At 38.3% G+C, this 144,179-nt stretch overlaps 4 protein-coding genes across 7 annotated transcripts; 1 reads left to right on the top strand and 3 right to left on the bottom strand.

The window, feature by feature from the left end:
- Positions 1-3,834: 3,834 nt before the first annotated feature.
- On the bottom strand, positions 3,835-7,457 carry LOC131738131 (secreted frizzled-related protein 2-like). Its single transcript, XM_059031711.1, has 3 exons — positions 6,608-7,457; positions 6,103-6,183; positions 3,835-5,469 (listed from the first exon to the last, which is right to left on the bottom strand). The coding sequence occupies exons 1-3, from the start codon at positions 7,104-7,106 to the stop codon at positions 5,165-5,167; spliced, it is 885 nt and encodes a 294-aa protein (XP_058887694.1). The 5' UTR covers positions 7,107-7,457; the 3' UTR covers positions 3,835-5,164.
- Positions 7,458-53,628: 46,171 nt separating this feature from the next.
- Positions 53,629-110,916, bottom strand: dchs2 (dachsous cadherin-related 2). Of its 4 annotated transcripts, XM_059031604.1 has the most exons (20): positions 108,833-110,903; positions 93,699-93,890; positions 92,735-92,966; positions 88,229-88,465; positions 85,605-86,618; positions 83,913-84,100; positions 83,395-83,494; positions 80,637-80,794; positions 79,115-79,958; positions 76,325-76,564; positions 73,760-73,894; positions 72,707-72,916; positions 71,300-72,160; positions 70,790-70,903; positions 66,532-66,743; positions 65,110-65,261; positions 64,620-64,750; positions 63,868-64,154; positions 61,874-62,015; positions 53,629-60,872 (listed from the first exon to the last, which is right to left on the bottom strand). In XM_059031604.1, exons 1-20 carry the CDS (start codon positions 110,594-110,596, stop codon positions 58,243-58,245), a joined length of 9,843 nt encoding a protein of 3,280 aa, XP_058887587.1. In that variant the 5' UTR covers positions 110,597-110,903; the 3' UTR covers positions 53,629-58,242. The 4 variants fall into 4 exon arrangements, 3 of the variants coding, with proteins under 3 accessions (XP_058887587.1, XP_058887591.1, XP_058887589.1); XR_009329654.1 differs by lacking the exons at positions 53,629-60,872; positions 61,874-62,015; positions 63,868-64,154; positions 64,620-64,750; positions 65,110-65,261 and adding an exon at positions 69,106-69,367 and having other exon boundaries at positions 66,607-66,743; positions 108,833-110,916; XM_059031608.1 differs by lacking the exons at positions 53,629-60,872; positions 61,874-62,015; positions 63,868-64,154; ... (1 more) ...; positions 65,110-65,261; positions 66,532-66,743 and adding an exon at positions 67,661-70,227 and having other exon boundaries at positions 108,833-110,916.
- Positions 110,917-116,099: 5,183 nt separating this feature from the next.
- plrg1 (pleiotropic regulator 1) lies at positions 116,100-127,634 on the bottom strand. The gene is made up of 15 exons (XM_034034763.3): positions 127,486-127,634; positions 125,999-126,105; positions 125,532-125,668; positions 125,055-125,108; positions 122,535-122,628; positions 122,178-122,268; positions 121,699-121,800; positions 121,478-121,570; positions 120,186-120,335; positions 120,003-120,104; positions 119,417-119,519; positions 117,444-117,552; positions 117,125-117,264; positions 116,844-117,037; positions 116,100-116,286 (listed from the first exon to the last, which is right to left on the bottom strand). The coding sequence occupies exons 1-15, from the start codon at positions 127,492-127,494 to the stop codon at positions 116,227-116,229; spliced, it is 1,545 nt and encodes a 514-aa protein (XP_033890654.1). The 5' UTR covers positions 127,495-127,634; the 3' UTR covers positions 116,100-116,226.
- An 11,566-nt stretch (positions 127,635-139,200) lies between these two features.
- On the top strand, positions 139,201-141,554 carry LOC131738130 (uncharacterized). The gene is made up of 6 exons (XM_059031707.1): positions 139,201-139,317; positions 139,634-139,721; positions 139,878-140,042; positions 140,268-140,393; positions 140,734-140,896; positions 141,402-141,554. The coding sequence occupies exons 1-6, from the start codon at positions 139,214-139,216 to the stop codon at positions 141,488-141,490; spliced, it is 735 nt and encodes a 244-aa protein (XP_058887690.1). The 5' UTR covers positions 139,201-139,213; the 3' UTR covers positions 141,491-141,554.
- Positions 141,555-144,179: the final 2,625 nt, after the last annotated feature.

Genomic DNA, 144,179 nt, shown 5'->3' with positions numbered 1-144,179 from the left:
GACATTCAAGAAGAATGCCATGATCTATGGAGTAAAAAGCAGCTGTTAGGTTAAGGAGGACAAGCACAGAGGGAACACCAGCATCAGCACTGAGCAGGAGATCATTCACAATCCAGAGCAGAGCAGTTTCAGTACTGTGATGCGGCCGGAAACCAGACTGTAGAGATTCAAGCAGATTGTTGTCCATGAGATATTTCATTAGCTGACTGGCTGCTGCCCTTTCAACAGTTTTTGAGAGAATAGGGAGATTGGAGGTGGGACGGAAATTAGATAAGTCAGCCGGGTCAAGGGAGGGTTTTTTGAGTACCGGCGTAACTCGGGCAAGCTTAATGGCAGCAGGAACCGAGCCAGACTCCAGGGACAGGTTGAGATATTGCCAATGAAACCTGGGAGCAGGAACCCACACCTTATCATAGCATTATTAAACACATGTCACAAATGCAGATCTCATCACCGCGTTATGCCAATTGTAAAGGATCACAGGCTCAAGAATCACAGACATGCTGACAATCATATGGACAGAGTAAGGGTTTTCCAGCCAGGGTATAAGGTTTTGGCACATGGCACGGTCCCTAGGAAATAACTAAGAACATAAGAAAGAACATAAGAAAGTTTACAAACGAGAGGAGGCCATTCAGCCCATCTTGCTCGTTTGGTTGTTAGTAGCTTATTGATCCCAGAATCTCATCAAGCAGCTTCTTGAAGGATCCCAGGGTGTAACTGGAAAAGTAGGCAAGGTAAATTACAAAGTGCATCAGCCAGGGAGAAGGAAACAAGAGCAAATATATCATGTGACTTTGCTGAAAGCATGGAAAGATAGAGACGCACTGGTGACTGTAAGTGCTCCTGCCTGTACTGATAACAAAGAGGAGCAGCAGGTTACAATAGTGGAAACGCTGTCAGATAAGCAAAAACAGGACGTCAGGGATCTTTTAGGGAAAAATATATATTTTTTTGCTCTGGGGAAAACTTTTGTCATAAAACATGGCATTATAAGTAAACCAGGGCAACGAGTAACCTTGAAACCCTATAGGGTACCTGAGGCGAGGAGAAAAGCCATCAAAGACAAAGTTAAAATGATGCTTTGTACGGGCATAATCAAGGAGTCTTACAATGAGTGGGCCAGCTCAATAGTTATAGTGACAAAGCCACATAGCTCCATTAGATTTCGTAATGATTTCAGGAAACTAAATAATGTGTCCAAATTTGACGCTTACCCTATGCCTAGGGTCGATGAATTGATGGGGTGACATCACCAAACAAGTTATCTGTGACAGAGACTCATGAAAAAAAAATTATCAGCATGACACCTGAGGGTAAGATAAGTAAACCTTTGGAGCCTTCTGACTGCCCTTGTCTTCAACGACTACTGAAAATAAAATACATCTGCTCAACCTGTTTTTGCAAGTAAACAAGACATTACTAAATTGCAGTATTTAAGTGGATCATAAAATTACAGACTACCTTTGAATTTGTTTGCACGAAACGTTTTATGGTAAGCATGTTGTAAACATGGTAGCAAGGACTGTGGTTAAAGCAATTTTTACTTAGATAAACAGGTGTTGATGCTGGCTTTGCTTTATTAACATGTTTTAACATAATAGCAACACCCCCACTATAAAAATGGTTCTAGTGCCACTGGACTGGTTTGATCTTTATTCTGTGTTGTGACTCCAGGAGAACCGCAACCAGGCAGGCTAATCACACCTTTCCTATTCCAGTGTTCCAGTGTAAAAGACTACATTCACTCCACTGACTGTGGAGTACCATTTTAGCTTCCAGCTCTTCTCAGGTATCTACGGCATGGCATGAGACATCAATATAATCTGCTCTTGAGGCCTCTTTCATAATCAAAGAGTTTGTCAGTGCCACAGTTATGTACAATCCACCTTGTTGTATACAAATGCATAACACTTCCCTGTGCTCTATGTGAAGTTAAGAAAGATCTGGATTTTCAAGCATTGCTCATTTACTTCTTTAAGTAAACTGAACTAACAAAGTAATTCCAGTAAATCTTACCTAGTATGTATTATAATCATTTTGTAGCTCTCACAATATTCTTTTTAAAAGATGCACATATTTAAGGAAAACATGTTTTTTGTTATTGGTATTTTCATAGCAAATAATTGGCGACAGCCTTTGCACGTATTTTAAGGATGCACTTCTGATCATGGACTGACAACAGTTTCTGAAAACTCTGAGTGTATGATTTGCCGTATGGTCAACTTCTTTTTATCTTATGGGAACTAGCCATTACCATGATGACAGGTTAAATTAATTAAATAAAAAGATGCCTGGGAATCGAAATGATCTAAACAATAATCCTAAGGGACTTGCAGGAAAGTTGTTAAGCTAATGAGAGTTACTAAAGTGTTTTTATACATTGGTTATTATTGCTCCTTTAAGTAAAATTATTATAACCCATTTCCCTGCAATATCATCTTTCACCAAAAGAGGGCACTTTGTTCCAGTAACCTGTGCATAATAATAATGAGGCACAGTAAAAGAAATACAGGCTATGGATATACTGTAAATCAACAAATTAATACTCCACTTGCATATTAGTGTAGCCTTCACATATTCCCATTTGTGTATTAGTTGTATTAGAGGTCTGTGTTCATAAGGTTACAATTAAACAGGTACTCTTCTCATTGGTTTATGAGCCAGCTTCACCAGTAACATAAAAAAAATAGTAATTAGTAAACGATTAAAGCTAATCATTTGAACCCAATATTCAAACAAATGCAGTTTGCTGCTAATGTTTGACTTTATTTAAATAAAACATCTGTAAATTGTTCAACTCATCTCATGTTCAAATGTGCCTTAAAACGTTGCTGTAAACTATGAATTTTACTGTTTCGATGGCCAGTAACCGGCATAATTTCCAGCACAGTATAATTCAATGCCGAACCCGACCTTGTTTAAAAGCCCAACGGTTGTGTCAGAAGAGAGCAGGAGAGATTTTAATTTTGTTTTAAATATGTTTCTGAAATCGGAGGGTAGTGGTGAGGTGCATCTGCTGTGTCTAATTTAAGCATCGCACACTCACTAGTCCGTTTTATAGGCGATATTTAGTTTAACAAGTACGCTGCTGCATATATAATACGAGACTTGCGTGGTGATTTCTCAGATGGCTTTTGAATAAAGTGTTACTGCTACGGCTTACCTCAGAGTTTTCTTTGTTCTCTTCTCTGACTAAATACCACAGTATATTTGCCATTTTTTTTTTCTTAGTGACAGAGATGAAAAAAACAGGTTGATGGGTGATTTAAACAGCCGATCTGATTGAGATCAGTCGATTCAATGGAACGTTATCAAGCAAAAATCATCCCATAGGAATGGGCCAGTATACCTACTAGCCTACTAACCCCTAAATCTACCCTCTACCCCTAAACCTAATGTCTACGATTTAAGTAATTTTTACTATTATTTCAACACCGCTTTTTAGCGCCCTCTAGCGGCTACTACATCCGACGGCCATTAAAGCGCTTGATCCAGACCTACTCTACCTGTTGGGAGGCTAGTAGGTACCTACTGGCCCATTCCTATGGGATGCTTTTTGCTTGATAATGGCCCATTGAATCGACTGATCTCAATCAGATCGGGTGATTTAAATGCTGTTTCAGTTGTATGTTGACATTTTTACCTACAGAAACACTGTTTAGATAACTGTTACTATTAAGGTGTAGTATAGATCAGGTAAGACAGTCATGTGACTTTGTTAAGCCAATCACAGCACTTAATTTATCCAAGCCATTTTATAAATCATGTAAATCACGTTGACGAAAAGCTTTTCTGATACGTGTAATAATTATAATTCAAAGTCATGTTTTTAAATACATTTTTTGTTTATTTGGTATAAACATACGAAAATAAGCACTGCATATGGCAAACATAAACATAAAAGGCTACGCATTGGTTAATACATCAGATGACATTAAATGAATTTAAAACTGGTGGAACAAATATTTTTCACTTTGATGTTGCAAGATAAACAATGGAAACTAATAAAGTAGTCCTACCCAGTTTTATCCACAATATAAAACCAAATGTTTAAAAATTAAACATCAGTGATATGCAACATATTTTAAACACGTTTTAGTGTTTAGGTCTACTGTATAAACTTGACACTGTTGGCCTGATGCTTATTTAAGGAACAACATTTTTGGTGCATTTAAAGTAGATTTCTTTCAAATGTGTTGTAATTCTTAAATATCTGGTTTTAAAGCCAACGTGAAATGTTAATTGGGTGGGCTACAAAATGTATTATAAGTGTAAAGTAAACTAAATTGACAGTTCAAAACATATATACAAGAATAAAATGTTTTTCAGAAATATTTACAGTGTAAGCTAAAGCAGTATTTTACAACTCTTGAGCAGACTATATACTAATACAGGCTAATACTGGGCTTTTTTAGGCTTTTTTGGTTTTTTTTCCAAATTCATAAACTTTTAAAAAGCTCAAAACATAGACAATATATTTAAATGGTTCAAATGAGAGCCACATCACATTCTCGATTACATATGTGAAAAAATGTTATAGTGAAACACACTTTTATCATACAGTTGTTAAAACTAAAAACAAAATTCAAATAGGCTAGATTAAATAATAAAATGAGTAGACTTTGATTTATACAAAATGGTATTTCACACCACAATCGGGTGAGAGACACAAATCAAAAACTAAATGTGTCACCTAAAAAACATAAATTTAATGCATTAATTGCTGCTTGACTTATTTCAAATGTCCAGACCTAATGCCATTCGATAGATGATTCACAAGTATTACTGAGCCATGTGTACATCCTTCTACTCTAGGCCGTGCCAACTTAAAGCAGCTGTTAACAGAAAGAAAGGCTGTTTTCAGTTACATGAACTCCATGAATTTGTAACACTATTGTGTGCCACATAAGCTGTATAGAAGTGTGCATATATATATGTGTGTGTGTGTGTGTGTGTGTGTGTGTGTGTGTGTGCATTCCAAGTTCTGTAAATGCACTGGAATGGAGCCCTCTTTCTGATTCATTTATAAATTGGGAGATATTCCACATTGGCTCCCACGGCATGTAAACTGTTGTAAAGCCTGCAGTACTGCAAAAGTGCAGAAGGATAATAATTATTATTACTAAAGGGGAAAAGCAAAGGCGTTGAGGAGTGTGGTTAATTAACACTGCAGTTTGCGAATGCTGCGAGAGATTCTCTTAAACTCTCTATGCCCTCGTTGCCATCTTTTTACAGAGGTTAGGACCAGGTTCCCGTCCAGCTTTTGTCCCATCACTAAATAGGGGGCATTGATGTCATTAATTTCATCGCAAGTACACTGCAGGCCGTCTTTGAGCCACAGCACGGTCTTCTTCAGATCTCGTTCCGTCACGCCATTCAGCTTGTAGATGGTCTTGCTCTTTGTCTCCGGGATGATTTTGGTGTCTCCGTTGATGTACGAGATCTCCTTCACTTTTATCTTTAGGGCTAATGAGGGCAGAAGAGGGTTGAAAACAAAAGAGAAGAAGTCACTTTTACTTTGAATCAGAAAGGAACCCTGGGTTTGCTAATGATTGCTAAAGACTTTAGAGAGCCAACCCAACGATCAGCAGGTGGTTTTATTTCTAAAAGCTCAAAGGGTCATATGGTACTATTCAGCTTTGTTTTTCTTTTAATAAATAATAATAGTCAATAGTCTCAGCTTTGCTACATCCACAGGGGTGTGGAGGCAGCCCCATAGCCTCCCATTACCTGGTTTACAGTGCAATAGTTCTGTCTGGTATTTAATCTGACATTTGTGTTGTAAATGTCTTTATTAACAGAGTATCTCAAGGATTGAGCAGATTCATGGGATATTTATAATGCATTATTGATTTCCAATAGTGTTTTGTGTCATGGTGTTCATTACAAATATTGCATTTAATGTACCAATGCCCATCAGACTTACTAAAAGCTGTTTTTAACAAAAAAAAAGGTAAAACAAAAATAAAACAAATAGAATAAAAACAGTTATACATTAGGCCAAATGAGCATCCTCGTTTGTTTCGGAGTAAATATCAACTTAATGTAATGCAGAATAGACTTTATAATTAACGCACAGTAATTAAGAATATGACTTACCAAAATCATTTTTACAAAGGTTTTCTATAATCTCGTTGTCGTTCTCTTCCTTATCTTTGCAGGCGTCGCACACCTGGGGTACTATACACAAATATATACATATAAAAAGATATAAAATAAAGGGTTGTCATTACTAAATGAGAGGGCAGGAGGCATCACGAGTTATGAGCAAATTTAATTAGTTTGCAAAAGCAAATCTGTACATGGGATTGAAAAAATAATACTGCCTTAGGAGTGCATTTAAAAAAAGGTTTTTGCAAAACTTGAGCTGCCAAAGCATTTTGTTTGCATTAGACTAAGTTTTTTTTTTTTACAGTTTTAAATATTTTGATAAATTCCCCCTTTTTAGGAAAGTCTATGGATGACCGGTACTTTACATACATAACGTCATTCTGATTGTAATTATTTTGATTTCAATTGCTTGAAATGAATAAAAAATATAGCAAACTGACTAATTTCTGTTGCTACATTTTGTATCCCAACATGCAAAACAAATGCCTTTTACCTTCTTTTGTAGTTGGAACAAAACTATCGACGCTAGCTGGAGGGATGCACAGATCGTTGTCTTCAGGGAAGCGGCTGCAATCTAGCATGTCTGGCCAGGGATAGCCGAAAGCAGACATGACCGGGGCGCAGCTCTGTTCCACGCGCTCACAGAGGGATCGACAAGGCTGTATCGGTTCGTCCAGGTCGTCTAAACACACCGGAGCAAAAAGAGAACAAAGGAACTTCTTGGTGTCAGGGTGGCACTGCTTTTGGACCAGGGGGATCCAAGAGGATGCTTGCTGGAGGACCTCCTTCATGGTCTCGTGCCCCAGCAAGTTGGGCAGCCTCATTTCTGAGTACTCAATGTCGTGGCACAGAAGCAGGGTGGTCGGTATGGGCTTGCAATTACTCTTCTTGTAAAATAATTCAGGATGGCCGAACGGGTACATCCCATGGATCGCTTCCAAGTAAACTGGTAATACCAAAGCCACAGAGATCATCAGGATTATGTTGGGCATCGTTGCCGTTTTAACGCAATACTTTCAATTTTAAAATGCGTTTTCTTCTCTTTGGAACAGTTGTGTGAAGTTGAAAACCCCTTACATGACTTATTTCAAAGGTAACTATGCTTTAAATTCACCATTTAATTCTTGCAAGGTTTTGTAAACAATGATTTCTTGATGCTGTGCAAGGCTGCAGTGAATCGAGTTTTCTTGAGTTTTTCTTGTAAATGAAGCAATGGGAGGAGTTATCTTTGAAAGATCAGAAATCGATTGGTGCGTTTTAATTTAGTCTCGTTCTTTGTATCAGGTGTGCAGCAGGAGCTGTGTAACTTTCTACAGTTTACAGTAATGTATTACATAATCAATTTGACACAATATAGCCTATCACTGGCTAACCAGTGGAAGTTTTCTTCCATTTCTTTCTTTTTTTGACGCAGATTACACATTAGATTAGGACGTTACATACATTTATGTCTGTGTGTGTTTGTGCATTGTGGTGCGGGGGGGGGGAGTGTTGGGGGGCTAACCTCGCCCGGAAATGAATTATTGAACTAGGTCGGACAATAAAAAATATGGGCCATGTGGAAAAATCTCAATCCATCACCAGCAAAAAAAAACAAAAAAACTGGACCGTCGGCGATACTTAAAGTCCGCGGCTGAGATCAAATGAGAGCTATGGTAGGCCACTCATTTATTTCATCCATTATTAATGCAAATAGTTACATCTACAAAGTTTATTCTTTTGTGTTTGTTTCTGCAGTGGTCACCACAGATACCCCCTTTGTGGTGATAACGACCACAGCTCCACCCAGTCGTGCAGTGTTTCTAAATAATATCCTTCTTTCTCTCAACGTCATGGTGTGCCACATTTTGGCCGAGTCATTTGAAAACCCTGTAGCCTGCTTATGCAGTCACTGCTTCAATGTCGTTGTCTCTTCTTGAGCTGTAACAAAACTTTCAGCACCCGAGTGTTGGAAAAAAAGACAAGGTTACATTGCCGCCCTTGGGCTTGGTCACTGAAACTATGACGATGAGGGCTACTTTTCCTTGGTTCGGGTCATTGATTCGCTGTCCGGCGAGTGCATGCCTGATATGCACTTTACAGTTCGTCGGCTTTCCCCTTTGCCATTTCACACAGAGAACCAAATCCCAAACAGCGCTTAAACCATGCAGTTAACTCTGCACGCGCTCATTCGAGTAAACACCGAGTGCTTCACGCTTAATTGGGAATTCAACTAATGAGATATATGGTCCTTTGTTGCATTTTCCCACGTATCTACTATGCCAGACCCTCTCTGATCCCCAAATGTAAATGTATCTAATCTGCGAGTCAGCTATTTTCTTACACTCCAGCATCAAAGAATATGACATGATTTGTTTTTTGCGCATATACAAATGCATGTTTGTTTTTTTGTTTTGTTTTTACTTTATAGTCTATTGCTAGGGAAATTGTTCAGTATTTTTTATTTATTACTTTATTGTGTCTCGTTGACCAAGACTATAATCTGAAATTTACTCAAATGCTACCGTTATCATTATTCATAAAGCTTTAACTCAGTATTAATCATATGAATAGAAGACAGTTTCACCATCACAATTTTCATAAAAAATAGTTTAATTAAACATCCATCAAATAACTCCCAATGTAAAGTTATGTCTTGTTTTATATTTACAAAAGTTCTGATTCCTTTGGTTAGGCTTGTAAAGACTGATGGATGTATTGTTTGTTAGCAACACCCCCCCTATTTAGAACCGCGACTTAAATGACATGCAGGTGGGAAACAACTGGATAATTGTCACAGAGGCGGCTATTTAAAAGACAGCTGCTGTACAGAGAGGGAGAGGAGCGGGGAGTGTTGTTTAACTGCTGGGTGATCGTTGTTGGACTGGAGAACGAGGACCAACGTGTTTGTTTTGCTGGGTGACCGGGACGGAGCTGGTTTTGTAGTAAGAGTGTTGGATTTCAACAGTGACGCGAGGTTGGTGCATGCAGAAGCTGAATATAGGCTGCTGGAAATCCTATTAGACGGTGACTTTATGTTAGAATTTGGTTCACCCAGGTAAGAGATAAGGGCTCTTCTCCCCCTCTCCTATAAAACCCTATTAACTGTACTCTGTTGGCACGGGACTATTTTTAGTTTAATTTATGTTACAGCTTGCTATTAATGGATTAATTAGTTATATTTATCGGAGAAATTATACTGTGGTTGTATTGTTATTGTATGTATTTGTAATTGCTGTTAACCGATAATTGTATTGTATGTTTTAGTGTGTGTGTGGATGAATGACTTAGAAATAGGGGTTAATTTATAAAGTGGGATGTGTTTAATTTGTCTGTGGGAGGCCTGTGTTAACTGCTCTTGGTTTTTGGTGGGGCGCTTGGCACAGACTGATTGTGGTTCTTGCCTGCTTTATTTTACTGTGTGGCACTTTGAGTTTTGTTGGTAGTGTTTCTTATTTACTTGTATTATTTTGTGTTCACATTTGGGTGGGGGACACACTGGGCTGGGTGCTCTGTCGTGCCTGGGGCTGTCCCTCAGGCGCCCTCCATGGGCTGTAGTTGTGTTTTTAATCATTAAAATAGACTGGATTTATTATTTTTGATATTACTCTCTGGCATCTAATTTCTTCTACCCCACTCTGGTCAACCTGTTTTATACAACCTAACTTTACCAGACCTTCCTGGTTTATTAAAGGTGGTGGCAGCTCGTACGGTACTGTGTTCACATACCTGGACTTAATCCAGTGAGTCTGTAGTTCCCTTTCAATTCGAAGACGACCACCAACAACATTACGTACGGGATATACCTGTCTTTTGGTAGGTATTTTCTGAGCTCTCTACACCAGAGCTGCCGATAGGCCCCTTCCTGGGATGACGCCCTCGGTCCCACCTACCGAGGGATTAAAACCGTCATACTGAGGAAGCCATTTCTCTTTTTGCCTCTCAAGACGGTAAGGTAAGACCCTTTGTGTTGGTATCTGAAAATATTGTGAAAAAGAGTCTACTGCAGTTCCCTTGCCTTTCAGGCTGAAAGCTGGCTTGTTGTTTTCACAGAATCAGGGACTCCTGATTTAGCCTTTTCTTTCTTTCTTCCTCAGGAACGGAGAAGGGTTCTACTCAACATATTTTCTAGTAACCAAGAAGGACGGCGGCTTAGACCTAAGAATCCTCAACAAGTTCTTGAAGGAAAGGAGATTCCAAATGCTAACTCACCATGTGTCAGCCGGGCGACTGGCTCACCACCGTTGACTTACAGGTTGCGTATTTTCACGTTCCAATTCGTCCAGAGCACAGGAAGTACCTCCGCTTCGCTTTTCAGGGAAGCGTTTACGGGTTCTCCGTGCTGCCGTTCGGCCTCTAACTAGTACCTCATACATTTTCAAAGTGCGTAGACGCTATCCTGGCCCCCTTGCGATTGCAGTGGATCAGAGTAATGAACTATCTGGATGACTGGTTGATTTGCGCTCAGTCGTGGGAGAGAGCAGTGGCCCACGCAGCGATTGTGACGCAGCATGTGGCGAGGCTGGGCCTCACCATCAATGATGCAAAGAGTCGGCTTATACCGGTGCAGTGCACGATGTACTTGGGGCTCCAGCTGGACTCCAGTACTATGCGCGCATACCTGTCGGACGACAGATTAGTAGCTATTTAGGGTTGCCTCTCCCTGTTTCAACAGGGATCGAAGGTCCCCTTGGTGCGGTTCCAAAAACTGTTGGGTCTGATGGCCGCAGCCGTATCAGCCATCGAGCTGGGTCTATTACGCATGCACCCGCTCCAAGCGTGGCTCAATGCATTCCACTTACACCCCAAGCTCATCAGACACTGTCGGCTGACAGTGTCTCACACGTGCTTCACGGCCCTACGATGGTGGAGGATGCCCTCTCAGCTGCTCGGGGTCGTGCGGATGGGAATGGTGTTAACTCGCCAAGTGGTGATGACGGACGCCTCCAACTTGGGTTGGGGGGCAGTCTGGGAAGGCAGAGGAGTCTGCGGCACCTGGTCAGGTTGTTGGATAGCCCTGAACATAAATATGCTGGATCTCCAGCACTTTTTTCCAGTGTTGCACGGAAAACATGTGCTGGTCCAAACGGACAACACGTCAGTGGTGGCGTATGTCAACCACCAGGGCAGCCTCCGGTCCCTGGAGTTGCATCGCATCGCCTTCCAGGCTCCTGACTTGGGCGCAACAGAACTTTCTGTCCCTACGGGCGACGCATCTTCCCGGAGTGGTGAACTGGGCAGCGGACCTCCTGTCGAGCATCCATCAGTGTGGCAACTCTACTCGCAGGTGGTGGAGAGCATTTGGGAACGGTTTGGGAAGGCACAGGTTGATCTCTTCGCCTCGGCGGAGATGACGCATTGCCTCCTGTGGTATTCCCTCCACCGCTTAGGTGGTCCACTCGGCGTCGACGCCCTAGCCTACAAGTGGCCCAGGACGCTCCTTTACGCGTTCCCACCAGTACCGTTGCTCCCGGCCTTCTTGGAGAATGTCTGGTTAGAGAAAGTGACAGTTCTCCTAGTGGCCCCTCGGTGGCCCAGGAGAATCTGGTTCTCGACCCTATGCCAGCTCATACAAGGCCAACCCTGGGAGATCCTGCTTCCTCAGTCAGACGAGAGGCACGCTCTGGCATCCGGAACCTGGTAGGTTCCAATTATGGGTCTGGCCCCTAAACAGGACTGCTGGACAGTCGTAGGGCTATTGGACGCGGTTGTGGGTACTCTGCAGAGCGGTAGGGCAGACTCCACTAGGTCTTTCCTTCCACCTCCGTTTGCTTCGGAGGAGGATAGGAGATTGAATTTGCTCTGCCTGGTGTGGGCTTTGAGGTGTTACGTGGATAGGACAAAAGCTCTGCGTCATACTGACCAGCTCTTTGTCTGTCACGGTATACGGACCCGTAAGACAGTGCTGGCTTACCCCCACCTGGGAGAGTAGCTGCACACTCTACGGCGCATACATTCTCCAGGTTCTACCGCTTGAATGTGGTAGATCCTTCCTTGCCTTCAATAGGCACGAGGGTCCTTGAGGTTGCATTCTCACTCCGCTAACCTTGGGTTATATGGTTCTGATGCATTCCTTGTATGCTACCGTTCCTTCTCCCTCGCGACGGCTCTGGTGTACATTTCCCATATGTAATGTTGGTGGTCATCTTCGAATTGAAAGGGAACGTTGGGTTATTTACCATAACACTGGTTCCCTGAAAGAGAAGATGACCACCAACTGCAAGGTCGCCCTCACCGGTTCGATGCAAAAAGAGAAATAGCATCCTCAGTATGACTGTTTTAATCCCTCGGTAGGCGGGACCAAGGGCGTCATCCCAGGAAGGGGCCTATCGGCAGCCCCTTCTGGTATAGAGAGCTCAGAAAATACCTACCAATAGGCAGGTATATCCCATACGTAATGTTGTTGGTGGTCATCTTCTCTTTCAGGGAACCAGGGTTACGGTAAGTAACCTAACGTTCAGACTGACGCGCCTGCTCTTGGCACTGCCTAAGGCAATCCAAAGGGCATTATGACGCCATTCTAAAATAATCTGGTCTTTCTCAAATTCACTATCCGAAACCTGGACATTTATTGCTCCTGTTAATCTTTTTTTTTAATTTTTTAATTTTTTCTCCTGGGAGTTCCTTGAAACGGTGTCTAGTTTAGCAGTTGCACATGACTGGTCTTCAGATTGAGAATGGGATAATTACAGTAGAAGTGTCCCGATCTTGTTTGCAGGACCCTAGTCTGTTTTTTGGGGAACAGGAGTCACTCGAACTGGTAAAATATGATATGCATGGAATTTATTGCCACGAGGGTCGGGTCAGTAGGCTACCAAAAAACCCACTAGGAGTCAGAAATATATTAAGTTGTACAACATTTTCATAAATGTTCAACACAATTCTAGTGTAATATAACATTAAACGGAATTGAGTATGTAAACATTTAGGCTTATGTGTCGCATAGTTCCAAATGTTAACAATCTGATAAAAGCGATAAACAGTTCTACATCAAAACATTCAGCAACATAACACATTTCAATGCTGATATATTTTTTACAGCTAATAAACAATTCTATTGAGTATTTATCAATTTACTTACAGTTGCTGATGTCTTTTCTTGATACCATATCAATATAGTTTTGTGATGTTGTGGACCTTATTCACAAAGCTTTACCTGTGCTTAACTTTGGTCTGTTTTGATAGATTAAAGTTTGATATTCCTGAAATTTGTTGATTTATTTAACAAGTTAAAAATTCACGTAACATTATTACAAACTGTTCATATCAGTTTTGCAATTGGAAATCTAGAAAATGAATATACATTTGATAACAGAAAGATAGTAACTTAGTTTTTGTTTTTAAAATGATTATATCAAATATATATCAATAACAATGTCAGTAGTTTAATTTGTTGGGGTCTATTCCAGTGATCTAACAATGGCACCCCTGTGGACGGATTCACAACCTGCCATTTCACTTTGTTTTATGATTTTAAAAAAATACACTTCAACTCATACACAGTTATAAATAGTTGTTTATTTTAATGTTTTTAAGTGATGGCTGCTTTCAGATCCACTGCCATTTAGAACAATTGAATAGATCCCATTGTGTAATAAATTATAAAATGGCTTACCATACAAGACCTTTCTACGGTAGATTGTTCCATTTATATTTATACATTATTTTCCAAATGACTAAATGCATTTTTTAGTTCTAATTCATAAATATGTCTGTGTGGCAATGTGCCCCGCCCCTGTGTGCATTTGTGTGTTATATGTTGCATGTAGTGTGTAATTGTTGGTGTATTGTAGTTGGTACACAGGATATAATGTGGGTAATGAGCACAAGTGTTTAAAATGTATAATTGTATTTAGGCACGGGGATTGCACTATCACTTCACGTGCATTTAAAGTATTTAATATGTGAGCACGTGGTTGCACATAATTAGTTCACATGCTGGGATTCAAGTGAATAATTAATTAGTAATTGAATCCTGGCACAACAGTATATATAGATGCACGTTTTACTCACTCTGGGTTGTGTGTTCGTGAGTGGAGAACGGGTGGGAGAGGAGGTAAAAACTAAAAAGAAACTAAAAATAACAATTGCTCTTGCACGCTAGAAGCACCAGCATGGTACTTGTTTGTCTATTCGTTCACTTTGTTTGTCTGTCTATTTACTTTGGCCAACATGCCGTTTTTTTTGTTCAGTCTGTGTTTTCTGTTTTGTACAACCTTTTTATTTGAAATAAACCGGCACAAGCAAGCGTCTTCATCATTTCACCGTCTTGTGTGTGTTACCTTTCCTGGGTCTGACGTCATCACTCAGCCAGCCTTGTCACAGTCTGCTACCTACACCTGGTGATTTTTAAATAAAAGCCAGTGGTGAACATATGCTGGAAATATATTTTCGTGATTGCACAGTATCTGAATAATCAAGAGAGACAGGGACCTTTGCTTATTTCAAACAATGCTTTCCAAATTAGGGCATGCTTCTTTTGAAGGATACAATAGAGCAGGGGTCTCCAACCCTGGTCCTGGAGAGCTCCAATCCTGCAGATTTTCTAGGTGTCTTTAAGTCATCAATGGCTAAAGATGTGGAACACCTGTTAATCTTGACTAATGAAGCCAATAATTGGTTCAATTAAGTAACTGAGAGCTCGGCTGAAACGAAAACGCAGACTCTAGCTTTCCAGGACCAGGGTTGGAGACCCCTGCAGTAGAGCATCAGGGCTGTTAAGGTATGGATCAACATATAATGCCTGGTTTCTATCATTTTTCAATACCCATCATTTTGATAATGTACTGCACCCTTGTTTTTTTGCATTGTGGAGACTAGGCAGACATGAAGTTGTTTGGGGTATATCCAAACATCTAGTCTATATGTATTTTGGTACTGGCAGAAATATGTGGGAAACACAATGACACATTAATAAAATGCCCATAGGTGCCACTGTTGACCCATATGTGCAAATCATAATGTTAATTAACAGTGACTGTTATCCTCTCTGATTGATACAATGCTGAATGGAAGCACTGAGGACTCAGACACAGCTTTTTAGCTGCTCATAATTTTGGAACCATGTGATATGCACATAGGCTTTAAAAGCGTCCTCTAGAATAAATGTTTTTTAGAACTTGACAGGAAAAGCATATGAGAGAAATTGTGGGTCAATTACAAGATTAGCCAGTTGTACCAGGTTTTAGTATACATGCACTTGACACAGGTTGTTGCTATCCATCATTTTGTATTGTTCCCATTCCTTTATCTTGAGTTTGCTCTTGTGAAGAGGATGTTTGGTCACCTTTCTAGATAAGTTGTGACCTTGGTTTCCACCTGTAACAGAGGAACTCTTAAGAAATGGTAAAAAAAAAAAACACAAACCCACACAAACTGTCAGGCAATCTTTGTGACGCATATATTTTCACATACCATTTTATTATCAGTGTTTTAAGTTTTACTTTTTGGATATATTGTATTGTAGAGGCAGTGACCTTACAACCTACTACAATAAAAAAGTCAACAGCTGGTTTATTGTTAAAAGAATCCTATCATATATTTTTTTACAATGTTCTTTTAAAAACCCTGGTATAAATCATTCTGAAAAGCAAAAAATAAAATGTGAAATACAGAAGCAAAATCTAGAACCATTTTGAAGGTTTTCTTTTCCTGGCCAATGAAAATAGCCCAAGGAATTATTTTGCTGCTATTTTGTTTTTCTCTGTTAATGTAGGTGCAGAGCTTTAATTCTCAGACAGCATGTCACACTGATCATAATTCCACTGAAAAATATCTGAACTTTTTGGTTGTCAGTGTAGATGGAAGATGAAGCTAATATTTTTGTAGTGGTATTATTAGTAGTAGAAGTAAGTTACTAACACTTCAGCTTTTTTAATAACAATAAACCGTGTCAATATTTTATAGACAACGTAGACATGCCTACTTAAAGTTAATCAACCACAGAAAATATCCTAGTGATTTTAAAGTTTTATACACAGGTCAAGTTTTTGGACCAGCATAGCATTGAATTAAATGCTTAGCCATAAGAATGTGCAACTTGCAGGATACAAAAAGGGTAACATGTATGAACACATCAAATTGTCAAGATTGTTTTAAAAGAGGTGTTAATCGATCTGTTGGCAGGCAACAAACTGACACTGGCCTAGACGAACACTTCTGCAAACATGGAAGGTACATTTCATTTATTCTACTTGCAAAAAATAGACCTTTTTTTTTAAAGACCCTTTGTCCCTTAAGGCTAGCCGAGAAAAAAATTGATAAATGAGCCAATGGTGAAGTCAGGCCTCAGACTATATGTTTAAGCTTGCCTTGTAAGTATTACCTCATATTTAGTTCATATTCTGATATTCTGTTTTATTTCACAGCCAGCCCCCCACGTTTACCTAGTCATTAAAGTATACAGACCTCTGCACCGCAGGACTTCTGGATTTGCTGTAAAGCTTTAGATATTGTTCATGCAATAACAGCTTAATGGCTCATTTCTGTTTCATCATCTATCATCATTATAGTGTATCTGTCATCAGCACAAATTCCAACAGGAGCTACTGGCATTTAAACTAAGTCCCCTGTGGCAAGAGAAAAAAGACTGGACAATGAAGAATAAAATTGAAATGAACAGACTGTTCTTGCTTCTAAATGCTGCCTGTCATCATCTTCATTAGCACTGTGGTTCCAGGTCAGGGAATGTGAATAGCAGACCTCACCTTGATGAATCTCTCTCATGAGATGGGTATTGAGTGCATTAGCTTTTATCTAGACAGGATCCTTATACCTCGAATCAAAAACAATCTCTTTTGTAGGCTGTCATTTAAAAAAAAAAAAGTTTGGGTTATCCTTATTAAGAAGGCAAAGAGGGATGGTGATGGGCTTTTTACAGATAAAAACTGGGTCGTTTATCTTATAGTGACTATACAGGATCAAACACACTAGAGAAGCCCATTCTCACAAACATAATGGCACAAAGCTAGCACAAACCTTTTACCAATTACTGTATTTTAACTGTAAAATGGTTACATAGATTGCTCTTATTTATGTGTCCACGAGCTAGCAATACTTCCAAAACTGCTGATTTCTTTACTATTAGTGAATAATTATACTTCCTCAAAACAGTGTGCATTTTGGCAAGGGTCTTTTTCCAATATCTCTTAAGATACGCCAGTCAAAATAACAACAAACATGTCAATATATAATATAGTAATACTCCAAATCCTCTTTATAATTGCAATTGTGGATTCGTGCTTGAAGCCATGCTCTGTCACTTTTTATTTAAGGGATTTTCAAGTGTTATTATAAACCTGACAGACAATACCACACACGCATGACCAAATTCCGGCCTCACACTGGCCCTCAACTCCTGACTGGCTTCTGCAAGCATCCCAGTCGTGTCATAGTCACTAATTGGGGTTACGCTGTGAACTGAGAAACAGAACATAAACCAAGGCAATAATTACAGATGGATATGCCTTTTGTGTTTTTATGCACAAGAATACATCTGTCAGAAATGCAAAACAGTAAATAAATAAAAATAAAACAAGATAAGCGCCTGTTCTTGAAACTAAATTTGAAATTCATTCTTTAATATTCAACAGCTTTAAATACTCAATTTCAAGGTACTCTATACAGTAGAAACAGACATATATTTTAAAGGTCTTTGTCAACATGTGTGTTATGTTTGGTTTCTAACCCCCATGTAGTGTATCCTTTGTAAACCTGCTTCTAAACATGTCTGACTTCAAGTATGTGAGCATCTGACAATTTTGAAGAACATGCTAAAACAGCCTGGTTCTGGGTCGTTTAATACCAAAAGTATAAACATTATTTTACTTTTCAAAAAGTACATTGTGTGTAGTGTATTCTATATAATACCAAGCAAACATCACGGATTGGTGTCTGAGGGTCCATACATTTTTAGTTGTGGTCTGCCAGAATAGGTCCAAAGTAAATAAGCAAAAGATGAAAAGTGTTCTTTCCATCTACTTCTGTTTAAAATAAATGTAAGAAGATGTTTTGCAGTACATAATTTATATTTCTGTAAAACAGCTCTGAAGGGTTCACATAAGGTATATTTTACGTCGTCTATTTTCAGTTTTTCAAAGTTGTGTTTAGAAAACTATAAATCATTTTTAGAATGGGAAACTTTTTTATGGAGGTAAATGTAAAGTTATTATTTACAAAAACATGAAATACTTGCAGAATATGACTTAAACCAATCATTGCCCAAAATGTCTAATGAATGCAGTAAAATAAGTTGAGTATTGTAGTAGTTTAGTAGATTACTACAAATGAACAACTTGGTAACAACCAATCCATTTCAGTGAATGCTTTTATTATTATTTTTTTTATCCATAAATGTTCATGTGCATGTTCATAATCTATTCAGTCCCTCAATTAAAAGTATCTGTTGTATAGAATGTAATATTTAAGCATGGATGTTTTCCAGACTATTTATGAAGTATACCAATGTTTCTGCTGCTGTACTAATTGTATGCTGAAGAAGGCACTAGCTGAAATGAATGTCTACTTTATAAGTTGTGCCTAATTTTGATTTGAGTTGTGGATGAATTCCAACCAGACAATTTAACACTGTAATAGCACTGCATTAGTATTTGTTTACAAATCAACACATTAATGAGCATATTGGTTATGTATCATTTCTGAAATGCACTAATACACTGCATTCAAATCTATCTGATTGAATTTCCTGGACCTCTAGATTTTAGCTTTTCACATTACAACGTGTAAAATGCCCTTTCTGTCTTCACTAGAACTATGTATGCATGTTTCAACATACAATTCTGTACTATGTATTGTAAACCAGTGCAATGTGGTCAGTGTGGTCAGTGTGGTAAAACAGCAAGCAACTGTAGAAATTGGAGCAAACGGTAATATACAGAACCTGTTTTTGGGTATCCAGATAGAAATTCAGAGTTCTAAAAATAGGAATAAAAAAAGCTTTCTTTCCTATCTTGCCTCAGGGTGTGTGTGCACTGTACTGTTTGTGCAGGGATAGAGATCTGGGAGGAGAGATAAACATAACTTATTGGGTCCATATGTTAAAAAGATTGCTCCCTGGCAACATAATCATAGAGGTCTATCTATAATGGATCTATCTATAATGAATCTTATTGTGATGTTTAAATTACTTTTTTTCACATTGGATGAAACAGCCTTTACTGTTTAATTTCAGTTTTTATATGTTCTTTGCCAAAATCAATAATTTCACTGTAGGCTTGCAATGCATTTTATACTGAAATGGTTTGGGCAGCACATATTGAAATACCGCAGAGATGTTTTCACAGGGGTTGGGCAATAATATATATATATATATATATATATATATATATATATATATATATATATATATATATATATATATATATATAGATATGTGGTAGACATACCATGTATATTTGTTATAATTCAATACATTTGAAATTAATCTTTGTGTGTCATTGTACAGTATTTGCCCAGCATTCTCCTTTTGAATTTTGGGGAGCACTTTATTATCCATTTACAAGCATATTTTACCTTTGGGGCAGAGCAAGTTACCTTCCAACACAGGATCTATTGAGTCAAGAGTAATAGCCCTGCCAACAGGCCTGTAGAGTAAGAACAAGCCTGAGCAAGGTGTAGTTTGTGTAACAATGGTCACTATGGGTGTGCACCAGTATTTTTTCCCTCTTGTGTGTTAAAGATTTTCAATTGCAGATAGTTAACTGAAATTTGAGTCAGGGGTTTGAAATGAAACCTCGTTCATTTGTTGTTCCTCCTGCTAAAATCATGGAAAAACAAACATTTGTGAAATAAGGGTCACAATCGGGATGTAGCAAATGCTGAGGGAGAACACTGCATACCTGCAAAGGCAAATGATAAAAAAAAAAAAAAAAAAATCCACAGAACGCTTTGTATTATTATTTTTAGAATTATATGGGCTTGTCGGTTATGTAGACATCTTCATTTGTGGAACGAGTTCAGTTATTCCGTGAAAGTTCATGATGTATCCTGAGGTTTTATTTGAAATACTGTATATTTCTTAAACAATACACTGCTATCGATGACCATGGATGGTATTTCTTTGCACTGTCAGATGCATATTGAAGTGAACCAACCCAATCTCACTAGAGAAACGTTAACAGATCAACATTTCTGCTTTCTGGGGGAAAAAACGTTACGTGGGTAACGTTTTTACTTTCAACCACAATGCTTTGCGGCAGCTTTTGTCTAATTTCTCTTATTATATTTATTTTCTGTGAACATTAATGTAAGGATAATCTTTTGCTTTTAAACTGATTAAATTGTTACAAAAAAAGGAGTTTATGAACACTGCAGACCCGGGAAGCCTGTAGGCTCTTCTCCGATTAATTTTTCTTTCTTAATTGCCTATACTATGGATTGCTTGTGAGAACACTGATCACTAAATTATTAAAATAGTAACAAGGGTTTAATTTCTTTGAATTGTTCATTGCACACGCTGGTCCATATCGCTGTCAGAACTTGACAGAATGTGACTTGGACATCTACCCGTGTGGTAGATGGTGTTAAACATTACTCAGTGATATGGAAAAATATCTTTGAAAATGGAACTTTGGCTGTCTGGACCACAAACTAGGCAACTGACTTACTGTCTGTCAGACAAGCAGAACATGGTGCATAAATTCTCTGCCTTAACGTTTATCCCAGCAGAAGGTTTCCATTAGGGTTGTGTGTGAAAATTAGCTGCAGCTTGTTGGACTGGCCTCACAATTCAGGACTGGCAACTTCTTTTTTTTAAAGAGAATCTCAGGCTAAAGGATTCTCCGTTTCATCAGAATTCTTATCTCTTCTTCAGGTGGGATTGATAACACACACAGAGGACATGGGGATAGAATTTAATGCCCATCTCTTACCTTAAACGCTGACAAAGAGAGAATTGTTTTGCTACATGGTATATTAAATTTCTTGTAATCGAAAAAGCCTATCGCATTCAAGCATTTGTTCTCCATAGAAAAAATATTTGAATGATTAAACCCAGCATGTATTGCCCTTCAAGTAAGAATTTTCTGGCACTTCTTGCACTAAGCTATGTTTCTTATTTATTTTATTACAATAACTGGTATTTCAGCTGGCATGAGTACTGAAAGCATTCATTAAAATAACTATATGAAATACTGTCTTATTTTTGGTATTTGTAGTGAGTTTCTGAAGTTTCACAAATAATCTGTCCATTTTTTTGTGTGTGTTTGGATATAGAGCTGCATGTTACATGTTCTTGGTGCACTCAAAGCCTGTATTAATTGAATGTTAACATCCTGGACTCATACATATTTTTCTTGGACCAAAATGTGTTTTTTTTCCTTTTTTTATTTTGCACAGCATCAGCTCTTATAACCTTTTGCTTACAATTTATATCAAGCTCCACTCAGGGATGTCTGTAAAGCATTTCTTTCAACATCTGAAAAACAACATGGAAAAAGGTACTGTCTTACATTTAGGAAGGCTCCCTCCTATATCATTGTTCAGCAGCAATTGCTTGTTCCTAATTTTAAAGAAGAGAGTGTTTTGATTTCTAACATTTTTCTATCCAACATGTGTGATATTTTAGCCTTTGCCTTTAGAGATGAGCTGCAATCAGTAAACCTACTGTCAAACAGAGGGTCTGACAATCAGTTATTTCTACACAAGAAAAGATCAATGGGGACTTTCAGAGGTGGGTCATTCATATAGGCACTAACCCCCAATGGAGATTAAATGCATATAATTTCTACCACCATCAACCAGTACAAAAAACAGATGTGCTACAGGATTGACGTCTATGTATCTCTCCCCAGTACTGGCTGTGCACACCCTCTTTGGTAACTGTGACTGTTGCTGTGCTGTTGTGACATCCAGCTTTGCTAGAACTATCTGGAACCTTCCACCATTTGGTCCAGTTCCAGATGTACAGTTGATGTTCCACACTGCAAAGTTACAATATAAAAAATGGTGTTCTATTGCCTTTGAACAATGCACACAATGCTCAATTGATAGATCTACTTTAAATATAAAGTGTGTTACAGGTTGTAGAGCTTATGAAGAAAAATATAGCACGAAAAAGACAGACTTGTTGGACACCGGTTCTTCAATGCTGTCACAAGTTGACGTTGAGACATTGATTCACACTTTGTTATTCTACATGTTGATTATTGCAAATCATTGTTGGCTGGCCTGAAGCCTCACTAAACAGACAGCAGTTGATACAGGACACATCAGCGAAAATACTGACTCACTAAAACTATTCAGCACATTACTCCAGTTCCTAGGTCTCTACACTGTATCGACCATTTAGTATTGATTTAAAGTTTTGATTTAAGCTTGTTTAAGTTTTATTTATGGCCTTGGACCTGTTTATTTTAATGATGTTCTTACTCCCCTAGTCCATGACCGCAGTCTTAGATCAGCAAACACATATGTTGGCATTCCCTACATTTTGATTAAAGAGTGGTGTAGCTAGAGCCTTTAGCTGCTGTGCTTCATAACATTGCATTCTCTCCCTAGTACAATAAGGTGACAGAGAGGTTAGACTCAATACTTTTCTTTTTAATGTGGCTTATGCATACGTTTAGGTAATACTTTTATGAAGTATCCTTGCATGTTAAATAAGTGTAATTGGTATAGTAAATAGACTCTGGGCAAGTTGATATAAAGCTGTGTAAAAACAGTTTTTAGATTAGAGAATGTGACAGTCAATTTTTCTTGTGAATCTGTGCTCATTAAAAATGAAGTAAAGATGGCACTGGCTTCAAAACAGGCACTAGTGGGATGCTTGCAAGCTTCTTCAAAGTTCCACCAGTGCAACAGGGTTGATCTAAAGGTCCACTTCGTCCCAGTTACGAGTTCTGAACAGAGACACTACAAATAATGCCAATGTTGTGTTGTGGTTTTGTGCTGCTGACCAGGCTTCACTAGAGACCAAGCTGAGAACACCACACATATTTCACTTATGATCTAAATTTAATTGAAACCCATTAGGTAAACATTTAGTACATTAGCCAACCACCCTACCTTAGCCCCAACTGAGACTCATACCTGCACATAGAGACCTCTGTGTTTAATATGGCCCTCTCGGCACCAAGAATTCAACCTAATCAGTTTAAAAGAATTTCTGAACAATGCTTACCAATGTTAATAATGAGCGATACATTTTAAAGTGGTCCTCGGGTGAGCTCTAGCTATTCTTTAGAGAGTCTTTAGTTATAAATATAAAAGCCCCCAAGTGGACTATTATGAATATTTATTTTAAAAAAAAACAACATCATGAAGCAATGTTATATTTATACCTTATGTGTGTATGAGCCTAAAGAGGTCAATGTTCAAAGTATTGTGCTTTGTTGCTGGGTTTTTAACTCAATTCTCAGAGGTGTCAACAGTTTCTGTCCAAAAACAATATTTTCCCTTAAAGGGCTCATTTACCCACTTCACACAGAAAAACTGTTGAAAATATAGCTAACATTCATTACATTGCCAAAAAAATGCAGTTATTAAAAAAAAATATATAAAAGATTATAATTTCTATATCTGTTTATCACAGATAGCTTTGTGTATGGGAATACTGTATGTAATAGTAGCACTGTGTATGGGAATAATGTATGTAATAGCTCTGTGTGGGGAATACTGCATGTAAATTAACTTTTGATGAACTATGCTTCTCCCATTTAAGTTCAGTCTTCAAAGCTGGCACTGTTGTGTGTTCTTGTTACCTAAATTGCATACTGTTTAGGGTTTTGATCTTCTGAATAAGATAAAATGTTACAGAACACACTATACTGTTTACAGTAAACATTTCTTTACACTTGCGGTAGCCAGTGTTAAACATCGCCCTGTTAAACATTATCTCATCTGTTTAGATGTTTTGTTATTTACACATCATGTGTCATAAATCATCTGGGGAATATGTTTCGCAGGATAAATAATTCATCAGTATGGCAGGGCAGGATACTGACGTTGTGCAATATTGCTACACCTTGGGCTTTGCCTTTAGGGGCGCTGGAACTAGGGGTGCTGGGGCTGCGGCAGCACCCCCTGGCTTTGCATGGCTTTCAGCACCCCCACTTTAAAAATGTGTTCCAGTGCCACTGGCGATATCCCACACATTGATTATACAATAACTATGAGGTAATTTTTTTATTAAACTAAATAAAAGGTTTAAAGAGAAACGTGGCACTGTCCTGAGATCCTTGCCATTGTATTATGTCTGTTATAAACTTTTCAGTTGTTTGTTTCCACAATACTTATTTTAAACAGAGCACAAGCATTGTTGCATGAGGGAGCATGAGATGGAGCACTATTGTTTTAGAGAGCATTTATTTACAGACCCATGACACATGAATAAAAAATATCCAAACAATCGGGTTAAAAAATATATTGCTGTGGTAAAGTAAGAAGTAATGTGTGTCTTGTATACTCCGAAGGGTGTTCCGACCTGTAGTCTTTAGTCTGAATTTAAGTTTCTTTTAGTATTTCTAAATTCAGCAATATTGTGTGTTTAATAGTTATATGGGTGTGTTCTGATTGTGTTGGGTTTTGGTTAATGCTTCTTAGCTTCTGTTGGTCAGAGTACTTGTAACTGGTGTCATGGGTGACAAATAAACAAGTATTTTTTAAACGGGTACCTTGCAAAAATGCTGAATCAGCAATAAGAATGTACCTAAAAAAGTTAAATAGAACCACAGATGAGATTGTGGACTGCGAAAAGCTAAACACAAAAACAGTCATCTGAACAAGCTTGTTGCTCATGCAACTTATCAATATACATTGTATTTGTTTAGAAAATATTTTAATATCTTTAAAACTGTGGTACAGGGCTCCCGAGTGGCGCATCCAGTAAAGGCGCTCCTCGCAGGATGTGCCCTATAGCCTGGAGATCGCTGGTTCGAATCCAGGCTATGTCACAGCTGACCGTGACCGAGAGTTCCTAGGGGGCGGCGCACAATTGGCTGAGCGCTGCCCGGGTAGGGAGGGCTTAGGTCGGCAGGGGAATCCACGGCTCACCGCGCATCAGCGACCCCTGTGGCCGATAGGGCGCCTGTGGCTCTGCAGTGGAGCCGCCAGATCTGTGTTGTCCTCCGGCACTATAGGTCTGGTAGCATTGCTGTGGATCTGCAGTGCGAAAAATGACGGCTTGGAAGGAGCACGTTTTGGAGGACGCGTGTTTCAGCCTCCGTTTCCTGAGTCGGCGGGGGGGTTGCGAGCGGTGAGCCGCGGATACAGATAATAATTGGGCATGCTAAATTGGGGTGAAAACCGGGGTAAAAATAATTGGCGACGACTAAATTTAAAAAAAAAACAAAAAACTGTGGTACAATAAAGGTTGTCTGCCAAAAGTTATATGAGGGCAGCAAACAAAGAATGGAGTTCCCCATATTCCAAATTACAACATCACCCAGTAATTCTGTTTATTGAAACGCTCCCTTAAATACATCTTGATATGGCTCACAATAGATAAAAGTGGCAAACTATATTATTAACAAACCGGAAACTAATAATTATTTTTAGTACAGCATAGAAAGAACATAATCCACTGTATTAATATTGTTTTGGAAGTGTACAGCTCATGGTCTAAAACAGGGTTAGATATTTTACAGCTGGACATGCTTTCATGCATTTGTCAGGGCCAGTGCTAATTTATAATAAGTTTATGTTGTCCTTGCCCTTCTACAGGTACTTTGGTTCTCTGCTGCTGTCGACCCCCCAGGAGGACAACCAAGGACCACAACCAGGTAAGTGAAATCGCAATGTTTTTTATTATTGCAGTTAACACACCTAAGATGATAATATAACAGTCTGTCACTATTTAGAACCTACACCATACAAATCACATAAGCACCAATACATTCAAGCTCACATTAGTAACTGAGCTATGCTACTAATATAGTACCAATAGCTCTCTAAACTAAAAATATCTATTATAATACTCGGGTTAACCAATATATAATACAGTTAAACTAATAGCAGCAAGTATTAATTTATAAAGTGCATAGTATAGACAACTAAACGTCTTATTTACACTTCAGTAATACAGAGGGATACAAGGGTAACGACTTGTTAAATGCATTGATCAATTAGGCATAAGAGGTGTAAACTCATCAACAGCGTGTTAAGCAATAACAGCACTTCAAGTAAATATCAATAACTCATTAGCAGTATGTTGAACAATAGCAGCATCCAGAATACATATCAAAAAGACTCGTTAGCAGCACATTCAGCAAGCATAATGTTCAAACGAGTAGACAAGCCGTTGGCAATACATGAAGCAAGATAGGTGCCCCCAAAGTAGGCCCATCACGGGAATCACTCATGCCCTTTATAGAATGAACGTGGCAGTTATTTAGACTCAGCCAAGGTAATGCTCAGGTCCTGAGGCAGGCCCGGTCCTCTTCTCCTGCACACTCCCCCAGCACTTGCAGGCACCCGTTAGAACCGAGGGGCTGGCTGCTGTCTCCGTGGGCAAAGCTTCCAAATCCTTCCAAGTGTTCCACAAAACCCTCGACCCGGGTACCTGCGGATACAGTTGCCACGAAATAGCAGAAAGATCTAATTTAAAAGTAGCTCCAAGCACAAAATCCCGTAAACTGACAGGCACAGTAACCTGCGATTAATATTGCACTGGTCCATATAAAAACACCTAAATGTTATCACAGTTCTCCCGTCTTATTGAACGTCAAGGGCTTTAATTTACTAATTATATTACTATGCGCAAATACCAGCAGTCTCCCCTTACAAATTCATATGGTATACCAAGGTTACAGCTCCCAATAATTAGCTGTGTGTTCCAACACCAGCCAGCACATTAATGCATTAAAGTCCAGACAAATACAGGTAGCTCTCAGAATAATTTATATTGAATTCCAAAAAAAGACAAGTACTTCCTGTGGCGGAGTGTCCCGCCCCTATGTATTTATTTATTATTATTTGTATTTGTTTGCGGCGAGGATAAAAGCGCAGTGTCTTTTTGTTATTGTTTTTATATTGATAATTTAAAACCCCGTGAGGATGCATGACTGATCAGCTACTGATTTAACTAGCTGACGGTCATGCATCCTTACCAAACGCGTGCAGACTGTGGCCGAGGGGTAATATGATAATTAACAGTGTCAAAGGCAGCAGAGAGATCAAGGAGAATTAGGACAGAGGAGATAGAGGCAGCATAGGCAGAGTTTAGTGAGTTAGTGACAGACAGGGGAGAAGTTTCAGTGGAGTGAGTAGAGCGGAAACCAGATTGGAGAGTGTTGAGCAGACAGGAACACAGAGAGCTGGCGGTGTACTGCTCGCTCGAGGGTTTTAGAGAGGAAGGGTGAGAGGGAGACAGGACGGTAGTTCTGGAGGGAGGTTTTTTGAGGAGGGGGTGATAGAGGCTTGTTTGAAGGCAGAGGGAAAGAGGCCAGAGAGGAGAGAGGCATTGAGAAGGGAGGAGATGAAGGGGAGTAGAGCAGGAGCAGCAGCTTGAAAGACGTGAGTGGGGAGGTGGTCCAGGACGCACGTGGTGGGTTTGTGGCCCTGGAAGAGAAGTCAGAGTCTGAGAGGGGAGAGAAGGAGGGTGAGTTAGTAGGAGAGACATAGGGTGTTGGGGTTGGAGCAGCAGGGGGTGGGGGGAGGGAGAGATGTTAAAGAGTTTGCGGATATCAGAGATTTTAGAGGAAAGAGGCAAAGTCGTCGGGAGGTAGATGGGGAGGGTTGAGGAGGGAGGAGAAGGTAGAGAATAGTTTCCAGGGGTTGTTAGTTGAAAATAGATTGAAAATAGGAGCATTTAGCAGAGGAGAGAGTAGAAGGAGGAGAGGAGGGAGCAGTAGAGGTCTAGGGCAGCAGGGAGTTTGGTTCTCTTCCATTTCTTTTCAGCAGAGCGCAGTTCGGTTCTTGCTGAGTGGAGTGCCAAGGTTGAGGAGGGGATGGGCGGGCAGGTCGGGAGCTGAGGGTACAGAGGGAGTCGAGGGAGGAGGTGAGGGAAGAGAAGAGGGTGGAGGTAGCAGAGTCTACAGAAAGTTGGGAGAAGGAGTTGATAGGAGGGAAGTGAGAGCGGTGGAAGAAAGGACAGAGGGAGAGAGAGCTGAGGTTACAGCGGGAGGCGACAGTGGGGGTAGGTGGAGTAGGGAGAGGGGAGAGACAAGAAAAGAGAAAAAGAGATGAAATAGTGATCATAGAGGTCCAGAGGGGTGACAGAGGGTGGTGAGGCAGCAGGACCTGGAGAAGGTGAGCTCCAGTTGACAGCCAGCTTTGTAGGTAGGAGGGGATGGTGAGAGATAGAAGGTGAAGGAGAGGAAGGAATCCGGCAGAGTGGGTGGGGTTGGAGAGATGGATATTGAAATCACCTAACAGGACAGTTGGGGTAGACACAGAGGGGAGGGAGGAGAGGAGATAGTCAAGTTCATTGATAAAGTGAGTGAGAGGTCCAGGGGGACGGTACAGTACAATTAGCAGGAGTTGACAGGGAGAGGTTAGTTGGACAGCGTGAAATTTAAAGGTGTTAACAGAGAGTGAGGAGAGGTCAGAGGGGACAGAAAAGAGTAAGGAGGGAGAGAGGAGAAGACCAGTCACACCTCCCCGTCTAGTGAGACACGGAGTAGGACAGGACGTGGAGAGGGGACAGGGCAGCAGGAGTTACAGTATTATCAGGAGAGAGCCAGGTTTCAGTGAGAACAAGGAAATCGAGAGGTGGGCGGCAAAGATCAGGGTGTGCGGCTGTTTCACAGGGTGTCCCCCGGGGTCAGTGTTAGGTCCTCTCCTCTTCATCATATATCTCCTACCCCTGGGCAAGATCATGCGACATCACAAAGTTAATTTCCACTGCTATGCTGATGACACCCAGCTCTACCTCTCCACCAAACCCACCACTCCCCTCCCTCCCACCTCCCTCATTAACTGCCTTCAAGACATCCAGAGTTGGATGAGCATGAACCTCCTTCAACTCAACAGCAACAAGACAGAGGTCATCGGCTCCAAATCCACTCCCCAGACAGCACAACCTCATCACCATAGATGGTTTCCCGGTCCCTCTGTCAAAAGCCTTGGTGTCACCCTAGACATTTCCCTCTCATTCGAATCCCACATAAAAACCATCACCCAGACAGCATTCTTCCACATCCACAATATCTCTAGGCTCCGACCCTCACTTTCACACTCCAGCACCGAAACCCTCATCCATGCCTTCATCACTTCCCGACTGGACTCTCCTCAATGGTATCCCCACTAAACTCACCAACAGGCTCCAACTGGTCCAGAACTCTGCTGCCAGAATCCTCACTCACACTAGATTAACTGAATACATCACACCAATCCGCATCAATCTACACTGGCTCCCTGTGCAATACCGTATTGACTTTAAGACACTCCTCCTCACCTACAAAGCCCTCCATAACCTGGCACCTACCTACCGCTATGACCTTCTCCCAGTCTATGCCCCCTCCCGCTCCCTCCACTCCTCCTCTGCTGGTCTCCTTGTTACCCCTCCATTCCGCCTCTCCACCATGGGTGCCCGGACCTTTAGCTGCTCGGCACCCAGGCTCTGGAATGCACTCCCCCCACACATACGACATGCAGACACAGTCATCTCATTCAAAAACCTCCTGAAAACACACCTCTCTTTCAGGAAGCCTATGACCTTTAGTCTATGGTCTGTTTGACTCTGTCCTACCCCCCCCTTTTGTGCCTTCCCAGTACCCCTATGTGCCCCTCCAACCCAAACCCTTACCCTTAATTGGGTCCGTATCCTATTCCCAACCCTACCCCCCTAAACCTAAACCCTTACCCTAAACCGGGTTCGTATCCTTTACCCAACCCCTCCCTCCTCTTTTTATCTGTCCTGTTTTGTCTGGTCCTTTGATTTTAGATTTTTAGATTTTAAATTGCACTGTTGATTGATGCACTTATGACTATGCATTGCACTTGATTTTATGTAGGCCTACTTTTAATGTAAGATGTCCTTGAGTGTCCCGAAAGGCATCCGCCAAATAAAATGTATTAAAGGCAGAGATGAAATCAGCTTTGTTAGCAGAATAGTGACAGTTCCAGAGGGCACCAGAGAGAGAGCGGGAGGAGAGAGAGTGGGAGGGAAGCAGAGAGATGAGGTTAGAGGGGTTAGTGGAGGGTAGGCAGAGAGGACAGAACAGGGATGTGAGAGACAGTCATGGCAGGACAGGTGAAACAGATAGGTACAGTAGTATTAGTAGTAGTAGTAGTGGGAGCAGGAGTGGTGGGGGGAGGGTACAGACCTGTCTAGTAGTTGGTGTCCCACAGCTAGACTTCCGGCTCTTTAGTAGAGAGGCTGTTCGGTTGGCTGCTGCTTCGTGCAGGCACACAAATAGACTAGCTTGTCTATTATACTAAACTGCGCTAAGGACCAATACTCAAGCAATACAATAGTTTCAATGCACTTCAATGGGATCACAGAACTACAAAATGATGTGTGGAAACCAATCAAATTGCAAATCAACCTCTATTCAATTGAACCACTCACCTGGTACTAATCACAAACAGTAGATAACCTAATTAAAACACCTTTATAATGTTACTTAAATACAGCTAATGTTAAGAGTTGGAGTGAGGCCTCTAGTAGCCACTGGGAGAGATTTGGAAAAGGTCCTCGCTCGGACTGCCACAGCTCAGACTGCCACAGCTCAGACTGCCACAGCTCAGACTGCCACAGCTCAGACTGCCCTTGGACGTGTGACAGTGTTTTATACAGAATAGTCATATTTATTTGAACCTTTATGTTCTCAAAACAAAATAAGTTATTTATGGAATAAAATATTTGTGACTTTTGTGCTCATGATGGTGGTCGGACTAATAGCCACGGTTAAAGACAGGTATGGTGTGCGTTCTGGTGTAACACAATCTGACAATGCACCTCAGTCCTAACCAGAACTACCACTCTTACCATTCAGTCCTTAGCCTTTCCCAATCAAAGTCTGCCAATAGTGCCAAAACATAAGGCATTTTATAGATTCCTTCAGATTCACAAATATGTAGAAGTCATGGTCTCCAAGAAGAGAACCAGTGTGTCACCCAGAGAGCTGTATACCACATGGCTTGATGAGCACACGGTTCAGGCATTTAGGTGTCTACAATCCGACTGTTAAGACCAACAGAAGCAATTACAATTTTAGTAAATCTGGTGTACATATTTACCAAGAATGGAGTTAAAAAAAAAAAAAAAAAAAAAAGAAAAAAGAAAAGGATGTGGCTTTATCCCAAACAAAATAACATAAATATGAGGTTTATTTGAGGCTGGAAAAGTCAATTGCGATAATTATTGTCACATTTTAGCCTGCATAGGCCTATCATTCACAATCTGAAAATAATTTTAAAATTTCTATGTGTCCGTTTCTGCAGTGTTCCTTGATAGCTATTTGAAAACAAAAATAGTGCCAAGCCAGGCAATGCTCAACAAGGTAAGCATAAATTGGCCACAGTGTCAGTTAGGCTTCCCAAAACCAAGGTAATGCAGGTAATGACCGCCGAGCAGCATATTAATGCTATTATAAACCAAACATGTTTTATGTATGAAGGCATTTGTAAAATGCGTTTTTAGGTTTTAAAGAAAATGTTAACTTTTACTGTAGGACGGGTTCTTCTGGTTTTCATTCCAACTGAGCTCTCAATCACTTAACTAAACCCTTAATTGTACTACATTTGCTTAATTAGACCTTTTTAATTGTTTTCAGCTCTTAAAACAGTTGTAGCATTCAGGTTACTTATAAAATGTTATTTATAGCTAACTTGAAATCTGCAACTGTGTAATTAAGCAAATTATCCATTCAATTAAGGGTCTAGTTAAGTAACTAAGAGCTCAGTTGGAATGAAAACCAGCAGACACAGGGGGTGCCCAAGACTGAGTTTGAGAAGCCCTGCTGTAGGATAATGATGGATCTGCAACTGGGCTTCTCCAACCCAGTCCTGGGGACCCCCTGTGTCTTTTGGTTTTCATTCCAACTGAGCACTCAATTACTCAACTGAACCCTTAATAATTTACTTTAATTAGACCTTTTACCTTTTTCAGCTCTTAAACAATTGCAGATTTAAAGTTACCTGCAACATTTTAAATCTGCATCTTTTTTGGAACCAAGAACAATTAAAAAGGTCTAAGCAAATTAGTTTAATTAAGGGTTTAGTTAAGTGACTGAGTGCTCAGTTGGAATGAAAACCAGAAGACACAGGAGGTCCCCAGGACCGGGTTCCAAATTTGGCCCTTCCACTACTGGTCTTTGTTCCACTCTGTTCTAAATTGTTTAATTGAACTAATTAAACCTCCATCCAGACCCTATATAATTTTACCTGTTAAACCTTAAGTAGACTGGCCCTCCATGACAGCGATTGACCACCCCTGTTTGAAAATGTATGCTGTTGAGGTATAGCTGCACGCTGAACAAGACTGGTTTTCTGTGACTATCAATTTAACACGTCTTAATTGCCTGTAACCAGGTAATGGGTAATATTTATTTATATTTAATGAGAAATCCTTAGATCTAAATTCTGAACTGATGATAATTTTAATGATACGAGTAAAAGTGGCGATAGCAGATATGATTTAAATTTTCCTCCAGAGCAGCATGATAAATAATAGTTTGTCATAACCTCCCATCTTGATTCACAAACACAATATTCTACTTACAGTAAACCTGCATTAGTAAAACAACCCAATAACAATCCCAATACCAGTTCACTCTCCAGGTAGAAAGGTAAGGGAGTCCAAGATCAGTGCTAGTATGGCTATGCCAGAAACATTTGAAATGTTTTTTTTTTTTTAACCTTTCGCAATGTTATATATCCTATAAATATTTTGACATAAAAAACATCATGTGCTAGCATGCACAAGTATTCCAGCAAGAAAGGGCATTCATAATTTTGACAAGGTTGTGCATTCACAGATGAATTGAGACTTAACATCTCAAGTAGTGCTGTCGCAGCTCATGTTTTTCCCTAGGGCACAATGCACCCTAGCAGTAGATTCCAGACTGAGATCTATTGGATGCTTCCAATAGTTCAGCTGCACCTTAATGCAGTCAGTTCTGTAACTGATTTGTGACTTAGCATTTAAACCTAAGTCATAAAATGTCAATTTTCTGAAGAGTAACAATAAATTCCATATAATTTGCATGTACCAAATGGGAATGTTAATGGGTAATCAAATATTACTACCAGGAAAATTTAAACACTATCAATGAATTGACTTGTTATTAGTTCAGCACTATTGAGGGTCTAATAGTTATGGATGACATTTTATTTGGTAATGGGTACTGGAAGGTGTGCTGTGTCTGTATAGGGGTAGGAAAAATCAAATGCTTTAAGAGAGGGTAAACTATTAAGATATATTTGTCTGATCTTTTTATTGTTGCCTTTTTCCACATGCATTAACTATTCCAGAATGCAAATCAGGAGTCAATTATGTAATCCAGTTGATTACATTGTAGCAGTTTAAAGGGGAAGATGCTTACGCACAAAAGTAAATACCATTAAAAGCTTTAACAGCGGGTCAATAAAGTGCTGTGGCAGTCTATCAATAACAGATGCAAGCTGAATGTTTCTGCGTAATCCATCTTGCATCACAAATTTATGAGCACCGTTTAAAGCACCGTTTCTGAGGTAGAACAGTATTTGTTCCACTGATTATATACAAAGGTTTAACTCATTGAAGACAGGCATTGTTAGTGGAACATTTTCCCATATTTTGAACCCTGCTGGAACTTTCCATCATTCAAGCACAATTGGTTTTCATGTGTGTAAGGAATAAAAGAGAAAATCCTGACATTTTTGTAAGTTAAGCAATATGTGCCTTAATTGGTTTGCTAGAAATATCATTCAGTATTTACTTATCTGCATTCTTATTTTTGCAGTAATGCTTGGATTCAAAATGAATTCATATAATTCAATGATGTCCATAATCATATTTATTTCCATTTGTTTTATCCTTGGCAAATCCTAATAGTACATGGCCTTTAGAATGTGCCAGCATTGAAATCGCTTTGCAATGTAGGATTGGCAAAGTCTCCATGTGTTCCATATATTGTCCTTAAAGGAATGCTAACCAAGGCTTTAATACAATACATTTTTGTATCTCTAGTTGGCAATACATTTTAGTATCTCTGTTTCAGTTATTTTGGTGGCTTGTATTTTATAGATACAATTCTATAGTAGAAACGCTGCTTTTCTGATACCTTCAGGTATCATAGTGCAAACACACTCCCATGATCTAGCTGCTATTGGATCATGTGATCCTACAGCAAAGGGGTCAGGATACAACTGTTTATCAAAAGCATTGTTTTTGAAATGTCAGATATACCAAATTAACATGGCAAACGAGAAGAACTAGAAGATAAATCAGTGATAATTAGTGATAAGCCAATAAGAAAATAATTGTATTGCATTGGTTCCCTTTTAGTTCGAAGATGACCAACAACTATTTTTTTGGGATATGCCTGCCACAGGTCAGGTATTTACTGAGCATTTATGTCAGAGCTGCAGACAGGCCCCTCCGGTCCCGCCTACCGAGAGAATAAGTATTCACTCCGCAGAGATCATGTTCTCTTTTGCTTCTCACAAATCAGGTAGGTAAGACAGGTATAAACTAACCTCTCCAGTTGAACTTGAATTAATCAGTGGAACTAGAGGTTTTCCATCCCCCTCCTTTTTCTTCAGAGGAGGAACGGAGATTGAATTCCCTCTGCCCGGTTAGGGCATTGACATGTTATGTGGATAGGACGAGAGCGCTGTGTCAGTCTGACCAGCTCTTCGTCTGTCATGGTGAAAGGATCCTAGGTCAAGCACTCTCGAAGCAGCGACTGTCCCACTGGATTGTGGACACAGTTTTGACTGCATATACTAATGCCGGCCTACCCCCACCTGGGAGGGTGGCCGTGCACTCAACCAGAGGTGTGGCTACATCATGGGCCCTCTTTAAAAGGTGCCTCATTGGATAATATTTGTTCTACGGCTAGCGGGGCCACTCCACATACAAGCACCAGGTTCTACCGACTCAATGTGGTAGATCCCTCTGTGACTTCATTAGGCACAAGGGTCCTTGAGGTTGCACGCTCACACCACAAACATTAGTTTGGTGGTAGCAAGATGTCCCTCATCTGCTGTCCGCTCACACTCCCTCGCGACGGCTTTGATATACTATAAAAGTATAGTTGTTGGTTGTCTTCGAATTGAAAGGGAACAATTGGTTATGGATGGAACCCCGGTTCCCTGAAAGAGAAGACGACCAACAAACCTTGCAAGGTCACATCACTCACATTCGCAAGTTTGATGCAAAAAGATGATTTCCACGGAGTGACTACTTATCCCCTCGGTAGACGGGACAGAGGATGTCACTCCCCAGAGGGGCCTATCGGCAGCTCTGCATATCCCAAAAGTATAGTTGTTGGTCGTCTTCTCTTTTGGGGTACCAGGGTTACATCTGGAACCTATCGTTGGCATACCTTTTAAAATAAATATTCTTCAGCTAGATTGGATTTTCATGATACAGTTCTCATGTAAGCATTGTGCTTTGCCTTTCTTATTAGTATTCTCAAGGAAGAGGCAATACTGTATTAACATTTTCTGTGACGGTGGTTTGTAACCCTGATGTTTAAAGCTGTTAACATGGTAAACTTTGTTTTACCATAGTTAGACATTGCCATTTAATTCTTGGTATATGTTACCACAGCCAAACAATGCACAGTTCATACACATTTTCATGACTATACAGGTAAAAATAAATAAAAAATAAAAAGAATCATTATCTACAATGGAATCATGGGTGTCTCAATGTCTCGCTGGCCCTCAAGTATCATCAAAAGTCCATCAAGTATTTTTATTTTAATCTGCATTGTTTTCCATTGCACACACAATTGCACATCCCTGACAGACAGCCCCTGAAAATGTAATTTGTGTGTTGCTACAAAGATGAGTGGAAACCATGATGCAGTTGAGAACCAATAAAATCAAGCAATCAACTAAATATTAAAACAAATTTCAAGGTACATTAAGTTAAAGGACACACTGGTTTTAAGGCTGATGAAAGATTGAAGTAAGCGGGTAGGAATGAAAATAAACAAGGAAACCTTAGCAACAATGATAGCAAACAAAAAAAAAAAGGTGGTAGCATAATAGTTCTTAAAGCAGAAATCTTTGGGAACCATAATGAAACACTATGACTCATTAGGAGTTTTAGTCTGTAACTAGGACTTACATTTTCTTGCTGAAACTATAAAATTATATTAGAATTGTAGTGCTAAACAGCCATTGAACTTGTGACACTAGCATTAATATAAATGTTGGTGGGCTCACTTGCCCCCTTGCTTGTGTGTCTCGGAACATATTTTTACCAATCAGACAGGCTGAATTGACTATCGAAATTTAATATGCAGAGCTTGGATAAATGTTAGTTTGGGTTTATCTAAGTTTGTAAACTATATTTACCTCACTTCTACTGTTGGGTACGCACAGGTTTGAAAGGTTATTCTTAGCTCTGAAGTGTTTAATGGGAGACAGTGGTAATGGGCCCGAGATGTGTCTGAGGTGAAGCAGGGGTGTTTCCTGCTGTCTCAATGCTTAGAGCACAGCAAGTGAACCAGGTTTGGCAACTTTCAGACATCTGTCTTTGAACCAGAACCTGTTTTTCTAATTAGCCAGTGAATGGAACAGACCCCAGGCCGCTAACTGTATACCTGCTGAATGTTGCTTCTCCCCAGAGCCATGTGTAAGACTCAAACATTATTAAAAACATAGCCAGGACACTTGTATTACATGTACACACACACACATTCTCTTTCTCTCACACCAATAAAAGCATTATTTCACTCACACAAACTAACACACATTCTTTTAGTAAAGAAAAACATTAACAGTACCAAAATGTTTACTTAGTTTCTTACAATTTTACCGTTTAGTGTTTCACAAGGAAGCTAACTAATTTGATTACTTATGTCACAAATTCAATTTTAGATCTGCTCATGATATTCAGGTTGTGGTTTCAAAGTTTCCTGTATGGCAAATAAAAGTAAATTAAATTAAAAAAATAAATACTTTTAACAAAAACATAAAAAAGGGAAATTAGTCCATGTTTTGGAGTGAAGCAGCGTCACAAGTTAAATTCAAGATGAGTTAAAATTCATTCAACCATTTGCCTAATTATACTAATATTATAAAACAGGACAGCTGAACACATTTCATATTGATTAAAAACCTGCAAAATATACATGCCAGAAAATGAACATCATTACTGTTTATATACAATATGTGTATACTCTCTATTTACAAATGGTAGAATGGCAACCAATACATACTAATTTGTGATTAAATGAGTAACAGCTTATTCATAATCAATTACAAGCAACTGGGCATTTCTTACTGGCTAATTACAACCTGAGAAAGAGACTATAAACCCACCTCTCAAAGATTTTTTGGTCCAACGAATTACAAAATTCAACATAATAATCAGCTTCTTCAATTGTTCATGAACCATCAGCATTACGTTATGAATTTCCTTTTTTGTTCACTTAATATACATTTTACATCTTTATGTCAGTAAATTTAGAGTAACTTCTTTGAACCGTTTTTTTTTTCTTTTATTTTTTTAATTAAAAGTGCAGTTCATTACGTGGATTTGATCTAATATGCACCGAGAAACAATATTCTGCTTTGGGCTTTAGCCAGGCTAAATTGCACTTAAGAGGTGTGGAGGGACATGTAAACACTGGATACAGCCATTAACTGTTCATGTCTTCACTACTGGGGTTTGCTACCATCTTGGGAGCTCTACCGAGAAGGCAAGCTCAGAAATTCCCAGATTTCTACGGTATGTAGCCTCCACCACATTTGCATGAAATGTTTAAGGAATGTAATGGATTAAACACTAGCTGCTTTTAAATTAAGTTACTAAATATTAAATAGTACTGGAGACCTTGTATAGGAAATCAAACCACATTAAACATGCAATAAAACTTGATGAATGGTCACTATTTACTGGGGGGGAAAAAAAAAACAGTTATTGTCTATATAATAAAATTATATCTTTCTTTATATAGCGCCTTTCATAGTGGACCACCATCACAAAGCGCTTTACAGAGGTAGGCTGTGAACTGTGTATTATATGCAGAGTCACTTAAAATAGGACATTGATTTAACATCTCATCCGCAGTATGGTGGTACTGAACTATTCCAAACCTTACAGATAGTCTAAGCTGTTCACATTCGTCAAAGGTAGCTATTGCTTTGAGGACACTATTGTCCTCCCCCCTTGAAACTTGCCTACCCCCATGTCAGAACAAATAGGTATGCTCCGGTCATCCCCTGTAGTATTAGGAGGTTATATATTACATAATTTAGCTAGCATCTCAACATTAACCACTACTTACGCCTGTGCAGGGCATGCACCCGTGGCCTCGACACCAGAGCAGGGGCCCACACCCATACATAAATTAAATTGCAAATATGAGTAACTACTATTTCTGTGCCAGCTACACTACCCAAGCGGCCCTTAGGGCTAGAAACGTTTAGTTTTAAATAAACTAAACTAATCTAAACTGTATGCGTGCAAAGCAGCGCCATTTTTCAGATTTTTCTTTTCTCTTTTCTTGCTTGAGTCCTGTTCCCTCATTCCCACCTCTTCTCACTCCCTATTGGCTTCTGTCCTCCTCAGGTCTTTGTAAAGCTGAAAGCTATTGTCTGATCTCGACATACATATTATACAGATGTACCAAATAAAGACATTCTATAATTGCCCCATTTACTTTCCAACAACCAAGACTTTCATTTGACAAGCGTTTTGTAGAGTCTCATTATCATAACACCTATTAATTATACAATTTTAAACCAAAAATGAAACCTGCCGAACCTCTGGAACCGCCATATAAAAAGAAACACAAATCTGTATGTCAAAAACGGAAGGAAAAGACTACAAAAAAGAACATAAAAAAAACAAAAAACAAACTAAAGTGTGTGTTCTATTTTCTGTTAATTGTGTACCAAGTTGGCTACAATAAGAAAATACACAGGCACAGGGCTGGGTTTTCGAATTTGAGAGTCCTGTTCAACCCTTCACTTGTGTTGAGTTTGAAGACCAAGGAGCCAGTCACATTACTGCTCATGTCAACGTAACATCAAAAGCAGGCCAGATATGAAGATGGCACCGGCGCCAAAGGAAATTGCTCTGTGACTAATTAGAAGCAATGGGATTCTTATGTTATAAAATGGTTACATCAATCATGGAGCAAGGGAAGAGATCTGATTTAAGAAGGTTTTTTCCCCCCTTGAGCTTCAGACCCAGAATTCCAACAGAATTATTTTCGCCACTGCTGTATTCAATAAGCAAAATGGTCAGCAGTGTCTTTGCTAGTGACAAAACTAGGAAAGTAATATCTAAGGAAACAAAACAGAGTTTTACCTTTTTTCACCCCAAACCTTTATTAACTTTAATATTCATAACATTTAAACATCTATATGTTGACATTCAACAGTCTTTTTAAAATATGTGATAATGGATCACTATACATTTAGACGCAGCTAAATACTGGCACCATTAATGTTTTTGAGAGTAACAGTAGTCCATAATGAACTTTTAATCATGACTGGCATAGGTCTGACATTTAAAACATTAAACTTATGTGAAATAAATAAATAAAAAACATAATGAAAAAGGAAGCTGTAACTCATTTGATGGGTTATACTTAGCCAACCCAAGCAATATGGTCAAACAAAATAATTAAGTGGTCACAACCATATGGAACAGTTTTGCTGCAGAAAATAAAACAATATCTCTTCACTACATGAATTCAAACACATAACCTACATTTGCTACACTGCTCTTGTATGCAATGGTGTGAATGAAGCGCTGTATTGTGACCATGCAATTGCCTTCTGACTTTGGGGACCACGTTGGAATGAGATCTGTAACACATCTCATGGCGCTAACCCAGTGTGAAAAATGTTAAATAATAAACAAGCCCCTAACTAAATAAAGAAAGAAAGAAAGGCAAGCGGTAAATTCATCTCGGATTAAATACTCACATTACTAAACTGCTTTTGAGCCATAATAAACATTGTTTTTCAAGGCATTATGTATATAAAATATACTTCAACAAATACAAAGCCCAGGTTAAATGATCACTTCAGTACAAAACTGAAGTACAAACTGAAAGTATAGTTATTGTACATATTGACAATTGTATGGGTTACCTTCTTTAACATGTCTCTGATTCAGGTTATATTCACTGCAATACTACAACACTTTGTTTGACTTTCCCTTCCTGGTTTACAGTGTTCTTTTAAACTGCATGGCACAGCATTACAAGTTAACTAATGAGAACGGGATTTGGTTTGTTTTTCTATAATTCTTTTTTTTAAAAATCAGGAAACTTTGGGCCATATTTACAAAGCAATATTGGTTATGTGAAAGAAACCAACAATAGTCTAGAACAATTAATAATATCAAATTAGGGCCGGTATAAGATGTGTGTGTGGAGAGAAAACACGTGGGACACAGATGTATAAAAAGGTTGATCACAGGTCTTAATGTCGGCGTTGGGGGATGTTTGTGTTGCTGTCCTGTTTGTATTGTGCATGAGTTTTGGTATAGATGTTTTGTTTTGGTCCTTGTGCCTTTTGTTTTGTTAATGTGTTTTGTTTCGATCGCTGTCTTTGTGAATTAAATGTGCGGACTAGCGCGTCACTGCAGCTTTCTTGTCTCCGAGTCTCTCTTCCTGGTAGAAGCAGCCTTGCCAGTGATGCTACCCTGTCACAGGGCCTGATAAAACATGGACAAGTTAAAGTAGAAAATGATTGGGGAGATCCCTTCTAAAAGTTTACCACATTATTTTTACCTTTTCTTATGGTTATACAGTACATTTACCATAGTTTACCCTGGTTTGCCATTCCTTTGTTATGCTGTCCCATACCTCTATGCTTAGTATCCACAATACTTTATTGCACTTGCATAAGAGCAGTGAAAGATGGCTGATAAAGAAAATGGAAAAGGTATAGGTAAAATTACTTTAAGAAAAGGTGCAAGTCATAGACCTGGAAATTACAGCACATATTTTCCAGAAACATAAAAAAATAACCTGGGGTTTGTTTGCTGGGATTGGTCTTTACTATTGTTGACAGCTGTTGCTGGCTGACACCTCAACTAACATGCTCAACCTTCTTGGAAATACTGTTTTAAGGGTCCATGTTGCAATGAAAGCTGATATCACATGGTAATGATTCAGAGCTTTACACAAGTTAGATACATGTATAATTAATCTGGGATTGTGTGCTTTTGATGTTTTTTAGATCCCAGGACAAAGAATTGGGTACACATGGAGATAAGTCCTTTTAAAATATAAAATAGAACAGGAATCCTTCAATGGCTTCCCAACATCTGTGCCTGGACTATATTTTCTTAATACTCCCCTCCCCGCAAACCTTCCCCGGTAAAGGATAGCAATTTAAAGGCCTTGGATCAATGATTCTAGGGCCTAGGCCTTTAAGTCATTAGTCCCAACAAGCCAAGCAAATTTAATGTGGTCATCGGTTATATATTAGTACAACACCTGGGGTTGCTCCTGGTACAAACTGGTAGTAGTGATGGCTCAGGCACACAAAGTGGGCTTACCTAGCTAAGTAACCAGCACAAACAAAGAGAACAAGCACAGGAATTTTAACTTCCCTCCAGCAAAAACTCTGCCTGGCTCCAAATCTGATATAGAACATCTCCCTCATAGTGGCACAAACATTTTCCAAGAGATTCCAGATGTGAAACAATGTTGACACATACATTACAATACCATTTCCCTGTTTCCTTAATAAAAGCATCAAAGCTACACACGTTCTTTTAAATAATTGTTTGCATTGCTCACAGAGTTTAACTTTCACAGTGTATCTACTCGTTAATGGTTACAGCCAGGAAATATATAGCAAAGATTAAACACGCTCCATCTTTTTTTGGTCCAAGTCTAACTGCTGCTGTTTTTTTTGTTTGTTTGTGTTTTTTATTGGTTTGCACTTTGATGCAGCATTTATTGTAACATTTGGGAGGTGAGTAGTATTATAACAGAGAATCCATCCATAACACTTAAATCATAAATGAAAAGATTAAACAATACAAAACTAAACTATTTACTTTATTTTTCGTTTCACTTCTATTACAATATATAGGTATTATCACATAATGTAACAAGCATGTTATCAGGTATAAACTTCTGAGACTGAAAGTCAAGGTCATTATATTAACAAGGGAGTTCCATTATTATTATTCTGAGGGTCTGGAACCAACTCCCCAGTAAATGTTGTTGAAGCTGACACCCTGGGATCATTCAAGAAGCTGCTTGATGAGATTCTGGGATCAATAAGCTACTAACAACCAAATGAGCAAGATGGGCTGAATGGCCTCCTCTAGTTTGTAAACTTTCTTATGTTCTTATGTTCTTATTAACGAGGACAGTGCCTTTCTTTGTCTGAAATAATCATTGTAGTTGAGAACGTTTCATCAATAAGCAGTGGTTTTAAATTAGTAATTCATTGGTGTCATCTTCTCAGCTATGCTTTGTTGTTGTTCCGTTATTCAGTAATAACAGAACAGCTCCATAAAAAAACCCAACTGTATAAATGGGTAATTGTATGTAAAAATAATGTTATATCTTGTAACAATTGTAAATCGCCCTGGATAAGGGCGTCTAAGAAATACATAAATAATAATAATAATAATAAATAATAGAAAACAATGGGAGAGCAGTGTATAGTTGTTGTATAATAAACGATATAGAACTCCCACGGAATTAAAGTTCTGGTTTGTTTTTTTTTGTTTGTTCTTTTTTACTAAAACACTTATGAAATTGTACGGCATTCAGGTATTACATTTTAGTATTACCCACAATTTACTTAAGAGCCTAATCTAATTTAAGTGAAAACTATCAAATACAAGATGCTACAAATAATAATAATAAAAGTCAGATGCATTGCCAAGTTGCACGTTGAGGTAATGATCCCTGTGGTCTTCAAATATTTGTCTTTTTTTATGTGTCTGCTGTTCAGCTGAGAACTGGCTTTTATTATACTGTGCACCTAGATTGTGGAATTACTTTCCTATAGGAATATTCTCTATGTCAGCTCAAACACACAGTTAAAGTATGCATCAAATTAGGGCTCTGGACTCTTGACTGGGGGGTTGTTGGTTCAATCCCAGATGGGGGACACTGCTGCTGTACCCTTGAGCAAGGTACTTTACCTAGATTGCTCCAGTAGAAAACAACTGTATAAATGGGTAATTGTATGTAAAAATAACGTGTAAAAAATGTAATTGTATGTAAAAATAATGTGATATCTTGTAACAATTGTAAGTCGCCCTGGACAAGGGTGTCTGCTAAGAAATAAATAATAATTAAATTATTAATTAATACATTTGTTTGACCTTTCCTATTAGAGATAATTGTACAGTGCCTTGGGATGTTCTCATGAAAGTGGCTTTAAAAAATCCACACGGGCCAAACAAACAGTTTAAACAAAACAGAATATATTTAAAATACTGCAGATTAATATATTTCTTATATACACCCTCATATATTAAAACTCCAAACTCTCACCTTCACCAGCATTAATTCTCACAATAGCTTCTCACTAACACCGTGATCACTCTCTCTCTATAGATATACACACACACACACATCTGTGGCCGGAGCCTTAATCATTTAAACATTTATTCAACTGACGGCTCCAGCCACATTCCCATGTGTGTTTGCAGGGAGAATTAACTCCCTCCCTGCCACCCAATATTTCCCACACAACACGCACCTACACTAATGATAATACACAATACATTTAAATACTACTACTACTAATACAAAATAAACACAGGGGCAGGGTGCATTCTGTCAAAGAACCCCCGCCCCCTCCACCCCTCTGCGTCGCACACATGGTCTTAACAGCCACCTACCCTATTAAAGCCCCAAATGTCTGTCCGGTCCTGGCACAGGAACAGAGGCTACAATGGGGGCACAGATGACGGCCATGGTGCGAGGCCCTCCAGCAGTGGCCACGCTGGCAGCAGAAAGGCTGACAGTGGTGCGAGGCCCTCTTCTAGTGGCAACACTGCCAGTGACAACAACAAATCCCCGGGGGTCAGCAGCAAAGGACCCCCGAGGTGATGACAGACATCCTCGGGCGGTGCAGGACAGGCAACCCCGGGCGACAGGCCTTTCATCTGTTCAGGCTTGCAAGATGGAGTGCTTGTTATTGATGCTTCCATCCAAGCTTTTTGAACCGTCGGCTCAAATGTTGATTAGAACAAATGTTTCTTCATCCCTGCAGCAATCTGGCTCATGGTGTGTCTCAATCAACAGAAATATGGTTATACATGAATGTTTCTTGTGGACATGAAACATTCACGCAGGTATGGCTGTTTGTTACTTTGTCCGCTTATGAACGCCCATCATGCATTTGTCTCGGGTCGGGATGCAGATAGGAGCGCCCGCCGGTGTGAAAGGGGCTGTATATACAACAGAACAAAGGTACCTGTAAATCAAACAATATCACTGTACTGTATTGAGGGCTGTGACAATGTGCCCCGCCCCTGTGTTTTATGTGTTAATGTTGGTGTATTGTAGTTGGTACACAGGATATAATGTGGGCAATGAGCACAAGTGTTTAAAATGTATAATTGTATTTAGCCACGGGGATTGCACTGCACGTGCATTTAAAGAATTTAATAATATATGAGCACGGGGTTGCACAGATTTAGTTCACGTGCTGGGATTCAAGTGAATAATTAATTGGTAATTGAATCCCAGCACAATTGTATATATATATATATATATATATATATATATATATATATATATATATATATATATATGTACATTTGTGGCAATGTGCCCCGCCCCTGTGTGTATATTATGTGTTATATGTTGCTTGCGTGTGTTTATGTTGGTGTATGGTCATTGGTACACGGGATATAAACGGGTCTGTGTTTCACGTGTATTTAAAAATGTAGATTTGTATTTAGGCACGAGGAGGGCACAAATCACGTCACGTGCTGGTTAAATGTAATATGTGAGCACGGGGTTGCACAGAATTAATTCACGTGCTGGGATTCAAGTGAATAATTAATTAGTAATTGAATCCCAGCACAACAGTATATATAGACACATTTTCTTTCACTCGGGGTTGGGTGTTCGGTGAGTGGAGAACGGGAGAGAGAGAAGGAGAAAGAAAAGCTAAATAAAACGTAAAGTGTTTGTTCTCACCGTGTTTGTTTGTCTCCGTGCACCGTTTGTTAAGTGTTAGTCCGTTTTGTTTGTCTTTTGTTTTGGCTCGAGTGCCGTGTCCGGTTTTTGTGTTTAAAACCTTTTATTTTCTGTTTATTTATTAAATGCTGAGCGAAAGCATTCGCTCAGCTTCACCAAACTCTACCTCTCGCTTTGTTTATTTATTTCCTGGCTCTGGTCTGACGCCACCCACTCCGGCCGTCTTTGTGACAACGTTTCATTCACTCGGGGTTGTGTGTTCGGTGAGTGGAGAACGGGTGTGGAGAGGAGAAAATAAAATGTAAATTTAAGTTGCTGGGATTCACCGTGTTGGTTTATTTTGGCGTAAAGTGCCGTGTCCTGTTTTCTGTTTTGTTCAACCTTTTATTTTCTGTGTGTTATTAAAACACTGAGTGCCACAGCGTCTCAGATTCACTCACCACTACTGTCTGACTGTGTACTCCTTTCTGGTCTGACGTCATCACTACAGCTAGCCTGTCACAAGGACCTTATATTAACCTCCGCTGGGGATTTAGTGGAGGTGGTCATGTGTACGCATCTCAAAATTCACATTTTCTATAAATCTGGAGAACCACTTCTCCAATGTCATGAAGCTCTGGGGATATAAGGGGGTGTCTGTCTGTCGGTACATCAGTCCATTTAATTCCTAATTCTGATTCTATACTATTCTGCACATACTGTTGTATGTTACTGACATACATAAAAGGTTAGTGTGGTAAAGTAGTACGATTCGCTGTCACTCTCTGTAGCCGTAATTTACCATGCATTAACTAAAAATAGAGATTAAAGATTTAGTTGCTAAAACACATACAAACGTTGATGAATCAGGTCTTTAAACAGTCTGTGTGCTGGGTTATTTGTATAGTTCATACAAATTATTTTAATCTAAAGAAAAAATGCTTGCAAAACTAAACAATGACTATTTTATTACAACCACATTTAAAAAGTAAATGGATGACAATAACTCCATGTTTTTAATCACTTCTGATTTTCTTTTGAGGAATGACCGGTAAGCCTGCCTTTTTACTTCCTTCTGTAAGTAGTTCTTGCAAAAACAAATTACATTGATTTATTGCTTCAGGCTTATCCCTTCTGTTTTAGTTTAATGTAAAGAATTCAGGCTAACTGGATTCTTAACAGGTGAGGGCAAAATGCTTTCCTGCTTTATTTAAAAAATGAAAGCGCTGTTCACTCTCCATTGAGGCTAACCATTCCAGAAACAATGGCATCTTAATTACATGAAAAGTAGCTTAGTTTTATTGTTTCTCATAAACTGCTTTTCAGAAAAGTGTTTGATAAAATACACAGTAAATTCAGTGTAAGTGTATATTTACTTATTGACAGAAGCAGAGACCCTTCTAAGGTGAAAACCTATAAATATTTTATCCATAACACAATGGTGGAATGTGTAGGGACACTAACAGAAGCTTAGAAAATTGTGTGACAAAAATGTTAACTATTTTCTAAGTCTTCTAGTGATACTTTTAGTATTAATACATTAAGCATGATATAATGCATATAATTACCATTAGAAATCACATATTAGAAATCAACCAATCACAGTGAAGTATTTGGTAAAATTCCAGTCCATCTTATTCTGTGTATTTAACACAGACCACCAAAGTGACCCGCATTTCGCGGATCAGACCCACAAATTGACGTTATTGATTTGAAATGTAATTAATAATTTAGCTCAGATAAATCATTGTCCATAATGTTCTCAAGGCAAGTTTTAAGTTTGTTTTAAAGCTTCCCGTTTATAATACGTTAATATGTCATGAGAAGGTCTCCCTTCACGGTCCTCTCGCCAAAACTGCACGAGATGACATCTCTTTGGATGGAGATACACGAGTAATTTACGCAATTTTTTCTTGGCAATTAATTGAAATCTCGAGTTGTCAACAAACTGGCAATCGAATTGCTGGAACAGACCACTGCTCTGTTTTCATCAATTAAGTTACATTTTTCTACTTGTCGGAGTGTATTCAGCTGATGATATTTGCTACTCGCTCTCAATTTTAAAATAGGAAGTATGGCTACGGACAAGTAAATGCATGAGAAAACTTTGCAATTGATCCATTTTTTTCATGCTAGGAAATCTTTTTGGGATGTTACACGTGCAGAATATAAAGACTGCAATAAAAAAAGAAAACGAATGTAAGGAATTAGCAAATATTTTCAGGAAAATCACCAGCGGAGGTAAAAGGCAAATTTAAGAACCTCCAAGTATTTTGTCTTTTTCTGTGGCATAGCCACTCTGGTCTAAACTCGTTTTTCTCCGTTAACGTCTTTTCAAAACAGGTCCCATCTTAATTGCTTCAAATAATTGTACATTTTCCAGTGTGCATGTGGCACATTTAGTAACAGCAATTCAGTTGTCAACTGAATAAAAATGGTCTGTGTACCAAAGTGAATAAAGTAAACAACTGTACAAGATGAGCTTTTGTAAATCCTAACTCAACTTTTCCATCATGCACACATTCATTACATGTGATCCCACTAAGAAAGTCATAAACTTCTTTTGATGCTGATTCCATCTGAGATGAAATCAAAATGCGAGGTAATGCTGACCCGGTTACCATCCAAGGTAATGGGTCTGACCAGTTTGCGCACCCTTGTACTTGACAGTCATAAACCTCAGAAGGCCTTCTCCTCAAGAACACAGTTAGTATAATCCTGAGAATGCTCCAACACATGATTGCTTTATATAGTGCAAAGGATTGTAATGAATAAGGAAATGCACAGGTTTACCCTTCAAGTGCAGTTTCCCAACTTGAGACACAAATAAAAGAACTTGTAGGATGGACAGAAGGGTGGGGAGGGGGTGCAATTATGCAATGAAAAATGTTTATGCCATAGCAAATTAAAGTCTATTTTTTAAAGGTAAGTTTTTACTGTACTTGTATACTGTAGTTCTCCTGTGCTCTGAGTTTTCTTTCTTTTTCAAAATGCTCACTTATTGTGAGGTGATCTATGTGTGCCGTCACATGTAATAAATGATCCAATTACAAGTCGCCTTACATCTGCCATTCCCATCCAATTCGTGGCTGTATATGGACTTGGCATTGGGAAAAAGTCTAATGAAAGATGGATAGACCCGGACTCTCTGAGACAAATATCAACTGGCGGCTTCAGAGCCTTAGAAATCGCTTTAATTCAGTGGTAACTCCACTAATAAGTAATTTTAAACATGTGTTGAAAGACATTGAATCTAATATTAGCTCAACTCAATATTTCAGTGTAAAACTTAAATATAATTAGAAAATAAAAAATAAAAAAAAGATTGTGTACATTGTTAATACAAACTGAACCGTGTCACGGTCAACATTGTCTGTCTCAGGAAGTTGGCAGCACTCAGCAAATCTATATTTGCACCGTAGAAGAACATCTCTCGCCACCATGATTTGCAATTTTCCTTATTCTTGATATTTTTTCAAGCGTATTTCATGTTTGAAATTAAAAAGATGTTATCCTGAAGGTGATTGGCTACTCTTGTAATTACACTGCATCACTGTAAAATGACCAGCTCCTACATAGGTACTAATGTAAAAATGACCAGCCACTATGTAGGTAATACTGTAAAATGACCAGCCCCTACATAGAAAATGCGTAGTTCATTTACATTTATTTTAAACAAATATATTTTATGTATCCCGATTGGTCCAAATCAATACGTGTACTAGGTATGCGTTTGACCCAGATGACCTTCCATAATAGTGAGGTATCAATTCTTCCAGCCTCCTGTCCCTCGCACACCACAGATGCATATAGATTGCGCATGTTCAGACGAGTGTTCATGCTCCCCCCACTGATTGCAGCATGCTTTCAATCATCACATCCTGAAATCAGACAATACACTTTACTTTGAGAAAAACAACTTGCACGCAAAACAAGACAGGAGAGTATAGCAACCGCTCACGATCAACGACTTTCCCCATTCGGCAGTGTGCGTTTAAAAATACTTATCGGAAAGTGTTCACATTTTCTTTCTAAAGCCACATACCTCTCACTGCGATTCTGGCAATCAGCTGGTCCCCGCTCTACCCAATATTCGCAAAGTGACTCCTCCATTTTCCATTCGGCTGGGTCATTACTGAAGGTAAGTGTCACAGCAGGATCAGGGATATCAGTTTGACTAGATGGGCTAGGATTAGCTAGTTCTGTCTCTACACCCAGCAGGCCTACTTCTTTAGCAACGGCGCAGGTGCTGTTGTTGACAGTTGAAATATTGCTTTGATCTGTCGCGGTCGTTCGATTTAAACATGACATTTGAGAATTTCTGTATTTTTGGAAGCAAATATTTTTGGCACGTTTGCTTTTCTTAAGTTTTTTGCATTTAGCTGCTCCACTCAGTTTCTCCGTGACCATACAGTGGTACAAATTGTACCACTTTCCTGGTTGAGTCATTGTGAGGTCAGGTTGTACGATGTGCAATCGGAGGAGGAGTGGGCTAGTTCAGCACGAGCGTGATGGGAACGTACAAGAGTTTTAATCTATGCCAAAAATTGGATGATCAAATTAAATTAACCTAATAAAAACATTAATAAAAGTAGTATTGTTTATTCATATTAATACTAGAATATAAAAGAAACAGTACTACATTTATTAATTTAAAAAAAAAAAATGCAATGTATTTTTTTTGTGGGCCCCCCTGGAGTTTTGGGCCTTGGACAAATGTCCCCACGTTAAATCCAGCCCTGGTTCTATTGGGTTATCTGGGATTTTCTTTCAACTTTTTCCTTTATTTCTACCCTCCTGTTACATTAATAATTGAGCTCGCTCTGTGCACAAAATCTTAAGTCGGCTACAGTGCAATTATTGGAAACTACAAAATATGGCGAAAACAGAGATCATTGTCATTTTAATCAAATTAAATAAAAAGATACAATGACATAGAACAATGTATCTTTACCAAAAATGCCATGGGGGCCAATTATTCGGGGGGGGGGGTTGTTTGCCAACTGGCTCCAGAATTTACGGTCGCCTCTAACCACAAATTGATTTTATTGAGCATGTAACGCAAGTGTAAATTGCGTGATCTGTCTCTAAAGGAATGCATTTGTTTTGCTAACCATTACTAAAAGCACACAGCTGTCTGGGGGTGGCAATTACTTCCTATGAGGATCGTTTACATCAAATCAGACCTATACAGCTTGCTGATTTGCTGTATTTGTCTGACTGGGGTGGGACTGTGCGAAGCAGAAATAAGTATTACATTAATAGAAAATTAACCCCAAGGTTAAACGACAAAGAGTGCGGGCGATTGCATAATTCTCTATAAACAGAATTGTACTATTTTGATACATATTGTTTACCGTATACCATTTCAAGTAATATGATTTTAATACATGTTATGATACTCTGCGGATAGAATTACCACCACAATTAAACACATTTATTGAAGCCGCTCACACAATTCACACCCACTTGTTGATTTAACATCAATTCATTTGTGGTTTAGTGGCGAGTTAAAAAACCTGACCTGGCTTAAAGGTGTCCGTAAATTCTGGAGTCAGTTGGCCAGTTGCTTCTAATTTTACATCCCGAAAAATGAGCACTGGTGACTGCCAAGACTCATACCACAGTGTAGATCGTATCAGTCTTGGCAGACACGGTTGAAGAAACACATTTATAAGATTAAACAAAAATGTATCACAAGTCTCTGATAAACCAAAATCTATAATAGGCATGTGGGTTTGAGATATGAAAAAAAAAAAAATTTTCTCAATCATAATAATAATAATAATAATGCTGACACTGATGCTTGTATTACAATATCATTTGACATGTGGGATTTATGTGTCAAAGTTACTTTCAAGGCCAAAAAGCTGTTGTAATAGTAAAAATAGGGAAACAGCTATATACGTGGGGTTTTTTTTGTTTGTTTTTTTGCAGTCAAAGCCAAATTTGGAAGCAGCCAAGTTTCAGGCCTGTGCCAAATCACAACAGAATGCTTGTGTTCCACCAGTACACTGACATTCTTGTGGTGCACTGTGCAGAAAATCCATTACTGCCTTTGTCATTAAGAAAATAATGTTATAAAGAGTATAGACCTTCCCCTCCATGTGTTAATAGAGAATGTTTTTTGACTGGGATCCAAACCCACTGGAGCTACATTCAGTTTACAGGCATTTATTGCTTTAAGATTTGGTATGGTATGCTAGGATGTTCACTCTACGGAGACAATATAATGGAAAGTCATACACGAGACAGTGGAAGGAGGGCTAGGACCCATAATGAATTTGTTGTTTAATTTGCCGAGACGAAGAGTTCATTTGACATTACTGATTTAATACTCACATCTGTCTTGTTTTTGTAATCACTCACTGAAAGGAATGGGTCGAGCCTGTTCATGTTTAAATTGTCGCTTTGAATACTGTTATGTTGTTGGTATGAATATGTATTGTTGGTAAGGACTTCTGAGGCTATAGGTACGGGATAAAATATGTCACGTGATGGACTTTTAACAAATCACAAGACAGATTTTAAAACCGAGGTTTAATAAAATTATGAATAGAACTTTTACCAACCAAATATTAAGAATAATTTCCAGGTTTTCATTTGTCAAAATGTCAGGCTTGTTAAAAATATTAGTATTGTTTAAAACCAGCATGTTGCCAACATTGTGCTCCTTATAAAATCTCAATTAGAGACAACATTCACCAATCAAAAAGTGTGTTGGAAGATTCATCTGGGTATGTGCAGCCATTAATATTTTTGAATACGTTTGGAAAAAATAATTAAATTTAATTTTAAACAAGGGGTAGCAATTTTACAAAGCTGCCACCACAGCATTGCCAATGCCTCATTCCTCAGAGAATTGAGGTACCAGGTCAAGCTCCTTGAGCCACCTTTCCAAAATTGAAAAGCTTTTGTATTGGGACTGGGCAAGTAGAACAAGCATGTGGAGAAGAGAATTGAACATCAAATGTAGTGTATGAGTGTGCACATAAGAATGCTTAAGGAAGCAATCGGATTTATTGGGGTTCTGGGGCAAGGTGGAGTTGCTGATAAAACTACACCAATGCCACATTCTATTACTGAATGTTAATTTATACAGAGAATATTGGTGCCCAAAAGTTATTACACAGGAAGTTTAAATTATGTGTTTTTCTTTCTTTGCTTTTCCTGATCTCCATTTGGAAGAGAAGTGCAGTTGTACTAAAATATATTTTCTGGGCACTTTCTAGTTGAAATATGAAGACACAACCATAGGTTATGATAGTCTTCTCTAACTGTCCCAGTGGTTTCACACACAGAGCCTTTCCAAAGGTAATGTTACACTGTTAGTCCAGGTGAAACATTCCCTTTTTGCACACTTGTATCCCCAAGGGCACACATTACCAGTACTGTCTGAATTGATATTTTTTTTAAGCATTATCCATCCCATGCAACACATTACGGTTTCATGGAGAGTAATTGCAGTGCAGTCATAGAGATTAGTCAAATCCCCATGAAATGCAGATAATCTTCATTTTCCCAGTAATACAAAAATAGAACAATTTCCCTCTCTTGTCTTTGTGGAAACTCAGCCCCCTTAGGAAAACCTTTAAATATGTGTACTGATTACCGTCTCCCTGTAGCACTTGTGGTCCATTCAGTACTGATTTATGCCAGTTTTTAATGAGACCATTTGGAAATCCAAGAACAGCCAGACAAATCTCCGAAATAGACAGCTGTCTTTTTTGTTGTTTGTTTTTAAGTTTTGTAGTTTGTTTTGGGATGATCTGCCAGAAAAACAAAAAAAGAAAACTCAAATGCAAAAGTGAGTTTTGTAAAATGATCCTGTTAATTGATATTTATTTCACAACAAATGTATGTATGCAATTTGAGGTTTTAAAGTCAACACACTGATCTTTATGGAAGATACATACTGTAGCAGAATAGCATCAGAAATGACACTCAGAGGCTTGGAAAGCTGCAGTGAAAGCACAGATTGTGCAGTTCATTAAATAATGAACAAAACAGGTACAAATAAAACAAGGCACAAGGGCCAAAATCAAGAGTTTAAACACAAAAGCACAAGAATCAGGACTATAGAGTCAAAACTTACATGGGCCAGGCTGAACAACACCTTCACTGGTACAACACCTTCACTGGTACAACACCTTCACTGGTACAACACCTTACACCACTTCCCAAACAAAGGATTCTCTTTCCTTTTTATATATGTGCCCCCTCCCCAATTAGCACTCAATTACCTAATAGGGGAATGGCCACACCTGTGATTGCTGGCAGGGACAGATTTAACCCCATCCCTGCCACCCTTACACCCCCCCCCCCCCCCCACTATTTACATTCAGGGCTTTTGCCCTGCCACACATTCTTATGCACATTCCATTAGCGTAATTTTCCTATGAAATACCTATCTATTTTTTCCCTTTTTTGTATCTAATTTTGTTTGTGGTTTTAAGGAAAATAATTTATTTTTAGAATCAAAACAATAAACCACCAAAACTTCGGTTGACAGATAGGTCAATTGGTAGGTTAGGTTGAGGGGGACTAAGAAGGCACAGAGAAATCCTCAGGATCGAGTCCAGTCGCTTATTCAACAGTCACAAACATGCATTGCAAGTGAGTGGATTCAACTATATGGTTATTTATTTATTTACTTATTTTTATTGAAAACTTTGACTTTTTGGTCACGTGTTACAATTAGCTATCCTGGCATTTCTATGATTCATTCTCTGGAATCCGCCTGCAGGATATTCACAATTGACCACTGAGATGTTGGGAACCAACTAAGTACAAGAAGCTTGATAATGTGCAAACTCAAGTTGTGCTGCAAAATTGCAGCACAACTGTAGTAGTACTTAAAATAATTTAACTGCTCTCAATTCTTCAGGGCTGTCTTTTCTGTTAGTAACCAACTAGCTGCTTACCCTTATGACTGACATGCTTTCCAGCTAGGGACATGCTTGACCCCGAAGACACTGCTGAGGTGAAGTTATTATTATTATTTTATTTCTTAGCAGACGCCCTTATCCAGGGCGACTTACAATTGTTACAAGATATCACATTATTTTTACATACAATTACCCATTTATACAGTTGGGTTTTTACTGGAGCAATCTAGGTAAAGTACCTTGCTGAAGGGTACAGCAGCAGTGTCCCCCTCCTGGGACTGAACCCACGACCTTCCGGTCAAGATTCCAGAGCCCTAACCACTACTCCACACTGCTGCCCCAGGAAGTACAAGTGAAACAGATTTCCTTGATGGGAAGACAAGCAAACTGAAAATGTTCTTTTATCTAGTGTAGTACCAGATATTTTAAAATGCAAATATATGTTTGCGATATCATGTATATCATGACAATGGCTTTGTATGACAGGAACGATTTCTGAAAGTACTGCGTTTGTCTGTTAGGCCTACTTAATGCTGATTACAGAAGTTATTGGTTTTACTTGGCCCTTCCTCATTAGCTCATTTATGCATCTGTTTAATTGTTTTGGTTGTCTGGCAGATGTTGACCTGGCACTGGTGTGTGCTTTGTAGACAAGCTAAGGCTGCTTGAGACTTGCTTATTAAATGTGGGTTCCTTTGTGGATCGTTACAGAGTTGGTTTAGAGCTTGTGTTTCCAAACTCGTTGTGTAAATGTCATGGTGCACCCAAGGGGTGCATGGATTTTGGCAGCTTGCTTAACGTTTCTTTCATGCAATTGAAGCTGGGCCATACTAATTTATTGTAACAACATTAGCACATATAAAAGCATCGCTACTTTTTGAAAACATTATTTTTTATGTTTCTCAGCATCAGTTTAAAATGAAATATTTTTGTAGAAGTTGGAAGAAAGCAAGTAGATTAATCATGCTTTTAAGTTGTACCACCATTACGCCAACCAATGCAAGTGCCAAATGTGGTCGAACCATACTAATGATTTCTTACTTTAATGTGCTTTTTTTCAGTAGCATTATCTGAAGATAAGTTTAAAGATATAGTACGAATGTTACTGTGAACAAAGTTTAATCACATTTGGAGAAGATCTGGAGAAGATGTAAGACTTTTCTGAACCAATCAGGTGCCTATACCTCAAAGAAGTTAGTAACCATGGTCATTTTTATCACAGTTTTATCACAAATCAATGAATGGTTCTCAAAATATAGCAAAAATGTAAAGCACAGAAAGAAAAACTATTTTGTAAAGTCTTACACAATATAAAACTAGCTATCTCCTTGTCTGATCCAAATTGCACTTTTATTGGACAGAGCACACTGTACATGACTTATTGATTGACAATAATCCTGGGCATAGCATGCAATGCAAGTCAAGTGATCTGACTAATATTTGACATGGCCTTATATCAAATAAAGACTAAGGGCCCTATTTCGCAAACCCCTAAGGCAATCGCAAAACACTTTTGCGGACAGTTAGCGCACCAGAATCAGGCGCAGATGTGGGCAAACAGACTTTGCCCACCTATGTGATTTAGCAACACGTGTTTTTGCGCCCACTTGGCAAGTTAGTGTCAGCGCTTGACATGGGCAGAACTTGGGGAGTGTCCTCATTTAAATACAAATGTAGCAATTTAGCAAACTATCTACAGCGTTAGCATTTCCGTAGACATGTGAAAAACAGGTCTAAACTTTGTGCAAATTACATGGTCTGCTATAAATACCGGTGAAACTACTAGGGAAGCAGGCAAAGGAAAAGAGAGAGAGAAAAAAGAGAAATAAAAGAAATATGGGTGCACACTGGATTAGTGTGATATTTTGTAATGTGATACTTTGTAATGTTATTCTTTGTACTGTGATTTTGTAACAATTGTAAGTCATCCTGAATAAGGGCGTCTGCTAAGAAATAAATAAATAAATAAATAAATAAATAATTTCTGCATGGCCAGACAAAGACTGGGAGACATCCCCAAATATTTCTTAGTCATCTGTCTTTTCTGAGCCTGTCTGACACACAATGTATGCAGCAACATCTGCCAACTGCTTCAGGTTGACCTGGAAGGAGACATGCGGAGAGCACATTGTTTGCAGCACTAAAGTACACACACCAACATAGAATAGGCACTTCTATGTAAATCGTAAGGGGACCTATTCTGTCAACGTGCAAGTAGTGTGTGATCTATGATGCAAACAACTACATCACAAATGTGTATGCAAGCTATCGTTGCTCCGCTCATGACTTGTTTATCCACGCTAATTCGCAGGTGGCAGCTGTGTTTCAGCGGGATGACAGTCTGCGAGGTTGGTTGATAGGGGACAATGTGTATCCACTGAAGCGGTGGCTACTGAGACCGCTGCTCAACCCCACGACCCCTGCTGAAGGTATAATCCTACCTATAAATGTGCACGTATCGGGGCTCCCGAGTGGCGCATCTGGTAAAGGCACTCCGAGTGGAGTGCAGGATGCGCTCTATAGCCTGGAGGTCGCCGGTTCGAGCCCAGACTATTCTATTGCCAACCGTAGACTGGAGCTGCCAGGGAGCGCCGCACAATTAGCCGAGCGCTGCCCGGAGAGGGGGGGTCTAGGTCAGCCAGTGTGTCCTTGGCTCACCGCACACCTGCGACCCCAGTAACGACCCCAGTAGTCTGGCCGGGCACCTGCGGGCTTGCCTGTAAGCTGCACAGAGCTGCGTTGTCCTCTGACACTGTAGCTGCACGATGAGTCTGCATTGTGAAAAAGAAGCTGTCGGCTGACGGCACATGCTGCGTATGACAGCGTGTGTTTGTCTTCACCACTCCTGAGTCAGCACGGGGGTGGTAACAGTGAGATGAGCCTAAAAAATTTTTTATAGGGATATGCCAAATTGGAGAAAATAATTGGCGATTACTAAATAAAAAAAAAAAATTAAAAAAAATGTGCTCGTACTGTAATTGAGTGAACATTTCGAATTCTCAAAATGTGATTCCGATGTTTGGATGTCTCTGGGGGAACACTACAGTACACTCCTCAGAAGGTTAGCAATATCATCCTGGCTTGTTGTGTTTTACGCAACATAGCTCTCCATAATGGATGTTGAACTTACAGAGGAAAGATTACAGGGTTTGAGGGAAGCAGATGCTGAACTTAAAGCACTTAAAGCACAGGGGTTCACGGGTATGCAGACTTTGTTATTGTTGTATAAGACGCAAATGCGTACCGTCAGTATATTTTTTAACAGGAAAGCATTTATAATAAAGGCAGTGACGGTGCTCACTGTTCAAAGGTGAGCCATACATGCCTAACTTAAGGAAAACTGATTCTAAAATTTTCACTCCCCAACCCCGCTCCCCCTTTGCTCGCTTGCTTGCTCAGCAAGTGAAGCAGAAAAAAATATTTATGTAACTTAATTTTGTACATAGATTACTTTTTTTTATTTCGTAAGTATTCACTGTACCTCCCCCAGACTGCTAAAAAAATGTAGCCTTGCTTGAGGCGCTTGTGTCTTCTTCCTTCTTTTTTTTTGGTTTCAAAATACCCTCTGTTCGCTATTGCAGATGCACAGGTCCTCTTAAAGGGAATGTTGAATCCTTATTGGTTGTAACCTTACTCCCCCCACTGTGCTTTGATTGGCTGGGCGCATGAGTTGCTATCTGATGTGCGTTAGCCCACGCATGAAACCCGACTTCTAATTCATGTTTTCGTGCGCTATCGCAGCGCTTCGCAAACGCAGTCATTTTTGCCCTAGTGATAGCGGCTGTGCACATATTTGCTAAATAGGGCCCTAGTTCAATTTTACATAAAGCTTCAGAACACTAGTTTCTTTCAACACACACATCCCTTGAACCAAAGCATGTACTGAGGTTTTACATAAAGGTAGAAAGTTTTTTTTGGTTCCACAATTAAAACAAAAAATCTTGACAAAACAGTTCTTTATTAGTTTTTTAATCACTGATCTTTTTTTTAAAAATACATATTACTAAAAATGTGAGAAAACCATTTAGTTAAAGGAAACAGGTAATGTCTTTAGGGAATACTAAAATATTAGTTTACACTTGCATCTCTTCTTCTCCGAGTGTTGAAGGATGAAGGGTTGCTCTTTTGGGTGGGCCAGTGATGCCAGTCTCCGAAATAACCGGGGACGATGTGGGAGTTTGCATGGTAAGCAGGGATAGCGATGGAGAGAAGCTGGGTGTCATGGCGGAGGGTGTGAGACCTGAGTTCCCAGTGAGGGGAGAGTGAGTGTACTTAGGGAAGGCCGCTCTGTTGGTAAAGGTGGGCAACCGCGGTGGAACCGCCCTGATTCCAGGCTGAGCCACTGACGTGATTAAGGGAGGGGGATAAATAATACCCCTGGACTCTTGTGCAATGTTTGGCTTTTGTAAACCATTATCCTGGAGCTCGGCAATGTCTGTAAAGACAGAGGCCAGTGGCTGAAATCTGGGCTCCCAGTTCATTAAGTAGTCCCAGTTGTAGCTTCCTCTGAGTTCTTCTTCGACACTCACTAGTGAAGTAAGGGAAGCCCCTGCTGAGCTCTGATCATCAGTGTGGAAGATGTATCCCTTTGTGCTGTGTGCCAACAAGTCTTTCTCTTTAATGGCCATGCCGGTGAACCTTCTAGACAGCACTTCATTTGAGATGTAGTTCTGGTCACATCCTTCCCCTCCACCTTCCTCTTTGAAGTGGTAAATGCTCTCTGAGCTGTCGGCAACAGTGGCAATGGTGGTGGCAGCCAGGTCTGCTTCCTCTGACTGGCAAGAGAGTTGGTCTGAGTCCTGGGGGATCCCTGAGTCTGGCACCCTGGATGCCCTCTCGCTTAGGGCAGACCCAGAACCTTTCCGGCATGGGTGTTCATTGATCATCTTGATCTCTTCGTCTTCAGCTGTATCTCCATCTGCAGAGCCCCTGCCACTTGAGCCAGAGTGCCTGCAGGGGTTAATCACCTCCTTCTTGTCTCTGATGTCCACCTGCTCTGCTAAATCTTGAAGGACAATGGTGCTTTGCCTATGGCCATTACTTTTTTCAAGTGTATCTGAAATACTGTGGTTTAAAGTTGTAGCCATTGAATCTACAGTTCTCGTTTTCACTTTGACATCTTTCCTCCTAAATCTCAAAATAAGCCCCACAAGAATAATGGCCGACAGCAGGAACACTACAAAGGAAATGGTAAGGCTGATGGTCAGGCTGTTCAGCTGCATTCCAGTGAAGGCCTCTGCAGAGTTGGAGATGTTGACAATAACAATGCAGCTTTCAGACTTGGAATCAAGCTTGGGACTGCTTGCTTTCACCTTGAACTCTATTAGGTCCTCTCTCTTTTTGACACTGCCTTTTTTCCTATAGACAGCACTGGTGAGATACACGGTTCCACTGGTTCTGTTCACTGAAAAGAACCGAGAGGACTCAGCCAAGGAATACACAAGAACCCCGTCTACTCCACCATCACTGTCTACGGCTGAGACCTGGCCGATGCTCTGCCCCACTTCAGAGTTCTCAGGGAGCTGAAAGTAATATTCTGTTGGTGTGAAGACAGGGCTGAACTCGTCAACACTCTCAATGTCCACCTGAACCTTAATTGTTGCTGTTTGGTCGCCTTTGTCTTTAGCTTGGACCACAAAGCAGTACCTATTCTCTCTTTCATAGTCAAAAGTTTGCTTGGAATAGATGTCCCCAGTCAAGGAGTCTATTGCAAAAGCCTCCTTTTTATTTGGGCTTCCATAATCTACTGAGCATGGTGACAAAATAGAGTAGGTCACCTGTCCAAATGGGCCTGAATCATGGTCCACTGCATAGAGTGAGCAAACATGAGTAAAGGCAGTCTGATTTTCCAAGATTGAGCAGTTCATGGCAGGGAAAATAAAGTAGGGAGAGTTATCATTCTCATCCAGCACAGTGATGAAAAGCACAGCGAAGGCCATTTTTCTGCTCCCCATGCTACTGCTATCGATGGCTTGGACGGTCAATGTGAATTTGGCATTTTCTTCATAATCCAAACTCTGGTTCAGTTCCACTGCACCACTTCTGTGGTCTAGTCTAAAGTGACCTTTATCATTGCCAGAAACAATGTGAAACCTTATTTCAGCATTTACTCCTTCATCTGGGTCATGAGCTGACACCTCAGTGAGCCTACTCCCCAAAGGAATGCTTTCGCTGACCTGAATATGGTATTCCAATTGGCTGAAGACAGGAGGGTTATCATTAGCATCTATCACAGTTACTGAGACAACCGCAGAAGCATTTAGTGGAGGTGTCCCCCGATCAGAGGCAACTACCACCAGGGTGTAGTTCATTGTGTTTTCACGGTCCAGGGGATTGCACAGCACAAGCTTGCCCACTGTCTTGTACTCATCGTCTGCCTGTAAAACACTGGTCTCAATGCAAAATCTGTTCTGCTCATTCCCACCGAAGATGGAGTAGTCAAGGTAATAGTTCTCATGGGAAAAGTCCTGGTCAGAAGCTGACAGATACAGCACGGTGCTCCCGACTGCTGCAGCTTCAGACACGCTCACTTGGAATGTGGCTTGCATGAACTGAGGTGCGTGGTCATTGATGTCTCGTATTTGTATTTCCACAGAAGTCACAGCCGTCAAAGCTGGGTCTCCACCATCACTGGCTTCCACAAGGAGCTGTACCACAGAGCTCTCCATAAAATACCTCAGCGGCTTGCTGGTGAATAAAGAACCTGCAAAAAAAGATACTTCATAATGCAACCAAAGTAATTGCATTCTTATATATGTCAAGAGCTAAGCAGTGTTGGACTTGGTCAGTATTATAATAGAACTGTGCAAGACAATATCAGTTGCTGGGCCAAAAGTCAACTGGATGTGATGTTAAACCTTTCTAATTTTTTTTTTATATTGAAGATCGAGCCAATGTCACTTGTCTTTGACCATTAATATCTTCAAAATATAGTGTATACATTTGAAATGACAGTTTTTTTTTAATATATACAGTATGCATGTGTGTGTGCATTTAAATATTACACAAAAAAAGAGAAAATAAAAAACATCACAATCTAGCGTTATCAACACAGTTCCAAGTCTGACTTTTCTGCAGATATTTTTCCACAAAAACATTCAATAAACATTTTTTTCTGATGTTCAGTGTTGGCCATAAAACAAAAATGTCATGAATCATGTTTTAATAAGGAAAAGCTGACAGTGTACCATAAATAAGTGCTGTTTTCTAGCCATGGCTGATTTCACTCATTTTAATTTAGCATGTGAGGATTTTAGTGATTTAGAGAAAAATATGGTTTCAATATGGGGCATTGTCATTACCTTATTTAACCACTTCAGTATAGTATGGAACATACTTCACATGTTTAAGCTTTAACAAATAAAACATTGCTACTGAAAATACACTTGTATAATATCCAAATGTTCATAAAGAATGAAGCAATTGACAGTTTGGAGTCAAACAGCCTTTAGAAGTGATTTTTTCAAAATCAACAACAGTACTTCTGAGGCCTCTATCATAGACTCATGTATTGCTATTTTTGCATGCATAAACATGTTGCTACAGATTCATGTCAGGAATTGGTGAAATAACACGTTATGTACAGTCTGATTAGGGTATAGTATCATGAGGTGAGTCTATGTAAAAGGTGACAACATGTGGCAACTGTATCCTTCTTATTTAGCTCAATCAGGTAATGCATGCCATATGCATGAATATACTCACCATTTTTCAAACTGATATAAAACCCCTTAGAAGCTGATGAAAGGAGCCGGTAGGAAACCTCTCCATTGAGTCCTGAATCTCTGTCAGTGGTAGACAGTGCCAGAACAAATGTATCCCTTGGAGTCAATTCAGCCAATAAGACCTATGGAGAAATCAATAAAGAAACAAAAACAGGAATCAAGTTATTGATGGTTAATTTCATTACCACAATTAAAACAAACAAACATACAACCATTGTGTTATATGACATGATTTTAAAGGTACTGTTCATCAAGACATTTTTTCATTTTAATTTTAATTCAGTGTATTTATAGTAAACATATATGGCTGCTTTCACAAAGCCTGATTAGCTCTAATGTTGGACTACCTTACCAAAGTTAACATTAGGTAGTTCAAGATTAGTGCTAATCTGGATCTGGCTAATATGGCTTAGGTCTCAAGTGACATTAGCTTGTTCCACCAAACAATTCAACACAGTGAGGCCTAGGAAAGAATAGCACTAAAATCACAAACACAATAAATCTAAAAGCAAAACAAAATACATATAAGTCTCTTGTTGGATTTTGCACACTGATACTGCCAGTTTTCCCAACCACCCACCTCAGTATTTTATACATGTAAAAACTACAATAATATAAATATATAAAAGAATAGTCCTAGAAATATTCATTAAATACAAAAAAGATGACAAAGAGGAAACATGGAGCCCTGACAGAATTATGAAGGACCACAACGCGCTGTTTACCTGGTATGACAAGGACCACAACGCGCTGTTTACCTGGTATAACAAGGACCACAACGTGCTGTTTACCTGGTATGACAAGGACCACAACGCTCTGTTTATCTGGTATGACAAGGACCACAACGCGATGTTTACCTGGTATGACAAGGACCACAACGCTCTGTTTACCTGATATGACAAGGACCACAACGCGCTGTTTATCTGGTATGACAAGGACCACAACGCGATGTTTACCTGGTATGACAAGGACCACAACGCGCTGTTTATCTGGTATGACAAGGACCACAACGCGATGTTTACCTGGTATGACAAGGACCACAACGCGCTGTTTACCTGGTATGACAAGGACCACAACGCGCTGTTTACCTGGTATGACAAGGACCACAACGCTCTGTTTACCTGGTATGACAAGGACCACAACGCGCTGTTTACCTGGTATGACAAGGACCACAACGCGATGTTTACCTGGTATGACAAGGACCACAACGCGATGTTTACCTGGTATGACAAGGACCACAACGCACTGTTTACCTGGTATGACAAGGACCACAACGCTCTGTTTACCTGATATGACAAGGACCACAACGCGCTGTTTACCTGGTATGACAAGGACCACAACGCTCTGTTTATCTGGTATGACAAGGACCACAACGCTCTGTTTACCTGGTATGACAAGGACCACAACGCACTGTTTACCTGGTATGACAAGGACCACAACGCGCTGTTTACCTGGTATGACAAGGACCACAACGCTCTGTTTACCTGATATGACAAGGACCACAACGCGCTGTTTACCTGGTATGACAAGGACCACAACGCTCTGTTTATCTGGTATGACAAGGACCACAACGCTCTGTTTACCTGTATGACAAGGACCACAACGTGCTGTTTACCTGTATGACAAGGACCACAACGCGATGTTTACCTGGTATGACAAGGACCACAACGCTCTGTTTACCTGGTATGACAAGGACCACAACGCTCTGTTTACCTGGTATGACAAGGACCACAACGCTCTGTTTACCTGGTATGACAAGGACCACAACGCGATGTTTACCTGGTATGACAAGGACCACAACGCTCTGTTTACCTGGTATGACAAGGACCACAACGCTCTGTTTACCTGGTATGACAAGGACCACAACGCTCTGTTTACCTGGTATGACAAGGACCACAACGCGATGTTTACCTGGTATAACAAGGACCACAACACGGTTTACCTGTATGACAAGGACCACAACGCACTGTTTACCTGGTACGACTCCTGGGAGAAGACAGGTGGATTGTCATTGACGTCAAGCACGTGGACCCTGAGTTCTGCTCCTGTTTCATGAATAGAATCCGAGGCTCTGATCTGTAAAACATACTGGGGGCTTTCCTCATAGTCCAGCGATTCAGTCAGTGTGATTACTCCGGTATAGCGATCAATGGCAAATTTACCACCTGGATTCCCATTGTCGGCAAAACTGTAGGACAGAGCTGGGCTCAGGTCCACGTCATTCGCTGATACTTGTGTTACAATGTAGCCAGCTGGAAGGTCTGATGAGTGACAAAAAAGAACCACATTCAGCTGTACTTAATGCATTAAAATGGAAACAAAATAACCCACACATGCACTTTTAATTCTGGAATTTTATTTTTGCATTCATAACAATAAGCGCTGCTCCAAGCTTAAGATCTGTGCCTAAACAGAGGAGCTTGTTATTGTTGGATTGCAGTCTTATAATGAATTGCAGCCTGTTATGAGACAATCTACTCTGAGCTTTAAATGACAGGGGGGACGGGCACCCATTCCCTAAGTATCCTACACTGTTTCTGTTGAACCACATATCCACTGTGCCATCTTGCACTCTTTATGTGTGTGAAATTACTTTTTTTTTGTCAAGAAACTGCAAGGAATGTCCAGGCAAAGTTTCACCAAATTCAGGCATTTAGTGGTATTAAATAAAGCCAGATGCAGAATCCTTAGGAAATGTTATGGTACAAATCTGATGGCTGGCTCACTCTCAGCAATTTCAGCAGGCTCCATCGGAGGGATCGCTGGGGCGTTGTCATTGACGTCCACAACCTGGATTCTCATTGTGGTGGTAGCAGTCAGTTGGGGGCTGCCTTTATCAGTAGCCAAAAGAATCAGCCTGCAAAGCCAGACATGTTACAAGGTGCATACATTTATTTTCTTTAAATTAACCATTCATTCTGAGAAACCATTAGCTCAGAGTTGCTGTACTTGGCAGTATACATTTGGTTTAAGTATTTGAATGTACACATTGCTAACCATTGTAAAGCCTCAAGAGGTATGGTAAAGTAAAATTTAAAAAACATGGCAAACCATGGTAAATGAATAGTATAATTATGGGAAAAGCATGGGAAAACTGCAAATTTACCACAGCAAACTTTTATAAGGGTACAGTAGGTAGGTGTGTTTATTACAATCAACCTTTTTTGAACATATAGTATGTTTTTGAACAACCATTGCATACACACAGACACTTACTTGTAAGATGAAAAAATTTCTCGATCCAGAATGGCGTTTGTGGCTACAATGCCTCGGGCTGTGTCTATAAGGAAGGCATCATTTTGGTTACCGGAGAGGATAGAATACTCTATCTGCCCGTTAAGGCCACTGTCAGCATCAGTAGCAAAAACCTGCAGATGGGGAAATAATATAGATCTGGTCATCCCAGAAGAAAGCACAAGCTTGTGACTTAGAATTTATACAACATTTACCTTCTAACTTTGATTCCAAACATTGCTACTCAACAGGACCCCTGACAGCCATAACAGTACATGTTTTGTCCATATATTATTGGTTTGTAATAGGTTGATTCTGAATCTGTTTAAAATAAGACGTTCCTTGCAAATTTTTAAATCTCTAAGACAGTATATTGTAATATGAAACATTGCATTTAGCTTTGGTCTGTCTGACCATGCAGACCAATCTCTGTATTTAGTATTTACATATATAATGTTTGTAGCCTCATATAAACAAAATACTAATTAATCATGCATTGTATTAATCAAGTATTTCATATTAAAATGCAATGAAATACTGACTCCCGAGTGGCGCATCCAGTAAAGGCGCTCCACGTGGAGTGCGGGATGTGCGCTATAGTCTGGACGTCGTGAGTTCGAGTCCAGGCTATTCCTTTGCCGACCGTGGACGGGAGCTTCCAGGGGGTGGCGCTCAATTGGCCGAATGCCGCCCGGGGGAGGGAGGGTTAGGTCGGCCAGAGTGTCCTCAGCTCACCGCGCACCAGCAACCCCTGTAGTCTGGCCAGGCGCCTGCGGGCTTGCCTGTAAGCTGCCCAAGAGCTGCATTGTTCTCCGACGCTGTAGCTCTTGGGTGGCTGCATGGTGAGTCCGCAGTGTGAAAAAAAGCAGTCGGCTGATGGCACACGCTTCAGAGGACAGCGTGTGTTCGTCTTCGCCCTCCCGAGTCAGCGCAGGGGTGGTAACGGTGAGCTGAGCCTAAAAATAATTGGCCATTCCAAATTGGGGATAAAATAATAAAAAATAATTGCCAATGACTAAATTTATTAAAAAAGAAAAAAAAAATGCAATGAAATATAAAATCTACTCTCAGTGAAATAGGAACAATAACAAAAAACTAATTATATTCTCATTAAGCTGAACAATATGTTTACAGCTAAACTTTAATTAATAGTGAATGCCGTAAGTTAACCAAAGAGTGCTATTCGTTTCGCTTTAGAAATCATTCTGGATGACTTCCTTGATTTCCAATTATAACACACATAGCTAATAACTCTACCGAATTACATATAGCAAAATTGTATGTATTTATAGCGCATAAGGTGGATTTTATATCCTCATTTTAAAATAATGAGTGCTGAAGTATTTTATTGGGAGTTGTGGTCTTAACAGCTTAGCTTGATTGACAAAACAGATGGTCCTTTACCTGCATGATGTAAGTGTTGTAAATTTGCCCTTCCCACACCGCTGTTTTATAGTAACTTTGTTCGAATCTTGGTGGGTTGTCGTTCACATCTTGAATTGTGATTGTTATTCTGCAGTGCGCAGTCTTCCAGGTATTTTCAGCCAGGACCACAAGATGAATCTTATCCTGCATCTCGAAATCCAGGCTTTTGTGATCCTTTATAGAAATATCACCTGTGTATGAAATGCAAAACTATTAATATAATAGCCAACCTGACCCGAGCCTTCCTGCTTATAATTTTGATAGCTCATTTTATAGCTCCATGTTTTCACTCCACAGCAGTAAATTTCCTGTTATTGTTTTGACAGGCAGTGTCAGGTAAAGTGTAGTGTTTACTGCATTCTATGTTTGCGTTTCAAGTTTGGAAATCAAGGGAAAAAGACCAAACACCTGCCATGACACCATCAATAGTCTTCACTATTATGACTGTTCAATGTGAAACAGTCTGCTAAGTCTTGTATACAGCTTATCAAGGCCATACAGTTGTCTACTTGATTGCATATGGAAGCACTTGCAGCTGAGAGTTCACTATCATTTCACTATGTCAGATCTCCTGTCTTGACCATTATTGTGACTGAAACTGTAAAAGAATCTACCAGCATAGGCCAATTCTGTTCAATGTCCCTGTTAAATAAGGAGAGTAAGATATTCTTCAGCATTGTGATACAAAGGTTGTCAACTGATCTATTCAAGAACCGAATGATCGACACCCACATACAGAAAGCTGGTATCCCAGGCTTTCCAGGGTGCTTGGAGTATGTCAGTGTGATCTGGCAACAGAGCCTTTTTATTACAGAATACAGTTCAGGAATTTATATCAGAAATCAGGAAACAATCCATTTACAGAAATGTATACCTGTATCACACATTTTCCAGTACGTCCAGTTTCTGTCCAGTACCATCAATCAAATTCACTTTGAATCAATTCCTTATTTAGTTGGTGGTCAGAGAATGTATGAAAAACAGTGATATCTAATTCAGTTCTAGATGTGACTGCATTTCATTTTGGAGTAAAGCAGTGTGGCAAAGTGGTTTGCAGTGCGCAGGTGTAGGGGTGACGCGGTGCTCAAGACATGGACAAACAACAAAGTACTGGTGAAATGATGGTTTTATTTGTAATCCAAAGTCTGATGACAACAGTAAACAATAATGAGAACAGACAATACATAGCATTGCTTATTGCTTCGTTTAATCCACGGGTTCAGTCCTGAAATAATAGTACCGGTATTTAAACATCCACAAATAACACAAACATGATCACAAGTCCACAGTGAGTTCTGTAGTGCTCGTGGTGTAAATACAATTAATCGTGACACAAGTGCAGTGTTGTCCGGCTTTTGTGCTGGCCTTTAGCGACAGCTCCGGATCGTGTTAGCCGTCTAAGTAAAGAAAATCACAGAAAAACACCAATATGCCACATCTGTCAAGAGAGCAGCGCCTTCGTGCAATCAGCATGTTGGAGGCTGGACTAGGGCAGCGTGCTGTGGCTCACTTTCTTGGGTGCTCACAGCCAGCAATTTCAAACCTGGTGAGACGGTATAACCAGACACACTCTGTCAATGACAGGTCACAAACTGGGAGACGTGTGGCTTCTAGGGCTCGGAGACCACTGAACAAGCAGATGCTCATCCAGGCACTACAAGAGGAATGGGCCAGGATTCCACAAGACAGCATCCGAAACCTGGTGCAAAGCATGCGTCGCAGATGTACTGCTTGTATTGCTGCCAACAGTGGCCACACACTCTACTAGCCTGTGACTTTCACAGTATCCCATCCCCACATAACTTTAGTCAATTGTAATCAGCACAATTAAAAGTCACTGCACCTGCTCTAAAACAGAGTTTCTCATTTTTTGATCACATTTAGTGAATTTTATCCAAATATAAGTGGTAAGATTCTTTTGATGCTCAAATATAAGTGATAAGTTTATTTTGATGCTCAGTATATTTTGTAAACTTGCTGTAATGTGTTAGACAGAAAGTTAGTTCCATAATCAGTCAAGATTTCCTTGGGGACCCCTACTCTAGCCATAATCTGCACTAGTTCTTTAGCTATTGCAGCTGCACTAGTGGACCTCAATGGAACAGCTTCCGGGTATTGCATTGCATAATCTACCACTACTAATATATGCATATACCTGGAATCAGAAGGTAGCAAAAGGCCCACTATGTCCATTGCAATGCATTAAAAGGGGGTGGAAATAATTGGCAGTGGGACCAAAGGGGCAGGGCGCATTTGACCCGGTGCTACTCGCTGGCAGTCTGGGCATGTGGCTACATATTCCGTCCCTTCCTTATGAAGCCCTACCCAATAAAATCGAGCCAATATACATTCCCTTGTTTTATCAGCTCCAAGGTGCCCCGCAAAAGGGATATCATGCGCCAGCCTCACGTCCTCAAGCCGTCAAGACAGGGGAACCATCAATTATGTTACAGGCTGTCCTGTGCCCGTGGCACGGTTTTACCCTATACAATAATTGCCCCTTAATAATGAAGTGCGGAAATACTAGCCCCCCAGTGCCTTCAACATCCTTACCTCCAATAGACTGGGCCTGTCTCCAAGTGTGCAGTAGTGAGGGGTTGTTGCTTTGGCCCCACACTATATCTGCGCTTGAGTGCCACATGTCCGGTATATTGAGAGGGGCTGGAGTAGCCTCTGCCCTGGATGGCCCAGTAACCTCGTTCCGACTCCCTTTGACTGACATTTGTTACTCTCAGAGCATTCTCCCACCAGACCCCAGCCTCGTCTCATTAATGCTCCCTCCCATTTTTCGATCCGTCTCTCTTTGTTAGTTTTTCTTGGACAAAAAAGGGGGAAAACATTTCAGCTTGAAAGGGAAAAACATCACCAATCATTTCCCTTTTTTGCTTTTCTGCCAAGTTTACGTGTACGGTCGAGACTGCCATTAATTTGACCAATTCTTTGTAGTTTGGCCAATCTCGGCCCAGAATTACTGGGTGTGGTAGCCTTTCTGTCACCCCAACTACTAGGTGACGTTTTATCGGTCCTACCGATATAATAATTTTATGGTGGGGTATGTCGCCGTGTCTCCATGGATACATGGGCATGACCTGGCCTGGTGTTCCAGTTGCTGGCATCTAAAATAGATCAGGACAGAGGGAGCAGAGGTTAAATATCTGTCCTGTTGCTGGTGTGGCAACGGGGCAGGGGCAGGAAATCTACCCCAGCTGGGGGCCAACCTTTGCCTCCATGGTAGGGAGGTAGGGTTGCCCATTGGGGTCGGTGGTCTCGGAGGACTCGATCCGGGTCCTGGAGGTAGTGGTACGGGGAGTGGTTGTACTGGGAGAGGAGGCGGTACTGGAGCGCCGGTGAGTAGGCCGCTCCTGGCAGAGACCAGGGAGTCTTCAAAATCCTCTGCCAGTTTCACTGCCGCTTCCAGGGTGTCGGGGTTGTGGCGCCGTATCCACACTTGTGTTTCGGTGCCGCCCATCTGTAAGGCTCGTCTTCTTGGTGAGGTTCAGCCAGTGTACCATGTGGTCACACAACTTCTGAATTGTATGAATTGTCTGGCCATCCAGTCTAGGGCACTTTGGTTCCTTTACACAGCACCCTCACAGGTCGGGACTGATGTGACAGCCATAATACATGGCTGTCACAGCAGTTATTGTGATAGCCATGTATCATCCCACCTGTGAACTTCAATATATTTTAAATACTGTAATACCCTTTATTATAGCGCCTATATCGACTAAGCAAGGATCATTCTATTTTAAAAGATTTATAGGACACCATCCCAAGGGTATCATTTGCCTTCCAAGAAACTAGAGGCTGTTTTGGCAAATATGTTTCCATAAATCTGAAAACAGAAGTGTCCAATTGGATAACAAAGGCTTATTGAACTAATTTTAAGTGAAACAATCAATACTTTTAGTAAATGATCTGAGCAGCACAACAATTTAGGTAGTTTAATTATATCTCGCAATTTTGCTAGTTTAATAATTATCTTGATAACAGAATTCAGGCTGGACACATTAAGCCATTGTGGGCTTTTTGAAAACACAAGAATAAGAATGCATGTTGGTAATTGATGCAGTATAGAAATGAAAGAGGATTATTGTAGGAATGTATAATGCAAGTGCTAGCTCACTAATTGCCGTCCCTCATGCTCCATTGGATAAAAAGACTCCTACAGTGGATTATTAGATCGTAGACCCACAATTATTTATTTTATGTACTGTATCAAGCCTGTAGAACTTACCAGTATCTGCGTTTATTGTGAATGCCTCATTTTCGTTCCCACTAAAAATGCTGTATTTTATTTTTCTTGTGTCTTTGTTACGGTCATGGGCAGTAACAGTCACAACCATGGAACCTAATGCAAAAAGATTAGCAAAACATGTTTTAATAAAAGTGTATATTTTATTTATGATCATTCTGAAGGAGTTGGATGATGACAACTGCTCTTTTTTAAAAGAATATCCAGGTGATGTTTTAATGTCTGTGAAACAGATATAACCTTAAAAACATAGTCTTGTTTCTGAAGAATGGCATCTCAAACAGCACAGCACATTTCAATGCCATTCTGTGGAGTTAATAAATTGAATATAAGAGATTTAAATGAGACATGCTCTTTCCTAGTAGACAAATGTTGATAAAAAAATAGGATGATTTTAGAGCTACACCTCCCCTATGTTACCAAGTCTGGAAGCTTATACTTCATAAACTATTCACTACCCCAAATCTATCTAAACATAACATGTGGTCTTACCAGATTTGCTATTTTCAGGAATTGCTGCTTTATAGACAGGTTCAGTGAACCAGATCCCGGTCTCCTCAACCTGTAAATGAACTATAACCAGACCGGAGGAGTACTGCACTGGGATTCCCTGATCTGCCGCAATCACATGGAGGACTTTTGTGCCAAATTCACTGGACGGAATCAAGCTCTTCAACCAGATATCTCCAGTCTGACGGTTAATGTCAAAAAGCAAATCTGGTTCTGCAAAACTGAACACCACTGCTCCATTCTGGCCAAGGTCACTGTCATCAGCTCTTACTGTTGCTATGGTCTGGTTAAGAGCTGTTTCCATGGAAACCTGGCCGTTGACTGGGTTCTGAATAAAAACTGGGGCATTGTCATTGATGTCTTCGATGTGCACCATGACGTTGACGGTTGAACTCCGCGGCCCTTGGGTGCTACAGTCATTTGCCACTGCCCGAAACATGTATTGTGACTTGGTCTCTCTGTCCAGCTGCATGGTGGTCATTATAGTGCCAGTTGAGCTGCTTATAGTAAACATCCCAAAGGTATCATCAATGAGGGAATACATAACCTCTCCGTTAGAACCTTCGTCTTTGTCAGTTGCTGTTAGCTGGAGAACCTCAGACCCCACTGCCAAGTCTTCGCTGACTGATGTCCGGTAATGGGTTTTGCTGAACTCTGGGCTGTTGTCATTCACGTCCAAGACTGTGATTCTCAGCTCGGCAGTGGAGCTTCGCTGTGGGGTTCCCAGGTCACGGGCCTCAATAACGATGGTGTAGTTACATCTTTCTTCTCTGTCTAATGCTTTAGTTGCACTAAGTGCCCCAGTGGTAGAATTGATGACAAAATATCCACCAGCATTTTCATCTGGAAAAGAAAATACACAAATAATTGAATCAGCAGGAAGGCTATTTACAGTGAGGTCATTGCAATGCACCTTTTCATACACACTACAATGGTATATGTTTCCATTATTTTAATAAAAATATTGGTCTAAAGTATAATATGTGCCTCATTATAATGTACAACAATTTGTTGATTGACAGTAGTGGCACTATATGATATTAAAATGTTTTTAGGGTGCACGACACGATACTGATGGGTAGGACAGGACATGATTTATCCTACACTAATTTAATTATTCTTGGTACTTATTGCTGACTGTGTGTCTGTGTAAACGCAAATGCAAATACTATCCATGTTAGCTAAAAATGCAACACCAATGACATAAAAAAGACTGTTGTGGTTTCCATTCAAATATAAAAAACTAAACTTTGGCTTATTTCTACCAAAAACATCTGATTATCCAGCCATCATCTATAATTCAAAAGAGGCATTGGACAGCCCTGCATTAAAAGAACAGTTACATTATTTGAATAGTGTTGGACCAAGAAAAGCAAAGTAAATACCTACCAACCAATCCATATTCAATTATCCCATTCTCTCCGGCATCCTCGTCAGAAGCCAAGGCTGTGTAAATAATTCCTGGCTCCTGGTTTTCTGGAATCTTTATTTCAAATGTGGGGAGTATGAACTCAGGGGTGTTGTCATTGAGATCCAGGACAGTGCACAGGACGGTGGCTGTGCTGGAGAGCGCAGGGAGCCCACTGTCTCGAGCCAGAACTGGAATAGGAACAGAGCAGGGTAATTAAACCACATTCAGACCTCAGCACCAATTTTAAGTAGTTTTACATCACCAGCCATTTAGTTTTGAAATGGCTCTTCAGTCATACGTTAGGTACAGACGTCTGCAAAGGTTCTGATTAACTAAAATTGAATGATACATTTAGTTATCCAAGCCTTATATTATGAAAACTTGTCAGCTTGCTCACTCCACAGGCAGTATAAAGTAGTCCAGGTAACTCCAAACAGTTATTTTGAGCTCCCTTTAAGCTCACTCTGTCTATCTCTTTTTTTCTATACCATGAATACACATATTAAAAATACAGGAGAACCATGCTTTGAAGCAACAGGTGTTACTAAGCTATTGAACCCAAGGAGCAAAGGCCTTGTCTTGCTAGTGCCCCCCCCCCCCCCCCCCCGGGCCTTGTAGGACACCTGGTCAGTAGAAGGTATCCCTTACCAGAATTTCCTCCATGTCACTGCGGGAGCTCCAGCTGAAGATCAGAAACTTGGGGAATGGGATTTGGAGCCAGCATGCCCAATTGCATGACTCAGCTATTGATGAGCTGTGATTTCAATTACAGTTCACAAGTTCTTGCTCTATATAGGTTCCAGTCCATTAATTACTGCTCAGAGGGGTGTGATTCTTTAATTCAGAAAACTTCTGTTCTGTGTCTACCATTAAGCCACTTAACTTGAAACGTGAAAGGTTATGTTCCTTGCAGTAATGGCTTTAATTGTGGCAACACTTCTGGACATTTTTTAAGCAAAAATGTAAACTTTCTATCTAAAGACAGTCTGAGAAATGCATTAGGTATATAAACAGTGAACGTGTATTTTTACCTCGTATGCTGAAGTGGTCTTGAACTTCCCTGTCCAGCACTGCTTTGGTGGTAATCTCTCCAGTCTGAGAGTTGATTGTAAATAAGTCATGTCCAGATCCAGGCAGCAGGGTAAAGCACACGGCAGCATTCGCCTCTGAGAGATACAAACATATTGATATTGAAGTCACAAGCTTAATGTGTCCATTTTATTTTAGCCACACATTAAATGAGCACTATACAGTAATGAAAAAGTAACATGACATTTTTAACATTTTTTAAAAAATTTATATTACCTTTACAAATTTGACATTTTGCAGACCATCTCTGGTCTGACTTTCAACCAACAATACATGTTTTTCCTGATATAAAGCTTTATAGTTTTCAGGGGAGGAGGGGCAGCAGGTACATTTCACATGGAAACACAGCATGGAATATATTAAGATTTTGCCTTTTATATTAATCTCTTCTAGCCTACTCAGTTTGAGAATCATTTTTCATATAACAGCTGGAAAAAGAAAACCAAAATGAGCCCAGATGGTGTGAATTATGGATCATCATAGGATATTTTCTGAAATTCCAAATGGAAGCCTGCTTGCTGGTTTTGGCCAGTTTTAAATTACAAAATGGTGGTTGATACTAACATTGATACATAGAAAACAAATTAAGAAAAGTTCCACCAAAAGAACAATGACAATCTTTCAAATCAAGAACCAGATGAAGTACCATACTTGTATTACAAGCCATGAAAGGCCAAGAAAAAATAAATAACTGCAACAACAGACATTCATTTTAAAATATTTATACAGGAGACAGAAACCACAGATTTAAAAGCCAGTGGCCCCCTATGGATTGGTTTTAACCACTTTGAAAAGAAGTTTCACATAAACCAAAAAAGCTTATTTTACATTTTTTTTTTATAAAAATTTTATGAAGACCACCATTTCATGTACATTTCTAATACAAAACAGTTGTTGAATCAGACCAGTATGAACAAGACAGAACTCTTTTCTATTACCACACTATACTGTACTGTATACCAGGGGTCTCTAACCCTGGTCCTGGAGAGCCCTAATCATGCAGGTTTTCTAGGTGTCTTCACCAATGGCTAAAGATCTGCAACACCTGTTAATCTTGACAAATTAAGCCAGTAATTGGTTCAATTAAGTAACTGAGAGCTCGGCTGAAACAAAAACTAGAAGCTCCTGTAGCTCTCCAGGACCAGGGCTGGAGACCCCTGCTGTATACTGTAAAATCGCTCTTTCCTGTTACCTGAACTAATATAAGCATCACTTGATTTTGTTTTTGTTCAGTCCCACTGGTGAACAACTAAAGAGTGTGTAGCTTTAAATTACATTATTTTGATTTGATGTTGTGTTTCTTCATTTGTTGTAAGTCTGAGGTACCTTGAGAGTTCAGGAGCTGATCTTTAGTTCTAGTGGCCTGCCATAGACATAATGTAGGCTAGATCAGCTAGGGCCAGCACCATCTTGCGCACAGTGGTTTGGTAGCAGCAACTCAAAAGAAAACATGATCCAAAGTGGCAGATCACTAGACAGCACTGTCTCTTACTTCTATAAAGACTTTGGCTAATCTTCCTTATAATAAATATATCTATGAAGACAAAATACAACTAAAGAACAGCTACAGAACTCACCTTAACATGGACTTGGAAAAAAACAAAACAAAAAAAACATTGTTTGAGTGACTGCAATAAGAAACATCATAAGATGGTTTGGGGGTAGTTAAAAAATGAACTTCAAAAAGTATCAAATCTATGCCATGTCTTCAAAGTTTCTGTGATGATATTTCAAGTTTCTGTGATGATATTTCAAGTTTCTGTGATGATATTTCAAGTTTCTGTGATGATATTTCAAGTTTATTTGATGATATTTCATATAAATTAAAGTGAAAATAGGCACAAAAAAGCCTGCCCCCCAAACTTGTTTTTGAAGGAATAAGAGATTTTATTTTATGTCTAATTTCCATTATCGTCTATGGAAAAGTAACATCATCCACAAAAAAGGGATGTATCCATGTACTGTACATGCACCAAAAACACACTATTTAGAGCACTGCTGTATATGGAAAAGCAAAAAATTAATGTTTTAGTTTTCTGTTTTAATTTAGAAGAAACACATGAAAAAAGCAAAAAAAAAAAAAGTGTTTATTGTGGTGTTTCAAATGTTAAAATATATGTAAAGGGCGCCATCCTGAGGCAAAATAATGTTAGAACAGTTTGAAAGTGTCACTTGGTAAAAAAATAAATAATAAAACACATTCATTTTTTCAGAGTATTTTATATTGCAAAATATCTGCGAACATTCCACCATATATCTTGTGTTCTTTTTACCCCCCATATATTTCTTTAATAGGTTTATTCCCAAGTTTGTCCATTTTTTTTAATGAAAACTATGTTGGACAGACATGCAGCTATAAATGAGTATCATGTAAGCTTAAATTGTCATTGGTCAAGCTAACCTCTCTGTACAGTACCATTGCCTTGTAACACAACCAAACAGGGACTAGATATGAATCTGGGGATGATCGATGTAAAAGCTGATACAATGCTTGGTCTTAACTATACCTGAATCCCTGTCGACTGCTGCAACTCTGATAACAAATTCTCCCGGCTCATGGTTCTCAGGTACTGAAGCATTGTAATGGGTTTCCTTAAACATGGGTGCTTGGTCATTGACGTCAACAACGGAGACTGTGAGTGTCTGAGTGGAGGAGAGAGCTGGAGATCCACTGTCACAGGCAAGGATGCTCAGGGAGTACGAATTCAATGCCTCATAGTCCAGGGAGGAGGATAAAGACAGCAATCCTGTAAGTCAAAGGATTCATGAACATACTTTTATTGTTGTTGTTTCTAGCCATTGCTGCCTCTTTCTGCTTAACAAAGCCTCACATTTAACATTATATACAGTGCCTTGCGAAAGTATTCGGCCCCCTTGAACTTTGCAACCTTTTGCCACATTTCAGGCTTCAAACATAAAGATATGAAACTGTAATTTTTTGTGAAGAATCAACAACAAGTGGGACACAATCATGAAGTGGAACGAAATTTATTGGATATTTCAAACTTTTTTAACAAATAAAAAACTGAAAAAATGGGCGTGCAAAATTATTCAGCCCCCTTAAGTTAATACTTTGTAGCGCCACCGTTTGCTGCGATTACAGCTGTAAGTCGCTTGGGGTATGTCTCTATCAGTTTTGCACATCGAGAGACTGAAATTTTTGCCCATTCCTCCTTGCAAAACAGCTCGAGCTCAGTGAGGTTGGATGGAGAGCATTTGTGAACAGCAGTTTTCAGTTCTTTCCACAGATTCTCGATTGGATTCAGGTCTGGACTTTGACTTGGCCATTCTAACACCTGGATATGTTTATTTGTGAACCATTCCATTGTAGATTTTGCTTTATGTTTTGGATCATTGTCTTGTTGGAAGACAAATCTCCGTCCCAGTCTCAGGTCTTTTGCAGACTCCATCAGGTTTTCTTCCAGAATGGTCCTGTATTTGGCTCCATCCATCTTCCCATCAATTTTAACCATCTTCCCTGTCCCTGCTGAAGAAAAGCAGGCCCAAACCATGATGCTGCCACCACCATGTTTGACAGTGGGGATGGTGTGTTCAGGGTGATGAGCTGTGTTGCTTTTACGCCAAACATAACGTTTTGCATTGTTGCCAAAAAGTTCGATTTTGGTTTCATCTGACCAGAGCACCTTCTTCCACATGTTTGGTGTGTCTCCCAGGTGGCTTGTGGCAAACTGTAAACGACACTTTTTATGGATATCTTTAAGAAATGGCTTTCTTCTTGCCACTCTTCCATAAAGGCCAGATTTGTGCAGTATACGACTGATTGTTGTCCTATGGACAGAGTCTCCCACCTCAGCTGTAGATCTCTGCAGTTCATCCAGAGTGATCATGGGCCTCTTGGCTGCATCTCTGATCAGTCTTCTCCTTGTATGAGCTGAAAGTTTAGAGGGACGGCCAGGTCTTGGTAGATTTGCAGTGGTCTGATACTCCTTCCATTTCAATATTATCGCTTGCACAGTGCTCCTTGGGATGTTTAAAGCTTGGGAAATCTTTTTGTATCCAAATCCGGCTTTAAACTTCTCCACAACAGTATCTTGGACCTGCCTGGTGTGTTCCTTGTTCTTCATGATGCTCTCTGCGCTTTAAACGGACCTCTGAGACTATCACAGTGCAGGTGCATTTATACGGAGACTTGATTACACACAGGTGGATTCTATTTATCATCATTAGTCATTTAGGTCAACATTGGATCATTCAGAGATCCTCACTGAACTTCTGGAGAGAGTTTGCTGCACTGAAAGTAAAGGGGCTGAATAATTTTGCACGCCCAATTTTTCAGTTTTTTATTTGTTAAAAAAGTTTGAAATATCCAATAAATTTCGTTCCACTTCATGATTGTGTCCCACTTGTTGTTGATTCTTCACAAAAAATTACAGTTTCATATCTTTATGTTTGAAGCCTGAAATGTGGCAAAAGGTTGCAAAGTTCAAGGGGGCCGAATACTTTCGCAAGGCACTGTATATATATATATATATATATATATATATATATATATATATATATATATATATATATATATATATTAGAATGTTAGTAGCACATTTAATTATCTAGACAAGCTCAAAGTAGCTAAAAAAAGTCAGGTAAAGGAAACACTTCGAGAAAAATTCAATACTAGAGCAACAGAAACTAGAACCACTTAGAATGATGTTAAAAACAGCAATTACAATTATACTATACTCTTTAAATAAAGTCACAATTAATAGGATATTTATATATGCATCAAGTTCATAAGGTGTACACAGGGGCATTTCATACGTAACTATAAAACACTCAGTGGTGGTATATGTAGTGATACTGAAATAAACTTAAGCAATTCAATGACAAGCATTTTGACTACAAATCTCAAATTTAAATCTAAAAATCACAATGTCTTCAATCAATGGGGCTTAGGAAATCTGATGATTTATTTCAATGACATCATGTGATATTAGGTTTTTGATATGTATCACATATACTGGTACATATACACACACAGTGATACCAGAGGAGAGCCATTCACTTTAATATCAACATGTGTTCAGTTACAGAATGTTAACATTTGAACATTTGCCTCAGAATTATTTTAATAATCTGTTTAATTACAATTAAATATAAATGTCTACAGTCATTGCAATGTATAAAAAATACACTGACTCTGGGAAGTCTGAAGCCTATTCAGTTAATTTAAATATAGCAGTATACTTAAGTGTATCTGAGAGAGTAGATAGAGTAGGTAAGCACTTGTCTTTTTATTTTAACTTGAAGTATTTATGTCAAATAACCATGTGTCACTTTACCTGTTGTTTCCTCCAATAGAAAGACTCCTTTTTCATTTCCTGACAATACACTGTAAGTAACCCTCCCATTTCTACCCTCGTCCTTATCTTGGGCAATAGTGTGATGGACCAGCGATCCCACTTCTGCGTCTTCCATTACGTAGGAAATGTGCGATGACACAAAAACAGGGCTGTTGTCATTCACATCCAAAATAACAATCTTGGCTGTGAGCGAGCAAGTCTTTCGGTCTAACAGGTTCACCACCTGATCTGTTGCAGTCACAGTTAGGATAAAGGTGTGAGTGTCTTCTCTGTCAAGGAGGGCTGTGGTTGTTAATGTACCTTGCACAGGGTCTATGACAAATGGAGTTTCCTCCATACTGCTTGACGTAACATGATACCGCAAGGCACTATTTGGTAAGCTTCCATCACCATCCTTAGCATTAAAAGTGTAAACCCAGGAACCTGCAGGCAAGTTCTCCTGTATTCCAATGACAACAAAGTCATCCAAAAACCAGGGTGAGTGGTCGTTGACGTCTTCTACGCTTACACTGACAAACACTGCCGTGTTGCGCACAGGGGCCTGGCTGTGGTCTTCCACCTGCACCTTGAGAAGGTAATGAGAAGCTGTTTCGTAGTCTAGTTCATAGGCCAGGTGCAGGTCTCCGGTAGAGCGGTCAACCCCAAAGTGAACACTGCCATCCCCTTCAGAGATGGAATAATCCACCATTTGGTTTGATTCATTAGGATGATTGGGTAGTTTGAGTGAACCAATGACTTTCCCGGGCTTGGAATCTTCTTTTATAACAAAATGTCTTATTATATGTTCAGCATTATTAGAGCTCCCTTTATCCACTGGAATAATCTGAAACAAGCACACAAAAGTTCCATCATGTGTAATTTATTTAGGGGTGTCTTATTATGTAGTGCAATCGAGTTGGTGGGAAATGCAGTATAAGGTATTGGTGCTGGGATAAGGGTTCAGTGCTGGAACCCCTGCACTTTCTTTTCTACATATATGATCTAGACAGGTGGGTAATTAGCAAGATGGTAAATTTGCAGATGACACACTATAGTGGGAAGTGGCTAACACATATGTGAATCTAACAAGAGCTGTCACAAAAAAATAGGATTCAAATACCGAATGGGTGGTACAGAGCTAGAATAGGCCCGCGTGATTACATAACAGCACAGGACAAATCAAGGGATGTTACGATGAGGAACCTGACTAATCCCAGGACTAAAAGTTATGAGGTAGGAAGACTATTATTTAGCCTAGAAAATAGAGGGATTAGGTGAGACTTGATTGAAGTTTGTAATAAGAACCTTACTCTTTAAAACAGTTTTACATATTCAAAGCTGGTCATGGTGTGAATGTATAGGAGGAAAGGATTTCTGATTGATTGACACATTTGACTTATTAGATGCCAATGATTTAGTAAAAAGAACATGCATAACTATTTGTTATATGCAGAGACACATTTGTACATCAACCAACTACAAATAAAAAGAGGCACACCGAAAGAATGGTTTAAGGTGTTACCTGTACATGAACTACAGCTGATGCCTCGAGTGGAGAGGGTCCCTTGTCCATGGCAGTAACAGTCAGTCTATAGCGGCTTCTGGAGCTTTGTAAAAGACGTTCTGTTGTCTTCATTTCTCCTGTTTTGCTGTCTATCTCAAAATGCCCCAACCCATCATCTTCAAAGGAAAAAAAATAAAACATTGTAATGTTAAAGGAGTATTGATGGTTCTACTTGTTGGTCTAGTGTAGTGAGTGACTCTGGCCTCCACTATTGCTAATTTAAGTAAATACACAATTTCACCAGGGTGACAAAAGAGGCAAGTGTACAAGTTATTTTTATAATGTCCATTTACAGAGATATGGTAATGTAACAATTCATAAATTGTGTATTGCAAATGAATGTTTACTAAGCTGTATACAGTATACCACCGTTACCTGGCAACAGAGGGTTTCCACAAGGTGGAGCTCTCATGTAAAGCAATGGGCTGCAGCTGCATTGCAATGACTAGCAAAGCAGCTTCTTTTTACAATGTCCTTAGTGCTTTCACAAGTGATTCATCTAAAAAAAGTTTGTTATCAATAGTTTCATTTTATTAGTAATCATTTTAACGTGAACAAAATACATATGTTGACTTGTCTTACCAAGAGTTTGAGTTTGCAGGAGTTGGACTTCCAGCACCTGCTGCACCCAATTACTTGTCATCTTTTGCCAGAATTATTCTCTCAGGTCTACTACCTGTTGTTGGTGGTGGGGATGAAGTATTCAGTAGAATTAGGGCCTTAAATACTTGGCTGGCTGGTTGGTGTGTACAAGAAGGGCTGGGATTTATAAAAAACTGGGATTGCTTTTGGAAAATAAATAGCTATTATAAGAAAGCCGGACTGCACCTCAATAGGTCAGGGGCAAGCAGGCTAGCTGATAACATCGAACACCACCTAGCAAGGTATTTAAACTTGGAACTGGTGAGGGAATCTAAAGAGGCATGTAAAATTCAGGTTAAAGTATTCTGCCATTCCCTCCGGTATAGTTCCCTCAGGACTTAAGGTAGCTGTGGTAAAGCCCATGCTTAAGAAACACAATTTGGACCCTAAAGTCCTAAATAACTATAGGCCAATTTCTAACCGTTCTTAGATAAGGTTGTAGAGAGAATTGTTGCAATTACAAAAATTTCTAACTCTTAATGGTATAGTCAAGAAGTTTCAGTCTGGTTTTTGTGTTGCACATACCACCGAGACAGCCCTTGTCAGAGTTGTGAATGATCTGCTGATAAGCTCTGACGGGCTTTCCATCAGTATTAATTCTTCTTGATCTAAATGCTGCCTTTGGTACTGTAGACCATTCCATCCTACTGAATCATCTTGAATGCACAGTAGGACTGCCTGGTCTTGTCCTATCCTGGTTCAAATCTTAGCTTTCTGATTCAGGTTTCAGTTTGTCTCTATTATGGAGGTAAAATCTGCATTATCGGAAGTTGTCTGTGATGTTCCACAGGGCTCCATTCTAGGTCCCTTGTTGTTTTCATTATATATGCTAGTGTTAGGTGACAATATCCGCAGACACGGAGTGAACCTCCATTGCAATGCTGATGATACCCAGCTATATTTTTCCCTAAAGCCAGGAATTTCTTCTGAGTGGGTGTTATTAGCTGCTTGCCTTACAGACATCAAGCATTGGATGTCACAGAATTTTTTAATGTTGAATTCAGATAAAACAGGTTATGCTAGAACCAACTAAAAGGAAATAAATAAGCTAAACCCTTGCAGTCTCTCATCAAAACTTAAACTAGAAATTAAGAGTTTGATCCTGATGTATCACTGGAGACTCATATTAGGGAAGTTACTAAAGTATATTTTTACCATTTGAGAAATATAGCCAAACTTAGACCAATTACTTCCGTATCTAATGCCGAGAGACTAATGCATGCCTTTGTTTCATCTAGAATTATTGTAATGTACTTTTTTCAGGTGTCCCAAAACGTGTGGTATCCCGCTTGCAGCTTGTTCAGAATATCGCTGCTAGAATTCTGACTAAAACCAGGAAAAGTGAACATATTACCCCTGTTTTGGCCTCTTTACACTGGCTCCCTCTGCAGAATACAATTGATTTTAAGATTTTGCTGTTAAACTTACAAGACCCTGAATGGATTAGCACCTAGTTATTTGCAGGAGTTACTGACCCCGTATCTTCCAAACCGCACTCTGAGATAACAGGATGAGGGGCTGCTGGTTATTCCTAGGGTCAACAAAAGCAACACGGGAGGTATGGATTTTTCTTGTAGAGCTCCTAATTTATGGAATGATCTGCCTTCGTTTGTCAGGGAAGCTGGGACCGTTACAGTTTTCAAGTCAAGACTAAAAACACACTTTTATAAAATGGCCTTCTTATCTTAGTGGGTTTTAATGTAAAATTGCTGCTTTTGTATTGGTATGTGTATACTGTTATTTAAATTGTCTGACTGTGGCAGCTGTATGTGTGACATGCTATACAAATGTATTGTGGTTTGTTCTTTTTTTCTGCTATGTACTATACAGTGCTTTGCGATACTTTTGTATAAAAAGCGCTATATAAATGCAATAAATAAATAAATCTACATGTTGTGGACAGTGTTAGAATGTTTTAAATAAAACTGCAAGCCAATGTTTCTCTTAATGAGTTTCAGAGTAACACCACTAGAGGGCACACAAAACAATTTTGAGACAACTCAAAAGTCTATCTTTGGGGAAAACCTCTGTTATATATATATATATATACATATAACATATATATAAAACCCACCTGAATTCAAAGTGTATTGGACAGTTCCATTGTCTCCAGCGTCAAGGTCTTTTGCAAATAAGGTGGCTACCACAGTGCCTGCGGCCTGCCCTGCCCAAACCTGACAAACAGACACAGTGCACAGGTTTACTAAAGCAGAAAACGAGCAAGGATTTACATGCACAGCATTTGCATAACAAAGCTGTGTTTATTAACCCTTGGAGAGACTGTTAAATGTAAATCTATAACTTCAGTTTTGCACATTCCTATAGGATAGCTGATTCCAGGCCATTGGATAAAACATTTATCTAATAAGTGACATCAGTGCAAATACTCTATGACATGGCAGAATTAGATAAATATCATCCCTAATAGCCTGGAATAAATACAATGCCTTGCAAATGAACTGCGTTTACAGTATATCATCACTACATGACAACAATGGGCTGCCACAAGGTGGAGCTCTCATCTAAAGCAATGTCTAGCAAAGCAGCTTATGGTAAAATAAAATAGAGTATGCTTGAACAGCGAAAACCAACCTGGACATGAATCTCTTTCCCAGTTGGCATGTGTGTAAACTGGGGTGGGTTGTCATTAATATCGGTGACAATGATGTAGATGGTGGTGGTTGCATTCAGGCGTGGGACTCCTTGGTCTGTCACTAAAACTGACAGGGTGTGGTGAGTGCGTTGCTCGCGGTCCAGCGCAACCCAGTTTATTATCTCACCTGGGAAATAAAACAATGCATTAATTAACCATGGGGCAGCAGTGTGGAGTAGTGGTTAGGGCTCTGGACTCTTGACTGGAGGGTCGTGGGTTCAGTCCCAGGTGGGGGACACTGCTGCTGTACCCTTGAGCAAGGTACTTTACCTAGATTGCTCCAGTAAAAACCCAACTTTATAAATGGGTAATTGTATGTAATAATAATGTGATATTTTGTAACAATTGTAAGTTGCCCTGGATAAAGGTGTCTGCTAAGAAATAAATAATAATAATAAAAATAATAACCATGTTCATTGAAGACATCACAGAGAATGAATCTGCATATACTGTACATGGAAACTTTAATAAAACAAAGCCTAATAATAGTGTCTGCCACCCCCCCAGATGTAATCAAATCTAATAGTAAGGGCCAACTGATTAGCAAACTTTCACATTTTATTACAAATATACTACATATTATAGACCTCAGAACTTCCAACCCTTGCAGGGCACTACCACAGATGACTGTGGAACATTCAGATAAAATGGAAGTAAATAAAACATTTAAAAGATACATAAATCTGTAAGGTAGAGATGTTAAATGGTAGCAAACATCTTCTCTATGGTAGTATCTTACCTTACTGACATGGTTATGCCCTCTTGTCAGGGTTCTTTTGCAGAAGCTAAGTTTTTAAATGTCTAGAGAACTTGACTCATTGATTGATTGATTGATTGATTGATTTATGTGAACAGTTTTAACATTTTTAATAACATGCCACTTTTTAATCTTTTCCTTTCTGTGAATCTTTTATTGTAATGAAGCAACGGAAGAAGATCTCTAGCCTAAGGCCTCAGTTTACTTATTTTATTTCTTAATCTGATTATAGATGAAAAATATGTCTCTTCCTATTTCTGTAAGATGATGTGATCCTAATGATCCTTTATTGTTAAACCACTATAGAAAAGCTGTTAATGTTAATGTAGTATACATTAATATGCTTTGCTAAACTCAGTGTTAATCGTAATATTAAATAGACCCCATTTCCATCTGAACAGTCAATGCGTGCTTCACTTGGTCATACTTTCATCTGGTGAGTTGACCCGTATGTTTTCAGGTGTTTCTGTGAATGACTACAAGCATGTCTGCTGATTGCACACAACCACAGGTCAATTCAGATCACACATCCATTAGCTGTTTGGATCCTGCACTAGTGAGACATGCACCATTTCTTTTATATAGAAACAAGTCTATTTTTCGGATTTAAATGATATAGATAGCCAACAGATTTACATCTTATTCTTGGATTCTTATTTTGAAAGTACCAAAAGCTTCTTACTTAAATGGCAAATTAAAGATACAGTTTCAGTCTTTCCTTATAAAAGTTTATGTCATATAAAAGCATAGGAAAGCATGGTAAAGCACACCCAGGCAGGATAAAACCAGGGTGTAAATTCAGCGGAGGACTACCCTTTTTATATACATATATCTACATTATGTACTAACAAGAAAAATCACCTTCATTATTTACCTGTCTTGGAATTAATGCGGAAGTATTTTCCTTCTGACAATAGGATGTAGGATAATTGGGCATTTTTCCCCGAATCGATATCTGCTGCTTTCACTGAGCCAACCAAGCCACAAGGAACAGGACCTTCTTGAATGGTGAAGAAATAAGATTCCTGAGAGAAGACAGGAGCATTATCATTCTCGTCCAAGACATTGACAGTGACAGTAGCAGTGGCTTGCAGGACCATCCTCTCCTCCATGGCGGTGGCTGACACTTTAAACTTGTATGTCGATGTAGACTCATAGTTCAGGCTCTGGCGGAGGTAAATCCAGCCACTGTCAAGATGGATCCCAAACACCGGAGACCCTGAAATCGTTTGGAGGGAGTACGACAGGCTTGAGTAAGTTTGTGGATCCTGTCCATGGGCTCGGACTTGGATAAGCCTTGTATCTGTCTGAGCATTCTCACTGATCTCCACCTGGTAAATTAGAGTTTCAAAAGCCAGAGTGTCTTCCAATTTTGTGCGGTCAATATTGACAACAAGGGTGAACACGGAGCTCTGTGGAGGATCTCCTTCATCTTCTGCTGAGATTTTGAGAAGGTACCTAGGCTGCGTGCCTTGGGAAAGGCTTCTGTTGAGATAAACTGTTCCATGTCTGACGTCAATGGTGAATACTTTGGTATTGTCTGTTTGTAAAGCATACCTGATCCTCCCATTGTGCCCGCTGTCTCTGTCCTCTGCATGAGCGATGTACAGCACAGTGCCTGGCAAGGTGTTCTGAGAAACCGTGATTGTCTCCGATTCTTTATGGAAGACAGGCTGGTTGTCATTAACGTCAATAATTGTTATGTTCACCTGGGTGCTGCTGTAGACTGGGGAGCTCCCGGTCTGAGACTGCACCATGAGGATGACACAAGGCTGCGATTCATGATCCAGCGGCCCATTGGTGCTGATCATACCAAACGCAGGGTGGATGGAGAAGAGGCCATTTGGATCCCCGGAAGAAATTCTGTAGGATAGGGACTCAAGGGAATCTGTTAAGAAAAGTTTCAATTAAGTTTTTCATCCTTATGAAAAAGAAAATCTTAAAATAATGGCCGCACATTCCTATGAATTCAAATGCATTAGCTTCTATTCCCAGTGGTGTTCCACTTGGATTTTTAAATGATCTTCTAGAGTAGAAAAATCATTACAAAATAACGCAATCACACCTATGCAATCCTGTGAAATATTACCAAAAATCTGCATTTGTATAATTGGTAAATACTATCCTTCTCTGTATAGGAGGCTTTCAAACACATGTAACAGATACATTTCTTTTAAATATATATTACACATAAAGTGGAATAAACAAAACTCAATTCATAACACTCTGTTTCTCCCCTGTATTATGCAGACTAATTGTGGGGATATATTGTTTACTGTACTTTCCTCTGCTATTAATTCATAAGTTTTATTATATGTTAAGCAATTCATCATAAACACATTTTCAAACATGACAAATCTATGTGTGCCAACTACTGTAAAGTAACGTATTTGCTACAAATCATGTTCAATTGTACACAACAATAACATACTAAATGTTGACAGTCCAAATTTTAGCTGTAGGGATTCAAACTCCCTCCCCCTTGAAAGCTGCTTTAAATCACTGTCTTAGCCTGGGATTAAAAAATGTAATTATGGTACTGCTGTACTACAAATAGAATATCAGTGACACTTATCTATCCTGTCACCAAGAACATCATCCTCTGAAGATAACAATTTGGAAACAGGGACATACATAAATTGTCATTGAAGTAGCAATCTTGTAGCAATGTTGGTTGCAGCACTCATTTTGAGTGTACAGTAACTACTAGTCCTGGTGTCTCATCACCCCACATCAGACTGGAAACCAGTGCATCAGGTTGAAAAGCTTCTAGCATTAGCTTAGGCTTGAGGAACCTGCACAATATGCCGGGGTAATCCATTAAGCGACCACACAACCTGAGATGACTGACACTGTGAGAGGCGGTCAAATTAACAAACTGGTAAACATAAGAAAGTTTACAAACGTGCCAATACCCCAACCTGAATGAGTTGACAGTCGATTACTCTATTTAATTTATTACCCTAAATAGGATTTAGCGGCTCCTCAGAGTGGCAGTGCCTGCCCCAAATCCCTTTGGTTGTATGTTAATATTAACACGTGATTTGTTGAAAAGTGTCAAAACTTCAAATATATGCCTAAACTGTATTATGACATTTAACATATTGGGGTTTACGCAATTAATCTAAACAATGACAGAGCCAAATATCGTTAAATCACTATTTAGGCCCCTCCTGGCATTTTACATATTTATTACAGACTAAACTACAATAAATTTTAATTATCTCAGTGGCAGTACTATTTAGATCTATTGAATAGACCCCATTGTGTATTTATATATTACAATGTGTATTCAATTTGTTTAATAAATCCATACATACATTTATGAAAGGGGTCACTTTAATGTGTGCCTTTTTTAACAAAATAAGAAAATGATGGTGTGTCTGACCAAAAGAAATTTAAAAATAAAAATAATACCAAGACCAAGACCACGAAAAAAAAAAAATACATAACTTTTTGTTTGTGAATCAAATGTAGCAGTCAGTCATTGATACTCACTGGATGGAGTGGTAGCCCGAACTGTTCCCACAGCAGTCCCCTTTTTGGCATCCTCTGGCACAGCGAACGCATATCGTAATCTCTCAAATACTGCAGGGGCCAGTGCACTCCTGAGGATGTTCACTGTGACAACTGCATTGAGCAGGGAGCTGAGACCGCCCCCATCCTGAGCAGAGACAGACAGCTTCACGCTGGTGCTCCCCAGATGGCTCAGAGTGGATGTCAAATACAATATCCCTGCAGAATAAATACAAATAAAGCTCCATAACCCTGTAAAACTATTATAAGTTATCAGTGACTATTATATCAATTATGACTTATTTAAAAATTATAGAAACTGTAGCAAATTCACTAAAGATAATATGGCACTGTACAATTTTTAAGAAGACTAACCTTAATAGGAATATCCCCTTTGCCAAGGATTTGAGTGTGGTAACACCTTACTGTATAAATACCTTCAAACAATAAAATATGCTATGCAAGGCCATCGAACACCTGAAGCTTGCATAAACAACTCTTTAGTGATGCAACTTTTGAGCAGCTGGGGTTCACGTTGCCAAGCAACACAACCAAAGCATCCTTCAACTTCTTTGTACACAGTATCAGGATTAGCAGATTTATACACATATTACACTTGGCACCTATAACCTCCTGGTCTTTGAAAAAGGATAAGGATAAACATAATTAACATAATCAACAAATAGCACTGCTGGAGTGGCTAAAACCAACCGCCAGGCGTGTTGAAGATGGAAACTTGCCTGGCAAGGCAGGCTGTGTTCAAATTGGCTGTCTGGCTGGACAGCTCAGCTCTTGCCTTTAATAGTGATCACTTTGAAATCCAAAAGCTTTAGGTTAACCTGGTAAGCCTGACTTCACTTACAGTGTACAACAGGGATAGGTGAACTTTGTAATGCAACTGAAGCACAGAAGTGGCTGGGGATGGCAGGTGGTCCATATAAAAATGAAGTTGAATATTGCATGGAAAATACTATTCACAATAGTGAAAAAAAAAGTAACTTGAGTTGGAATTTAGAAAATACATATATAATAAATATAAGAATTACATGGCAACAGAAAATCTACAAACAGTAGGTGAGGTCTGGAACAGGGCTGTGTTTATAATGGCTTTTCTTCCACTATGAAACAATTTGCCCACTGATGTTACCATTATGTCAACCTGCATCCCTCTGCCACATAGGATTAATTACTAGCAAGTTCAAATGAAAATGTTTCTTAACTTTTAACTGTAATCAGTGGGCTCATTCACAGTTTATTTCAAACTGGGAGCGGTTTGGTTTATTTAAAGCATATTTCATTTTAATCAAACTGAACTGAGAGATTAATGTTATATTGACCAAAATAAGTAGAAAACAGAACCGAACATTTGGTGAAATGGAAAATCACTGGCCCTACAGAATCATGAAAAGCTGAGGCATTTTTAACTTTTTCTTAAAAACAACAAAAAACAAAACATGCAGTTATAAACAGTAAGGTAATGTGAACCAACTGTAATAAATGAATTCTACGCAACAAATGTGTTATGGTTGGTGGTACTTAATCTTGGTTATTCTTCCTGTGCATCAGTTCACATTTGGCCTTCATCTTTTACTGACGCACCTTGCACTAGACACTGCACATATTGTTAAAGGTCCTCCATTGTTCTCACCTAACCTCACCTTAAAATCCGACAGCCAAATGAATTACCCAAATCCTTAATTCTCTAACATCAGCCAGTTATTTAAAGACCCAGATGGCTTTACCATAATTGGCACCGATGCAATACATAATTCCATGAAATAAAAGAAAACGTACTGGGTATCATGTTTTGGTTACAGTAACAAGTATATCAGTGCCATACAGTGTATCCTGCCACGGCTGCAAAATAGAAAACGTAAACCATGACCTACATGAACTGGTAAATAAGTAAGTTTGACATACTGACAGAGAGACAGGGGCCTCAAGTCACCCCCAGATAATGATATTCACAATACGTTGTGCTCTAGAATGTCTTAACCAAGTTTCACCACAACTAAATAAAAACTTCTCTAATATATGTTAGCATGTGAAATACAGAGAGAACGACAGACAGCCAGGATGCATTCATATATTTAAAAAATATATTAATTAAAAGAGATCAAATTCTTGTGTACAATATAGTATTTAGCAGACATTCTTTTTTCTATAAGAAGTGAAGCTGAATAGTATATTTAAAAACAAAAAAGGACAGACAGCCAGGATGCCTTCATATATTTAAAAAATATATTAATTAAAAGAGATCAAATTCTTGTGTACAATATAGTATTTAGCAGACATTCTTTTTTCTATAAGAAGTGAAGCTGAATAGTATATTTAAAAACAAAAAATCACAAGATAAGGTATAAAAAATACATATCTTTAAGTAATAATCACAATTCAGCCTCATATTATAAAATGTAACCATTTATGGCAGTTGAATAACAGTTTGACTTAAGCCGTGTGGAATCCGTGCTTCTGGAATTATGTTGCTAAGAGGAAATGCCGGGTAGTTACACTGCCTGTTTGCATATGCAACTACCATATAATATTGTGTAGTTTTTTTTTTATTTATTTTTTTTATAAATTTAGTCGTTGCCAATTATTTTTATTATTTTTTCCCAATTTAGAATGGCCAATTATTTTTTTAAGCTCAGCTCACCGCTACCACCCCTGCACTGACTCGGGAGGGCGAAGACGAACACACACTGTCCTCCGAAGCGTGTGCCATCAACTGACCGCTTTTTTTCTTACTGTGGACACCATGCAGCCACCCAAGAGCTACAGTGTCGGAGGACAACGCAGCTCTTGGGCAGCTTACAGGCAAGCCCGAAGGCGCCCGGCCAGACTACAGGGGTCGCTGGTGCGCGGTGAGCCGAGGACACCCTGGCCGACCTAACCCTCCCTCCCCCCGGGCGACGCTCGGCCAATTGTGTGCCGCCCCCTGGGAGCTCCCGTCCACGGTCGGCTGTGAAATAGCCTGGACTCGAACTTGCGACGTCCAGACTATAGAGCGCATCCTGCACTCCACGTGGAGCGCCTTTACTGGATGCGCCACTTGGGAGCCCCCAATATTATGTAGTTTTAACTGTATTTCTATATATTATACAAACCCTGGCAATAAAACACAACACTCAACCACACTGGTAGGGTGATGCAAAGGAGTTAAAGGATCAATACCAAGTTGTACTGCTTCTGAGGGACATATATTCCACCATAACATCTGCTCCTAAATCAATAAACTGACGAGAACTTTGTAAGTGAATGGGAGCAAGAGGCCACGACAAAAGTATCTGTCCAATGAGAATGTGCTGTGTGTTTGTTACTATCTCCTAATTACCTGTGGATTAAGTTAATCTAGGATTGTACACAATGCTTTATGAGACTATGTGAAATGGTGGGAATCTCATGTCCTGCATATAAAAAAAAAACCATTACCCAGTATGAATATAAATACTTCTTAGTTATGGAGCACACTATATATTTACATTGTACAATTGTGACATCAAAGAAAGAGTGCTATAAAATGTTACCTTGATATTGTAATTTAGAGTATGGAAGAAATCTGTTTAAAAACAGAACCTACGTCACATAACTAGCCATGAACTCTGCATTATTCAAAGATCTATCAACTTCAAGTCGCCATATCATCTCATTCTTCTAACTAAGCATAAATTCAACTCAAACTGTTAAATGCCAAGTGAAATGAATTAATAAGAAAACTGTAGTGTTCTTTGTAACATTTCTAAGTAACTGCAAATATGCTTGTCATTAAAATCCACAGACAAGTGATTCATAAGAGAAAAATAATTTAAGCTCTAAGAAAATGTTGGCATTTGTTCATGGAGATTTGCTTCTGTTACCTTTTTGCTACATTAGGATTTGGTGTAAATAAGCTCAAGGTTAACACTCTTAGGAAACTCTTAAAACACCTGTTAATGCATCAGGGTATCTTTCTTTAACTTTACATGAACTTATGCATTTGGTATATGAGTAGCCCAGTTAAGCTTTATCTTGTAATGAGCTTGGACAGAAGAACAGTGTTTGGCTGTCCCTCCCTGTTTGTAGTATAGACAGCGAAGAGCTCAGAGGTCCAGTCTCCCTGAACTGTTCTCGTCATTGGCCATGTCAACGTGGCAAGACAGTAAAATACATTAAAAGGTGGTTTAATCACAAATTGTAAATACGAGACCAAAATCTGTCATCCAGCAACTGGAGAACTAGCTATCCTCTAAGTGACTGAAATGACCACAACATAGACCCCACCAGAAAGTGGAAATCTTCATGTATGAGAGCTGGAAGTCACTGGGGTTCTTGAATTGTATATAAAGTATACATGGTTGACACTGACCAGAATATAGACTTATGTAAACTAAACTGGACAATACTAAACCCCACCTGTTCTAGCTAGGGGGTATTCTAATTCAGTTGTATGTGGAATCAAATCAAATGTTAATTGCATTGCTTATTTGCTTATAAGTGACACTTGCTTACCTGTTGATGTGTCAACTGTGAAAAGAAAAGACAAATCCCCTGGAACAAGTTCATAAGATACTCGTCCATTCGTCCCAGCATCCCTGTCAGCAGCAACAACGTTCAGGACTTCAGTTCCGGGCTGCGTGTGACTGCTTATACTTGTAATGTATCTTAGTGGGTTGAACACTGGTCGGTTGTCATTGACGTCTTCCACCTCTATATGAATGTAAGCTTGGGCACTCAGACCCCCCTAAAAAAAAAAAAGAAAGAAAAGTACCATTTTTCATTAAGAGTTTTGCTTTTGCTGTACATACAGAAACCATTCAATATTTAAATATCTTGTTTTCTAACTGTGAAGAAGCTGCCAGGTATACAGGTACACTTAAGAGTATTTGATTTAAGTTGATTGGTTACAATTGGTGGATTTGGCAATGAAAAGCTGCCAAATACAAATGAGTGGTATAAAGCAGTACTTCACAGTTTTCTAATGATGTATGACATTACAAATAGTTAAATACGATGAAACAAAATCAACTGAATGCTGCCTTGAGAATATACATAATATGTAGTGTTTATATAGATTTTACACTGGCTTTCATTGTTACGTGTGCTAAAAGATTTGTATAAAATAGTCTATGACAAAGTGCCCTTTCAATTAGTTAGCATCAGACTTTTGTCAGTCTAAAATAAAGCCCACTTGCTAATGTTAGCACAAGGCCAGCCAGGACAGAGTGCATTAGTAAATTTGGAAATCATTTATTCACCACCTCCCACCTCCCCACCCAACCCTCTTTAAACACACATTTAGTGCTGTACTGTATCAGGAAGCCAGGTATTAACAAACTTGGTTTAACTCATAATATCTGCATATCATGTTCACTGGTTCATTTCATCTAAAAATACACTTCTTCACACTTTAGAATTGGATGCAATATTCAAGAAGCGCAGACATATAAATGTATAGCATTTAGGAGACTCTTACCCCGTCTTCAGCTTTCACCAAAACATCAAAGTTTGCCAGCCCACCATCCCTGTCAATGTCTTGGGATATGCAGACCTGTCCAGAATCAGTGTCCATTCGTAAAAGGTGAGATTTTTCATAATTATTGAACCTATCGTATAGAGAGTACCGCACTTTGCCAAAATCATCGCTGTCTGCATCTGTGGCTGTAACCTTAGGGAGAAAAAAAGGCACTTCATTTGTTGCTGGAAGTCAAGCCTGCATATGATTACTTTAATGAATTCCCCTTTATTATTCAAGGGGGAAAAAATCACGCAGATCCTTTGGGTTTAATTATACATGAAACCACACGATAAAATATGAAATGCAAAATCCAGAAATGAAAAGTAATATTTAAGATAACTGAAAACTGCAGGCCGCTACTGTACATAGATTTTAAAGTATTTTATTTAAAGTGACATGACCGAATACGATTATCAACTGCTAGTGAATTAAAAATACAGCTGAAAAAGGGAGGGCAGTTGCACATCAAATCCTTATGTCATTTGGAGCTACAAAATCTCTACCAGCATTCATAAACCTGAAAATATCTGAAGTCTACAATCCAGAGTTACACAAAGGTCTAAGATCACTAAAAATACCATGAATCTAGTAGAAAACTACACTGAAGAAACCGGGCCTGTCTAGGTGCCCACCGACATAGACAGACTACAACACTTCCAGCTGGCAAATATAATGGGTATCTTTGCTGGCACATGAGTACAGTAGCATGTGTCCAGTTACATAACACTAAATGGACAAAAAGCTTAATAGACCTGCCTTTAAACAAAAACAATGTTAACCCAGCATTTTCTTTAGCATCGACTGTCTATACTAATACATAGAGAGAACACATAACCATATGGCTCTAAGTTTTGATAACCTGGGTCTCCATCTGCATCTCTAAGGGCTCATTCTTATCCATTTAAAACATTAATGGCTAAGCAAACGCAGACACACGCAGGGATGACAAGTAGGCGAGGAAGCTCAGACACTGTCATATAGGATCTAGAAAACCATACTGTTTAAAACGGTCATAAAACTCTAACCAGGTGTGAACTGCTGCCTGCACACTTGTCAAATGTCTTCCAAACTCAGTCTCCCAAAGAGCATGCAATAAGTTAATTATTAACTAGAAAGTGCATTAAAACACATCACACAAATCATGCTTCATTCTGTAAGTCTTTCAACAGCTGCATAAATAAATCTCTGTTCTTCTAACACTGCAGCAAAGATGGTAAGCATGTGACTCATAATACATCCCTGACAAATGTGATGTGCTGCTGCCTCAAAAAAGAGCAGGGGTCTAAACAAAAATAATTGAATCCCATGACACCGGGAGATCCCTCAAAAGCACTTGTCTGTCTTGATGATGAAGACTTCAGGTCTTCAGGTTTTAAGTGTTCTCTCATCTCTCACAGTCGTGTCACATATAAGATGATGGGGTAATTTTTTGGGTTGGGATGTTAACATCTATAAATTTAAAAAAAAAAACACTCAATTATAAATGATAAGGTAAAGCTTTTAAGAATTTTAAAATAACCTGGGGAAAATTGATCGTCCTCTATTGATTGATTTCTTTAATGTATTCGACATTACATTTGGAGCAACAAAGTAATTATTCAGGAATGAGTGTAATCTGCCACCTAATATGAATTACTAACTAGAAAGTGCATTAAATACATAGCAGGGGGAATTTGAATCTTGTGATTTTACTTTCAATAGAATGAGTGTAATATATCAGGGGGCAGATAATGATAATGCAGTGCAGGCAGCAACATTTAAAAATGATTTTAATAGTTTCATCTTTATTTCTGGTTTAAACACACTATTCAGCTCAGCTATGCCCCAACAGAGAGTCGAGTTTAACAGAGCCATGGATAGCGCATTACCTTCTCAACCCACTACAGTGAGTTAAGGGTTTACAACACGTGCATCAATAGGGCAATGTGAGGGGGCAGAAACTACATGGAATGTGAGTCACTGGAGTTATTAAGAATTACGTAGTCTAATCTATCACATTAAATTGTTCTTCGAACACCTTGAACATTGAACGCCAAAGTATGTGCCCGTTATTAATCTTGCTTTGAAAGGCCGAACCATATCAACCCATGGCAGTACAAACAGCGCCATAAAAGCTTTGATGTGTTTTATTGTACATCAGAGCCTGCATAGCCAACACAGTGCTTCTCATGTCTCACAGCTTTAGGAGGATAGCCAGTAACTTGTTTATAGAAAAGCCTGGTAGGTCATTGTGACAGAAATACAATGATTCTTGGTAGTGTGGCAAAGTGCCCCGCCCCTGTGTGCATTTGTGTGTTCTGTGTATGTATGTATGCGTGCGTATGTCAATGTTGGTGTATAGATTGGTACACGGGATATAAACGGGTCTGTGTTTCACGTGTATTTAAAAAGTGTAGATTTGTATTTAGGCACGAGGAGGGCACAAATCACTTCACGTGCTGGTTAAATGTAATATGTGGGCACGGGGTTGCACAGAATTAATTCACGTGCTGGGATTCAAGTGAATAATTAATTTAGTAATTGAATCCCAGCACAACAGTATATATAGAGACACGTAGCACTCAGTCGGGGGAGGTGTTCGGTGAGTGGAGAACGGGAGAGAGAGAAGGAGAAACGTAAAATAAGAACGTAAATATTAGTGTTATCTGCTCACCGTGTTTTGTTCGTCTGTCTGTGCACTGTCTAGTCCGTTTTGTTCGTCTGTTTATTTTGGCTACAAGTGCCGTGTCCTGTTTTTGTGCTGTTTACAACCCTTTTATTTGTTAATAAACGCTGAGTGCAGCCATTGCACTCAGCTCATCACCATCACCGTCTCTGTGTATTCCTTTTCTGGTCTGAAGCCACCCACTCTGGCCGTCTTTGTGACAGTAGTAAATCTCACTCCCGATCTGTGAGGGCGCTAAGCAGCGAGAACAGAGTACCTCGGACGGGCTGGCCCGACAGTTCATTAACTTATCGACCCGGAAGGGAAACGATGTGGCAGTCGAGGATTGGAGGGGCGGCTGCACTCGTTTACCAAGGGGTCATGTGTGACAGAATAAAAGGGGACGGAGAGACGCAATCTGTTCCTTTGCTTTGGTTTGTGAGATTAAACCTGAAAGGACCCGTGAGAGAACCAGTGATAGAAAGTATCATAAGTGTTTGTTTGTTTGTTTGTCTATAATTGTTCTTGTTTGTTATTATTAGATGGCTAACACGTTCCGGGGCTGTCGCCAAGGGCCAGCACCAAACCCAGAACAACACTGCACTACTGTCACTGTTATAAACCTGTATCACCCACCACGAGCACTACTGCATGCACCCAGGACTGGTGACCGTGTTAGTACATTGTGGGACGGATATTTGTGTTTATTGTTTGGGACTGCAACCCTGTTATTATTTACTCCGTGCACTACACATTATTTGGTCACCAGACCTGGATAAAAAATAAACCATTTCCAACTGGATTAAACTTCTCTGTCTGTTAATTACGCACTGCATCACTCCTGCACCTGTACACAATCAACCACTTTGCCACAGTCATATACTCAATCATGTACAATAGATAAACATGACCATACCAGTAAAAACACCTTCTTAAGCACAGAAATCTTCTGGTGTCTGTCCCCAAAAGATATCACGGCTGGGTAAACTTAAACCACTGCTGTCTGCTTTAAATTAAATACATACAGTATACAGTACTTTACAGCTTCATGCAAGACATGAAGTGTGTAGTTTTGTCTTGATTAACTCAACCCTTTATATATGGTAACATTTTTAGACATACAAATAAATACCAATACAGAAACACTGAAAGTTAGACAGTATGCAGAATGTGGCTTTGTTCCAAGGATTGTAGCTGGTGGTGGAGTGGGTGGATTGGGATTATGCCTAGGCCTTTTATTAGCATGGTTGTTTGCACAATGGAATCATAGAGATTTTTGCCACTACAACAGAAAGTCTTTGTAAATGTCACACCTTGCTATGCCTATGGATAAGTAGAATAAGCAAATTTCAGTGGACCGTTTACAGATTACACTGATATGGGGCAGCCCAATCATGCAGTGAGATTTGTTACAAGTGTAAAAAGATTTACTGCTACAAACAAAATAGTTGTACTGTTGTATCTGGAATTAGCAATATAAAAACATGATTTGAATTGGCTCATTTTTATTTTTAATTCAACAAAATTAAATAAGTTTATACACAAACAGCTCAGCTCCCAGCTATAACATTGTCTCATGCAATCTTGATTGAACACAAATGAAAACTACAGCCATCTGTTAACAAATATATCCAGAGCAGAAATATGTGAGAAACAACGAGTGTAGGAGGCTAATACATGTTCTCTCATCTCAGTATGACATCACACTCATCAACTCTTATGGGAATGACTACTTACTGTTTAAGTGTGTGTTTGTGTGTGGGTGTGTGTGCGTGTTTAGGTGTATGGTGCTACAAGTGTGTGTGTGTGAGTGCTTGTCTATGTGCGTATGTTTGTCATAGGTTTACTAGGTTATGCCTAAATTCAATCCTATTAAGGGTTAGTTGTTACTTTAAAGGTGAACAGAGTAATTGAAAGTGGCTTAAAGGTGTACTGACTGTAATGCCCCATTCACCCCCTGTAACTGCTGTTAATAGAACTTAAAGCTAAGTAGCATGAAAAAGTATATCACCATAACCTCTGTCTATTGTATGTACATATAGAAATGTAAGACTGACAGATGCCTGATTATTCCCCCATATTCTGGTAACTTGTGAGAAATGTTGTTGTACACAGGAAAAAGTGGTTCTTCACATATAAGTAAAAAGTGCAACATATGACTGCATGTCAAGATAGACTGACAGCCCTACATTCTGAGAGGGGGTTCAATAGGCAGTGTTATTGTATCAAACTCATGGTATAGTGACGACAGCTTTAGCAGCAAGTGATTTTCGGAATTTGTTAATAAAATCAATCCGATACTGCTTTTGAAATTGAGTCGATGAGCTCATTAATGATCACATCTCACAGTAGAAAGCTTAATTCTTGCAGGTGACCTACATCACTTCCTGTCAACCACATAAAGAGAAATGGTAATCAAATCATGGTAATGGGGGGAGGGGGGGGGGGGGGGGCGGTTAAGCCATCTATGCAGGCTTGGTTGGAATGTATTCTTTAATTTATTTATTTGTTTTCTTATGTTGACATCTACTTAAGTAGTACTGCCCGTCGATGAAGGCTCACTCTACCGGGTGGTAGGTGATCGTGACTGGAGTTATGCGTCCCAAGCTGAAGTTACTTATAGTTTATCTGGACAATGCTGAATGCCGCAATAATACTGAACTCTCCGTGTCTCGGTTTATTGTTGTTAAAGATGCTGAATTCCAGTCAAGCTGACAGGCTGTGATTGGCTGATTTGGCAGTTGCGGGTACAGGACTGGTTGCTTTCGTCAGTGCAAAGTATTGATTGGCTGGTTTTGGTGGATTATAAAATAAATGTAGACCAATTGTGTCTTTGTTAGTATTTTCTGTCCAGAAGATGTGAACTGAGCTTTCATTACGGTAAGTCAAAATGAAAAACCGGTACTTGAGTGGATTGATTTTAAATTTGTTTCACAGCTAATCCTGTGATAGAAGTCTGCAAGAGCTGGAAGATGATTGGCTAATGGTACTGAATTGTTTTCTAATTTTGTATATATATGCATGTATAAAGATTCAGCTTTAAAAATAAAAGGGACTGCCAGAGACTGAAAAAAAAGTTTCTGGTACAACATAAAAAAAAAACTGTCAGAGTCTATATTGAGCACACAAATACTGCTAATGTGTACATCTATATAAGGAACTGACCTCTGCAAAGCTACAGAAAGCCTACAACTTTGTTTATGGTGTATATATTTTGATGACTCATTGCTTATCAAAATAGTTAAGCAATATTCATTTCTAGGAGAAAAAAGAAGTGTTTGGTGCACCGCTCAAGGTTGGGACAGGGCCATTGTGACTAATGTTTAACTATATCACTGTATATAAAACACCACTGCTATGGTCTAAATCTAATCTATGTCTATTATTACTTCATATAACTGCTGCATCCACGGATACAGACAAGAACCCTACAGTATGTGGCTGGAAATAAAATTATTTTATCACTCAGGCTGCAATGCACAAAGACTATCTGAACGGGTTTGTCCAGAAACATCTGTAACATCTGAATATTTTTGTATTGTTCTTGGTCAATTATAAAACTTAAATCCAGTACTTGGACAGTATAATTATTAAGTATGTCTAAAATACATAACCCTCCAAGAAAGGTTTTTGATCTGAAGTGTGACATACAGACAGTGGGGCAGACAAACTGACAATTTTCATATGCCCCGAGTTGCCATTGCAAATCTTTTACAAACTCACTGTTTCACGGGGAAGAAATGAATGGTTCACAGCCTTATTGGACACCTAGGATTGTCCTGGTTGGCATTATAGACCGAAGCAGCAGTCAGTCCATTACATTACATTCAGATACCAGCATCAGCAACAACATCATAACAGTATAATTTAACAATGAAAGGGGTTAGTTGGGAGCTTTGTTATGTATGTAAATAAATAAATAAATAAATATACAAGGAAATCATACATCGGCGGCCGAATTTGCATCTGTCCCATTGTGCTACCACAGCAATTACTGTATATTAATGTGCGGCAATAGGATTACATGGCTTTATTACTAAATTCAATAGGCTGCTGATTGTGTTGCTGAACCATGTCTATTTATATTCATGATTAAAATGGGATGATCTATGTAAATATGATTCAAAACACCATTGCTATGGTCCATTTATAAGAGACCACAAAAGAAACTATACACTACAATGAGAATGGAAGTTACTCAAACAATAGTCATAGACAAGGAATACAAAAGAGTATTTAAACATGTGAGATTCACCACATATTAAACATGTAAACTAATGTTTGATACATTTTATTTTAACAGGAAGAAAATTATTTTTTTTATTTTAAAATAAGTAGGCCTAATGTATAAGGGTGGTATCTTGAGGGACAAAGCATCGGGCCAGAAAAACTTTTATTTTTACCTTCCCTTTAACTTCCAATGTGTTTGTTTAACACACTTGATATGATATCCCACTGGCTGCTCCCAAGTGTATCTACATTGATGGATGTATGCTATTAACTATGCCTCATTTGTCAGAAAGGGCTTAATCCAGAATTTTCCAAATATGGCTGTCAAAATGAAAAAGTATCCAACTTTGTAACAGTAGGGGTGCCCAGCTGTAATAAAACAGCACAATTATTGTTACACAAAAGAGAACATGGCTTAGCAAATTATTTTATTACAGTAACTGATGTTTTGTTTTTTTTCGTTCTAGGGGAGTATAAAATGTATCAAATTGCCTTCATACCCATCTGTCTATCTTATTTGTAATACTTAGGTCCCAACTTGTTTATGTTATACTCAGAATTTGCCCCGTTTTGTCTACAAGGAGAAAAACAACACCGAGGATTTTCACCAGACAGGAACATTTCAATTATGATAGCTGGGAGAGAATTGTTTGTCTATAAAAGCAGTTTTACAAGAGAATATATTGAATACGACTGATTGATTTATAACAAATCAGTAAATAAACTATGTCTATTGGTTCCAAAAATATGTTGTGAATTATACAAATAAAGTACCAATGGCTCAATGACCAGCATAAAAACAATGTTGATATCGTCAGGTCATGTTTATTCTACATGTAATTGTATCAGTGAGCATTAGTAATACAAGGTCCAAACTCACAGGAAGTATGTCATTTTAACCCCAGGATATGTTACACCAACCTGGCCGTCAATAGCCCAGCAATAGAGTGAGTCCTTTATCATTGTTAATAACTCCTTTGTGTCTTGCTTCCACCAGTACCAGGCGTGAGAACAATGGTCTAAGCAAAGAGGTGGCACCAGGGCTCTGGGTTGTTATATTACCGCAGTAAAGCAGCCCATTAGCCACAGCCAAGAGCTCGTCAACAGTGGAAGCTTTGTTCCATCACAATGCGGGCATATCTCTGTCAATCCAATGATTGTTTCAGTGATGTTCTTGTGGGGGTGCTCACTGCTCACCCGTGGATGATCGCATTCAATGACATTCACATGTGATGTCTGCCAAATGGTTATTATTTCTTTATACACTATGATTACTCTACTATTTGTGAGACAACATGTTGCAACTTTTTTATTTATCTGAATGTCCTGTCAACTAGAAACAAACAGCGGCTTCCTTGGTCTTCTCCTCAAACTGACTGAAAAAAAAACAAGCATTGGGAGCACGACTGTCTGCACCAATCACAAAATCACACCTAAGGCTGTATTTCACGGTTATCACGGATACCCATTGCTGTGCAACGTGTATTTCACCATTAATAGTGTAAATATACATATTTATCACTTAAAAATAAATACAGCAAACATTTGCCTTATTGACGCACTTCCTGTTACACTGCATTTAGGAACCTGGCGGACAGTTTATTTAGCTTCTAGTAAATGACTGAGCTGCACAGCTGCACGATTTCAGATGTCTGTTGTTATTTTCACATGTATTTAAGTAGAATGTCTTTAAAAGGTGGACATAAAAAACTAAATATTCTACAATTTAGCATTTACTGTTTTTTGGGTAAGAATTTAAATGTTTAGGAACATTTGTTGTAGCCTATAATAACTGCTTTAATACATATTGGCCCATATTCATAAAACTTACCTTCTCCTTTAACGTGCCAGTAATAGTGTTTAACATGACAGTATTTCATTGGCTGATGCATAAACGCCATTTGCTGTCAGAAAACTTCACTCATCATGACGTTAGAATAGCATGCCCTTAGAGACCAATTTCCTCATTACCATATTATTCGTCTGATTCATAAATCTGTATTGTGCCGTGAATTGACCCTTACCGGTGTCGTAACCGATACTGCCCCCCAGAGGCATTATAAGATAGAATAAACCCATCCGATCCTGTCTCCCGAAGCTACGTTAGTTTTATACCTCTAAAATAACTACATTGATTTAGTCTTAACTATCAAAACACTTCAAAATCTGTTGTTTTAATTTCAAAATGTAATCTGACAAACTAATAGGCTTCAAGCTGCTAGTTAGCACTGAATAATATAGGCATTACATAGGTTATACAGGTTGATACAAGTAACTTGTGCCATTCTATCACTCTTGCAGTTAATCCTTTTATGGCCAGTGTACATGTAATCAGTAGTTTTTTACAATGTATTTATTTATTCCATTGTATTTGCATAGTCCAACTGTTTAAACATTATGTATAGCGTACAGTTTAAACTATCAGGAATATATAATGACTATTTGATCAATACAATACAATAATATCCATGTTAAGTTGTTGAAGGGCACTGATCTCTTAACACTCACAAGTGAAAGAGCTGATATAGGCCTTTGTTGTAATTATTATTATTTTTTTTTTCATGTGATAGATGAATAAAATATGTCGAACTCCGCCATTCTATTCATGTTGAGGTCTGATAACCCGTTACGCATGACTATATATCGATGGACATTACATAAGAAAATTAGATGTACTTTTTTTTAAATACCATGTTCCTTCTCAAAAATGTGTTAACCTTGAATAAAGAAAACACCTGCATTTCCATGTATCTATTTCAGTGCAATGTAGTTTCTTCATTGTAATAAATAAATAAGCTTTTTGGTAAAAAAAACAAAAAACAAAAAAACATTTAAATTTAATTTCTGTTTCTTCTTAAAAAAAATTCTGGGGAAAGTAAAAAAATACATTAACTTTGAGTCATGTACTGAAAACCAAAGCGGCCCAGAATTTGGGCGTTATCTGAAAACCAAAGCAGCCCAGAATTTGGGACATTATCTGAAAACCAATGAGGCCCAGAATTTGGGATGTTATCTGAAAACCAAATCTGTCCCAGAATTTGTGACATAAATGAGAACAAGGGCAGTCTATATGTAAAACTGTGATTACATTAGAGATAAACTAATGTATCCTGTAACAATACTGTATAAAATAAATAATACCAATACTGAGTTATATTGTAATTTTCCAACATGTGATATATATTTGACTTTATTAATGACTCAATGGAATCAACCAAAACTACACATTTCTCAAATTATAAATTTATTTCCAAAAAAAAAGTGTCACAATTATTGGCACCCTCCCCTTGCAAGGATAACAGCACTGAGTCTTTTTCTATAATGTTTAATAAGATTGGAGAACACATTGGGAGGGATCTTAAACCATTCCTCCATACAGAATCTTTCCAGATCCTTGATATCCTTCGGTCTGCACTTATGGACTGCCCTCTTCGATTAAAACCACAGGTTTTCAATGGGGTTCAAGTCCGGAGACTGAGATGACCATTGCAAAACGTTGATTTTGTTGTCAGCTAACCATTTCTTTGTGGATTTTCATGTGTGCTTGGGATCATTGTCTTGCCGGAAGATCCACTTGCGGCCAAGTTTCAGCCTCCTGGCAGAGGCAACCAGGTTTTTGGCTAAAATGTCCTCGTACTGGGTAAAGTTCATGATGCCGCTGAACAAGCGCCCCAGGACCAGTGGAAGCAAAACAGCCCCATAACATCAAAGATCCACCACAATATTCTACAGTAGGTTCTTTTCTGCACACACATCCTTCTTTTGATGCCAAACCCACCGCTGGTGTGTGTGGCCAAAGAGCTCTATTTTCGTCTCATCTGACCATAGCACCCAGTTCCAATCGAAGTGCCAATGCCGTTTAGCAAACTCCAGGCGCTTACGTTTGTTGGTTGCTCTCAATAAAGGCTTTTTTCTGGCAACCTTTCCAAATAGCCTATTGGCATGGAGGTGGCGTCTAATTGTAGATTTGGAGACTTGGTGACCCCAAGATGCAACCAAGTTCTGTAATTCTCCAACTGTGGCCCTTGGATTTCCCTTTACCTCCCGAACCTTTTGCCTCACTGTACGTGGGGGCAAGATACCCTTGTGTCCTCTACCAGGCAAGTTTACCACTGTTCCAGTGGTTTTTAACTTCTTAATTATTGCCCTAATAGTGGTAAGTGGTATATTTAGTTTTTTAGCTATTGTTTTGTAACCATTGCCTGATTTATGAAGGTCAACAACCATTTGTCTCTTTTCATTTGTGAGTTCTTTGCCTTTCCCCATGGTGATGGATGACAAATGGATTTCATATGCGTGTTACCTCATTTTTATACCCCAGTGAAACAGGGAGCCATGGAAGGCCACAATACAGTTCCTTAAGACTGAGATGAACTTAAAGAAGTAGAATGTTAATGCAGATTTAATTTTGTTTGATTTTATTTATAAGAATCTTTAGGGGTGCCAATAATTCTGACAAAAAAAAAAAAAAAAATAATACTTGTTAATAAAAAACTTTTTCTCTGAGCAATTGTATTAGAATAAAAGAATATGGTTCTCCCATATATTTGAGCATAAAATATAGCTCATTACCTGTGTTGTTTATTTTATACAGCCTTTTTTGCTCATCTTTATCAAGGGTGCCAATCATTTTGGAGGTGACTGTATATATATATATATATATATATATATATATATATATATATATATATATATATATATCTATATATATATATATATATATTTGCAATTAAAATAAATCTCACAAACGATTACAGATATATGCTATTTGAAAGAAAAAAGTAGATCACCACAGAAAGCCAATTCTTACATTCGTGCATAACATGCCGATTTATATAAAGTAATAATCGCCCATAGTTTGTTACATTAGTACAGCAAAATACCACATTATATTTTAATTGAAATGTTCTGGAAAGCAGATCTCTCTCTCTCTCTCTCTCTCTCTCTCTCTGTCTCTCTCTCTCTCTCTCTCTCTCTCTCTCTCTCTCTCTTTCTCTCTCTCTCTCTCTCTCTCTGTCTCTCTCTCTCTCTCTCTCTCTCTCTCTTTCTCTCTCTCTCTCTCTCTCTCTCTCTCTCTCTCTCTCTCTCATCACAATGCCTCCCAGTTTTCCCACTCGTGTTGACGTTATATTCCTGTGACAGACAAGGACCAATCATAACGCGAGTGAGTTATGCGGTTCCATCTCAAAAGCCAGGCCTGTGTCATACCTCGTGTTTTCGTGACGTTGAACTACTTTCCTTTTAAAATGACTGAGCACTGTTTAATGTGTTTTGGTTTCTGAATTAAAACTGGGAAATGTGTTAATTGTGAAATTAATTAGTAAAGGAGAGGTGAAAAGTCGGACGAAAACACCGAAAACCAGAAGCCCTAATGTAAGGTGTGTGTAACTCAACACAGAGGAGTGGGAGAAGGTTTCTCGCAGAAAATAAGAGGTAGTCCATTTTTATTTATTTACTTTTTAAAGAAAAAAAAACTTTCTAACACAGCACAGACCTAAAGATCAGTCTATTCATTTTCCAATGAAACCCTGTACAATACTGCCTCCCCTGTTCTTCCGTTCTGCGCATGTCTTCAAAGTTCTACGCATGTGCAGTTAGCAAAAAGACACGATCATACGGGGAGGCAGTATTGGTTACAACACCCGCATAATTAACACGTGCCTCAGACCAGGAGGAGAATGACATGCGTCTTAATGGTACCATTTCCTACAATAATTTCTGCATTTAGGAACATGTATTTAAGCCAATAGTGACTGTACATCATACAACATATCTTGGAACATGATCCTCCTGCGGATTTGAGCTCCATCTCTGATGATGTGATTCGTAGTAGGTATCAATTTAACAGCACAATTATTCACCTTTTTTGGAGAACTAACATGTACTGAAGAGTCGAAGGCTGTCCCTGTATTAATGCGTATTACTAACTCGGTGCATGATAATTCTGATGTTGGCGAGTTTTGCATGTATGCATATAACATACGTTTCATTCATATTAGGCACATAAGTTTTTTTTTTTAAAAGGATAGAGCATTTTAAATAAATACATAAATGACAGCTAATTAGTCCAAGTTATTACCTTTCAAAATAGCTGTTGACGATCACTCTAGGGCTTGTAGAACCAGAGAAATTATGTCTGAAGTCGCAAGTGTCAGTGAAACTGCAGTGAACATAATAACCAATATTTCAACAGTGTTTTTCCCAGATTTAATGTAAATCGTGTCTTTTCTCCTAGATTTAACCAAAACAAATCAGATTTAGCTAAATATATAAATGTTAACAAACACATTCCTAAAAGTTTTGAAATGTGTACATTTGTAGTATGCAGAGGAGGTGGGTAAGCAGAGACATTGGCTCTCAGAGTGTACGACCTGGAGTCGCTGGGAGACCAGGACTTCGGGAGCAACAGCAGTAGGTTAGTTTAGGGCATGTGGCTCCTGAACAGTATAGAGACGGTTTCATAGTGTATTAGGTTCCTGGAGCAGGACGTCTCTGTTAATGAGGCTAGCGCTCACCTTTTATTTTTAGTTTTGTTTTCTTTATAGAATCCTGCACTAGGATTATCATTGTTGGTACCCTAGCCTCTGAGTCTGTGTTGATATTAAATGTGCGCACCCCTGCGGCGTGTCAACGTCCACTGCTCTGTGTCTGATTCAGTATTATTCAGTGACGACCCACGTATGTAACATCACCCGGTTACAATTATATAGATTTACCTTCCAGAAATTCAATTGTTAGGTTAGGTTGAGTTGGACTAAGATGGTGCTGTGAATTCCTAAGGATCAAGAATCCAGTTGCTTATTCAACAGTCACAAACACGCATTGCGAGTGAGTGGATTCAACCAAGCGTTTGTTTGTTTATTTATTTATTTATTTATTTATTTATTTATATTGAAAACCTGGACTTATTGGTTACGTGCTTCTGACAGTTCCCAGGCAGACTACAATTAGCTGTCCCGGCAATTCTATGATCCATTCTCTAGCTATCTGTGGCAGACTGGCAGGGTGGAAGCCCTGCCAGTGTGTCATTGTGTGGGGAGTGTTGGGTTGGCAGGGAGGAGATTCCATTTCTCCTTGTCAAAACACATGGGAATGTGACTGTATAAAATAGGTGTTCATGGGTGTTAATATAGAGTTAGTAGGAGTAATTTTGGTGCTAGAGGTGGAGGTCTGTGTTCTGTGTTCCATGCTGTGCTGTCCCGTCTTGTTTTGGCCCTTGTTCCTTTTGTTTTGTCGGGTGTGTTTTGTGAATTGTTTTGACCGTGGTATTTTTGTTTATGTGTTTATTAAAGAACGCATTAGTGCATTAACATTACAGCTTTCTGTGTCTGAGTCTCTTTCCCTGCCATTACCATCTGAGTTTTGACATTACCACGCCACACTACCGCATGCAGTATATGCACTATTGACCATTGAGACCTTGGGAACCAATGAAGCACAAGAAGCTTGATAACATGCAAACTCAAGCTGTGCATATTATTATTATTATTTATATTATTATTTTATTATTATTTATTTCTTAGCAGACGCCCTTCCAGGACTTGCAATTGTTACAAAATCTTTATGCATCAAATTTAAATATGATACGTAACTCTAAAACACTCAGTATGCACCTTATCTGGAATGCTGATTGCATTATTACTGTCCTAACTTAAGAGGTGAAATGTAGTGTCCTACTATATATCTGGCTTTTAAAAAGGAATATCCTAAATCCACAGAGCACTTTACCTTGTCTTCAACACAAAACTTCAAATTATTATTAAGCATTAAAATAAATAGACAACATATAAATAGTTATATGTTTAGATTTGTAGTTTGGTTGATTCTCAGGTAAAGGTAACTGTAAAGTATGTAGGTTTGACTATGGTAGATACACTGGTACAGTAGAATCAAGCATTTCATTGACATTCATATCCCACGGCTGTAAATTCAAAATGAAAGCTATCAGTATAATGAGTATGACAGCTGGTCGGACAGATAGGCAGATAAATAAACAGACTCCATATAGCCCCAGATTATGAGACCCTCAATAACTTATATACACTCAATACTTGTCAGGTATACTGTACCATTATAGCATACGAAATAATAAAGTTCTGTGATGGTCAACGCATTTACTACATACTGTATGGCAAGTGTTTCAAATTTTGTCCAACCACAGTCTAGTACAGTACTTGACACAACTCAAATGTGTTAGGAAAACAAATGTGTAACTCACCTGAAGAAAACAACTCCCAACCGGTGAATGTTCTCGCACAGATGCATTATACACCTGGTGCTCAAAAACGGGTTCATTGTCATTGACATCCTCAACATGGACAGTAATTGTGGCTGTTGAAGACAAGGGTGGGCTTCCTGCATCTGTGGCTACTACCAGCAAGTGTATGAGGGGCTGTGTCTCATGATCCAAAGGAGAAACTGTAGTTATCAAACCAGACATGGAGTCTACAGCAAATAGGTAGGTGTCCAAAATATTCACAACAGTATAATACACAACAGAACTGATGCCTTCATCTGAGTCTTTAGCATGAACCTGAAGCAGGGCAGTCCCCCGAGATGCTGCTTCCGATACATTTACTGTAAATATATCTTGTTCAAACATTGGTGGGCTATCATTTATATCTGTCACTGTTACCAAAAAAGTCTTCTCGCTCCACAGAGGTGGAACTCCAAAATCTGAGGCAACGACCCTCAACTCATACAAATCTAGCTTCTCTCTGTCCAAAGATCCATTGACACAAAGAAAATACAGAAAATCATCAGATGGCTTCAAAATGAATTTTCCATCGCCACCTTCCAAGGACACATGGACCTTTAGATGTTCCCCAAGATCAGGGTCAGACACAGATATCCTGGCCACATAATCTCCAATACTGGCCCCCTCAGAGACCTCTGGTTCTCCAGATTCACTGAGGAACATGATGTTAATGGTAGGGCTATTGTCATTAATATCCAGCACTTTGACCAAAACAAATGTGCTGCTGTACTCAGGTTGAGCTCCATCATCTCGTGCTTGGATTATTAGCTCATGAAATGGTTGGTTCTCATAGTCCAGTGGTTTATTCAGGCTGATTACACCAGTTCTGTTATCGATAACAAACAGCTCATTGGGGTCACTCTGGCGGCGGTTAATCTCATAGATGACATTCCCGTTGCTCCCGAGATCTTGGTCTGTGGCATAAACTTGGCACACTGAAGCTGTCAGAGGTGCATTTTCCCAAACAAGCACCTCATACTTGGCCTGATTAAACACTGGAGGATTATCATTTTCATCCAAGACAACAATGTCAACCTGCAGATGGCCAGTCTTTGGGGGGTTGCCTCCATCAAAAGCCTTTATGCCTAAAGAATAGAAGTCAGTGCTTTCTCTGTCCAATTTGCCTGACAGGATCAGATCCAGACTAAGATCACGGTTGCTGCCGCTTCTGTATTCCAGCCTAAATATTCCACTGGGATCCCCTTCAGTGATCCGGTATCCCTGGATGCCAAACTCTCCCTCGTCTAGATCCAGAGCACCCTCCAGCTGGAACCTGGCCACAGAAGGACTCTGCTCAGAAATGTTTAGCTGCACTTTTTCCTTGGGGAAGACTGGAGAGTGGTCATTTACATCAATGACCAGGATCTCCACCTGTACCATCTCTCCAGTTAGAGTAGCTGCCACAAACTCATACTTACCCCTGCTCTCCCTGTCCAAAGCTTTTGCTGTGGAAATTATACCAGTGTCTCCATCAATATCCAGGTCCTTAAAAAAATAGGATTCCCTGCTCTCAGATATGAAAAATCCACTATTGGGAGTGCCTTTTGGAAGTCCAGTTCTTATATCCCCAACAATAGTCCCTGCTGGAAGTCCTTCTTCAATAGACAAGCTCAGATTGTGCACCTGAGCAGAGGATTTGTTGCATAAAGATAACACAATAAGGATAATTGTTTTAAGGAACACAAATGCCTGTGTCCAAGAGCCGTGTCTTCTCAAGGTACCCATTTAACACACTTTAAGTCCTCCTCGTTCTCTTTTGAAAAAAAATAATGTTTCATACAGAGCATACAGTACCCACAGAAAAGTGCAGTCAGGTAGCAGTCCACGGTACAGCACGCACAACCCAGTTCCAAAGCTCATAACTGGCTTTTTATTTATTTTTTTATTTTTTAATGTACGACTTTGATTTTACTTACAGCTGTCGTGTTCCTGTTTCCAAAGATTTGCAGGTAATTCAGCGACAATTATAGTATCAAACATGTTAGGACCAGCAACTGCGTGGAACGCAAGCTGAAGCAAAGCTTAAGTTCACCGCAGACTTGCCTCCTGTCCCTTCTTCAGTCTGACTGCCAATCACTGTCTTCGTATCACGTGATAAGCACACAATGACTGTCTAAGTACTGTAAGTACAGTTGGCAGCGGTGTTCCAGATCTCCGTTTGCGTCAACAAAGTCGGCTACATCCCATCTACTAACGGGGAACGCAGTTCAAACCACTTGAACATATATTGAGTGAAACTGTAATTTACTCAAATGGAATTTAGATGTTAAAAATAAACCAACATACAATACGATAAATGCGTTGTAACATTAACAAGGACTATATATTTTAAAGAAATATTAGGTCTATAATAGAGAACTGCCGATAATTTGAAATTAAACTGGAAATACAGTGCAATCAAATTGTCTGTGTTGAATTACGTGCAGTTTACATTTTCATGAAATGCAATTCAAATAACAAAATTAATTTCAAAAGATAACCATACGCTTTACTATTAGATTCTTTTTTTTAAGATAGCAAAATTGAAGACTTGTATAGATATTCTCAAATGCATTATTGATTTTTTTTTATTCTTTGTAATAAAAAAAAAAGGGCACGTTTGTCCCAGACATAAAAAGGGAAGCTCTCCAGTGCCATCTACTGGTGGTTTTGTACATTCCGTCTTTAAAAGGAAATTCACATTTTTGTTGACAGGTGAGTAAACAGGTGAGTTAAAAACGCGATTCGGTGATGTACCGTACTGTAACTCTACAAAAGATTAGTTTTCATTTATATGTCTTAGATGTTAAACATAAAGATTTGTGTTAACAAAGACAGCCTAGGGAGAGCGATGTGACATTGGAAAGCTATTATAGATCTGAGAAATTAATCTGGTGTAAATTTAGTTTTATTAATACTTATAAAAAAAAAATAGTAATAAATAATGTTGACGCGGGTGTTAAAGGTTTGAGAATTTGCTTCCACGGTTCTTGATACTGAGAACTCAAGAAAATGAATAGTTGTTGTGTGTAAAATAGTCTTTAATTTTTGGCATTAAGGATTCTCAATTCGGACGTAACATTACCATCACATTATACCGTAATAGCATAAATAAACCACTGCACTGCGTCACATGTCTATGTAAGTTTACGAATACTGAACTTTATTTTATTTTTTACAATTAAGAGGTTTACAGACGCACCGCCGAGACAGGTGCATTGTTAAAAAATATCCTGCCAGTTACTGTTTTTCCCTCCTTACATTGATTCTGTCGGAATATAATTTGGTTTTGACACATCTACAGAATGTCTTCTCGTGTCATATTGTCCTACCAGTGGGACCAACAAGCTGTGGTGAAAATGTTTTTGTTTTTTTTGTTTTGTTTTGTTTATTGGACAGACTAATTAAAGATGGTTTACCTATATGGATGGACATTGAAGGAGGGATGTCGGGAAATATCAACGATGCGTAAGTATAGGTCACCTAAAATAAAATGATGTATGTGTAAAAACAAACAGAAAAAAAATCCAATGCTAAAATGATTTCACGTGAAAACAATAGGTACATTTAAAAAAAAGGACTAAGGCAACTGCTTAACATGGAAATCAGAAAGTACTTCATGCAAGTCAAAACTAACATGTTCCATGAACACACAATTAGCTATCATGCCCACATAGTAATGTCAGCGTGCTCAAAGTGTATGATTGCACAACACACTGAATGTAGTATTTCATGTATTTATTGCACATGGGTCTTTCCTACCATGCATGCATTCTCAATTATTTGCATGTCCAGTGCAGGTGTGACAGACTGCTGTTGAAATACACCCAGCGATCAAAATCAGAATTAAACTCACACTGAAACATAAATGAATACCCTTTTTTTGTTTTTGTAAAATTTCCTCAATAGGATTTCTTTTTTTTTTTTTTTTTTAAACTGTTACATTCTAGAACATCCTAATTTTTTAAAAAAGATATAATTTGTTTGTTGCAGTGTATTGTCAGAATCTGCACATACTCATTTATTTATATAAGCCTATATGCTCTGAGCACACTCTTAAACTCAGGGGAGACGTTCAGGAGGACAGATGTTCAGAACTCCTGTAAGTGGTTTTGTTCATGCACTGGGCGGGCTATATGTCCAGACAACTTTTTAATATTCAAGAAAATCACAGACTCATATAATTTGAAGTTTTAACGAATCAGGGCAGTAATAGTGCCCCTTCGGTTTATTAAATGCTTTTTAAAAATTGGATTGGTTGGTTGCGCAGACCACCGTAAATCCTAAGTAATAAGCAGTACGGGAGATCTGGTGCTTTTACTGATTTAACAGCGTTAATACTTCAATATAGTAATACAGATATGGTTAAGTATATGCTTAACCCTTAGGCTAGCCATGCAACAAGCTAGAACACCCACAGCTACGTTCTAAAACGTTCAATATATCACTCTCTACAGCTAAAATATAAATATTATACCATAGCAATGCATCCAATACAAAGAGATATTAAATTCAAATATATGCTTACCTTCTAGTGTATGGAAGAGTAGTGTAGGATATATGAAAAATAAGAACTGCCTTCAAAAGGCAGAGACTTCTGAACAGCAGTCAGTTTTTCGGAAACCCTCAAAGCATGGACCACGTCAGTTCGCAAGATCAAGAGCAATGGTGTGGAATGGGGTCTTGCTCTGGGATTATATAGGATTTTCCCTCCATTGAATACATCAGGAGTCCCAATTACAGTTCCTATCTTTGAGTTAATGATATATACCTTTGCTTTTTCCCAATTTTAGGGTTGATTAATATGAAACACTATCGTAAGCATTTTCCAATACTCATTATTTCAAACCAATATCTAATAACGTATTAACACGTCCTACGCTTTCCATTCCCATCTCTTCCTGCCAGTTTCTAATTAATTTATGTTATATACAGAACATTATTATTGTTAAGATAAACTCCTATCTTCCGTTATCCGAAAAGTATTTCCATTTGTTAATATTAACGAGATAGCTCATTACAGAGAGGATCTTGGCAGTTAAATCGCTGATCATCACAAAAAATCCCTGCTTCATCTGCCAACACCAATGAATCATCTTCAACACTGCCTGTACCACAAGCAGGTGAGAACAAGGTTACAACATTAGTTTGTATTCCTTTAGTAAGTTTACTGTTAGAGTTACACTTGATACTATTTTTTATTTTATTGACTTGCTTCTTTTAAATACAACATTCTAATAGCTGTATTATTGTAATCTAAATAGAAGATTTACTTCCAACTCAGGGGTTCCTTTTAGATCAAGTCTTAATACTTTTTCCAAATAAGATACCATGACTGCCCATTCATTTAAACTATACATTTGTTTAGCTCTCAGAAATATAGCAGCAGTTTTAAGACTTTAAATTGTTGATTCAAGTATTGTTTTCATCACTTTAGAATACTTGCTTTTAAATCAGAGACCGTCTTTAAATCGGACTCACTCCTTCCTTTAAATAAGAGACTTGACTGTGAGTCTCCTCTTTAACTGGTTACCCTCTACACTCATTTTCAAAGTCAGTTTTTCCATTACAAGATTTTTCTACGTTAAACATCTACTCTAACAGAACATGTTTATATTTATTTCAGAGTATGTTTTTCCTTTTTTACTCAGCTCAGCATCTTTCTCCAGAAAGTTAACGACCAAGTTCTGGCACCTAAATCAGAGTTGCCTACTTCTGATGAGGGCCTGCCAAAAGCTAGTCAGCCCGACCTTTCTCTGTATGCTTTTTCAGACTGTACATAACAGCTACTTCACATTTTCTACCGAATATGCAGGTCTATTTGAAACAGAGTACATACAGTATTACTATGATTACTAACTAAGAGTATATCATATTATTTTAATCGATACATGTTCGTTTAGACCATCCAATTCATGTCTAACAAATCAGCCCGTTCCCAGCAGGATTCGAATTCTGCGCCAGGCTCAGCTCGGACTGGTTCTGCAAACACCACAACAGGCCTTTTCATCCAATTCTTCACATCGCAGGTGTGGACTGCTAGGGTTCTCACTTGATACCCGTAAGACACGTGTACATGTTTGGCAGGAACACCCTCCTCACATTCTAGCTTACCCAAATGAGCCCATGTCACTAGATGACCACTGTCACAACCCACACAATCAATTCTCTTTACATCCTGTGGGTCTACATTCAAGTGTGAAAATGACATCCCTTCAGGATTATTACATACAAACAGAATTCAACAGTGTCTGACTAAGTGACTGCAGGCTGGGCAGGGTTTGAACCTGGTCAGGAGTAATTCACCTTGGCCCTTATCACATCCACACATTAGAAAAGGATTACGTTCAACTGCTCTGTTCAAAGTTAGTTCTGTTGTATGAACAATGTTCCTGGCTCTATAACTTCTATAATTGTTCTCTTGATACATTTCATGTTGTTCACAGAGGGTAATTTTAGGAGGCACTCCCTCCATCCAAAATACAGGAGTGGGCCAGAATTCACTATTTTTCATATCATTTGGTTTCCAACCTAGTTTCTCTTGCACATCATCAGTGGGCAGACTCATTGTAACTGAATTTGGGTCCATAAAATAACCGTTTACCTTGGCAACAGAGACCTGCCATGGAAAGGGTCCCAGTGATTTATAGCACAAAAGATATATGCCAAAGCTAGGTGAGACAGTATGATCCCAATGGAGATTATGTTTACACTGAAGCCAGTCCCTATGGTGCAGAGGAGTGGCTGCTGATAGCAGATGAGAGCGGTGAAAGAGCTGTCGTTATTCAAAACTACTCCGTTTCTTGCCGTTTTAAATGGTAAGCTAGTCGGGCTGGACTCCTATACCACAGACTGCAGATGGGTTTTATATTAGTGTATGTACTGTAATAAGCCTATAATATACTTTTACAAATTCAGATGCTAAAAACCAAAAGATATAGATATATAAATATATAATTAAACACATAGCACAATAACAATGTAATAGTCTAGCAGTACAGGTAATCATTACCAGATGTTCTTGTTCTTTCCCCATGTGTGTTTAATATGAACCGTGCTATGTCTTAAAATTCAGTTTTAAATTCTAATAATTGTGTGTGTGTATTTATTTATTTTTTTAAAGGCTATCAATTAAGATTTTGGTCTCTAGTTTAGGCATTTATATAGCACCTGCATTTACTGGCCATAGTGTGATGTTCCCAAACCATAAAAAGAAAAGCATTGATGTGTTTAAAAAAAAAAAAAAAAAAAAAGTATAGAAATGTTTATTTGGAAAAGTACAACAGAAACAGCTAGAAAAGCATGGACTGCTCCAGAGTGCATCTGCAAACAACTTAAAACTGCTGAAATGAGCACAGGCTGATATTCCTAATCCTTTAAAATCTCTTCCTTTTAATGATCTCTGGCTTCCAGTTGACCGGGTGAGATTCTTCAGTCTGAAAGGAAAATCATGGAAATTAATTCAAAACAAGCCATCACCACTGCATTCTGTTTTCATTATCCTGATGAGCAGTAATCTTAACCTGAAAGGCCAACAAAATAGGATAGCTAGGTCATGCACTGGAGAACCACCTAGGTTAAATTAAAAGACAAGCAAAACTTTGTTGTTTAAGCTCTGACCTACCAGAAAACATTAACTTGAGCAGGTATGTGGACCCCCTTGTTAACTAAATATATTGGTATTTCTAAAAATCTAAATAAAATAAATCAATCAAAATAGCCTCTTTTCAAAAGCTTGGTACAAGATTATTTGATAAAGCAAGAAATCCAAGTAAAATGGTACCCCAAGTATTACCAATTTAATACTACAGCTGAAGGACAGGGTCAAATATTTAATGTGAAGCCAGTCAATCGCAAAAGCCTCATTTTTACTTTATGCACCAGAATCCATCCCACTCAGCAGATACAAATATAAAATGTTAGCAACTCATACAATGTATACCAAAACCTACTTGTTAGGCAAGATTCTTACTAAAACAGATAGTATGCTTACCGCTGTGTCATCTTCTCTGTAGACTTTGATGGTTTTGTCAGCCTCTGCCGTGATCAGCCTGCTCTCTGAATGATCAAACATGCAGGCAAAGATTCCTGATTCACTATCCAGGGAGCCAGGCTGTACCGCTGCATGGATTCTCTGGAAGTTATAGCCTGTTCTCCAATCCCACATGTGGATAGTCCCATTATCAGCTAAAGAAAAAGAATGCTATTTTATAGGGCTTACCCATAGAGCAGAGCAGAACACTTACTTAAAATAATAAAAACAACAAAACATACCTCCGGATACCAGTACTCCATCCGAATTCACAGCGAGTGTGTTGATTATTGCATTGTGACCAGAGAGGTTCTGGATAAAATTTCCATCAGGGAATCTCCATTGTTTGATGTTATCCGGAGAGCCGGAAGCAAAAGTATACCTATTGGAGATAAAACAGTTTATAAAGTTACCAGACTTGATGCATTGTTCAGTAGGCTACCTTGCAAAACTAATTAAAGTGAATGTGTATAGTAAATCCTTAGCTAGCACTTGGTGAATTGTTTTCCACAGTAACTCATTTACAAAGTTTGAAAGCCAGCATAAGTTGTGAATACTTACTGCCTTGGATGTAAAACCACAGCTCTCACAGATTTCTTGTGGTTTGTCAATGTTACTCTTGTCTTTCCAGCTACCAGATCCCATAACCTTATGGTAGTATCATGGCTTCCTGCAAAAAAAATGAATGCAGGCAGCAATGATTGGAAGTCCAGATAGTAGCAACAGCGGCTGGATATTCTACAAAATGAAGATTTAATCTAAACTGACTTCCTTAGAAGTAGGGATATGCTTCTGGTAAATTTTTATGAATGTTTAAAATGCTTTGCAATGTCAGTGTTTAAACCATATCTACATACACACTCTTTATATTACGTGCTGATACTGACAGCCCTGCTTAGCATGTTCTAAGCAAATAAACCCTAAATAAGCAAATAATGTTTTAACATCGCAAAGACTTAAGTAAAAAAAAAAAAAAAAAAAAAAAAAACATACAAAGTATATATTGAAATGTTGATAAAGCTTTGTATTGCGTGGCATAAATTAATAGATATGCAATTGCATATTAAATTTACGTTCAATTATTCCTTGTTACTTTCCATTAACATTTAAGTCAGATTAACTATTTAATTAAAAACATGTAAATAGGAAATTACATATTTTCAAGGGTAACAAAACATAATAAATTGACATGATATGCAATTACATTTTCAAATCGACATTTAGCAAGAAACCAGCTATGGCATATTTATTAAATATTAATTTAACATTAATTTAATATGCAATTGCATATCTAATTAATATTAATTTATGCCACGCAATAAAGCGTTACCGAAATATATTTAATTTATGGTTGTAATTAAAGTTGCTAGTGAAGATATAACTATATATATATAAAAATAGTTTTTTATATATATATATATATATATATATATATATATATATATATATATATATATATATATATATATATATATATATATATATATATAAATAAAACAGGAACCTATTATGTTTCTTTGTAGGTTTTTTTTTTTTTTTTTTTTTAAAGTAACTTTGCTCAATTATATGGCTTTAAAAAAAAAAAAAAAAACACAACTTAGAGACCAACATCACCCACTGTTCAGCACTAATGCAAAATGGCTACAAGAAAGCAAAAGCGAGTTGTGCTTACAATTGAAAAAACGTTGGAAATACATTCACTTCTGGAAAAGGTAATTACCAGGGATAAAATAGCACAATATCTGGGAATTTTAAAGAGCACTGTGTCCTTTACTTTAGTGCAGTAGTTCCAACATACAAATAAAAATTATACTAAACAAAACGCACGTTCAGTCCAAAAGCTTACAGAACAATTTCAAGTGAAAAAAGCCTTCCACCTATGGGAAGATTGGGGAATGGGGTCCAAGAGTCTGTGGTAATTGCAACTTTTGGGATAATCTTACATCGATTTCAAAACTACAATAATTCTGAATGTTTTCATTTCAAACTGTGAAGCGTTTTACTTGTGTTTTTGTGGTACGGCAATTTTGTTTGGCATAAGATGGTTTTCTCGTCCAGTTCCTCAAAATACTTCCAAACGTGTCTTCCTTTGTTTAGGAGATGCCATTTTAAATGTAGAACAAATTCTGAAAAAACGCTGGTCATTAACGTTATTACCCCGCCGTGGAATTGATACCATACCACGCCTACTACAGACATAAACAGACACACAGTGCACCAATGAAGCGCCAGATCGACCGAGAATAAAACCTGCCCCAGTGTCAATCTTTCTGTTGCACCAATTAGAAAAGCTACTTTTAGGCAATTGCCAAACCCCTTCCTTTTTATAATATCCGTCCTTACAGTGGCACTAGAGTAGTCTGATACACGACAGACTACCAATGATAAATTACTAAAATTAATGCAGAAAAAATATGCGTTTGGGGACATTTGTCACGTTACCGGTTATACGTCTAGCATATTATTAAATGTTTTACCACTTCTTTAGTTTAAACGTTTAAAATTCCCATCCCTACTTGAGACATTTTTCTTACCTGTAATAATTTGTGGTTCTGCCGATTGGCATTTCACTGTTGCTACAGCGTTGGTGTGCCCTGACAAAGTGTGCACATTGGCTTTTGATCTGATGTCCCACACCTTAAATAAAAACACACATCTTTAGAATTCAAAATCACCTTCCATATTGTAGCTGGCAATTTCTTCCATGGTCAGGTAGAGGGTTACAACTTATTTCAATCTTTGAAAAATTCAGGCATAAACTACATTAGTTTACAAATATATTTGCTGTGACAAACATGGGTTTTCCATGCTTCAATACTATTCACATATTTGATGTTTTGTTTCCATGAAAGAGAAAGTTTCCTCATAGTATTTATTCTTCTACGGCACCTGGACAAGTATTTGCTCCAACTACAGTAATGCAAGTACAAAAGGTTACATAAGCAGGAGTAGGTTAATCTTACTCTATGAACACATTCTCTTATCTTGACTTTTCAACTTCTTAAATATTTTTAACAACTTAATGTTAACATAACAGTAAAGAATACCTTTTTCAAAGCAAAAAAAATAAAATTATGTAAAATCATAAAAATGCAAAACCAATGGGTAAATTCCACTCACCCTAGCAGTTGAATCTCTGCTACATGTCACCAGAACATCTATTGTAGGATGCAGGTCTATACCATATACAGCACTTAGATGACCATGATAATGTCTGATGACCTAACAAAAAAATATACAATAAATTAACTTTCATTATACTGCAAGTACACATTGACAAAAAAGTATCTCTAGATGCAATACCTTGTTGTATTCCAGATCCCAACATTTGACTTGCTTATCCTCTCCACAGGAGAAAAGGTATGGGCTACGTGAACTGATCGCAACTCCTCTGACTGTGCTAATGTGCCCAGTTAGAGACAACTTCAGTTTACCACTCGCCAGGTCCCAGATCTGCAAAGACAAAAACCACATTATATATGTGTATGCAATAAGGCCCAACAGGTCGTCTGTATACGTTGAATATACTGACACCTCGGGGCGTTGGGAGGCACGAGACAAAGTCAAGCGCCTCCAACCCCAGAGAGGTCTGTATATTCGACACAAGAAGGGCCTTATTGCATTTATAATCCAGGTAAAACAGTGGATTTGAAGAAAAAAAAAAAATATATATATATATATATATATATATATATATATATATATACACCAATAAAGTAGTCACATGTATAACTTTGGACTACAGTAAATTAATTTAATTAAAACATGTAAACAAAAGCACATCTTCATTTTGTGTGCTATATATGATATTGTGCACATTGCCATTGAAAAAATACACCAGGGGCGGAGTTGAGACGGCACCGAGTTATTTGTTTTTTTTTTCCTGTCACTCAGTGCAGACACACAGTTTGAGCAGAACAGACGTGAGGAATTTGTTCAAGGTCTGTGTCAGAGAGGGTGGATAATGTACATAAGTGTCTGCTTTTCTTTAGCGTTCACAACCCGATAAAAATACATTTGAAGTGACAAAGTTGGGGTGAGTAAGTATAAAGACAGCGATTTATTTATTTTTTGCTATTTTTCTGTTTTGTGATCTTCTGGTTCATTTAATTGTTCTTCATCCAAACCGGCATGTCTACTTACTACTTTGGGGTTTTTTGCAGGTAATTGGTCACTCAGTTTCATAGTTACAGCTGTACATGTTTAACTGTAAGCAAGATGGCTACCGATACTTTAATTTCTGTGAGGCAGCACAGTGACTTAGAATATGTGACAAGGCTCCAACTGTCCTTGTATTCATCCAAGATACAAACAGCTTGCTTGTTTCAGTTTCTATTGCCACCCCAGATTATAAATAAATGTATTTATTTATTTTATTTATATATATTAGTTTCAAACTAATTAATAGGATGTTCTTAACATGTCTGTCTGTCTCTAAATTGTGAAAGTGACTTTCTATAGGGTCATTTAATCATTAATTCCATAAAGACAACTTTCAAATCAATGGACCTCAATATTCACTATATATAAAATTGAATTCATTATATATAGAATTTACATTTTTCAGCCTGCACAAAAAAATAATTTACATTTACCTTAATAGTTCTGTCACCAGATCCGGTGACAAACCATTGATTCCCGGGTTCTACAGCTATAGATCTCACCCATCCTAAGTGACCACTGATAACCTGCAGGAGCAAAGAATTTACAGGATTGAAATCTGCATAATTTAAAGCCGTGGGACAATACACTCAAAAGCCAGAAAGATTAACACGGTTTGTGTGTGTATCACAAACAAAGTTCTACAAAAGCTCACCCTGTACAGTTTCCAAGGTGGGTGCCACTGGGGTTTGGGCATTGTTGGTGCTTTCTTAGCCATCAATGAAGAATTCTTTGTGCCCCCTGCCTCCAGGTAAGACTAAAGAATACAAAAAAATACAAACAAAAGGCCACAACTTAAAGATTAAATTCACTGTAAAACCTAAATCAATGTTTGTATAAGTACAGTACTGTATAAGCTCCCTTGTTTTCATAAATTTGGTTAATTTTAAGTAAAGTCTGAGTTGACAGTAAATTGTATAAGCAGATAGCGAAGGTTCTTGCAGGTTAAATTTACACCACCTCAAATGGATGGTATAAAGTTACTCAGCCTATATAAAGCCATCCAAACTTGGATAAGGTATTCATCCATTTTAAGAATACCCGGAGCATGTTTTATTTGTCCAACATTTGAATACCTGCCTTTGTCACAGTGCTGTGTGCAGCAGAGGGTTGTGTACTGTAGGGAACACTTACCAAGGCATGACCAGGTGGCTGTGACCTTTCTGCACTGCCAGCATGTCTGTGAATATCGGCCATACTAGCTGCTGTACGACTGGCATCTTGCCTAAAAAAAAATAAAAAAAAATGTTTCCGAAGTGTCGAAAGAAACTTGTGTTTAGAGGACTGTTTTTACAAGTGGTCAGGCTTTATTGGGAAAACTGCTTTTAAAAGTGCATTTCTGAAAGAACATGATTGATGCTCAGCATCTCAAACACCACAGTGTGTAACCATTTAAAATACAGTTCATATATACTGTCCATATATTCGCAATCTTAGCATAATAGATGAAGCTAGAATTATGTTTAGGTTGAACATGACTTGAGTTTTTACCTGGCCTGTGAAGGGGGGAGTGCCAGTGCCATGGACTGAACACCAGTGTCACTGGGCATTTTCTGCATCTGTGTATCAGCAGTCAGTGCAATGCCTGAAAGATAAAAATGCAAAGCACAGTGAAATAGTGACAGTAACAAACATAAAACCAAGTATTGATTTATTTTATCTAGTATATTGGGCATAACTTTAAAATTCAACATTGCAGATCTAAAACCTCCAGTCAAAACTAGGAAAAATAACACAAGACAAGTAAACTGGACTCATTGTTGGGTAAAACCAGGGCCTGTTCTACTGCCATACTTAATAATCTTTAAATTTACGATACAAGAGCTTTTTAGTGTTAATTATTTCTGCGATGATGCTTCAGTATTTATGTAATGTATTTTACATTTGGAATGTCCGCTCCTGAGTGACCACCTTCTATGTTTCTGCTGCGAGTGGACAGTAGTAGTAATGGACAAGTTTAATGCAAAACAAAAGCCAAGGTTGCAGCTTTACTCAAGACACTTACTTTTTTTTTTTCATTTAAATAATGTGTCTTGTCTTTATATTTTGTTTATCTGTTAATAGTTGTGAATTGCTTATTTCTGCCACCTGCTTTTATATGTATGTACAATATTTGTGTTGCATACACATGACCATACAGTGCCTTGCAAAATTATTCAGACCCCTGACCAATTCTCTCATATTACTGAATTCCAAATGGTACATTGAAATTTCATTCTGTTTGATATTTTAATTTTAAAACACAAACTCAAAATCAATTATTGTAAGGTGACATTGGTTTTGTTGGGAAATATTTTTAAGAAAAATAAAAAACTGAAATATCTTGCTTGCATAAGTATTCAACCCCCACACATTAATATTTGGTAGAGCCACCTTTCGCTGCAATAACAGCTTTAAGTCTTTTGGGGTAAGTATGTACCAGCTTTGCACACAGTGTCGGAGTGATTTTGGCCCATTCTTCTTGGCAGATTTGCTCCAGGTTGTTCAGGTTGGTTGGACGACGCTTGTGGACTGCAATTTTCAAATACTGCCACAGATTCTCAATGGGATTGAGATCAGGACTTTGACTGGGCCACTGTAGGACATTCACCTTTTTGTTCTTGAGCCACTCCAATGTTGCTTTGGCCTTGTGCTTGGGATCATTGTCCTGCTGAAAGGTGAATTTCCTCCCAGCTTCAGTTTTTTAGCGGACTGAAGCAGGTTTCCTTGCAGTATTTCCCTGTATTTTGCTCCATCCATTCTTCCTTCAATTTTAACAAGATGCCCAGTCCCTGTTGATGAGAAGCATCCCCACAGCATGATGCTGCCACCACCATACTTCACTGTAGGGATGGTGGGTCTTGAGGCATGGGCAGTGTTAGGTTTGAGCTACACATAGCGCTTTAAGTTTTGGGCAAAAAGCTCCATCTTGGCTCTTGATATGGTTGACTGGTGCACCATTACTCCACTCCCAGCCACTGCACTCTGTAGCTCCTTCAAAGTGATTGTTGGCCTCTCTGTGGCTTCTCTCACAAGTCTCCTTTTTGTTTGAGCGCTGAGTTTTGAGGGACGGCCTTTTCTTGGCAGTGCCTGGGTGGTGTGATGCAGCTTCCACTTCCTGATTATTGATCCAACTGTGCTCACCGGGATATCCAAACACTTGGATATTATTTTGTACCCTTTCCCTAATCTATGCATTTGTATTACTTTATCTCTAACTTCTGTAGAATGCTCTTTGGTCTTCATTATCCTCCAGATTCACAGCCTGACCAATGATCCTTCAACAGTGGGGTTTTTATCCAAAAAATGTGACAGCAACTTTAATGGTTCACAGGTGGAGGCCAATGGTAAGGTAATTGTGTCCTCGTTAGGGCAATTTCTTTCATCTGTGTAAACTGGGAGCTTCCACAGCACAGGGGTTGAATACTTATGCAAGCAAGATATTTCAGTTTTTTATTTTTCTTAAATATTTCAACATAAAACCAATGTCACCTTACAATAATTGATTTTGAGTTTCAGTGTTTTAAAATAAAATATCAAACAGAACGAAACTTCAATGTACCATTTGTAATCGAGTAATATGAGAGAATTGGTCAGGGGTCTGAATACTTTTGCAAGGCACTGTATATAGAATATATGGGCTGCATTTCAGAGGGGTTCTGTGACATCATAAACAAGCCCCCACAAAACATGGTGCAGTTCATGGTGCCAGGACTAGGTATAACCCTACGTAGCTGTGCATTACTTTACCCCATACAACACAGATAAACTGTACAATTAGAAGGATTTTTTTTTTCTTAGTGCTGCAAGTGCTGTAATCCATCACTTAAATATTCTTAGTTTAGGGAGGGGTGTAAAATTCAGCAACATGTGCTCCAAACAAATGTGAATGCAATAGGTGTTTGAGCTTAAAATATTTTAGTGGAGCAGAAAACATAGGAGCAGCACACTTGGCAAAGAAACAAGAAAAAAATCAGCTACAGGTCTCTCTCAATCCTACTATTAAAAAGAAGCAAATACGCAAATATGTACCTGGTCCAGATGGATATGGGTGGGTCCCAGTTATGACATAATCAGAGTCTTGACCTAAACAAAACACGCAATTAAATGAATCCTCGTTATCTACTGTATGCAAAGTCAACACTGATGGAGCACCAATGTTAGGCTATGTCTTAACACATTTTCTTAGCAATCTGAAGTAAAATGTAAGAAACTGAGCATTTAAGTAACTGCGAGACAAGACAGCAACTACCCTGACAATTGTTTGGTTTCAAAAACTCAACTCTTGAGGGAAAACAAACTAAACCAATTTGTTTTTAAATAACACTCTTAGAATTGCTCACATATGTCCAGCTGCAAACATTCATCTATCATTATGGATTTATTACCAAATTAAGTTGGTAAGCCTTATTCTCTGCATAACTTTTTTTTTTTTGCAATGGTCAGTAAAAACTAGAAATGAACGAAACCATCTACAATTTCTAAATTGTATGCCGAAATGATACATACCAGGGTTTGCAGAGAAACACTGTCCATACTGGTCACCTGTCTGGTGCAGGATCTTCTCTTTACCCTCTTTAAGAACAGGCATATGGAGCACTGCGCTATAATCAGCACGAATTTTGGCTGCCATCTTTAGTTTGTGGCTGGTAAAAACAAAAGCATCCTTGATTATCATGGCACAAAATGAATGCCACCTTATAAATATTGTCATGAAAATCGTTACCCTAGTGGTAACATTTAAAATATAAAATACATTAGCACAAAATAGAATGCACCTTAAAACTTAGATTTTAAAGCCAGATTTACAAAGTTTCTGCTACTGTGCAAACTTCAAACGACATTTTACCCTCTTAGTAAATCTGAAGTATTAAAGTTGTCAAGAAATACATCCTGCAACCCTAAGTTAACATTTTTAAAAGCAAGTAGTTTTAAATTCTAAAAAACAAACAAAAAAAGTGGTCTGAAAAACATACCTCTCTTCATCTATAGCAACAGCCTTAGCATGGTCAGCCACAAACATGTCATGAGTTCTCTTGAGTGACCTGAACACCAGTGTGTGCACAGAGTGCTTCTGTACGTCCTAAAAACAAAATTAAATCAGTTTTAACAGTCACTTTAAAACACCACAATTTGGTGAATTCTCTATTGAAGATTTTAGTGTAATGTAAAAAATGTCTCCAATACATTTCAAAGTACAATACTGAAGAGTTCTCCCCAGTGGGATAGCTAATGAAATGCTAGATCTGTACAGTGCTCGGTAAAATAGCAAAAAACGTTTGCCATTCTAGGTTTACGCTATGGAGAAAGGATGTTCCTTAGTGTTATACAGAGACTTAAGAATTAAGAAAAGTATTAAATTGCACTGCGGCTCAAAGTTCAAAAAAATTGATTTTAAAAACATTTAAGCATCAAAAAAATACCAGCAACTAGCATTTGCGTTTAATTTTCGTTGAACATACTGAGAAAATGCCCAAGTATAAACTTCCTCTGTGTAACAACTGCAGTTGTATTTTGCTGGTGAAAGAAGCATATGAATACACTTTTAAACCACAGACACTGTGGGTCAGTTGCAACGAACATGCAGATCATCCACACCTGCGTAATAATTTAGTACCAATTGCAACGAAAAAAAGATGGGGAACAACGTTGGGGACTTGCTGATCGATCCCCAGCTTTAATACGGAGCTCAGGGTTAAGCTCTTTGTAGTGTGCTTCCAAACAATATATATTTTTGGTTTTTAAAGAAACCTAACATCTTAATTATTGTTTTTAATTTAGATATTTTTTTAAAACTTGTTTTTAATCATTTTACATATTTTTTGGTTATGAATAGTTCAGTTTCATAAAAGTTGTCAATACATTTTGTTCCAGTTAGTACGATACCTTTCGTCCACAGAAATTGCTAGACTAACTTAGTATTGCGTTTTAGTATCCTCTAGAGGGCAACAGCAGTTACTTTGGGTTCGTTGCAATTCAGACACATTTTAATACGCAGCTGGGGACTACCTGAGTTGTTTAGTTCGTTTCAATTGGTATTAACTTTTAGTAGCATCCTGCTTACTAACCACGGGATCATTGCTACTTCGTTACAATTGACACTGCAGGTCTTTTTTTTATTATCTTGGAAACATTTTAAAATGTTCCCTACTTCACAATCGTGATGAACAATCACACAGAAATAAAACAATAGAGGCGGCTGAAGCACATTAACAAACACCCAGTCGAATGATACAACAACCGCTTTCTTAAAACAACAAACACTTCAAAAGCACATATGTAATTCATTTTAGTAGAAGCCTGTTCCAAGCATCTTTTTAAATCAAAACATATTGAAAAAAACAGACACAAACGCACGTCGATGGCCTAACTAAACAGGCATGTAGCCTAATTACAAACTGAAAATGTAATCCTTGTATTTAGCAAATAACATGAGGGTGAAACTTAGTGTCTATTTAATTACCTCCACCATGGTTGCTGAAATTTGAACTTATAAGCTTGTCTTTGTCGGTAGATGTAGGTCTAAACACAAAACATTCACTCCACGTCTTGGCTGCGCAACTGAAACATGCGATTCACAGTTCCTGTTCCGGGGAGGGGGTAGACTTTAGGGGACCATAAATAAATAAAACAGCGACACCTGCTGAAGTGGAGGGTTGTTAAATAGCAAGCGGCCTGAATGTGTATGAATTTTGATTCAGTGCTGTTTATCACAGTATTATTATTATTATTATTTATTTCTTAGCAGACGCCCTTATCCAGGGCGACTTACAATCGTAAGCAAATACATTTCAAGTATCACACTATAACCTCTGCCAAGCATTTAAGACCATACAGGAAAAGTGGCATTTGTTGGCATTTTACTTTTTACTAAAAAACTGTGATTAGTACATAAATTGGAGACAACATTTACAGAATATTGGATCAATTCACCTCATTTCCATATTTTTTTTTTATTGTATCTCATTGTGACAAGATCCATCAATGAAATATTTGTTTTATCACTGTCATCAGCACCTTCGTGTTAAAGTGTAGTGTGTTTTGCTATGCAATTACTGTCTGATCAGAAGAACTTTTAATGTGTTTCTAACATATCAGCTGCACTACTTTGATTCCATAAGGCATTTAATGTGGAAACACGTTTAACAACTGACATTTAACCCTACACTGAATCAAGAATTTTTAGTACCTAACTGTTAATGAGTACAGCAAAGATTATGATTATGAGTGGATTCAACAGACTGAATACACAGCTGTGTTCTTATTGTCCTAGTTATTCTATGAGCTTTACTAAGGAATTAGTTTGCCACTAGTTTACTTAGACTTTTGTTGTTTCTGTGAACTGCCTAGTTCAGTTTACTTATAAAAGAGTTTAATACAATAATTCATAAATACATTTTATTTCAGTCTTTAATAAAACAATATTAAAGGAGAACATGCCATGCTAATGTTACAAAATGGGACGCAAACAGCTTTTAGTGTATACGAGACATGGGGTCTATTTAATAGCTTTGGGTCTACAAGTACATGCCATAGGTGGAATGTTCTGTTCCTTTCAGATACATCCAGATGTGAGTTGGCTGGGGTAATATAAAGTTGTTCCTTGCAATGGCTAAACATCTTTGCTCTCTCATTTTGAAAACTGTGGGTTAGATAACAGTGATCAATAGTGAGTTTCTTTGTATCTTTTAGTTTTATGAAATTTACTGGACTTACCTGTACTAATTAAGTGGAATCTGATACTGAGTGTGTTTATTAAACTTCCAAGATGTTCTGTCCCAGCAAGACTAAAGCTGGCGTGGAGAATGTGTCGCGCCCCCGCAATAAATATAGCCAGACTACGGAACCTTGTTTAAAGAAAATAAGGAATTCTGTTCTATTATAATTACCTTCTACTTTCATTGACACAGGTTCAAATCATCAACAAAAGGGGGGCAGCAACTAGCCCACATCAAAGAACAGACAAGAAGCAATATGCAATTCTTTATTAAAAACAGATATTCAAAACTTGGCATTAGTATAGCACACCTCGTCACCAACAAGAAAAGTCAAAGTAGCACAGTAAAAATGTGCATGACCAGTCCTTATTCAGTATTGCACTTGCCCTGGCTGGATTATCGGTAGGGGACGTGGTTCCAATCTCCTGCCACCCCAAAATTTCACAACTGCTCAATCATCCCTTTGCACAACAGGGGGCGCCACTCCACCACTGAGTCCAAACCAACAGACTAATAACACTGAGCCTTCCCCAGAGTCAATTGAGTGGAGAAAGAAACGTTTCAATCTGCAACAGAGCAGGGCCTCCAATCTCGATCTAAAATAGGATATTGCACACGACACAGGTTTCCTGATAAAAATAAAGCAAAAAAAAATCAGTGCACTTAAAGACATTTCAATTCATCTGCTAATTCATATAACAAATTAAAATAGTATAATAAAACCAGATAGATTATTATTAAGCAAATTACGAATTAAACACATATCTATAACTATATATCAACACATATCGAGATTATATATATATATATATATATATATATATATTTTAGCTCAAAGAGCCAGCTGCCCAACGTTTCGATATGTTGTACATATCTTTCTCAAGGGAGCCTGTGTTTGAATCCAAACATTGGAGGTATTTATAGGTTTTTGACGGCATGACAACTACTTGTTATTGTTTACATTCAAATTCATGATTTATTCTTACATGATGTAATGGTGTTCTATATATTGTGACATCATTTTTACTTCTATCTTTGAATCTGTATTAATTCCAATTAACACTACTTTACATAAACTTATATTTTTATTATGTCATGCAATGCTGGCTCTGAGGATCAGTCTAGATTTGGCCTCCCCAGCGCATCAGCATGCACAACTTTTGAATGAATTTTGTTTATTTATTTAAATGTTATATATTTATTGAAGTTAATTAGTTCATTCTTTTCTGTTGAGTCCCGCTGGCATAATCGTGTTCAGTCTATTTATCCATTTACTTTCTTTTATTCTTCGATATGTCGCATTGTCTAATTTGAGCTGTTCTAATACTACAAACTTTACATCATTTATGTCATGTCCCTGACTGGTGAAGTGCTGTACTATTGGTTCATTCATTTTTTTATTTCTAATTAATGAAAGGTGGTTCTGAATTCTTTTATATAAAGTAGTTCCAGTCTCTCCAACATATTTGATTTCATCACATTTTTCACAGGCTATTCCATAAACAACATTGCTATTTTTACAGTAGGTATTAGTTTTTAGTGGATATGTGGTGTTCTTATGTTTAATTATATTTTTACGTTTGTCTATGTGTTTACACACCTTACATCTACTAGTGCATATGTTAGTAGAACCTATTTTGTCAATTATTCTTTTATGTTTACTGTGAACTAAAATATCACCTAAATTAGCTTCTCTTTTGAATGCTACAACTGGGGCCTTAAGAAATACTTTTTTTAATTTTTCTGAATTATGTAGAATCCGCAAGTGTTTCCAAACTATCTTAGAAATATTGGGCAAAAGTTTAGAGTAAGTCATTATTAATGGGACTCTTTTGACCTTTTTATCTCTATTTTTATAATCTAGTAGATCATCTCTTTTTAGTTTATCCACTTTTCTTAACTCCGTCTCTATAATTCTTTCTTTGTATCCTCTTTTTTTAAGATTTGTTTTTAATACATTTCTTTGTTTTACATAGTCACTTTCTTTTGAGCATATTCTTCGTATTCTTATTCCTAGACCCTTTGGGATTGCCCTTTTAGTGTGTATCGGATGTGCAGAGGACATGTGTAAATACTGGTGCATGTCAGTAGGTTTACAGAAGAGGTCAGTCTCAATTGAACCTTCTTCAAGTTTTACTATGGTATCTAAAAATTCTATTTCTTTCCTTGTCCATCGAAGGTCCACCTTAATATTACTGTGTATTTCATTTGCCATTTTATGAAACTGGAAAAGAGATTCTTCTCCATGTGTCCAAACCCCAAAAATATCATCTACAAACCGAATGTATTCTAAAGGTTCTCTTTCTGATTTTCTAAGTAATTGTTCTTCCCATTTCCCCATGTATGTACTGGCAAAATGCATTCCTAATTTAGATCCTATTGCGGTACCATCGTTTTGTTTGTAATTCTTATCAACAAATGTAAAATAACTGTTTTCTAAAACTATGTTGATCATGTTCAGTACCTCTGCTGTAGGTATTGATTTATCTAGTCTATTATTTAGTGCTTTTTGACAAGCTTCTAAAGTTTCTTTACGAGGGACACTTGGGTACAAGGATTTTACATCCATGCAAAATAAAATTGTATTCTCTGGAAGGTTGTGTTTTATTGATTCAAGTCTTTTTAAAAATTGTGTTGTATCCTTAACATAGCTTGGTAATTTCTCAACGTGCGACCTAAGTTGTTTTTCTGCTATTTCAGCTATTATGTGTGTTGGATTATCAATCGTGCTGACTATCATTCGCATAGGGTGATTTTCTTTGTGCATTTTAGGATTTCCTCTTGCTAGGCCTGTTCTTGCATTATGTGGCTGCATGTATTTTTTTAATTCTTTTGATATAATGCCTTTATTGTATAGTCTCTCCGCAATTTCCTTAACCTCTTTTACCGATTTATTGATCTTATTGCTTTTAACTTCTTCATATGTATATGTATTATTTAATTCACATTCTACAGATTTCATATAGTCATCTGTGTTCATTATCACTATTCCTGAGCCTTTATCTGCTGGTCTTATCATTATATCATCATCATTTAACAACTCAGTCATAGCTTGTTCTTCAATATTGGTTAAATTAAGTTTACATCTTTTCTTTAGTCCTACTATTATTTCTTGTTTAACTACTTCAATATACATATCTAACCATTTATCTCTTCCATCCGGAGGAGTCCATGTGCTTGTACTATTAACCTTAATCCCATGCTCATAATTACCCTCTGAATCCGAGATATTTTCATTGAAAAAATATTCTGCTAATCTCATGCGTCTCTCCCACTCCTTTAATTCAGTGGCCAGTTTATCTTTATCGATGTATCTTTTAGTCGGTATAAATTTAAGTCCTTTACTCAGTACCGCTTTTTGGGATGTGGTTAAAGTTTTACTTGATAAATTGAATACTATGTCTTCTGTCTTATCTTTTGTGTATTTGGTACCATGTCTATCTTTGGGTCTCCTATCTTTCTGTTTTGAATTCTCTGTCCTATTCATGTTTAACTCTCTATTTTGCATTTTATTATTTACCTTAACCTGGTTTATTTTTACTGTTTTAGATTTATTTTGATTATCTTTCTTAATTATACCACAGTATTCAGATTTTCTTCCGGTTTCATTGTCTTTAAATACAATAACTGAGAAATGGTTATTGTTGTATAAAAGATTAATTGGATCGTTCTTATTTTTAATATATTCTATTGTGCCTTCGTATTTAAAACAGTCCTTATTCTTTAAGTCTATGTATACGTGTATGGGCCTATTTAGGAGGTCTACAGCTGCCAGAACTTCTGCCTCTGTAGCCCAAGAATCTATACTCCCATCACTTAATTTCATTTTTTCAATATGGGTCACTGAGTCGATGTACATTTCATATTGTTTTATATTGCTTTCCATTAGTTCTATTACATTATGTCTAATTGTTCGATGGTCATTTTGTGAACCGTATAAAACTACAGCTAAACATCTAAAGAAACAGTTCCCGTCCTTCTCTATTTGAACTATGTTGTAGTCGTCATAACTCTTATACTCACATTGCTCAAGCATTCTATTCGAAAGTGTTTCAGCAGTGTTTTCCTTATTCTCTGATTTGTTATGATTTGAAATTTTAATGTTTTCTAGACCTATTCTATTTTGTAATCCCGGTTGACTTGTTAATTTATGTAATTTCATTATCTTTTTGTTGTTCAAATGTTCTAGTGTTTTGTTCTCAAAGTTGTCTACTTTACGAAGTAACTGTCTCATTTCTGATGGAGGGAACATGCAATTTATGTCATTTATTACTATCTCTATTTCATTACTTATTTCTCTAATTCGTCTTGCCGATGTTAATTTAGCTTCCTGCATTACCTTAAACGAAGTCTCTTTTAATATCTGATTTACATTTAATCTTTCTGCTTCACTAGTCTTCATGTTTACGCTTAGTTTTATTTTAAAGCCAGTTGGAACTACTGCATTATCTATACAAGTATCTATAAAGTTTTGATGAGAACGATACTTAGCTCTCTGTGCCGTCAGTCTCTTAAGTTTATTATCCGCCTGTCTTGCCCTCCTGGATTGATGTAATACTCCAGTCCGCCTCTCACTTCCTCCATTCATTTCCTTTGTAGGATGATATTATGTATAAAACACAATAATATATTTTAGCTCAAAGAGCCAGCTGCCCAACGTTTCGATATGTTGTACATATCTTTCTCAAGGGAGCCTGTGTTTGAATCCAAACATTGGAGGTATTTATAGGTTTTTGACGGCATGACAACTACTTGTTATTGTTTACATTCAAATTCATGATTTATTCTTACATGATGTAATGGTGTTCTATATATTGTGACATCATTTTTACTTCTATCTTTGAATCTGTATTAATTCCAATTAACACTACTTTACATAAACTTATATTTTTATTATGTCATGCAATGCTGGCTCTGAGGATCAGTCTAGATTTGGCCTCCCCAGCGCATCAGCATGCACAACTTTTGAATGAATTTTGTTTATTTATTTAAATGTTATATATTTATTGAAGTTAATTAGTTCATTCTTTTCTGTTGAGTCCCGCTGGCATAATCGTGTTCAGTCTATTTATCCATTTACTTTCTTTTATTCTTCGATATGTCGCATTGTCTAATTTGAGCTGTTCTAATACTACAAACTTTACATCATTTATGTCATGTCCCTGACTGGTGAAGTGCTGTACTATTGGTTCATTCATTTTTTTATTTCTAATTAATGAAAGGTGGTTCTGAATTCTTTTATATAAAGTAGTTCCAGTCTCTCCAACATATTTGATTTCATCACATTTTTCACAGGCTATTCCATAAACAACATTGCTATTTTTACAGTAGGTATTAGTTTTTAGTGGATATGTGGTGTTCTTATGTTTAATTATATTTTTACGTTTGTCTATGTGTTTACACACCTTACATCTACTAGTGCATATAGATCTATATAAATACACAGTATAATCTAAACATACAACCTAGCAGCTTTATGTAGTTTAGCAACAGATACAGTCTAGCAGCGTTATCTAAAAACCAAGGCGTCCCAGAATTTGGGACGTTATCTGCAAACCAAATCGGCCCAGAATTTGGGACGTTATCTAAAAACCAAAGCGGCCCAGAATTTGGGACGTTATCTGCAAACCAAATCGGCCCAGAATTTGGGACATTATCTGAAAAGCAAAGCAGCCCAGAATTTGCGACGTAAATGAAAACAGGGGCAGTCTATATGTAAAACTGTGATTACATTGGAGATAAACTAATGTATCCTCTAACAAAACTGCAATAGAGTATACATTTTATATTAAAATATATCGCAAACACGATTATAGATATATGCTACTTGAAAGAAAAAAGTACACCACCACAGAAAGCCAATTCTTACATTCGTGCATAACATCATAATTCATATAAAGTAATTACCCATAGTTTGTTATATCAGTACAGCGTAATACCAAATTATATTTTAATGGTAAGGTTGTGGAAACCAGATCTCTCTCTCTCTCTGATCACAATGTTAAAAATGCCTGCAAGCATTTCCACTCGTGTGACGACATATTCATGTGACAGACATGGACCAATCAAAACGCGAGACTGTTATGCGGTTCCATCCCAAAAACCTGGCCTGTGTCATACCTCCCGCTCGAGGCGGGTATTTTCTTCACAGCACAGAATGCCTTTCCTCACAGCGACAAGTGTTGAGGTGGGTAAGGTCTATTAATAATCCTAATAATGTTAATTTATATTATACTTGATTTTTGAAATGGTTAATCGATGAAAACTTTTAAAAAAGATAACTGTAAAACATTCATGAGTAAACAAAAAAGGTTTTGCTTTTATTAATTATGTGGGTCAATTTTATATTTTGAGGTAATTTTACCAATGACTGAAAACGATAATCAAATAGTCAGAATTGAAGAAAAAAAAAAAACTGGAAGTTTCTTTTTTTTTTTCAAGACGCAGCTCCGAAAGCCGATCAAATATAGTCGTGTCATAATTGTTATTATTACTATTGTTCGTATGTTTTATTGATTAACGCCGAATTCTAGATTATGTAACTATTACATTTGAGATACATTTAGTAACTTTAATGGCTTCACTGTAAGTAGACTACGATTAAAGATTCAACCTCTGTTACAAAGTCAGTGAGGCACACACAAATTACTGTGTTTTTTAGGGGGAAAATATACTTTTTAATGATGTATTTTTAAAGCTACACTGTTTAATTTGTCACCCATACAATCTGAAACAATCTTCGATAGCTTCCCATTACTTGTATTTACTTTGTAATATTGTAAAATAATAACGTTAAAATACTGTACTGTAGAATGTGGCTTAATTTGTGGTAGTGATGTAATGTATATATATATATATAAGACATTCATTAGTTAGGACTAGCCCGTTTCTTTAAAAAATATTATATATATATATATATATATATATATATATATATATATATATATATATATATATATATATATATATATATATGCGTTCGTAAACTCAATCTGTGCCAGAGCGCAGTCTAACCGTTCCTAAACCGTTGAATTTCGGAGCGCTCGAGCACACTGGCCGCTCCAGTTTCAGAGCTGGAGAACGTTCACTTTCAAAAAGGCTAACGGCTCGCTGTGGTGGATGCGGGTATATTCTAAACCTATTTTTATTATTTATTTCATATTTGTCATTTTAATGTTTTTTGAGAGAAAAAAAAAAAAATTCACATATTTTAAGTCCGGGTTTTACATTTTGAAGCGACTGAAGGGGAGGAGTCGTATGTAGGCTAGCCTTGTTCAACACCAATTAGCAATGAGCAGTTTTATATATATATATATATATATATATATATATATATATATATAATCTCAAACTGAAGAGCAGCAGTAATAATTACAGTATTATTATTAGACTTAAGAGTTGAAAACTCATATAGAAAATCGGTTATATCGGTCTCAAAAAAGCCATTAAACTGCATAATGATCATAGTTAATAATAACACAGAATGTAAGCTTACAATAAAACTGTATTTCCAAATCTGAAAAAACTTTTAATTGAAAACTTATAAGATGTATCTTTCCAACATAATACTCATGTAAACGGTCTTGTCATTTTTTTCAATTCAAAGGTGAATGCCTGGTAGCACAATATGGAAAAGTCAGCTGTGGAGGAATGGACTGTTGAAAATGTAGTGGAGTGGATTTCTGGCTTAGGTCTGGGCAACTTCACGGCAACATTTACAGGTGCAAAATTGATATGCCAGTCTACAAATGTACTTATTGTAGTGTCATAAAGTACACAGTTAAAAAATATTTGTCTCATTTAGAGCTTGCTTACCAACACATTCCTCATTTCACTATCAGATGTAGTGTGGAAAACTGCAGAAAACAGTTTGGAACCGTCAATTCTTTGAGAAAGCATTATTATAAACATCACACAAATTACATCAGAGGACAGCAGTCAACATCCTTGGATTGTAACAATGATTATGCAGATCCAGAAAGTAATAGAGACTCTGACACTGCTTTGCTTTCTGTCTGTAGTGAAAATTTCAGTCAGGTGTCTGTGCATGACTTCCAGTTTGAGCTAACAAAAAATATTGCCACATTTATTTTAAAAATCCAAGAAAAGCATTTACTACCTAAAGTAGTCCAGGACAGCTTGGTTCATAATTTACAATTCATTCTAGATTATTTTCATGAAAATTATTCACAACTAATTAGACAGTGTTTAAATGAAGCAGGCTTCAATGTTGAAGAGAATTATTATTATTATTATTATTATTTATTTCTTAGCAGACGCCCTTATCCAGGGCGACTTACAATCGCAAGCAAATACAAATACATTCAAGTGTTACAATACAAGTCATACAATAAGAACAAGAAATACAATAATTTTTTCAAGTGTGACAAACCACAATTCAATAATACAGCAGATAATAGTGAAAGTTACATCAGGATATGATTAAATAGTGATAGTTACATCAGGATATGATTAAGTACAAAATACTACAGATTAAACACTTGGCAGATTACAATATTCTGAGGTACAGGATTAAATGCAGTAAAATAGGGGGCAGATAAGAGCAAAATAAAGCATATTTAAATGAAGGGTGATAGTGTCCCAGGATACAACAGAGGAGTTCTACAGGTGCTGTTTGAAGAGGTGAGTCTTAAGGAGGCGCCGGAATGTGGTCAGGGACTGGGCAGTCCTGACATCTGTAGGAAGGTCGTTCCACCACTGCGGAGCAAGGGTGGAGAAGGAGCGGGCTCGGGAGGCAGGGGAGCGTAGCGGAGGTAGAGCCAGTCTTCTAGTGCAGGCGGAGCGGAGAGGTCGAGTGGGGGTGTAGGGAGAGATGAGGGTCTGGAGGTAGCTGGGTGCAGTCTGATCAAGGCATCTGTAGGCTAGTACAAGAGTCTTGAACTGGATGCGAGCGGTGATCGGGAGCCAGTGGAGCGAGCGGAGTAGTGGAGTAGCGTGGGCGAAGCGAGGCAGAGAGAACACCAGGCGGGCAGCAGAGTTCTGGATGAGCTGGAGCGGACGGGTGGCGGATGCAGGGAGGCCAGCCAGGAGGGAGTTGCAGTAGTCTAGGCGGGAGAGTACCAGGGCCTGGACCAGGAGCTGGGTAGCATAGTTTGTGAGGAAGGGTCGGATTCTTCGGATGTTGCTCAGGAAGAATCGGCAAGTGCGTGCCAGAGTGGAGATGTGCTGGGAATAAGAGAGGCAGGGGTCCAGGGTGACTCCAAGGTTCTTAGCTGAGGAAGAGGGAGAGAGTGTGGTAGATTCCAGAGGAACAGAGATAGAGAGATCAAAGGAGGGGGAGGAGGAGGGAAAGAAAAGGAGGTCAGATTTAGAGAGGTTGAGTTTGAGGTGATGCGAGTGCATCCAGGAGGAAATAGCAGACAGACAGGTAGAGATACGGGAGGAGATGGTGGAGTCAGAGGTGGGGAAGGAGAGGAAAATCTGAGCATCATCAGCATAGAAATGGTATGAGAAACCATAGGATGCTATGAGGGGGCCCAGGGAGCGGGTGTAGAGAGAGAACAGGAGAGGACCCAAGACTGACCCTTGGGGGACTCCAGTTAAGAGAGGGTGAGGTGTGGAGGTTGCTCCACGCCAGGTTATGAACAGCTTAGCAAACTATTAGCTGAAGAAAATGTCCTGAACAAAGCAGTAGACTTTGTTGCCACAGACTATAAATTGGTTGAGTTTTGCAAAGAAACTCTAGGACTTGTTGAACCTGTATCACATTTTCCTTTTATTATGTACCGATCTTGGACCTTCTTAAACAGGAAGACATCTGGGAATGTGTAAACAGAGAAACTGAATCAAAACCTGGCGATTACTTATGTGACTTCTGTGACAGTGACATTTTTCAGAAACAATTTCCCCGAAATTCTCACTTTCTTAGGATTCACCTATATACAGATGAATTTGAGGTTGTTAACCCCTTGGGCTCCAAAAAAACAATTCATAAAGTTTGTGCTTTCTATTTTACTTTAGGAAATGCATCTGTGAAATACAGATCACAACTAAGTCACATTTATTTGTGTGTTCTAGTAAAATACAAACTTTTGCAGACCAAATACAGTTATAGTGACATACTACAACCTTTAATAAATGACCTAAAAGTGTTGTTCACAGATGGTATTCAAGTAACAGTAAATGGTGAAACTAGACATTTTTGTGGAGCTGTAGTAACAATATCAGGGGACAACCTTTCATCTCATGCTTTGGCAGGATTTAAACGTTCATTTAACTGTGGGCGTATATGCAGATTTTGCATGATATTGCATGAAGAGATTTCAGACAAGTACTCTGAGGATGATTTGATAATTCGAGCATCTGATGCTCACAGATCACATTTGCATTCACGGGAGGTTAATGCAGAAGTTGCCAGTATAGCGTATGGAGTTGTTGCTGAATGTACGTTTGAACAGCTACCGTATTTTGACCGCATGTTATACATTGCCTATATTTCCTCCAGTTGTACAGATGGCCCTTGATAGAAAGGACATTGGTTTCAAATCAAAAGACAAATCTGCCCTTCGTGCAGCTCTAATACAGACTCTGTTTGATGACCTCAGCAAATATACGCTGTAAGAACTGAGATTTCGGTGTTTGTTTTAGATACATAGGCAACCAATTTTAGAATAATTACATAACATAAAATAGCATATTCATTTTTAAAAGGATTACTATTTTTTTTTAAATCTATCATAACAGCAATATTTTATTCAAGAGAAAAAGTTTTATTAAATTCATTTTGATAATGCTTTTCAGCATGTTTTTTTGTAAATTAAAGCAATTGTAAAATGCAACTGTATTTCATGACATTATTTCTCAAATATATATTTTTCTTACAATTCACTTACAATTCATATGCCTATATTATTTTCTAATCTGTATATTTAGGTATCCAGACCACATAATGTACAGTACTGTGCTAAGTACTTTGTGCTGTAAGTACAGATTTCTAAGGGATGACAGCCAAACTGGATATGTGAGTATACATTTGGTAGTTATATTCATAAAAGAAATAGTCGAATAAACATTAATTTGTCAAAATTATGCAGCGTTAAATATATTTTTACTAGTTGATATGTATTTTTTATAGCCAGATAATGGACATAGGTTTAACTTTCTATCATTGTTTCAGGCTACTCTACTTGAAATACTGAGAAATAAATTCAAAAAAGAGAGAAAGACACTTATTTCAGTGGAGACTGTAGAAGACATGAAAAAAAAGTTTGGTGCTGTGGGTCGAGGAAGGAAGCGTGCACCAGAGCAACAGCAACCGCTCATGGAAAAGAGAAGAGAATCTGTAAGCCTAACTCTTGGATCTGCATTGACAGAAATAGATTGAAATAGAATTACATACTTTATATATGTACATACATGCGATTGTGTAGTTTATTAGCTAATTGGCTTTCATGGAGAGTACTTGATCTTTAGCATTTTTCCAGAGTAAAAAAAAGCACAGAGAATACATGCAGTAAATGCCTGATCATAAGTATTGAATTACTTAACGTTATGATACATATTGCAGATGCAAAGTGAGGAGTTCCCAGGAGAAGAAGAGCATAGTACTGTACACACTCGGGAAAGAATGATGGAGAAGAAGTCCACTGAAGAAGTCCTTGGTCTGTTTCCATTCCTAAAGCATCCTAAACTGGTAGGTACTAGTTTTTATTCTACTATGGTGATTGATCAGAAATTAATATTTTTAGTTATAAGCATGTATAATCACTTTAATTAGTCCTCCTAGGTGACCTTTCTGCATCAGCAATCCACCTGCTCCAGCTTTTACAAAACTCCACTGCTGCTGGTTTTTCCCATGCAACTTCTTTCTGCTCGCATTCAGTTTAGTTTGATTTTGTTTTATTTATTGATTTTTTTAACTACTACATTATTTGTAAGTATTCAACTCTTTTTTACAGCTGTGTATATCGCCTTGGATAAAGGCATATGATAAATAAATAAATATAATAATAACTTTAGCATCTGTATTTTAGCTGTTGCACGAAGTAGAACTACGTTTTGGAGTAAACTTGGAACGGAACCTAATGAGTGGCCTATCCAGAATGGTAGATCCTATTTTCAGACTTTCTAGTGGGCATCTTCTAACTACTGTGATGTCCTACATTGAAGATGCTTCAGATAAGACACAGGAAAATGGTAATGTATAAGAAATATTTATTGTACATCAAATTGTTTTGACCTATCTCAGAATAGGATCTATAAATAACTATTAAACAGAAAATGATGCAACTTCATTTCATACACTTAGAGCATAATATTTCATGGGGAAGATAGCTGGTATTTAACTCTCACAGGGGCATAAAAACCAATGCGAAAAACCTGCATGAACAGATTTTTAGAAACTTTGTTGATACTGTTCTTAACATTTTTTTGCTCCAATCCACAATAACGTTTGTATCAGTGGTGGTCAGTCCTGGTCCTGGAGAGCTACAGTCTTGTGTGTGTTTTTTTAGGTACCTTTAAATCATTTAAACTATTCTTTATCTGTGCAGTTTAGCAAATAATGAATTCATGAATGTAACTGAGAGCACTGGTGGAATGCAAAGCCAAAGATCCTGTACCTCTCAGACCAGGGTTGCTCAACATCCTTCCGTTTGCTTTGTACTTTGTATATGATCTGATACCCTATTTGTTTTTTTAGGACTGAGAATGAATGCTGCATTGTTGCTGTTGCCAGCTTTGTTTCGAGAGAGGGAAAATCTGTTGTTTGTTGTTGACCAAGTAAGTTAATTGAGCTCTACTTTTTAAATGTAGCTTAACTGAATTGATGTTTTCAATGTTAAATACAAAGTCAAATTATCATTTAGAGATATCTCAAAATGAGTTTGAGATATCTCCAAATTAATTCCTGATATCTGTAAACCATTTTGAGATATCTTAAAATATGTTAAGATATCTCTAATTATTTCAAAATATTTTAAGATATATTCAACTGATTTAAGGATATTTTGAAATATTTAAAGATATCTGTTAAATATTTAAAGGTATCTCTTAATTTGGCTTGCCATAAATGTGTACTTAATGAATTATGAGGGAGACTTGTAGGCAATTAACAGGAGTTTAAGACGTTCCTCGCTGTTTTAAGTGAGATCCGACAGTTTAAATGTTTTTAAAGGGAGGAATATTACGAAATTCCTTTAAAGTAGCCGCAGTCCCACCACACGAGCCGCCACTGCTTGTAGGTATGGTGAGATGCTGCTGAAGTACAATTTCACATAATTTATTGTTGAATAAAGTTATTAATTATTATTATTATTTTAAAATCTATACAGGTACCACCATCACCTACGCCAACTATTGTTTTCAAGGGAACAACAAGCCCATTGGCAGCAGATGACATCTCTTTTTGTGTTGATGGAATTGAGATACTCAGTGATTATCCAGGAATGGATATCACCCTTGCTGTTGAATGTATTTTTTCTCTTTATTTTTCCTTGGGCATTGAGTATCCTAAAGCTCTAAAAAATTTTCTGACTTTCATGGAAAGGTACTTCATGAAGCTGAGTACCTCTGACAAAGTACCTTTGCCAGTGTTAAAGATGTACAGTCAAATAACTGCACTTTTACTTGGGGAATAATTATATTGATCTGATGGAATGCCATTTTAACATTTAATCTGAAATTAAATGAATTTATTGTGTCAACTATTTAATTTGATTACAAAAACAGAATGTTTGATATAAAAATGTAATTGTACATATCAAAAAAAGTATTTATTTTAAATGTAAATGGCTGATTAGAAAATTAATTGTTTATAACAAATGTAAATTGTTTTTAATAGAAGTTTTGATCTCAAAAAACTAATAAACATTCAGTCTTAATTTATAGATATCATAAACTCATAATAAGCTCTGATCTAAATACTGTACTGTAGCTCTTCTAATTTGTGCCACCAAAAAATGAATAAGAAAGAAGAAACCCACGTTCATCAGTTTCAATATACATTTTATCTCAGCTTTTTCAAGGTCTATTACATGTTCTTGAAAATGTATTTTGTGTAAGTTTCAGGAAAATCTGTGGGATGCATAGATTTATTTTCCAGTTTGCTGCGAGACCCTTTTTTTCACTGTGTAAATAATATGGTTTAATTATTAAAAAAACACAGGTTGAATAAAACTGTGTAAAACTGTATATAACTAAACCTGAAACTGAAACTACTCTAATGGTTTAACCTGTAAAAACAATAAATTGTTATATAAATGTTTAATAAATAAATTGTTGGCATCCTGAATTGAGTGATTTATCAAAGCACTTACACTTCTGAGGTTGGGGGATTCTAAAGGATGTGAAGAGCTCTTAAAGGTATACATTTGTTTTTTCCCAGATGAACCAAACAACCCTCCATAGAATGTTAATTGTAAGGTTCAATAGTGTAACTCTTATGGTTCTATATTAAACCTCAATAGAAGGTTCTTCAGAGTAACCAATATGGTTCTGTATTATACCATTAATATAAGAACCATGGTGGTTCTTTATTAAACCTCTAATGCAGGGTTCTTCCAAAGAACCATTTTAAAAGGTTCCATATAGCACTTCAAAATGGTTCCAAATCTATACCAGCAGATAGAACCTTTTAGGGTTCTATATTGTACCCTTTTTTCTAAGAGTGTACTGCATAAAAAAACGAGTGTGTTGTCGTGGCAGTTGGTGATCAAAGAAATAAAACAAAATAAAATCAATGAATAATAATGTCATAGACTTAAAGTCATACCTTTGAAGTCATAATGCATTACAAGTGTTATTAGGGAATGTTGTGCTGTGTTTTCAAGCGCTTCAATGTGCTGCTCTGCAAGGTTTGGAGACAGCGGGTGCGTTCACGGAGATCAAGAGCAGCCGGAGATCAAGAGCAGCCGCCGCAGGGGAGGGATACCATGGTAAATAGGATACGTATTTACCATGGTATCTCTCCCCTGGGTGCGTTGTGATTTGGCGAGCAATAATGCAGGAAAGCAGCGGGCGGGATGGCGAGCTTGTCCTGCTGCTCCATCACAAGCTACCTTAAGAGCCGGTACGATGCGGGCAATGGGTGAAGTTCGTCAGGAGTACTGCATAAAAAAATACGAGTGTGTTGTCGTGGCAGTTGGTGATCAAAGAAATAAAACAAAATAAAATCAATAAATAATAATGTCATAGACCTAAAGCCATACCTTTGAAGTCATAATGCATTGCAAGTGTTATTAGGGAATGTTGTGCTGTGTTTTCAAGCGCTTCAATGTGCTGCTCTGCAAGGTTTGGAGACAGCGGGTGCGTTCACGGAGATCAGGAGCAGCCGGAGATCAAGAGCAGCCGCCGCAGGGGAGGGATACCATGGTAAATAGGTTACCTATTACCATGGTATCTCTCCCCTGGGTGCGTTGTGTTTTGGTGAGCAATAATGCAGGAAAGCAGCGGGCGGGATGGCGAGCTTGTCCTGCTGCTC

Source organism: Acipenser ruthenus, chromosome 1 (assembly GCF_902713425.1).
Source record: "Acipenser ruthenus chromosome 1, fAciRut3.2 maternal haplotype, whole genome shotgun sequence".
In the NCBI taxonomy this organism is placed as follows: domain Eukaryota; kingdom Metazoa; phylum Chordata; class Actinopteri; order Acipenseriformes; family Acipenseridae; genus Acipenser; species Acipenser ruthenus.
The sequence above is the reverse complement of the archived record's forward strand: the minus strand, read 5'-3'. Positions and strand labels throughout refer to the sequence as shown.

Bases quoted from the DNA above. Each gene is read 5' to 3' on its own strand.
- plrg1 (XM_034034763.3), bottom strand. The intron at 120,336-121,477 runs GTAAATGTAAAT...TTGTCTTTGCAG, and splicing joins CTGGTGACAGAACTATTAAG to ATCTGGGACCTGGCGAGTGG. The intron at 120,105-120,185 runs GTATTGCATCTA...TTTTTTTGTTAG, and splicing joins GGGATCTGGAATACAACAAG to GTCATCAGACATTATCATGG.
- LOC131738131 (XM_059031711.1), bottom strand. From the start codon at position 7,106: ATGCCCAACATAATCCTGATGATCTCTGTGGCTTTGGTATTACCAGTT. The intron at 6,184-6,607 runs GTAAAAGGCATT...ATTTGTGTATAG, and splicing joins TGTTCCAACTACAAAAGAAG to TACCCCAGGTGTGCGACGCC. The intron at 5,470-6,102 runs GTAAGTCATATT...TGCCCTCATTAG, and splicing joins CCTTTGTAAAAATGATTTTG to CCCTAAAGATAAAAGTGAAG.
- dchs2 (XM_059031604.1), bottom strand. From the start codon at position 110,596: ATGGGTACCTTGAGAAGACACGGCTCTTGGACACAGGCATTTGTGTTC. The intron at 83,495-83,912 runs GTTGGTTTTCGC...TCTGTTTGTCAG, and splicing joins GGAAAGAGATTCATGTCCAG to GTTTGGGCAGGGCAGGCCGC. The intron at 65,262-66,531 runs GTAAAGGACCAT...CCCCATCTGCAG, and splicing joins ACAACACTTACATCATGCAG to GTTTTTGCTACTGATGCTGA.
- LOC131738130 (XM_059031707.1), top strand. From the start codon at position 139,214: ATGGCCCTTGATAGAAAGGACATTGGTTTCAAATCAAAAGACAAATCT. The intron at 139,722-139,877 runs GTGAGTATACAT...TCATTGTTTCAG, and splicing joins ATGACAGCCAAACTGGATAT to GCTACTCTACTTGAAATACT. The intron at 140,394-140,733 runs GTAGGTACTAGT...TCTGTATTTTAG, and splicing joins TCCTAAAGCATCCTAAACTG to CTGTTGCACGAAGTAGAACT.